Below are 144,179 nucleotides of genomic sequence, written 5' to 3' on the forward strand. Positions count from 1 at the left end.
CCCTGACAATGCAGTAGGCACTTCGTATCCAGGGAGAAATTAAGAAAAACACAACAGCTATTACAGTATGTGCTGGTGGGGGAAAAAAAACAATTCAAATGAAACGATAACCGTGGTGATTTATGTCAAACACTTTAAATACTGTAATTTGTACTGTCAAAATGTGCGTCGCTTCTTTAGCTGATAATATTGCACCTTTCCTCCACCAAAACAATGGTGTTGAAGTGGTAAATGTGGAGTTAAGGTTCTCCTTGGATTTAAAGTGCATTCACTCTCCAATATCACCCTCTCTCTGCTAATATCCAAACAATTTTGTTCATGTAATGGATCATATATTGCAACCAATGTAGCGAATTAGGGGGGCAGCCCGGGAACCACCACAGCCGGGACGCGAACCCGTATCTTCTGCACCGCGGGCGATAACGTTAACCAGTCGACTAAAGGGTCCGACCCCTATATTGCAATTTGGAATGCGTGTGTACCTGTTGTACTTTGTTGTTTGCACATCCCAGAGTTCGTACCTTTTTTTCATTTCACTGCACTCGGGACTTGTACTTGTGTGTACGTGACAAATAAAATTTTTGACTCTTGATCTTGGATCAGAGGAAGTTCGAAATAGTAAAAGTTGCCACACATTCAAGAGTGCCAGACATAATTTTTGCTTATTTTTCAGCCAAGTCAGTGCACTCCTTATTGAGAACAGATATGGCTAGTTTCCAGGATTGTGTAAAATTGCAATCTTGGTCAGCTCAGCTCTTTGTAGATCATCTTTTCTTCAGTGTGATGGCAACCTTGACTTGGGAGCCCTGGAATTTTAAATCACAGCTTTGACAAACAGCGGTCATCATAGTATGCATCACACTCTGGCCCCTGGTCCGCCTGATCAGAGCCGAACTCTCAACACTCTGGCACGACTTCATCTGGTCATCTCCCTGATACAAAATTAACCTACCATGCCAATGAAGTCAATTTTACCAATTCAACCCTTTAAGATAAGATGTCTGTGTTGCTATGAGCTCATTAAACGTACGGTTTTATTTGGCTCAATGTAAAGTTAATCAGATCCCGACGCAGGGTGCGGACAGATAAAGGATGGATAATCTAATGCTCCTCATAGAAAGCTATCAGAGAGAGCCTTCTGAATAGGTTTCTCCAGCGGGGCCGCGCCGAATGAATTGCATTAGTGTGTTAGTATGCTGCCTCTGCCATATGAAAGGTCAATGTCAGATGCGCCTCATTTAAAAGTCAATGGCGACCAATGCTCATCTTCTCCTGGGAATTCCGGCTGGGACCCCTCCAGACGGCATTGTGTATCATTCAGTTAGTAGAGGGCAGCCAGAGAGCTTTTTTAATCTTGACCTTCCAATAAAATATGCTCCCAGTCCAGAATTACATGGTCTCAAATGGAGACATAAGCTCCCAACAAATCATGCCCAGACAAAAACCATCTCAGGGGAGAGGTCTTACACCGCTGGACACACACCCTTATTTAAATACACGTACACACAACAAGTTTACCAGTCTCAAGAGCTGTGCCATCATATTTATTTAGTATTTTCAAAATCTCTGAAAACACATCATGAACATAACACTGAAGCAGCACTTTGCTATACTTATTATAACTGCGGAAAATGTCTTTTTTTGTCCATCTTTCACTGAGTACAATAAAAATAAGTATAAAATACAGAAATACAAAGTATATTGATCATGATCTCAGGAAAGCTGTATTAGTGATTATTTTAAAACATTGCAAGAGAAAATTGCAATTCACTGTTCTTATATCAATACTGTTAAAAAATTAGTATTTTGTACTATGTAGACATGATCTTTAAAAAAAAAAATCTTGTCTCAATCTTTATCCTGAAAAGAAACGAGACAAAATAAAAGTCCTTGTCCACCTCCAGTATACCAGGATGTCTTATACAGACAGCAGTAACGCCACCCCGGCTATAATCCACTTGGCTGGCGGCTGCTTGGTTTTGAGACGGAGGCTCCAGATGAAGGTGGGTCCACGGAGTTTTGTGCGGTACACCGGACACTCGTAGGTGTTTCTCAGCTCCTGCTGCTCAACGGGCACAGCCCTGATGTACAGGACAGGTATGGCCGGCGTCAGCTCCCTCAGAATGGCCTCTGTGATGACGCCGCTCTTGGTGTCCCAGCGTGCTCCTGAGGGAGGCGAAATGTACAGCACGCTCAGGTTGGTCCGCAAAATGGACAGTGTTGCAAATACTCAAACATTAAAGTACGTCTTCTTTATTTCAATGGTGGTTATTTAATATAGTAAAACATACAACTGAATTCATCCCTGAGGGGCAATTAGGTTTGTTGGGTATTAAAAAAAGTCAAGATATGTATACAAACAAATCCTAACCCTTGGTACTCTGTGATGTTGGCACAGCAGGGTAAACACAGCTGCAGCTAATAACATTAATAATGTCTCCGTTTGATTTATCAGCATTGACAGAGCCAGCACTAACAGCTGTCAATGGTACTGTCAATGCTGATAAATCCAACAGATCCATTACTAATGTTATTATCTGCAGCTGTGTTTATCCTGCTATGCTAACATCACAGAGTACCAAGACCCGCCTGCTACATTTTTAACATGGTTTTTAACTAGGAGATGTCGGTAAACTCACTAAAATGGTCTAAAGGGTTTAGTTACTCTTTAAAATACCTAAAACTGATAAAAATTAGTCACATTTAGTATTGTAGGATGTGCTATATTCACAAAGTAAAGCTGTGCCCCGGTACTTCACCTTTTTTTTTTTTTGGATCTTATACTCTTTTAACCTCATTCAATCTGTTAAAGAGGCCACACATTCCAAAGGCCACATCTTAGACCTTGTACTCTCATCTGGTTTCTCTCACGAATGTCTTAATCTGGTGGATGTGACCACCAGCTGTCATTTTCAAAGTCCCACTACAGCTCGCTATTCCTGGTCACTATCCTAAAACATGCTCTTGCATTCTCAACGCTGAATCTGCAGTTAAATTCTGTGATGCTTTTCATTCATCATCCTTTAATCCCTCTTTATCCCTCCTCAATCCAGATGCACTGTTAAATTCATTCAATGATCGGTGTCTAGCCATCCTCGACCAAATTGCACCATTTAAAACTAGGAAACAAAAATCAAATAACCTCCCCTGGCTGAATGACCACAATCAAGTCAAGCCAATTTTAATTGTATAGTCCAATATCACAAATTACAAATTCGCCTTAAGGGGCTTTACAGCAACACAACATCCTGTCCTTAGACCCTCGCATTGGATAAGGAACAACTCCCTAAAAAAAAAAAAACCTTTAACAGGGAGAAAAAATGGGAAGAAACCTCAGGGAGAGCAACAGAGGAGGGCTCTCTCTCCCAAGATAGACAACGTGCAATGGATGTTTTGTTTACATAATTTACAGAATACAACACTGAAAGAGGATAACAGAATTACAATGGAGTTACAAAATGTATGAAGAATATGAGCACTCGTGCCCTAAGAAGACGCCGTAGAAAATCAGAACGACAGTGGAAGGTCAACAAGTCTGAATTAGCACATAACACCCTTAAAAACCAAATGTTAATTTACCAAAAGGCGGTTAAGGATGTGAGATCAACGTACTTCTCTGAACTAAAATCAAGAAATAACCACAATCCTAAAGTTCTCTTAAGGATTGTGAATCTGTTATTAATGGTCCCTGCTTAAGACTACCTGACAGACCACTAAGATTAGTAACAAAAGGGCTGATGGGATTTTCGGGACCGGACAGAATTACCTCAGACTTATCATCATTAAATTTGAGAATTTTTCAGATTTAATGTCAGAGAGACAAGTTGTGAGATTTGCTAGGGCTCTAGGATCTGTGGATTTCAGTGGCATGTATAACTGAGTGTCGTCAGCATAAAAATGGTATTGATTTTGAATGACCTGGCCAAGCGGCAGCATGTATATAAAAAAGAGAAGGGGACCAAGAACTGAGCCTTGAGGGACACCCCAACTCAACTGAGCCATCGAGGAAGTAGAGTTGCCCAGAACAACAGAAAAAGTTCTGTTGGTGAGGTAAGAGTGTAATAAGCCTTGATGCCAACCCAAGTCTCTAAGTGATGTAAGAGGATGATGTGATCGACTTTGTCAAAGGCAGCACTAAAGTCTAAAAGAACTAAAATCGAGCAGTCCCCTCTGTCTGCAGTCAGCAGTAAGTCATTAGTGACCTTATCTAGAGCTGTATTGGTACTATGACGTGCTCTATAACCAGACTGGAAACAGTTAAAAACACTTAGTGTTCATCCATAGGGTTAGCGGTTGTGTCAGGAAGGGCATTCAACATAAAATTTTGCCAAATCATGCGGATTGACAAGACCATACCAGATCGGTCAAGGCCCAGGTTAACAACAACCGCCATCGGTGCTGTGCCCTCACAGGGTACCAATGGAAAGTATCAAATCCGCTGTGGTGACCCATGGGACAAAGGGAACAAGCCAAAAGAAGAAATGTTCATAAAAGAAATAAATTGATTAGAAATTACTCCAGAACCTTATATAGAAAAGACAATTTGGAGATTAGTCTGTAATTACCTAGGGGCAGGGGATCTGTGATGAGTGATGAGTGAACAAAGCATGGTTAAAACTGTCTGGAAAAGAACCAGAGGCCAGAGAATTTGGAATATGCAGAATAATGGGGCTGATAGTTGAAAATACTTCCTTCAGCAGCTTAGTGGAAATTATGTCTAAGATACAGGTGGAGGAGTTTATATTGGAGACTGTACTCTCTACCATTGAAATTGTAATGGGGTGAAACTAGGTAAAAGAGGCAGAATTAACAAGGGGAATGGAACGAATGCAAGAGCCTGGCTGGATTTGGGACCTGATATTCTCCACCTTATTTACAAAATGAGTGAGAAATCTTTCAGACAACTCCACCGTCGCAGTTGGTACAAGATGCCACTGCTCGGCTCATTACTGGAACAAAGAGGCATGACCTTATCACTCCTGCGCTTGCCTCCCTACACTGGCTCCCCATTATATTTTGAATTGATTTTAAAAATGTATTGCTCATTTTTAAGGCTTTAAATGGTGTTGCTCCTACATACACTTCTGATTTATTGACCTGGTATATGCCCCCTCCACCACTAAGATCTGCAGATGGAGCCCTGCTGGTCATTCCCAGGTCTCGGTTTGTACAAAGGGTGATCGGACTTTTGCTGTTAGAGCCCCACACTATGGAACTCTCTTCCTGTCGAACTAAGACAAATCAAGTCTCTTAACTTCTTTTAAATCTTGTCTTAAAACTTTTCTTTTTATGAAAGCTTTTACAAATGTTTGATATTTCTTTTAATTTATTTATACTGTTTTTATTTTTACTCTTAGTTAGTTGGTCTTACTCTTATTTTTGCTTTTCCTGGTTTTATTGTTTTATAAAGCACTTTGTAACATTGTTTTAGAAAAGTGCTATATAAATAAAGTTACTATTATTATTACAACATTTCCCAGACAATAACCCTAGCCCAACACTGAAAAAACACAAAAACAAAATGTCATAACCTTAGAGGCTGAATACTTCAACAAAATTCTGCCCAACCACTGAATTACTGAAGATCCAAAAGGTTTTTGAATGATGTGCAATTTTTCCCCCCTTTTTCTCCCCAATTGTATCCAGCCAATTACCCCACTCTTCCAAGCCGTCCCAATCTCTACTCCACCCCCTCTGCCGATCCGGGGAGGGCTGGAGACTACCACATGCCTCCTCCGACACATGTGGAGTCACCAGCCGCTTCTTTTCACCGGACAGTGAGGAGTTTCGCCAGAGGGAAGTAGCTCATGGGAGGATCACGCTATTCCCCCCAGTTCCCCCTCCCCCCTGAACGGGCGCCCCAACCAACCAGAGGAGGTGCTAGTGCAGCGACCAGGACACATACCCACACCCGACTTCCCACCCACAGACACAGCAAATTGTGTCTGTAGGCATGCCCGACCAAGCCAGAGGTAACACGGGGATTCAAACTGCTGTCCCCGTGTGGGTTGGCAATGGAATAGACTGCCATACCACCCGGACGCCCTTGCAAAGATAATTTAAATGGGTAAAAAGTTTTCAGCACAAACTATGACCACAAGTTGACTTACAGATAACCATCCAGCTCATTTTAGACTTGATCTTGTTGCAATGAGTTGAGTGATTGAACATTCTTTTTAAAATGTATTTATTATTTAACTTTCACACATTTTTTTAGTTGTTCTTTCTTTTATTTATTCGTATTTGGTGCAAAAAAAGGTTGACATGATATTTGACAAGGGGATGATTAAATTCTTACCCTCCATGAAAAGTCCATGGACATAGGCACCCTCTCGAGGCGGATGGCCGTAGTCCTCTTTATTCTTCTTGGTTACATCCACAGTTAAAGTCATCTTGTCCAGTGGCCATCGATTCTTACGGGCAATACTTTGCTTAATAGCTGGAAGAATTTTGTGTAAATATCTGAAACTTGTGCATATGTGATCAAACCCAGCTGGGTTTTTTCTGATTCTATGAATGACAGATCTGTAAGTGGGAATCGTAACAGTCAGAAGGTCTCACCGGTGAGGAAGGATTGAGGGTTGAAAAACCCAGAAAGCCAGACAACCGCGGGCAGAACAAGGTCTTGGGTCCAGCTGTCCAACTCACAACAGCTACTCATAAGATCAGTAAACCTACCGAACATTCAGTTAACCAAAATCACTACAAATGCCAAGTTAAACACACTGCTAGCTCCATGTTTACTTCATGTTTACATGACATTTTCAGATAGGACAATTGAGTTCCTGAAACCCAAAGCAAGGGTATAAGAGTACAATTATATGACCACAGTTAATTTTGTCTTATATCCATGACTGATAAAAACATTTAGATTCGGGTCTTGATGTGAGTGGTTCTTAAAACAGAAACAAACAACCGAAAAAAAAATTAGTGGTCATTGTAGTTTTGTCAACACACTTGAGGGCACAGTACAATGCACCCTATGGTGATGTACTAGTTAGGTGTATGATGTACATGTACGTGACCAGTATGATCTATATGTAGTTACCAGTGAGTGAGTGTCTTAGAGGAGGGATAAGCCAGTCTGCTCCAGGAGTCTGGAACGCAGTCAGTGAAGAGAGCCATTTGCAGGGCCTCCATGTTGGGAGAGATGGTGAGTTCTCCCTATGGAAAGAGAATTTCATTTACACGTAAGGAAACAATTGTTCATCTTCAAATAAGAAAAATAGAAAGTTAATTGTTTGTGTAACACAGCATATGCTAAAAATAGAGCTCTCCCAAACCTTCAGGCCCAGATCCAGCTCCTTTAGGGAGCGTTTTATTTCTGCAAGCAAGGCGTTCATGCGCTCGCACTCCTGGAAGCAGACGAGGATGTACGGGCTGCGATCTACTGTCTTTGCAGTTATGTCGGCCATGTTGTACTCCTCAGGGAGTTTCTCCAGGATATCCAAAAGGATGACTTTGACCTGACCAAACCCCCCCCCCAAAAAAAACCAAAACATTTAGCTCGAGATCATGTTCAAGTTGAAGTTTATTGTCAAATAGGGAAGTTTATGACTAATTTGCAGAGGTGTGGACTCAAGTCACATGACTTGGACTCAAGTCAGACTCGAATCACAAATTTGGTGACTTTAAACTTGACAAAACTGAAAAAGACTTGCAACTGGATTTTGACTTTAACACATGACTTATGACTTGACCTTGAGCCTTCTGACTTGAAAGACTCGATACTTTCACCAAGCCCAAAGATTAAAAGCTTTTAAAAAGTGTGCCGCCAATCAACTCGTCATTTCCATAATTACATATCCGCTTTGAATCAATTCATAAAAAAATAAAGATTTTAAAACGCATTCATGATTGCATGAATTCGATATATTAACCACTACTCCATTGTTCAAATTTTGAAGGGGCATTAAATTAAATGATGAGACCATAATGACTTGTTTAGGACCTTAAACTCAACATTTAGGACTTGGGACTTGGCTCACAACTTGAGTGCCAAGACTTGAGACTTACTTGTGAGTTGCAAAATAATGACTTTGCCCCACCTCTGGTAATCTGTCTTGGTGAGATACTTATCATGAGGAAACAAGGGCATGAACATAAAGTTTTAACATAGAAAATTAAATAAAACGAACCAGAACCTCTTACATTATTTATGAACTAAGCTAGCAACACTTAGAAAGACTTTGCTCAGTTATATAACTTCATTGTGTTTTCTCAGTTATCGTCATTGCAGTTGTCAATGGCAAAGGCTTCTGTGATCAGTCAAACCTCAGTTGACCCCATCTAGAAATGAACCCTGAATCGAGGTGAGGGATGATGGGACGTCTGAATGTATCTATGTGTGAATGTGGGGGTCAGGCCACAGTAAAAAAAAACAAAAACAAAACAAAAATGGCTTTAAAACAAATAAAAATAGAAAATGAGAATAATAATTTTCATTATGAAATGATAGTATATCATCACAATAATCACAATGATATTAAAAGAATTGATACAGCACCAAAATCAAAACTGTCAAGGCAAGGCTGAAAGGGTAACATTTTTTTTGGCTGTTTGAAAACATTAAGTGCTGTAGCTGGCCTGTTTCAGCCTCGTGTACCTTCTCCTCTGTGCTGCAGGATGCCCTCTCTCCCCTGGAGGCGCTGTGGGGCTGCAGGTCCAGCAGGGACCTGAAGAGGTCATCAGAGGCGACAGTGAGGAAGCCCAGCTCGGCGTTAGCATGCAGGCCGTACAGGGCAGGGTTCTCGGGAGGGAGGTGGTCATCCACATAACTGTGGTAACCACCGTAATCCATGAACGGAGGGACCGGAAAGTCGGGACACAGATATAACTCCCCTTCAAACTGTAAGACGACACATTGACACAGGTGTCACCGAAATGAGAAGAGTTACAAACTTCCGGTAAGATGTGAAGGATGCTAGTTATGTTTTATAAATGCTTGTCTTTTCAGCTGTTTAAGGGCCAAAGTTCTTCCAGTGATTTCCAACGTAGCTACAGTTGAGCAAAAGCGGAAACTTTGCACTTAAACTAAACCAGTTGCTTGATATACCCTGCGTATATAATGATAATTTAGTGAGCTGTCCCAAACATTTTTTTACCATTAATATATCACTTGTGTTTTTTGGATACTATGGAAATGTCTTTAGACTGTAGGAGGAAACCGGAGCACCCGCAGGAAACCCACGCAGACAAGGGGACATATAGACATGTGGGTCAGGTGAATCGGCCATACTAAATTGTCCCTAGGTGTTAGTGTGTCAGCCCTATGATGGCCTGGTGGCCTGTCCAGGGTGTCTCCCTGCCTGCCACCCAATGACTGCTGGGATAGGCTCCAGCATCCCCGCAACCCCAATTGGGATAAGCGGCTTGGATAATGGATGGATGGATGGATGGAAATACATCTAGACTGCCTAATGCAGAGACAGCAAATACAACTAATTCCAAGTACCTCATCATGAGAAAGGCTATCTATGTGCTGCAAATAAAAAGTTTGGTACCAGCATTTTATGTTCAATTTCCCAATCTAAAAGAAAACGAAAAGAATTAGAAGAGAAAAAAAAAATCTTCAAGTGAAGTTCGGTCTTAACTGGTGTGTTTCAGCACATGTGTTTGGGTGGTAATCAGTATGACGGACAACAGCACGCGGCTGAGACAAATGCTGCTGTGCATACAGCCAAACACAGTGATTGATGGCTGATTGTCTGTGGGCGTAATGGCGATCTGGGGGAGAGCGCAGCCGTGTGGCTTACCAGTAATGGTGAATCGGCTCAGGTGTAATCACACAACTGTGTGAGAGGAAGACGAGAATTCCAAATGCAGCCGCTGCCGCCACGTAAACACTCACCGGCAAAACACCAGACAAATAATCACCTCACAATCCCGTATAGCAAAGTGCTCTTCATGAGCCAGTGGTATGTGTTAGTTTACAAGACGGGAACATTATGGAAGGCTTTAGCTGCAGAACGTCCTGTGTCGTACACTGCCATTCACTGCTGTATACTGTACTGATTGTAAAGTCCTCCGAGACCACCCTGTGAATTTGGGCTATACAAACAAACTTCACTAGAACGATTTAAAATAACACTGAACTAGTTTATAACTGTTTGGTTAATATGTCATCATAACTTCTGTAGGACAGATGAACAGTCGGCGATGACAGTGACATAAACTCAGTAATGTGGTTTCTAAATTTCCAAAGCTTTCGAACGATATTCAGTAATCTCACATCTTTGGGGATTTTGGCATTTTCCTTATTATTTCTATCCGATAAACTTTTCCAAAAAATTAAAACATGAATTTGCGTCTAATAGTCTTAAATAGAATAAAATAAAGTGATTATATTCATTCATTCACAAGGCTCAGTGCTTTCGGTTTTTATTTTTCAAAGCCATCCAGCATGCCGAATTTCACCACAAGAGGACACTGTTACATAACCTCACACAAACAGGAACAACTTTTGAAAACGTGTGAAAATCAGTTTAAAAATCTGGGTATTTTTCAGTGAAAATCAGTAAAAACCGACAACGCTGAGCCTTGTTCATTCATTATCTAAACCGCTGATCCTCACTCAGGGTCGTGGGGATGCTGGAGCCTATCCCGTGGGGACTTTTTAAAATCTTATATAGCGTGCCCATTAACCCATTTAAAATCAAACCCACAGCGGCTGTTTTAATCAAACGTGTATTTAGGTAACATGCCAACATGAACTTTGACCTACCATTCTCGGCTGCATATATTCTAGCAGGTAGGTTCGACAAAGTCTCCTGTCCCAGTCATCAGTGATGTGCCCTCCATACATAATCTCTCCAAAAAGGAACCACAAATCCTCCCAAGGAACCTGCAGGAAGTACAACAACCTTAAATTAACACGCACACGTCTGCAAAATAATACGCTCCCTAGAGATTATCTGGCTGGCACGCCTTCTTATGTAAAGACTTGAAAATTATTCTCAGGATACCAGTATTTCAGATTTATATTATTCTATATCCGCTTCTCTTTTCAGCACATCCGAAGCATCAAACTACTTTTCCCCCTCTGAAACTTAAGATGACGCAATCGCCTCAAGTTTTACGATGACGACAGCGGTTGGGAAATTTGAAGGAAAAAAAAAACCGTTCCTTTACAAACACTGATCTAACGTGTGACAGAAGAGTCTGACACAGTGGGAGATCGGGACCCTCAAGGGGGGTGAAGGAGGAAGAAAAGAGCCCGTGATTCATAACAAATTACAAAAGCTGGAGGTTCACAATCATTTGTACCTGTATTGTTTTGCAAATTGCCTCCCTCATCGGCTTTAATTGCAGTGATCACTTATGCAGCGTTGTGAACTGTCACAGTGGCTGCGTGTAATTACATTTAGGATGACGCTTCATTGCCTTCCTAATGAATTCTCTGTATACGCACATACAGGTTAGTGTTTGGTTAACATAATGAAGGACATTCGTTTTTTTGGAGGGCAGAATACCCACGAGACATAATTGGTTGTGACCGGAGTAATAGGGGTGCTAAAAGGAGCGCATTACGAGTCCTGAGGGGTGCAGCGCCACAAGAATGGATTTTTTTGTCTTACCGAAATAAAGCTAAATTATACGTTTGGGGTGTTTGTAGTTATTAGAGTAGAAAAGTGGAAAGAAAAATGATAGGAATTAATATTTTTCCACACTTAATAATGGAACAAAAGATTTCTCTATGTAACTGGATGCACTGGAGGATAATTCAGAACGACTGGCTGACACCACCGCCACGGTTACCGCCATCGCTGCTGTCATATAGATTTACTGCCATGGCAATAATCAACACACTGCCAAATTAAACAATGATCAATGTGCCTTGATTCGACAACAGTACTAATACTACCAACAACAACAGTATTTATAGTCTATACTCACCTCATCTAATTCAGTGAGACCGGATAGGACTGCCATCACAGGGCCCATGCACACACAGTCACTCACATACCATTCATACCTATGGACACCTTGCACGGTATGTCATTGGACTGTGAGAGGAAACCCAAACAAATACTCTTCACTCACACCAAAAGCGTCTTGAGTGACAAAAGCATCCACTCATTTTAAATGAGAGCTGGCAACAAGGAACAGCCGTCATGATGGCAGCGGCGAGCGGCGTGACGTCAGCGCCCAGAGCAACGATGCGCCGACTCGGCATCCAATTGTAGACGGGTATTTCTTCCTGCTGTAACATCTCAACTACATACTTGATGTGAAAGGCTACTGGGAACAACTAAACTTCATGTGTCCTGCACAGCTTGAACGACCCACCCCTCTGGCAACGACTGCTAGAAGGCTGGCCGCGAGCAGCTAGCTTCCAAAATGATCATTGGCATGCATAATGCTTTTGGTGCAGGCACAGGGTGACAGAACTTGCAAACTCCACACAGACGGGCTGGGATCAAACCCAGGACCCTCCTGCTGTGGAGGTAATTGCACTAACAACTTATCCACCATGCTGGTATAAAAACAAAATCCAGTGACAGTGGAAATACCTTGGAGTTGGCCTCCAAGTAGTTGTACAAGACATTGACAGAGATGGTGAGGTCTCCAGTGTTGAAGGGATAGCTGCAGTTCCAGCCCTGGGGACCAAACTTACGGCGTTCAGTGACACAGGCATGAAAATAACACAGGGAGAAGAAGACAGCATTGAACTCCTGCTCCCTTGAACACATCTCGAGGGTGTCCTTAGAAGAGAGAGAAATTAGTTGAGAAAGTATTAACATCATGCATGTCACACACACACACACACACACACACACTCTCTCTAAATTATTAATTCATTTTCAATAACTAAATACAATTCAACGCTGCAGGGGCTGGAGCCTTTCCCACAATGCATAGGGCAGAAGGTACAGAGACACCCTGAATAACTGACCAGTCAATCATGGAGACAACACACAAACATACAGTCATTTACACCTGCGCAGATATCTATTGGCAATGTACAACCTCCATTTCACTTGACTTTGGACTTGCAAGAAACTTCCCGAAGGAGGACTGGGATCAAACCCAGGACCCTTTGCTGGGAGGCATGAACCCACTAAGCCACAACCCACCCAACTGTTCAGTTAAAGATGCAAAATAACATCACAAACTAAGTCCTGATTCTTTTTTCTTTTTTTTGCACTCATGCCTGACTGAAGTTGTCGAGGGCTGCGTGCAGACTGGCATTCATGCCAGCAGGGGGCTCGTTGGTGATTTTAATGGAATTCTCCAGTATGCCTCTGGGAATAAAATGCTGGTTTGGGTTTGGTGCCGGTTCGCCACTGATGAACACCCGGAAGTTTGGATGACTGTCCACCGCAGTCATCTCCAGAAGAAGCTCCAGAGAGGGAAGCCAGCGAGCTACCAGATGAATGTTCTGACCCAAAAAAAAAAATACAATGGACTCAAGTTGTGTATTTCTGAATGGTACAAACAAAATATTTGTGTTCAATTTTGGGAGCTTTGGTTAGAAACATAAAAAGATTTAAGTGTGTCATTACAAAAACCATAGCCTTTTTGAGTGGCCACAGGTATGTATTTGTGTAGCTCATTTGGCCAAACACTGAACCGAACTGGATTCGTTTCCCTGGCTCAGGTGGTGAGATAATTAACTCGGGTGATTTATAGGCTGGTTGGAGCAACAGCCTGGTTTTGCTGTTGTTACCCAGACACTGTGGGTGACACCTCCTACCTGCAGAAATACCCAGTGTCCAAGCTGAGAGGCGCTCCTCAAAAGCCTCTTGGCTGTCTCCTCTTGCCCCTGGCCGAGGGACACGTTGTGCATTGTGCCTTGGTCAATGGAGAAGCTCATCCTCAGCCCTGAAACAGATAAAAGACCACTTAGGAAAAAAATTCATTCATTCTCAATACCCATTTCATTTAACTCAGAGTCATGGGGGCTGGAGCCTATTCCAGCAGGCACTGGGCTGAAGACACGGAGACGCCCATGACATGGCCCACAGATACACTCATACAATAATATGGGAATATTTTAGTCTCCAATTCACCTGACATGCATGTCTTTTGACTTCAGGAGGATACCAGTGCAAACAGAAAACATATGAACTCTACACAGAAGGGTTTGAAACAAAGCCAGGATTCTCCATATTGTGAGAAAACAGTCCTAAACCACTAAGCCAACATGCCACCCACACTAGAATTATATGAATATGCAAATATGAGAATATGAGAAAATTATTAGCAAATGACACCACATATAATGATGTTACATTGCAAAATGCTATAAATACATGAGAACCTTCAGCCTTTGAGGGGCAGGGATCAAAACCAAGTACTAACCACCAAGCCATCATGCTGCCCTCCAAGTTAAACATGACTCCCGAGGAGAGATAGTAGGCATTCCTGACAGGTGCAACACAGTACCTAGTTTCTCAACATCTTTTAGGGGGTCTACTCCAGGTGAGAGTATGAAGAACATGGGTGTCGAAGGCCCACTGTCTTCAAACGACTTCTCTAATTCCAACCCTGCAGCCTCCACATATCTCGCCCCCATGCTCTCTTCCACAAAGTTCCTGCCAAGCAGAAATATACAGAGTCTTGGTGATCAGTGAATTAATTAAGTTAAGTTTCCTTTATTAGGCCCCTTGGAGACATTCATTTACTGCAAATTAACCCATCCCAGCTGTGACCTGTGTAGCTGGGAGCAGCGGACTGCCGCCTTCATGCTGCGCCTGGGGACCAACTCCAGTTCTTTTCCCATTGCCTTGGTCAGGGGCACAGACAGGAGTATAAACCCTAACATGCATGTTTCTTTTGATGGTGGGGGAAACCGGAGGACCCGGAGAAAACCCACCACAGACACGGGGAGAACATGCAAACTCCACAGAGAGGATGACCTGGGACGACCCCCCCCAAGGTTGGACTACCCCGGGGTTCGAACCCAGGACCTTCTTGCTGTGAGGCGACAGCGCTAACCACTGGGCCACCTTGCTGGCCTTTTTTATTTTTTTAAACGGAGAATGAATGGAGCGGTTAACATGTTTTCTATGTATCAACACTTCAAGACTGAAAAGGATCCACTACCACGAGAACTTTTCATAGGTGAACCTTCTCATACCTGCACTTTACTGCCATTGCACAGTCCTGCAGTTAATACTTGCATGGACCTGAATCTTAACTGGGATTCATACTTGAACATACACATCACTTAAGAGACTAGAATTCAATGCACTGTCCTTGTCTTGTTGCCCTTTTAGTCTTTAAGTCCTGTTGTCATAATGTTATGTGATGACTATTGCACTGCTTCTGTGACTTCTGTTGAATTACTATAATACTATTGTATTTTTAATGTCGCACTGATATGATGCCAAGGTCTACTGTTCTACTACATGTAAACTGTTACAACCGGTAAAAATGAGGAACACACTCCTTCTCATTTGTAAACTTGTATGACTGAAATGACAATAAACTTGACATGACCCGATGACTTGCCTAAGTGCATAGGCCATGCGATCCGGGCGGACAGCTCTCAGGATGATAAGCTTTTGCAGAGAGCTCGTATTCTTCCAGTCCTGGGGAAGCCTCTCGATTTCAGGGCACTTCGATTCAATTAGTTTCCTCCAGTGTTTGGGTGAGCTCTCCACGTCTCGGTCCAGTCCACTGAAATGCTCCGACCCAGAAATTGTCTAGTTCCAGATAACAGACAGGGTAAGTTCCTTGCTAGCTTCTGGAAATGTGATGACCTGATGGTACAGTAAGTAGCAACGCAAAAACAATTGAAAAGCTGAAAAGGTTAAATCTAGTCGCTCTCATTTATGGATTCTCTTGTGACTGTACCTTAATGGCCCCCCAAGCTTGTGGAGAGAGGAAGGGCATGGGGCAAACTTTGCAAGGCTCCACAGGAAAATGCAGCAAGAAGGTGAGTTCCTGAGCATCAATCAAGTCCTGTTTCAGGAGAATCTGAGGAGTGAAGGGGGCATGAGCATCAAGCAATTTACAAGGATAAGACCAGAACTTGTCATGTCGTATCAATCCTTTTTTTTTTTTCAAAACATTTTGCACTCTCATCATGACTGAGAAAAAAAAATGCAATTCGGCTTCATCAACCTGAGCATCCTGCTGAAAAGAGTGTCTCTGAATGTGAAAACAGGCCCAGCTACAGCAGAGCCCCACAACTTCTAAGATGAAAACAGTTGGCACAATGACGGATAATTGCATTATGCCATCAGAACCCACCCCCCTGTCAGAACCAAGTGCCCCGACGGCAGTCATGAAGCCAGGTGTGAGAGTAAATCAATAGCAGCGTATGGTCCCGCTGACTGCTTTTAATTGAAGTTAATGCAGGGGCAGAAAAGTACTTTGATTGATGAGCGTGACAGAAGGCCCCACCTTTGAGGCGGCCCCAGGCCCCTTACCTGGAAGGCAATGTGTGACAAGAAGGTTAACTTGTCTCTCTCAAACAGGCCCTGGCTGACGTACAAGAATACTGAGTAAGTGATGGCCTCCATGAGGAGGAGCACTCTGGCCCTCACATCCTCGTCCCACTCTGCTCGCTTCATGGCTTTGTTAAACACCGCGGTGAAGGTCTAGAAAACAAGTGCATCCAGAACAATGGCACAATAGTGCTGCTTTTTAAATAATTCTATTTTTTAATAATCTTCTGCACTTAGGAAACATGACACAAAATGCAACTTTTAATAAAATGCAACATGGATTGAAACATTGGACACGATGACGTGAGTTCTCTGAGAGAAGAGGTTTTTCACCTTGAGGGAAAACTGGTAGATGGGGTTAATCTTGCTGAGATCATCGATGATGAAGTAGAGGAGTGACGCTCTCTCAGCTGCGGGGCGGTAAAGATCCCGAGCCTCGTTGATCTCTGTCTCGTTCTCAATGGCCTCCACCACCTGTGTGTGTTCAGATCACGCCAAAATGAGCGATTACGCCCTCAGTCATGCTCCAAATCATCCCCATTACACATGTTCTTAACAACACGTCATTTGTGGCTAATGCAATAAAATGAGGCTCTCGCTGTTGTGTGACGTTAAGAAAAGAACCCCAAAACAAAACAGATAAATACTTGAGTGACACTTTGAAAAGAAAAACTGATCTACGGTCAGAGAATTAAAGACGGACTCTTTGGTCTCAAACAGCAGCCCCCAGTCAAGTCCTCTGGGAACCCCAGTACTACGGGTTTTCTATTCTACCAGGTAGATTCACCTCAACAACCTGCTAGAGTAGAAAACCAGCAGTACCGGGTTCACCGAGAACCAGACTGAGAACAACGGGTGTAATATACCTCACCTTGCGATGAATATGAGCCGCTGTGGTTTTGGTGCCCTCAAGTTGTTCCACCAGGGAAATGTCGCCCAGGAAGTTTCCCTCAGCTGCAGAGAGGCGACTCAGCAGTTCATCCTCCAAACTCTTGAGCTCGATCTTGAAGTGGTTCTGCTGTTTCGTGAGCTCCAACTTGTGTAAATAAAATAGTAAATGAATAAATCTTTATGATGGACTAATGAGTCTTGTAAAATCACCCAAATATAAAAACAATTTGGGGGGAGGATTTCCCCCCCTTTTTCACCCCAATTGTACCCGTCCAATTAGCCCACTCTTCCAAACCGTCTTGGTCGCTGCTCCACCCTCTCTGCCGATCTGGGGAGGGCTGCAGACTACCACATGCCTCCTCTGATACATGTGGAGTCACCAGCCACTTCTTTTCACCTGACAGTGAGGAGTTTCGCCAGGGGGATGTAGTGCATGGGAGGATCACGCTATAGCTCCCAGTTCCCCCTCCCCCCTGAACAGGCGCCCCAACCGATCAGAGGAGGCGCTAGTGTAGCGACCAGGACACATACCCACATCCGGCTTCCCACCGGCAGACACGGCCAATTGTGTCTGTGGGGACGCCTGACCAAGCCGGAGGTAACACAGGGACTCAAACCGGCGATCCCCGTGTTGGTAGGCAACGGAATAGACCACCATGATACCCAGATGCCCCCACTCAAATATTTTTACTGTACGTAATGGTAAAACTACGTGACATGCTGGGCTCAATTAATTAATCGCATATTATTTACAATGTCGACATTAGCTTCCACAGTTAATTGAACGTCGCCCAGGGGCAATTATTCCCGCTGGGTTTGGCTTGCTCTGGTGTGAAAAAAAACATTATTTTGATTTGAAGATTTGCTCATTTGAACTTTTATTATTTTATAGGTTTATAAAATAATTATGAATGTAAAGTCAGTTTTCCGTTGATTTAAAATGCTCCATAAAACCATTCTGTTCCCTAATGAATGAATAATGGTGATAAATAATCATGACCACAATATTCAGCAACATAATTGTGGATATTATTTTAGTCATAATTGTGCATCGCTAATGGAACGTAAAACTATCACAGTCATGTATATACACTCACTGGCCACTTTATTAGGTACACCTTGCTAGTACCGGGTTGGACCCCCTTTTGCCTTCAGAACTGCCTTAATCCTTCGTGGCATAGATTCAACAAGGTACTGGAAACATTCCTCAGAGAGTTTGGTCCATATTGACATGATAGCATCACGCAGTTGCTGCAGATTTGTCGGCTGCACATCCATGATGCAAATCTCCCGGTCCACCACATCCCAAAGGTGCTCTATTGGATTGAGATCTGGTGACTGTGGAGGCCATTTGAGTACAGTGAACTCATTGTCATGTTCAAGAAACCAGTCTGAGATGATTCGAGCTTTATGACATGGCACATTATCCTGCTGGAAGTAGCTATCAGAAGATGGGAACACTGTGGTCATAAAGGGATGGACATGGTCAGCAACAATACTCAGGTAGGCTGTGGCGTTGACACGATGCTCAATTGGTACTAAGGGGCCCAAAGTGTGCCAAGAAAATATCCCCCACACCATTACACCACCACCACCAGCCTGAACCGTTGATACAAGGCAGGATGGATCCATGCTTTCATGTTGTTGACGCCAATTTCTGACCCTACCATCCGAATGTCGCAGCAGAAATCGAGACTCATCAGACCAGGCAACGTTTTTCCAATCTTCTGTTGTCCAATTTTGGTGAGCCTGTGTGAATTGTAGCCTCAGTTTCCTGTTCTTAGCTGACAGGAGTGGCACCCGGTGTGGTCTTCTGCTGCTGTAGCCCATCTGCCTCAAGGTTCGACGTGTTGTGCGTTCAGAGATGCTCTTCTGCATACCTCGGTTGTAATGAGTGGTTATTTGAGTTACTGTTGCCTTTCTATCAGCTCCAACCAGTCTGGCCATTCTCCTCTGACCTCTGGCATCAACAAGGCATTTTTGCCCACAGAACTGCTGCTCACTGGATATTTTCTCTTTTTCGGACCATTCTCTGTAAACCCTAGAGATGGTTGTGCGTGAAAATCCCAGTAGATCAGCAGTTTCTGAAATACTCAGACCAGCCCGTCTGGCACCAACAACCATGTCACGTTCATAGTCACTTAAATCACCTTTCTTCCCCATTCTGATGCTCGGTTTGAACTGCAGCAGATCGTCTTGACCATGTCTACATGCATAAATGCATTGAGTTGCTGCCATGTGATTGGCTGATTAGAAATATGCGTTAACGAGCAGTTGGACAGGTGTGCCTAATAAAGTGGCCGGTGAGTGTATATTACTGAAAAAATGACTAGTTCCTTGTCTATACTTATCTGGATAAAGGCAAGGAGAACCCTGGACAGACTGACAGAGGGCCAACACAATCACACACACACACATACACACACCATTTATACTTTCAGGTAAAATAAGAGTTCCCAATTCACTGAATACACAAAGCGTTTTGACTGTGGAGGTAAACGGGAGCCATGACAGGAAACCCACACACTCATACTCCATGCTGCCCGGCTGAATAACATCTAATAGGGTGGTTGGGGGATGAAAATGAATGGGGTTTTGGTTAACCAACTGAAATAAGATCTGTGATCAACACACGCTCAGGAGCTTTGTGTCTTTTGTTCTAAGGGATAATGTTCACAAATTTAGACACTTAAATACCATTAGTATTTAGATACCATTGTTGTGAGCAAAAGCACAGGCTAATGTAAGAATGGTGCTTTCTTCTCGCCTTTTTATACAAGACGAATGCTTCAAATTTTACGAAGTGAAGGTTCAATGACCAATCTATATCACGTGACAAAAAACTTTTAAGCTTGTGTATACAGACTTTGAGATTTTAACAAATAATTAGGGATGCCATCAAATATCGATATTGAAAATCAATTGGCGTATCGTTAAATCAATATACCAAAATTACAATAAAACGTAATTGCTGAAGCCCTGTTTTTCTTATTTGTTTAGGTAATGCAATTTATTTGATGACCACACGGCGGCGATATTATGTTCTGCCACCTCCCTGCATGCCTCCTAAATCAGTGGGTTACTATTATCATTATTACAGCCAGTTTTAATAGGTTTCTCTGCTGGTCTACTTTTTTTTTTTAATTTGCCAATATATATTGATAATCATTGGGGTTTTTTTCCCTGATTATTGCTGCTTGAAAGAGGGCTCAATGAGAAACCTACAAATGACCCATTCATTTTGCTTGGAAGAAAGAGCTGAAGGCCGCAGACATCGAGGGATATCTGGAGGTGGTGGCTTACCTTGAGGGCCTCCAGATCAGGCCTCTCCCTGGTCACCACCTGTCCCAGCAGTTGCTCCTCCAGGCCCACAGGAGTCACTGTGAAGTTTATGAGGGCGGTCTGGGCCTGGAGCTCCGGCGGGAAATGGGGATTGGCCATCTTGGTGTGAAGAATGAGCCGGAAGTTGGCGTTGTATTCACATTCCTTATCCCCGATACAAATGTACCTGAATCAGAAAGAAAAAACTCAGTGATTTTCATTTCCTGACTTTTTCCTTTATTGTACCTTTAATTTCACGTTATCTACAAGTCATTTACCACTATGTCTTCTGATATTACATTTTAGGGTAGGGTCACCCTAAAACAAAAAAAAACAAAAATTATTATTGTTATTGTTATCATAATCATCATCATTTATTATTATGATTATTTGAGATCATTTACTGATGACTAATTAAAGTAAATGGACTGATGATTCTATCACCTGAAACACTAGACTCCCTCTCCCTGAGAAAAGTGGACAGTAAATTTGCCTTTGTTTATAACTGCATTGTATTAATTAGATATATCAATTGCATTACTTTATATTACACAAGATTTGAATTAAGAAGAAGGAAAACAGCTAAATTTGCCCCTGTGTATTTGAGCACTGGGTATATTGGGAGAAGGATGCTGAATATGGAGCTGCCAGGGAAGAGGAAGGCCAAAGAGGAGATTTATGGATGGATGTGGTGAGGGAGGACATGCAGGTGGCTGGTGTGACGGAGGAAGATGCAGAGGACAGGAAGAGATGGAAACGGATGATCCGCTGTGGCAACCCCTAACGGGAGCAGCCAAAAGTAGTAGTAGTAGTATTAGTAGTAGTATTTGAGCACTGGATTAATTAGGCTGGGGGTAGATTACATTACAATAAATTACAAACTAAACAGTGTTTTATTCTGAACAGTAGTTGTTCCAAATGTGAAATACATATCTATTCATAGAACTAGTGCGGTAAAGGTTCGGTGATGTGAAATGAGTGACGATAGAGATGAATATGATACTCAATAATACCAAGACAGTGATGGTGATCTCAAAATCAATTAGAAAGTTATTGACCCAAATAAAAGTCTCATCTTTTGCACATAAAGCATGACTGTGATGATAGCGAGGGATATTATTTGAGACCCTATTGAGCTCTGCAGTCATATAAGTGCTAACCTCATGCATCTTTAAACCAGAATCCACTCCATACTTTCTCACTCACAGTCACTTTTAAACCAAGGAAGACAGGGGAAAAATACTTTGGCTGGTAATGTCACATACAGACAAATAATCTTGAATAAATATGAATGATTATCACCGCAGCGGCCAATATTTATCTTTTCCTGCATTTCAATTAAATTAGCGGTGGCTTGACGAATTCGGTGGCTTTTCATTTTCCTCTAATTACCCCTCGGATGTCAGGCAAGGCCCCAGTTTCACAGCAAAGGTTCCTCATGGCCCAGGTCTGGTTCAACTCTATATCTTCACAAGCCAGAATTAATGTACTATTGATAGAACCATTACTCCACCAAATTAAAGTCCCCCGCTGATGGATTGGCTTGTAGTCTTCCGTCAGCCATGAAAGGAATAATTAGTATTCATTACTTCACACTCTACAACATTCCAATTATTAATGAACTTCAGCTGCGGAGCCCCACCAGATCTATCATGGCCGCCCCAGCAGGTTGGATTAATCACGGACAGAAACAAGTGTGTGGGTCATCTACAAGGGATAAACTTATAATCAGATTTGCTGTGATGAATTGTAACGAGTCAACGGACAGGAGTTCAGAGGGAGCTCGATGAACACGCGGCGCGTTGCTCGATATTCATCGTCACACGCAGAGGAACGAGGAAGATGTAAACATTTTAGCACAGGTCGATGTATGATGTCAATATATGGTATTTTCATTTTTCTATTTATCCTTACGTTTGTATCTATTTTATGAAATCTGTTGGCTGTGTTGTGTTGCTCGTTCATGGTAATAATGCCTTAATAACTGAACAGAGATTACCGCCGGGTGACTCTGGTGGTACGTCAATGAGGATATTGGGGCCCGGGATGAGACCTACAACACACGTTACAGTGGAAAGTGTGTTGTTAAATTCATATGCAGTACTAAATCACATGAAAACAACATGAATATATTTATATATATATATTATATGGTTAATCCAAATTTAAATAATCTTATCTGTAATCCAGGAGGGTCCCAATCCTGAATAAAGACTTACATTTTTGTTCAATAGATGAAAATTCATCTTCTGTGCAAACACCAAATTGTCTGATATAACATTTTCATAAAATTAGAATATAAAGTTGAACATTTAGTCAAATCTGAAGAATGGGGATTTTTTAATTTTTTTTTATTATTAAATTGTGAAATCAGTCATAAAATCACACAGGCCAGACTTGAACGGTGTGTATTGTGAAAGACAGAAGTGCTGACCGGCTTCTGATGGACTGAAAACTTTTTGTGCATCAAACTGCTGTTTGATGCACATTGTAACTCAAACTTTACTTCAGGTAGGCCAGAAGGAAGAGCTTGAAACCCTCTGATTCAGATATTTAGTCAATTTGTGAATCATAACAATTGTGTTGATGTGAATTAAATGGAACCACATGTTTCCTATTGACACAAAAAACAGTTGTAGTGCCTCACAGAGGAAAACACCGACCGAGACGCTGCAACCAAAACTGGTATGTCATTTTCTTTAAAGGGAAGGGGTAAGGCCATTTTTGGACAGTTTTACCCTCTTTTTTTTTTTAATGGAATATTTTATTTTCAGATTTTAGATTTAATAAGATACACAAAATACACACATAAACTCACACAACTATGTCTCCAAATCCCACCCACCCACCCCCCTCCCCCCACAGAGGAGTAGGTGGTCAATTAAAATTGAAAAAGAAAGAAAAGAAAAACTAAATTAATATATAAATGAATAAAACATAATGACAGGCAATGTAAACAATCCTGGATTACTCGGACGACTGACGGTGTGTCAATTCTGGTAACATTCTTATATCAAACCTCATACAGGCGCTGGCAAGGATGTCCATGTAGACCCAGTGTGGTTCCCATTAAGATTAATTTCCGAGAGGATACGAAATCTTTTCGAGTGGAATACCACTATTTCATTTCCAAAAACCATCTAGCTAGCTATGCAGAGGTGGGAATCAGACTTCCATGTCATTAATATCCACTTCCTGGCAATGCATAAAGATATTTCTAAAAACCTTTTGGAAAGTTTCTTAAATGGATGTATTAATGGTTGTAAGATTCCCCAGTAGGCAAATTTGTGGATCCAGTGGGAAGGTAGATCCTGTAGTTTTAGCCTTTGTTGATGGTGCAGTGCAGAGAGACAGGAAACAGAGTGAAGGTTAAGGTTAGCTTTCGGTCAGTACTACTTTGTGATTTTGGGCAATACAAATGAATTTGATTTGACTTGAAGAAAGTCCCTCAGACAGAATTTAGCTTGCAGTGATCAGGCCGGAGCCCATACATTATGTACTATATGTTTCTCTGACTGTGCCACCAAAACTTCCACGACTCACTACAATAAACTTGCATTTCACTGGGCATCAACTTACGTTATCAGGAACACTTGAAATGAAATGAAATATCGTTTTCCCCAGCCCACAGCAGTGCAACACAAACACAAAAACGCATATCCAACATATCCCAAAACTACAAGAACACGGTCTGCATGGGCTAGCAGTTAGCTCAGCCTGCCTTGCTTCTGCATCCTGTCAGACCGCCCTTGGTGTTACCTCTTTGGGCACAGCTCTGGGCAGGGCCATGGTCCCTGGGCCCACAGGACGCAGCAGACCAGGCTCTCCCAGCCGATCCAGCGGCAGCTCTCCCTGCCATCAAATGAAGACAAAACTTAAGACGCAGATGTGGACAAAGACACTGCATGGAAGGTACTGGGTGAGGCCGCCACAAACGTGAATTCGAGCTGCCATCTTCCCACACTGGTACTGGGTGAGGCCGCTGCAAACGTGAATTTGTGCCATCCTCTTCCCACACTGGAAGCGGAAATTATACACTGCCTGGAGTGAGAATTTACCCTCAGTATTTTGGGCTGTTTTTCCAGCCGTCTACATAAGCTATATTAGTACGACCTCTTGATGACCCAGATGTAATTACACTCACACATACGCCAACAGCACAACTAGTGAAGAACTTTATGAATACCACATATCACACTAACGAGACTGTATGTGAATCTGCTGGAAATGAAAGTGCCCACGAATGAGTCCAAGTACAGCCTGACCAATGTGCTATCATATGAACCATCACGTAAAAACTTAAATCTGTAATAATCTGGTTTGAGAAAATGCAATTATTTAGTTGAGATGTTGATGTTTAAACATTGATTAACCTTTCTGTTTCAGAAGATCTAGCTTCTCCTACTGCAGACCTATTGCAAAATGAATTTGCAAAAATCGCGAGGGGCCATTGAGGTTAGTGTGTGTTACTTGCCAACTTTGCTGTGGAAGAAAAAAGCCTAACACATAAAAGCAGATGCCCTCAATCCAGGACTCACCCTGAGTGCTTAACTGGTTAATATTCATTGCACATAAAGAATATGAGCACACAAATATACATCTATCACCGCTCTTTGAAAAGCCAATCAATACACCAGCCTCGGGGATTCAGATCACGCACTACAAATTCATCTATAATCTTAAAGAGAGAGCAATCATAATGCATTCAGTCACGTCTTGCTGGCAATTCAAAGCTCTGTAGATTCAACCATCTGGCAAATGCACTCAAACCACCGACACCTTTAGACAAGTTGTGGGCATATCGACTTGTGTATCAACAGAGATATAAAAACCACACATTGATTTAAAAGTGTGTTTGGTGCACAATGGTAAATAGCTTCAGCAAAGGCAGTATTCACTCTAGTTGAGATGTTTGCTGGAGCCATGACTCAGAACAAGGGATTCTTATTGACGTTTCATCCATTTACGTTTGCTCTCTTGATCACATCAAATGAGACAATATTCATTCAACCTTTATTTAAGATTCCCGGACAGATCATTGAGGGTGACCCCCATTTACAGTGATGCCAAGATTACACCGTGGAAAATACAGACAAACAAGGTCAACAGACAAATTCAGTTAAAATAGTTACCATGGGACATACAACCATACAGATCAACACCAAAAGGCAGGTAATGGATGGTTATTAAGTACATTCCTAAAGCATCTAAGAGGTATAAGAGTATTCGATTTTAGGTCACGTTGCAAAAGATTCCAGAGTCTGCTGCACTAATACTAAACGCAGTCTTTCCAAGATCAGTCCTGGCACTAGGTACCTGAAGAACCAGCAAGTCACTGGAGCGAGTTAAAAGTGGACCAGGGTTCCAGTGCAACACAGGTTTTACATATGATGGTAACTTTCCAACCAGGGCTTTATAGATATACACATACCAATGATTATTGCGTCTCTCAGTCAAAGAAGACCAACCGACCTTATCAAAGAGGATACAGTAGGGGTTTCACAGAATAGTCGACTATCAAAACCACTAGTCGACACTGTGTATAGTTGTAGACTAATCAATCGTTCATCTGTGGTTTTAGCACTGTGCAGTAATAAAGCAGTGGCAATGCATCTACAGCAGATGGGCAGCTGGAGGAACTGTGGGTAAAATTTATGCAACCTATGGACATTCGTGTTTATTGGCAAGATGGCTACAGTAGTTTAACAAGTTATATCTGAAGTTGCTTTTGTATTTCAAACTGTTTGAGCATGTAGTCGTAGTGCATCATAGTAGGCTATTCAGAGCTTTTAAGATGGTGTTCTAATGACCAAAGTTGGAAATAACTTTGGTTGATAAGATTTGTTTGAACCATCATTTTCTACGTTAGTCTATGTTAAACAGAATTTAAGGTATTTAGAGAAGGAAAGACTCCCGCTATCCCTGTGTTTTGGTTTAACGAGTGACCATGTTAACTGGTGACTTTAGTGACGGCAGCTGTTGAGAACACGAACAGAACACGTAGTCTCGTCTCATCTCATCATCAGCCGCTAATCCAGGGTCGGGTCACGGTGACAGCAAGCTAAGTGGGGCACTCCAGACATCCCTCTCCCCAGCAACGTCCTCCAGCTCCTCCTGGGGGATCCCAGGACGTTACCAGGCCAGATTGGACATGTAGTCCCTCCAGCGAGTTCTGGGTCTACCCCGGGGTCTCCTCCCAGTTGGACTTGCCCGGAAAACCTCCAAAGGAAGGCGCCCAGGAGGCATCCTAATCAGATGCCCGAACCCCCTCAACTGGCTCCTTTCGACACGAAGGAGCAGTGGCTCTACTCCGAGCTCCCTCCAGAAGTCTGAACTCCTCACCCTATCTCTAAGGCTGAGCCCAGACACCCTTCAGAGGAAACTCATTTCAGCTGCTTGTATCCACAATCTCACCCTTTCGGTCACTACCCAAAGCTCATGACCATATCCAAGGGTTTGAATTGTTGGTCCATTGTTCCACGGCCAGGATGGAATCCACATTGTTCCTCCTGGATCTGAGGTTTGACAATCGGTCAGAGCCTCCTTTCCAGCACCCTAGAGCAGACTTTCCCAGGGAGGCTGAGCAGTGTGATGCACCCATAACTGGATCACACCCTCTGGTCACATGTAGTAGAAGAACGCGTATTTTTTTTTTATATGAACATAAGTGTTGAGGAGAACATGTAGTGTCCTCCTAAAAGCCTTTAATTTTACTTTAATCAATTTTAAATACACACTCATCCATGTTTAATATCCACACTAAATTTCACATATGTTAAATTGTGCTCAGCAAGACTCATTCACCTCTCATAACGTTTCTTATGATGTGGGAAACAAACCACAGCTGACAATGCAGCTGTATTTTATGCCGTTATCCTCAATCGGAAAGTAACCCATATTCAATCATTTAACCTGTAACATTTTAATGTAAAATTACTTGTTAGATGCTAGCTGCTCTGCTAATCTGTTTTTCCCCACATTAAAAGTAACTTCGTCACCATCTTACAATGCTGTGATTGCAAACATTCGCTAATTCTCTAATAGTACACATGGCCATTGAAATGGTAGTTAATGGTCACACCTATATTTGTATATGAAACCGGTTGTTGCTTTCGGTCGTTATGCAACTGTATTGTTTATAAGCAAGGGGATACCTGTAGTCAGTTTAGACTGAGGAGGTCTTACCGCCAACTTGGTCGGGCGTCTCTACAGACACAATTGGCCGTGTCTGCGGGTGGGAAGCCGGATGTGGGTGTGTGTCCTGGTCGCTGCACTAGCGCCTCCTCTCGTCAGTCGGGGCGCCTGTCCGGGGGGGAAGGGGGGAACTGGGGGGAATAGCGTGATCCTCCCACGCGCTATGTCCCCCTGGCGAAACTCCTCACTGTCAAGTGAAAAGAACTGGCTGGCAACTCCACATGTATCGGAGGAGACATGTGGTAGTCTGCGGCCCTCCCTCGGATTGGCAGAGGGGGTGAAGCAGCAACCGGGAAAGCTCAGAAAAGTGGGGTAATTGGCCGCATACAATTGGGGAGAGAAAGGGGGGGGATTTTGGAAAAAATAAAAAAGAAGAAGTAGACTGAGGAGGTCACTTAGTTGAGTGACGAAACGTATCTGTCAGTAAACGTTGTATCCAGATGAACTGATTCAACCTTCTTTGATTTTCTTACCTGGATTATTGAGCATGCATCAAGACACTCTACTGGTTGTATCTGAGACCTTTTTGATGAGAACTGATCATTGTTATTGGGTGAAAAAAACCACAATATATCTTCCGCAATTAATCAACTACTTTTGGGGAGTATTCAATGACTACTAAAATGCAGCAGTCATAAATGCCCTAGGATACAGTGGTGAGCATTATAGCTATCACCAGTAATAAACCTCAGGGCTGAGTGGTAAGCAGAACCTAGGGCCTAAGTGTGGAGGCAGCAGCATATACAGAACGGATAGGAAAGTTGATTCAACAATCCTCTTCATACAAGTCAAAGGAAAGCTGGTCTTATTCCTGTATAAAAAGCCAATCGTTTGCTGTAATTTGACAACAAGGTTCCTCATATGGTATCTAAATGTAAATTTTTCATCGAGAAAGATGCCAAGATACTTGTATTCCATAACCGGTTCAATATTTGAACCATTGACAGTAAAGATATGCAGATTACAGTCGTCTATGTTTTTGGATATAGAGAAAACCATGAATTTTGTTATATTTGTGTTAAGTGTCAGTTTAAGATTAATAAGAGAATGTTGCAATGCATGAAAGGAGCGTCGCAGTTTCTCGATGGCTAGTTGAACAGAATCAGCCCTACAGTATAAAACAGTATCATCCGCGTAAAGATGAATTTGGCAACCATGCAGGGGAGAGACAATTTCATAAATGATGAATAGGACAGTATATGAACTGTAATGTGGCTACTTTAGTACCGACCTTCCTCTTTTGATGGTGTTTCTTCCAAGTAGAGGTTCCAGCACTGGATCCATCTTCTCCGTCAGATTCTCGATGAGAACCGTCTCACCACAAGTTAGGGCCCACTCGATCACATCCAGATACCTAAAGGAATTTGGTAATACAAATGTTAAGTGTTGCTGTAAAGCCCACTGAGGCAAATTTATAATTTGTGATATCGGCCTATACAAATAAAATTAACTTGACTTGACTTCAGCTTTCACAATAAGCACATTTCCACCAAACTGTTATCACTGCAAAAAACATTTTTAAAATTATGATTACTAAAGCAAATATTTCATCAGACTTTCCACCTGTGTGTGTGTGTGCGTGTGTGTGTGTGTGTGTGCGTGTGTGCGTGCGTGCGTGTGTGTGTGTGTGTGTGTGTGTGTGTGTGTAAATGGAAGGACTGCAGCCTAAAGAAGAAAGTGAAATTTTGAACAAAAAAATGTCAATGTAATATCTTATCACTTAACGAACTGCAAGAGTTTAATGATATATTTGTTATATGGAAAATTAACACGGCTAGATTTTCCCAGGTTATCACTAATTCGTTTCTACAATGACCACTGTTGAAAAAAAAGCTGGTGTTTAATAAGGGTTTTGCTACTGCAAAACCCTTATTAAACACCATTAATTCAGAATTTGATAATTTAGAAAAACAAAACATCTTTTCATTGCCTCACTGAAAAACAGGCTCCTGTGACAGCAGCAGAAAGCAAGCCCACTTCTCACCCTCTCTGGCCCAGCTGCACTGCCCTCAGCTCCGGCCCACACCACTTTCGAATCCACTTGACGCCCTGCTGCTGCGGATCAACAATGAGCGGCCAACGCTCGCTGGTGGCCAGGATGGCGGCGTTCTCGGTGGACATCCTATCGTTTGGCAGGCCCTGGTTGTGCCAGGCAGCCACGGTGGCTTCATCTGTAAGCAGGTGGACCGGGTCCAGGCCGTCTGTCAGGGGTATGGAGACCTGGAACAGAAAGAAAAGATCATGTTGCTCTGGTTGGAGCTCTGTTAGTTGTGTAGGGTCGGCTCGTACACAGGTTTACACTGTTCAAGAGCAGGATGTATTTATTTCAAACTGCCTACTAACATCAATACTCCCTCATTTGTCTATTGCAGCACTACTGTACTCCTATTACTGCACATGTGATGTCACGGTCTACTCTCTACTAGACTGTGTGACCTGTGTGAAACATTTTTTCATTTGTGCACCTGAATGACTGAAATTACAATAACTGTGACTTTACTTGATATAAATGTGAACACGTGCTTATCTTAAATTAACACCATGCCTGAGTACTGTACAGCAGAGACCCACTATCTGTCGATTATAAATTTTAGGTTTTCAATGTTGCACTGCAACATGTGCAGGGATACTTTTTGTTTTCTAAATTAATTTACTCTCTTCACGATTTACTGTCCCTTGATTTGTAGAGACTCTTCTCTTGGATTCTTGTATACTACTTTCTAGAATTTCTTGAAAATGTTTGTGTTCCTTCACAATGTGTGTGTGTGTGTGTGTGTGTGTGTGTTCTAATGTGAGCAACCCACCAAGTCCACTTTTTTATGTGTCCGAACACTTGCCAGATGAAAGTTGACTTGATTTTCAACTGTGAATGTTTTGCAGACGGACTGCGTTCTCTCTGCATATCCATACAAACGCAACACAACGTGCCCTGCAATATTTGTACCTTCTGAGACTGGAGGAAGGGGATCCAGGTGTCATGGAGTAGCTCCAGACGGTACGGTCTGGTGAAGTAGCCCATGTAACAGACAAAAGCTGCGGTGAGGAGGACGTCCCCGCAAAGTGTCTTCTGCTGCTCTTCATACTGCAGGACTGCCCGAGACCAGCGCTCCTTTTCTGACTGCCGAGCACAGAGAAAGTCAGGATCCCTACCTTACAACGTGGGTTGCTCACAGAGCTTGTGAAAGGCCCAGTAAATAGACCGATGACTGGCTAAAATTTAACGTTACAGGTAAGCACGCTATGAAATAGGAAAAGTCTTATAGCCCACCCGAAAGTGTTCAGAACCATGAATGATACATGAATCCAATACGCCAGGAAATGTGTCTGAACCACTTGAGATATACTCAATTCCCTGAACAAACTAAGATGATGTAAGAAGTATAAATCTGCCATTTCCATAACCAGGCCTTGAAAGTTTGGTTACAGATTCACTCAGCATCAATTCTGCATTCATTTAGGCCTTCAATACTGTGACTGTGACAACCGTACGACAATAAATCACGCATGGCATTTCCTTACAAGGGGCTGTGGATCCAGAATATGTCGCATAATAAATTCTCAGACAGTTAAAAATCACTATAATTTTACTCTAATGCATTATGGATTGCCTGTAATATCACTCAGTCTGGGGTGAGACGTTGTTAATTTCCAACAGCTGTTGAGGCTTTGAGGTAAGCTAATGATTAAATATAGACGGCCTGATTTATTAGTCCAAACACCATTGCTTCCAGGTCAATGCCATAAAGACAAAACATTTATCTTGATATGCTTAAAAGCCAAGCTGTTCCATGCAAGCCACATTTATTTTCTGCAGTAAAAAAAAAAAGTCGAAGTTATAAAATGCGTACTGAAATGGCCATCTTTAATCACTTATTAGCGAAGGTAAAGGCTGCAGAAACTCAGCCCAAACAAGCGCTTATGGAACGTAAAGGAGGAAAGGAACACATAAATTTTAGGCAAAAGAATATGTAACGTCCCACATCACCTTTGCCTTGATGCTGCATCATGAGAGTAAAGAATTCGCTAGAGATAGGTTTATAAAAAATGTATATCGCATAGATTGTTAATGCCGATGACCATGCATTCAAAAGTGCATATAACAGCCCCCCCACACACACACACACATATATATATGTGTGTGTGTGTATGCACATATGTATGTATGTGTATGTATATATACACACACACACACACACACACACACACATATATATATATATATATATATACACACACACACACACACACACACACACACACACCAAGACACAGAACCAGTCTGCAAGACAGCTTGAGTATAGTGTTATTGTCCTTTCTCCACTTGGACAGTGTTCAGCCGGTTAGCTGCCCAGTTCAGCCATGCATTCTCTGCGGTCCAGCCCTCTCTGCCCATCTCCCAATGCCCCAATATGCTGCTGCACCAGTCATAGCTCTCCTTGTGACCGAGCTACTCACACAAACTGCCAAGCCTTTTCGCCAGGACATAACAACTTCCAGTCCAGACTAGTGATGCAGCTCCGTCACTAGCACCTCTCCATGCGCACCTCCAAGCAAATAACAGTTTACCCAATGCCAGCTTAGCCACAATGGGGCAAGACCCAGCAATTCTCTCTCTCCACATGTACCTCCAAGCCCTTGACTAGCCGGTTGGCCAGCTCAATGGTGTGGTTGGTGCGGGTCACCTCCTCCTGACAGCAGACTTTCTCAGCCGTGGCTCTTTCAAACTGAGCTGTGAGGTTCCGGAGATTTGCATCCAGATCCTACAGACCCAAACACAAGAAAAACATGACAGGGTTAAAAGAGTCATTCAGTCAACTCAGATTTCATAAGGAATTATTTCGGGAATTAAAAGTCCTGCTCACCCCCAACTTCTTTTGAACAGCCACCAGTTTGGCTGTTGCAGTTTCAAGCTCTGTATTGGCTTGCAGCAACGCCTGCCGCTTAGGAGCAACCTCACAATAAACCTAGAAAACAAGATATAGTATCTTATGAAACTGAATTAAGGCAAAAAATGGCTAAAATATAAAAAAACAAATTAAATTTTTTATGTGCAAATGAAATTAAGATTTTAATCAGAATTACAAATTCTCAGGGAGCATAAAAGCAATCCAAAGCCTGATATTCTCCTCTATGCATTTGTGTTACTTTTTTTTGGGAGGGGGGGCTTGTCAATCCAAGGATGCTGCTGAAGGATTAAGTAATAAATGTATGAATACTGTGGAGGCCTGCTCTATGCAGCTTCTTTTTCCTGTTTACACAATTGTCAGTTCTTGCGTTTTGCACTTTTCTACAGAAAGATACTCGTCCTCTCTCATCCCTTTGCTTCTGTGCAGCTTAGATAATCATTGGTACACAAATTCTCTCTGTTGGAGATTCACAGACACTCAAATGTGTTTATCTACTTAACAACATCATGTTTATGTTAGTTGCACTCTTCATGTTGAGCATTCCACAAATCTGAATGTCTTGTATGAAAAAACTTAAACAACTTGAACCTTTAACTAAAAGCTGCCTTGCCTCATGGTATCTGACAATGTTGATGGTCCAGGCACACAGTCCAGCTGCAGCTGTGGACTTGGTCCTGACACGGTCAGGGTGGAACTGCGGGTTCCTCAGGTATTCCTGTTTCACCACGCCGAGACAGGACTCGGGAATGTGCTCCTTGTCGTATGACACCAGGGCCTGCAGGAAGTCGTCCACCTGACAGACAGGAATACAGACGAACGTTGAGATAATAACTGCATCGTAGGCTGACTGAAAAATTATATAAATCACTTTGCAAAAAAAAAACAACTAATAGCATTATATGGATTAATTTTAGTGTTAGGTTATAATTTATTTTTTTAGCATGATTTTGGAATACTTGCTTTTAACTAAAAATTGACTGATACTTATATAATAAATACCAGTGCTAAAAATCTGAATAGAAATCTGTGTTGTTTGCACGTAAACATAAATATGTATAAAGCCAGACTCATCCATTAAAGCACACAGCAGGCTAAAAGCTGTTCGGGACTGGGATCTAGACAGACACACTGTTGCTCCCTTCATAAACAAGCATATTCATGGAGCCATCCAGCTCGTACTGCAAGCGTGGGAGAGGTACTAGGCAGGGCCGGGGTCAAGGCCCACAAGCGGATTAGATTGACATTTATCAGGCAGATTTCATTGACGTGGTGACAGCTTAACCTTGCCCATGAAGGCCCGTGCCGCCTTCCAGCTCCGCTCTTTGGGCACGCGGCCGCGGGGAGCGAGCAGAACCATCACTGCCGCCACCACGTTGATCACCGCCGCTGGAGGGTTGGGGAATGTCTTCAGCTCGGTTAAATTCACCTGAAGGGGGAGAATCAAGAAAATAAGAAAATCTGAAATGCAAACGCGTCCAGCTCTGTCTAACGGGACTTGAAAATAATGACGTCTGGAACAACACAGTGATCAAAAATGGAGAAAAGTTGTTTCCTAAGTTTGAATCATGCAGAATGATGGTGGGGGATTTGCAGTACACAATAAGGAAGACTAATGACTGCGACTAACAGCGAAAGGCAGTAATACACACGTTATCAACAGTTTTAAAGGGTAGCACACTGGGGTTAAACTGGTACTACCAGTCTATTGTGCGGCCAAACCGAAAGTAACACCTTATTCAGGGTGTCTAGTGCTGCGGTGGCGGCCGTCAGCACCGGCTCTGCCTTGGCGAGGTCCATCTCACAGTCCCTCTGTTTTGTTGAGACTTCAGTCTGAATGACAAAGACCTACATACACAAAGACAGTGAGCCACATGACAAGATGTGTTGTGGGAGACCGGTGTGTTTTTTTCACTGTGACGGCCAGTCTCACCCTCTGAGCCTCCACATCAGCCGCCTCTCTCTTGCGACTGACCCTTTCCGTCTGGAGACCGATCTTTGTGATCAGTGTTTCTGTATTCTGGCTTTTGGCGTTCAGCTCGGCTTCCTGGGAGGCCAGCTTGGCTTTTAAGTTTGCAACCTTAAAAAAAATAAAAAATAAAAAAGTGAGATCATGGATACTTGGATGTATAGATGCATGGAAAATTCAAACAATAAGATTTTGGAGAAATCTTAAACCACATAAGACAAATGCATTACATAAAGGAAACGGAGAAGAAATGGAACTGAAATATCAATGTCATACTCCTCAGTGGCAAAGAAATGAAAATATGATTTAGCTGCAGTGCTTGTCAACATTCGTTCAATGTCGAGCACTGCTAATCTTCATACCTCAACCTTGTACGCAGCCCAAATCTCGATATTATAACCGCGTACGTAACGGATGCCTTTTCACCTGAGCAGCAGTGGTCTGCAGCTTCTGAAGGCCTCTGTCGAGACGGTCCATCTTGTGGCGGAGCTGTGCCTGGCTCTTGCCCAGAAGGTTCCTGTACAGGGTGATTTGCTGAAGAAAGCTCTTGGGGGTGGTGTAATTGTACCTCTTCTCATTGCGCTGGAATTTTTCACTCGCCTGGTTGACACTGGTGTGAACATGGGCCATGAAAAGACTGATGGATTCCTGGACGGCGGGCTGTAAAAATAAGCAGAGGAGGGGAGGAGGGGGCAGTTGGGGGGGAGGGGGACGGAGCGAACTGGATTGAGCGGAGTTTAACGTCCCCGAGCCGATGTGGCCTGAAATATTATCTTCATAAATTCTGGATTCATCTACAAGTTTTGCCATCTCACTTGGCTAGCCCTGACTTACTCAATCTGAAATTTAGCTGCAGCTTGTAGGAATGATTAGGCTTTGAAACCACTGTGAAAATAATGTGTTTCGGCCGCTGACATGCTGCTTGTAAAGTATGCACACTGTTTACATTATCCCTCATGTCCTCCAACTTTCACAACACTGCATACAAAGGCCGTTGTGCAATAATCCTACGAGGTATTTATCATATGGTGCTCAGTGACACAGGGCCTCCATTAATCATACTGTTAACAATCAATTAATGCAAAAACAAATGAGCAGGGAAAACAAGGATCAAACCTAACCATAACTCACAAAAAAGCCATTGTAATTGATCAAGGATCCAGAAGGAAAAATCATTATTAATTAAGATCTGACATAATGCTTTTTGACAAAGCATGTGATGTTCGGTGGGGATGCAAGCGGCATTGTCATTGATTAGCCTCGTGTATCAGGGATATGCATTTCTAACTAAAAATAAATGACCATTTCATTTCTCGTTTCCCTGCCTCTTTCGCAAGATAAACAGTCGGAGGCTGGAGTGTCACATGAACATCTCTAGGTGTCATTCCCCACAACCTGGGACCACGTGCATGTTAACTGATCGTGAAGGTTGAATTTTGATTTTGAGATACTTTATTGATCCCCGTAGGGAAATACACACTGCATTTAACCCATCCTAGCTGTGTAGCTAGGAGCAGTGGGCAGCCGCCGTGCAGTGCCCGGGGACCAACGCCAGTCCGTCTTGCCATGCCTCGGTCAGGGGCACAGAAAAGAGTATAAACCCTAACGAGCATGTCTTTTTGATGGTGGGGGAAACCGGAGCACCCGGAGAAAACCCACCATAGACACGGGGAGAACATGCAAACTCTACACAGAGGCCTGGTATGACCCCCCAAGGTTGGACAACCCCGGAGTTCAAACCCAGGACCTTCTTGCTGTGAGGCGACAGTGCTAACCCCTGGGCCGCCGTGCTGCCCAAATTCTATTTGGTGTGTGCGGTTCATGGACACTAACTTAAAGTAAGTTTTTATTAAGTATTTGGATGTGTGTGCACCGATACACACACTAACATCCAACCCTGTGAATCCTATGAGCCTTACTCTATCTATATCTTCATATTATTCATTTATTTATCGTTCTCATGTACAGTACTGCACACTGCATTACATTTTTATGTCTGAAACATGCTATAAGATTACAGTTTAACTGAGTGATTGACTGCTTCGGCACAGTAGACATGCTCTCATAGAAAGCAAGGTGGCGTCATGAGCTTGCCACCATTGTTGGTAGATGCTACTGCTGAGCAAAAATCAACTAACAACACACACACACACACACACACACACACACACACACACACACACAGGAGTGTGCATACATACAGACAAGCTCACACACTCAAACACACACAGTCACAAAAGGAAGTAGCCTGCCACATGGTCTTCGCGCTCGGTGAAGACCCACTTCCTGGTTGTGACAGCTGTGGCTCCTGAGAGGGTCGTTACAAGCTTATTAATCACTCATCTCATTAACATAAATGATCCTGGGTTGTGATCATTCCACCACCATGAGGGAAAACAATGATATGCCCGCCGCCACCAGTGTCTCAAAGCATGCGATCACCAATTTGTTAGTCACTCCTGTGCAGAAGAAATGATGAGGGATCTATGGAGACACTAATCCAGTGGCACTGTAGTAATTACAAGATGTTCATTAACCAGTCCAACTAAGTCTGGATGAACCATGTTATGGCGCTCAATGAGAACACAGGAGAGATATGTCAAATTCATTATCGATTATTTAAATCTACAATTTCATAGTAAGCACATCTGCCACATGAAAGCAGGAAACCATGTTTGATTCTTTCTTCTAAGATTAGACCAAAAGGATGGGAGATAAGAGATTAAAAAAGCACTTGGTTTTAAAGCACCCTGACCTCTATGCCTTCGATCTCTTGGATGAAGCTGAAGCTGACGGACTGCAAGGCCTCAGCGGTCCACTCGTGGAACCAGTCAATGGTGGTGCTGTGGACCAGAGCCGGGAAGCGATGGGCCCTGAGGCGAAGGGTGTCCCCCACAGGAGAAAAACACAGGACCACCTGTAGAGAAGGAAATGGGAAGCAGGAAGTGTCATAAGCACATAAAAAGCACATAAAGACCGCAACAGACACACACCAACAGACACACATACATAATCACCCTTCCATCATCCATGCTTTTATTTCCAGTAGTACTTGTCTACAGATCACTGAATGGTGTAGACCCAGAATACATCACTGACATGCTTGAGGAGTATAAACCCAGTATGGCTCTAAGATCCACAGACTCATGTCAGTTAGTCCAGCCCAGAGTCCAAACCAAACATGGTGAAGCAGCATTTAGCCATTATGCTGCACACAACTGGAATAAACTACCAGAAGCTCTTACATGTGCCCCAAATATAGAAATTTTTAAACCTAGGTTAAAAACATTTCTTTTTTCTTGTGCCGATGATTGAGCATTAAAATTTGCTCCTCATTCTTACTGCACTTTAATTCTGGAAGTAGATCTCTAGTCACTCAAGGCAGGGAAGTGACTATGTATTTATTCTATTTTTTTTGTACTTTGTATTTTCTTTTTATAGTACCTGTCTTTTAATTATATTACTCTTTTTAATTACCAATTCAAAGTACATTTTATGTACTTTGTACTCTTTTAATTATATTTTATATATGATTGTTCCTATTTGTTTTTATTTTACTCTTTTAATATTTTATATGGTTGTTCCTTTTCTGTTTTTATTTGTATAAAGCACACTGAATTGCCCTGTGTATGAAAAGTGCAATATAAATAAACTTGCTTGCTTGTTTTACACACACAATCAGGAATCAGGAACACTTTGTCTACTCTTGCACATGAAACGAAACAAAACATCGTTTCCCCCAGCCATCAGCAGAGCAACACAAAGACAAAAACACACATCCAAAAACTACAAGAACACATACATCCAAACTAACACATGTATCTAAACTAAACAAAAAAAATCCCTGCCCAAGGGAACGAACACCAGCCAGGATCTGTTGGAACTGCCGGTCTGCATGGGCTAGCAGTTAGCTTAGCCTGCCCCGCTTCCACATCCTGTCAGACCACCCTCTGTGCTTCCTCTTCGGGCGCAGCGCCAGGCAGGGCCGTGGTCCCTGGGCCCACCGCACACAGCAGACCAGGCTCCCCGAGCTGATCCAGTGCCAGCTCTCCCTGCCAGACACCGTCGACACACCTCCCCACACTCCACATGATGACACCAAAAACACAGTCAACACTAGGTGAGGCCGCTGCCAGACCACCCTCAATGTCATTGGAACTGCCGGTCTGCATGGGCTAGCAGTTAGCTTAGCCTGCCCCGCTTCTGCGTCCTGTCACACTGCCCTCGGTGTACCTCTTTGGGCACAGCTCCAGGCAGGGCCGTGGTCCCTGGGCCCACAGGACGCAGCAGACCAAGCTCTCCCAGCCAATCCTGCGCCAGCTCTCCCAGCCATCAAAGACAAAACTTAGATGCAGATGTCGACAAAGACAGTGCATGGACGGTACTGGGTGAGGCCGCCGCAAACATGAATTCGCGCCACCATCTTCCCATGTCGGTACTGGGTGAGGCCGCTGAAAATGTGAATTCGTGCTGCCATCTTCCCACACCAGAAGCGGAAACACAGAAATAACAGCGAAAGAAACATCACACAAAAATACAAACACACAAAGTCACACTCATCGAAAAATATGTACTTATCAAAACACAACTACAGTATGCACAAACAAATGAACAAAAACAGACAAACACAAACCAACAAACACAAACCAACAAACAAATATATATATATATATATATATATATATATATATATATATATATATACACTACCGTTCAAAAGTTTGGGATCACCCAAACAATTTCGTGTTTTCCATGAAAAGTCACACTTATTCACCACCATATGTTGTGAAATGAATAGAAAATAGAGTCAAGACATTGACAAGGTTAGAAATAATGATTTTTATTTGAAATAAGATTTTTTTTACATCAAACTTTGCTTTCGTTAAAGAATCCTCCATTTGCAGCAATTACAGCATTGCAGACCTTTGGCATTCTAGCTGTTAATTTGTTGAGGTAATCTGGAGAAATTGCACCCCACGCTTCCAGAAGCAGCTCCCACAAGTTGGATTGGTTGGATGGGCACTTCTTTGAGCAGATTGAGTTTCTGGAGCATCACATTTGTGGGGTCAATTAAACGCTCAAAATGGCCAGAAAAAGAGAACTTTCATCTGAAACTCGACAGTCTATTCTTGTTCTTAGAAATGAAGGCTATTCCATGCGAGAAATTGCTAAGAAATTGAAGATTTCCTACACCGGTGTGTACTACTCCCTTCAGAGGACAGCACAAACAGGCTCTAACAGGTACTATTTAATGAAGATGCCAGTTGGGGACCTGTGAGGCGTCTGTTTCTCAAACTAGAGACTCTAATGTACTTATCTTCTTGCTCAGTTGTGCAACGCGGCCTCCCACTTCTTTTTCTACTCTGGTTAGAGCCTGTTTGTGCTGTCCTCTGAAGGGAGTAGTACACACCGGTGTAGGAAATCTTCAATTTCTTAGCAATTTCTCGCATGGAATAGCCTTCATTTCTAAGAACAAGAATAGACTGCCGAGTTTCAGATGAAAGTTCTCTTTTTCTGGCCATTTTGAGCGTTTAATTGACCCCACAAATGTGATGCTCCAGAAACTCAATCTGCTCAAAGAAGTGCCCATCCAACCAATCCAACTTGTGGGAGCTGCTTCTGGAAGCGTGGGGTGCAATTTCTCCAGATTACCTCAACAAATTAACAGCTAGAATGCCAAAGGTCTGCAATGCTGTAATTGCTGCAAATGGAGGATTCTTTGACGAAAGCAAAGTTTGATGTAAAAAAAATCTTATTTCAAATACAAATCATTATTTCTAACCTTGTCAATGTCTTGACTCTATTTTCTATTCATTTCACAACATATGGTGGTGAATAAGTGTGACTTTTCATGGAAAACACAAAATTGTTGGGGTGATCCCAAACTTTTGAACGGTAGTGTATATATACATCTCAACACGGATACAGGAAAAAAGATTTTAATGCATAGCAGTACAGGCCTGTTTCGTGCCTCTCGCACTCATCAGCTGCCTATATACATATATATAAACTTTAATATATTGCAGTACAAGCATGTTTCATGCATCACGCACTCATCAGCTGCCGATGTGGTTGAACAACAAAGAAAACAAACACACAGCCATGCAACGCCCCTAGTTACAGTACACAGTAACCAATGGGAGGATAGAAAACATATGAAAAATAACATCAGAAACATTACAACCCATGGAGTAGGGACTGGGGCTTGTTTTGAAAAAGCAAGGAGTTAAATGGCCAGGCACTGTTGAAAAAGCATACATTTAAATAGAACAAAATGACATCCAATGAGGTACTTTGTATATATCATATGATGGGGGGGGTAATAAAGACACTGGTTTACTTGTAATTGCAAAGCAGATATTTCTTTCTGTGTCAACAGCTGGTGGCCATTTCATTTCTACTGTTCAAGGTAGACATATCAGGCTTGCAAATAATAAAATTTTCTCTGCCAAGCGTAGGTTACATCCTTTGCTGTTAATTAAATATGCATTGCTCTTCATGAGGATTTTCCATGAGATAGAGTAACTAATATTCTTGTCCGCCAATGACCAAATGTGGCGGCTTAAGGCCATTGCATTTCTTGAATGCTCATTCCCGAAGCTACTCATATGGCCGTTAAACCTAATTTTAAAAGGGCCCTCTGTTAAACCAATGTAAGAGTCCACTTTGCAGTTGTCTTCTCTTGTCACTGATGCCTGGTAGATGACTCCCTCTGTCTGGCATTTTCCTTCAAGAGGGCACAATGCCTTAACATGGCAGTTGCAGTTGGTGGTGTTTGGCTGCATTGAGGGGGGTCTGTGTCTTGGTCATGATGCTTGTGTTGTGGGATGATATAACCTGCTGAACATTTGGCATGCAGCTGTAGCTAATTTTGACCATGTTCCTGTTGAATATTTTTCTTAGTTGGTGGGCTTGAGTAAAGCACTCATCCAAAAGATTGAAAAATAGTTTTCCAATATTAGAGGCCATGGTGTCGCTGTAGGGAGGATTATACCGGGTGATGTTCCACCTTCTGCTGCGATTTTTTTTTTTGCTGGCTGTCACTAATTGATGGTGGATTGTACGTAAGCCTGAAATTATATCCACTCTTTTGTAAGGCTTCTTGGTATGGGGGGGGGGGGTCTGCTTCATTAAAGATAGCTTAGCTGGATGATAAACATGAGAGTTTCTTATTTATGCTCACTGGGATATTTTTCAAGATAGAGGGCGGATGATTTCTTTCTTTGTGGATGTACTGCGGTGTATTATTGGGCTTCGTGTATGGCCTGTATGTACCATTTCTAAGGTCTAATGAGTTGTTGAGGAAGTCGATCTGTTTCTTGTTAGCCTCAAATGAAATTTCTAGCCCACTGTTTGCGAATATACAACACATTTTCTTTTTTATTCTCTCGACTTCTCTTGCCGGTTTGTTGCAGACTGCCAGCCCGTTGTCTCTATATAGTCCAACGTTGATGTCTAGGACCTGTAGTTGAGACAAGTACAAGCCCACTAGCTCACAAGTCTCTGCCCCGTTGAAGCTGCCCATGGTCACGTCAAATTTTTTTTTTTTTTGCTTAGCTTACCTATTTCGGGTTTGATGGGGGGTTGATAAGCCTACATGTCGTCCAATTTCAGATCCAATGCAATTTTTTTTTTTGTCCTTTATAGTGATGTCTCTTTCATACTGGTACCGATTTTCAAGAACAAGGGCGATGTGCAGAACTGTAACAACTACAGAGGTATAAAGTTGATCAGCCACAGCATGAAGATTTGGGAAAGAGTAATAGAAGCTAGGTTAAGAGGAGAGGTGATGATCAGCGAGCAGCAGTATGGGTTCATGCCACGAAAGAGCACCACAGATGCGATGTTTGCTTTGAGAATGTTGATTGAGAAGTATAGAGAAGGCCAGAAAGAGTTGCATTGTGTCTTTGTAAATTTAGAGAAAGCTTATGACAGAGTGCCGAGAGAGGAGGTGTGGTATTGTATGAGGAAGTCAGGAGTTGCAGAGAAGTATGTAGGAGTGGTGCAGGATACGTATGAGGGAAGTGTGACAATGGTGAGGTGTGCGGTTGGAATGACAGATGGGTTCAAGGTGGAGGTCGGATTACATCAAGGATCGGCTCTGAGCCCTTTCTTGTTTGCAACGGTGATGGACAGGGTGACGGACAAGATCAGGCAGGATCTCCATGGACGATGATGTTCGCGGATGACATTGTGATCTGTAGCGAAAGTAGGGTGCAGGTTGAGGAGAACCTGGAGAGGTGGAGGTATGCACTGGAGATAAGATGAATGAAAGTCAGTAGGAGCAAGACGGAATACCTATGCGTGAATGAGAGAGAGGACAGTGGAATGGTCAGGATGCAAGGAGTGGAGGTGACAAAGGCATTTGAGTTTAAATACTTGGGGTCAACTGTCCAAAGTAACGGGGAGTGCAGTAGAGGGGTGAAAAAGAGAGTGCAGGCAGGTTTGAGTGGGTGGAGAAGTGTGTCAGGAGTGATTTGCGACAGAAGGGTACCAGCAAGAGTTAAAGGGAAAGTATACAAGATGGTTGTGAGACCAGCTATGTTATATGGTTTGGAGACAGTGGCACTGACGAAAAGACAGGAGGCGGAGCTGGAGGTGGAGGTGGCAGAGTTGAAGATGCTAAGATTTTCACTGGGAGTGAGGAAGAAGGACAGGATTAGGAACGATTATATTAGAGGGACCACTCAGGTTGGACGGTTTGGAGACAAAACAAGAGAGGCAAGATTGAGATGGCTTGGACATGTGTGGAGGAGAGATGCTGAGTATATTGGGAGAAGGATGCTGAATATGGAGCTGCCAGGGAAGAGGAGAAGAGGAAGGCCAAAGAGGAGGTTTATGGATGTAGTGAGGGAAGACATGCAGGTGGCTGGTGTGACAGAGGAAGACGCAGAAGACAGGAAGAAATGGAAACAGATGATCCGCTGTGGTGACCCCTAACGGGAGCAGCCGAAAGTAGTAGTAGATAGTGATGTCTCTTTCAGCGGACTTCACGGCCTTCTTGTATGATTTGGTGAGGTTGCTATGTAGAAGGCTGTCATATTGATTGGGCTCTAGCTTATAAAAATTGGCAGTTTTGTCGGCTCTAATGTGCCGCTACATTTGGTCATTGGTGGACAAGAATATTAGTTATTCTATCTCATGGAAAATCCTCACAAAGAGCAATGCATATCTAATTAACAGCAAAAGATGTAACCTACGCTTGGCAGAGAAATATTTTATTATTTGCAGTTCTGACATGTCCACCTTGAACAGTAGAAATGAAGTGGCCACCAGCTGTAGACACAGAAAGGAATATCTGCTTTGCAATTACAAGTAAACCAGTGTCTTTATTATCCCCCCCCCCCATCCATTAGATGATATGCATGTGATGACTTTTATTAGATGTTATATTTTCATATTTCAACTGTCTGCTCTTCCAGCTGTGGTCCAGCACCACTCCACTGTATGATATACGTAAAGTACCCCATTGAATATTATTTTGTTCTATTTTAAATGTATTCTTTTTCAACAGTGCCCCGGCCTTTTAACTCCTTGCTTTTTCAAAACAAGCCTCAGTCCCTACTCCATTGGTTGTAATGTTTCTGATGTTATTTTTCAAATGTTTTCTATCCTCCCATTGGTTACTGTGCACCGTAACTAGGGGCGTGGCGCGGGGCAACGTAGTATTTATTGGCTGTTTTTTTTCTTTGTTTAACCACATTGGCAGCTGATGAGTGCATGAGGCACGAAACAGGTTTGTACTGCAATATATTATAGTCTTCTTCCTACATAAATCTTAATATTCCACTCCTCAATTGTTGAGCACTTTTATCAACCCCATTGATGGTTTCCAGAAAAGAAAAGAAAAAACGCTATACTATGCTTATAGCATGAAACACGCTTGTACTGTCTCAAAGAATTTATTTGACTCACTGAATTATATATTTATATATATGTGTGTGTGTGTGTGTGTGTGTGTGTGTGTGTGTGTGTGTGTGTGTGTGTGTGTGTGTGTGTGTGTGTGTGTGTGTGTTGTGTGTGTGTGTCTCATTTGTGCCCAAATACAAATACAGTACATACACTAAACACATACCCATAGACAAGCTAAGCCCATAAGAGGACAAACAGCCAAATGCACATATGCAAACCCCAAACACAATATAAACAGCCTCTGATATGGCAGGTGTATCCAACAGGGAAACCCATCATCGAATCACAGAAAGACAATTTGGCAGCGATCCTCTACTCCCTAACACCCCTTAGCCCCCACCCTGCCACCACACACACACACACACGCACACACACACTCCTCTCCCTGCCATGTGGACTGGCAGCTACATCTCCAGTTGGCTGGAGCAGAAGGAGACGCTACTAGAGGTCTTCTGGCCCACCGATCAGCTGGAACACATACATGTGCACTGGAACAAGAATTTCCTTCCTTTTAACCCCCTGAGTCTGTCTGGGTCTGTTGATTCAGCTCTCCAGTCTTACACAGTTCATTGGCATGTATTTACATAATTTCAAACATGAATTCTATATCTAGTGTCTTTAATCACCAAAAACAAATATATCATATAGACATTTGATATATTTATGAGCTTTGCAACACTGTCAGTGTTATGGACAGTAACATGGATAATCTGGTTTATCTTTACATTTGGTCCAATTCATGAGTTCACAGGTTCAACTGTCTATGATATCTTTAAAATCCATTCTAATAAGACAGTAGGTAATGCCTGGAAAGCAGCAGTGAAGATGTGTTGATAAAATGCATCTCTGCTCTAAACTGACTTAACATATTCTGCCATGAGAAAAAAAAACTGGTGCTACAAAAATGAGGCTCTCATTTAAGCATGTTCTACTCAAAGAACTGTGCATAAAATCCCAGTCTAAAATGACAGCAGTCGTATTTAGGATTGACACAGCTGGGATCAACAGTGAACAGCATCACTGACTTTAGGAGGATCAGTTGAAGGTCTGACCTTGAGCTGCAGTCGTACTCGGTCGGTGAAGAACCTCCAGCAGTTCACCCTACTGCCCAGCAGACCGAGGGCTCGGACCTCAGCCCTCAACCCGGCCACAATCCCCTCTATCTCCTCCTCACTGAAGACTTCAGGAATTTCACCTGTGAGGAAGAGGAATACGCACAGCTGGGGAAATACAGACTGACATATTCTGTCAATTAATATCCACATTTCACTCTTAATGTAAAATTCAAACTCTCTGAAGAGCAGCTGAACATTTCTCCCCGCCCCCCATTGAATTATAGCTTACAATATTCATAATAAAAAAGTAAAAATAAACTCAAGGAAAGAATACTCTGTAAAGGGTCTAAAAGTGATTACTAATTATTTCAGTGGTAACAACTTTAATGTTAATAACTCATTTATTGATGAGTTATGAATCAGCAATAAGATGTTATAACACACTGACAAAAAAACTTTTTTGGATGTCAGATTGGGAGCCCATATTGGGAGTCTCCATACATTCTCCTGGAAACCACGTGATTTGACGAAGACAGCCAATCGTGTGGCAGCCTCGCTAACCATTCATTGGCAGTCACTCGGGGTCAAGTATGACTGTCCCAGGGGGACGCCTGCGTGTGACAGCTTTTTACGTGGAGTGGCTGATGTGCCTGCAGCCACCACACGATCCTTGGCAGGGGGTGGCCAGAGTCCAGTGGCACGGAGAACCAAGACGATTCGGGACCACCCTCTGTTGTAGCCTTCATCCGCCTTCACTGGCATTGTGACCTGGAGACATCTTCCGCCAGTTCCACCATTGAGGTCTTTGCTGGATTGTGCTTCGTCTGGAACCTCCCCCTTGACCTATCCACCTTGAGTGACCCGACCAGGAGCCAAGCTCCGGATGACATAGCTCTTGGGATCACACAAGCATCTCCACCACGGCAAGGTGGCGATCCAGGAGAAGACCACTACTTCACCTCAACCTTAAACTAACCACTTTAAATGTAGTTGTCAAGGCTACTGTGCAAAAATCAGGTTTTGCATTAGCACTGGGTGACATTTTTAAGTCATGTTACTTGCATGCCGCTTGCTGAAAATGTGAATCGGCAGTTCTCGGGGTTATGTGGTTTCCAACAGAATGTCTGTGGAGACTCTTTTGTATTGATAAAATGTGGACTCCCAACCTGGCAACCAACCCAGAGGTAATTTTAATCATTAAGAAAGTAATTCATAACCACTAATACACCAAAACTATGCTAAAAAACATGAAAAGAAAAATGTGGGGCTGGATCCAGCAGAACACACAGGATACCCATCCAGTTTTGCCACAGTACAGTAGCTACCCTGTGGAACCCCGGGGCAAGCACAATAGAGGAAAGCAGATTACTGGCCTGGTGACCCAGGAAGGGGCCTACATGATGTAACATATGCTCGGCACTGATTTCATCTCTCACCTGATGCCAGCAAGTCATTGATAATGACCAGAGACTGTTCATCAGGTATCTGTGCATCAGTCAGGAGCAAAGCAACACGCTGATTCCTCAGTCCAGTCTTGAGGAACAAACCTGCTAAATCCAGCTGAAAAAGACAACAAGCTGACTGAATGGAGATCTGCACTGCTCAAATTCAGTTGAGTTCAAACTAAAAATTTTAAAAACGTCCCACAACTACCAAGGGAAGAATCGCAGACTCACTGCGAACACCTTGATCTGTTAATAGCAGACTGAAAGGACGAGGCTTGCTTCATCAATGGGGTATTGAAATATTTTCTGGAGGTCTTTAATAGCAACTGACAATTCTTCCTTCTCGAGTCAGTGGAGAGGTTGAGCACAACTGAATTAGATCAATAAGGTGCTTGCGGCCAGAGGAAGTATTGATTTAGGAAATTTGTCCAAGAGAAACCTTGATCTCTGTTAATTAATCACAGCCATTTTGCATTATTCTTACTTAAACTGCTGACACTCGGGACAGCATTTGGCGACTGTGGCTGCAACTTGGGCATTTCACGAGTAAAAAGTTCTACGATATTTGATCCTCTGTTGATACAGGGTTCAGGCAGCCCGTCTGTTACTAATACAACTCATACTAATAATAATGAAAACAGCTCAACAATAAAGTATCTATCTATCTATCTATCTATCTATCTATCTATCTATCTATCTATCTATCTATCTATCTATCTATCTATCCTAATACCACTACTGCCACTACCAATACTACTTTTACCATTACTATTACTAATACTCACTACTAGAAACACATATTTACCTTCAGGTCTTGAACACTGTACCCTTTCCTCACGGAGATTTGGAAGACTTCCACGGAGGAAATGTAGGCAGCCAGTCGTGTCAGGCTCTGCTTCCCACTGCCACCAACTCCAGCCAGCAGGCCATGACCGCACGGGGACTCCAGGATACGACTGATCCGACAACTGATAATAACAAAAACAGATACTCCGCTGAATGTCCATCACTAAGTCGTATTTTTCTTGAATAAAGCCTAGAAATCCATCTGACATGGCACCATGAACAACTGCCACCTTATTTGTTTGTTTGTTTTTTTGCACTGTCTACATATTGCTAGTTATTTTCTGAATTCCCTTGCCCACTTTAGACACACAGATATTCTGAGATTGTTAAGATGATCTCTGCTAGATATTATCAAGAGTTTTTTTTTTATTTGAGAATTTTGTCATGTCTTTTGCAGAGAGTTTAAAAGCTTTCCTTGAATCTCCACTCTCCACAAAAGCATCAACACCAGAAAATGCTAAACTGCATCATGTTAATCACACTACAGCAAGTTTGTATCTTTCTATTTCATGGCGTCTATTTCTAATTACTTTTACTTAGTGTTTGTGTCCCTTGCTGTTATGTCATGTTTCCTTTCTTTTGCTTTATTTTTACTGTAAAGCTCTCAATGAACACTCTGTAAAAGGTGCGCACACCATTTCTGCTGTGATAATCATAGTAATCATTAGATAGCTGTACTAACATGTGTTCCATGGCATCTTCAAACAGCACAAGGTTCATGGCGGCGTTGAGCTCGTTGTAACTCTCCAGGGCATCAGTAAGGATGGCTTTAAGCATGGACCACTCCTTGATAAGAGTATAGGAGGAATTCTCACCCCTCTGGGCAAAGTGGCAATAGAGGAGGGGCTGCTCTGTCACATCTTTATCCTCGACTCCCTGGGAAAGATAGGCAGGGTAAATAATTTACTACTACACCTTTAAAGTAGACAAAGCGGGTACAGAGAATAAATGAATTAACATTAAGAAACATGGGAGGAGGTGAGGGGGGTGAACCTAGCATTGGGAAAACAGGCAGAGAAATGCCCTGACTGGGTTGCTCTATTCACCTAACGTGTTTTTTCTTTGGACTTTGGGAAGAAACCAAGCTGCAACCACCATAGCTGATCTTGGAAGCCAACGTGGAAGAGCCTAAAGATGCAGATCTTCCAATGGCCACTAAATGCCTGCTCCAAAAAGACTCTGGTTGAATGGAAGTCAATAGAAAACTCCAAATTCTCTTTACAAATACAAAGTCAGTACATTTTTTTAACAAGTAATTAGGATCTCAATAGCCAGCTCAACTTCTTTTAATGTGTTTAATGTGTTTAATGTGTTTAAGCTGTGTTAAGAGGATAAAGAGTATATTTGGGGGTGTCTCAGTCTCTCCCTGGAGTGACTGACTGTCTGCTCATGCATCTGAAGCAGGTCTGACCTTAGCTCCATCTTACTGCCAATATTTACACATTCCAACTCCAAAATCTGACAAGATGGCGGCAAGCGTAAACACTAACTCATGGCTTCATGGAAGGCAATACAGAAACCTATGGGTGACATCACAGAGAGGCCGTTTACACCTGGCATTAAAATATGTCTTTGGTGATCCGATCACAAGTGGACAGCTCTAAGTTTAGGTTTGGATGCACCCAATGCGTCCTCAATAAGTCTTGAAATCCAATCCCTCAGGCCACATTCGCAGGATGGCCTGGGACACATTTGTCCACATCGCATTCGAAGTGTAAATGTGTCTCAAAGCACACTGAAGGAACGTCTATTCAACTGACATCGTCACCAAAGACTCCCCTGGGTTTAGGTTTTTTTTTTTTTTTTACCAAGGGTGGGGCTAAGTGTACATCATCTGTCACCATCTTACAATGCTGTGATTGCAACCATTCCCAAATCCTCTGTGAATAGTACACATTGCCACTAAAACTCTAGTTAATGCTCACGGCAATTTGCATATGAAACTGGTCATTGGTTTCAGTTATGTCATTGTATTGTTTATAAGGGTGGGGATACCTGCATCGGTTGAGACTGAAGATGTCTCTTAGATGAGTGATGAAACATTTCTGTCAATAAACATTGTGTCCAGATGAACTGACTCAACTTTCTGTGATTTCCTTACCTGGATTATTGAGCATGCATAAAGAGTTATAAGAATGAGTTTCAACTTTGTTGTGTATTTTGATCACAAAATGAAAGAAGCCAAACAATCAGAGCCTGACACTCCTTATTCACTCAGTTAATCTTCCTCATCAGATTGTCTCTATCTGGAGCGACATGCATTTGCTGCGTACATGCCATTGTAATAAAGGGAATACTTATAATGTGAATAATGTGAATATTTAATAATGTCTTTCAATCATTCACTCGCACGGGCCAGTGCGCTGCTCTCCCCCAAGCCACACTCCCTCTTGTCTCTTGCAGCCGAGGCTAAACCACACACCCCTACCACCTGTTTATTTGCATATAGAGTGGGAAATTGAGATCCGATCACAAGTCATCACTCGAGATGCATGTGGTGATACATTCTAATACCAGGTATGAACTGAAGTACTTGGACCTGTCCACTTGTGATCAGATCAACCAAGACGCATATTAATACCAGGTCTAAACAGCTCCAGACGTGATGTACAAAAATGATAACTCCAAACAGAAGGGCTAGGAATTAATCCTGGACCTTCTTTCTGTGCTAACCACAGTGATGATCACTAAACCACCACCATATTTTTTTCTAAATTTATTTTAAACTACATTTGTTAAAGAAATGTTAACTATACTAGAACATAATATTTTACAGTGTCTACACTATTCCCCAGAATCTTTACTGCACCTCAATGTGTTCATGCATGGTCTCCATCTGAAGCTTGTGGAAGAGCTGCAGGTCCTTGGTGTCCACCAGTCTATCTGAATACACCCTGCGGGACTCATGGAGCCATAGCAGTACCAGGTCTGTGCTCTCTCCCACAGTCTCCGGTCCCGCAAAGAGAAGACCCTGAAGTACACAGTTATAGTTATGAACTTTATTTAGATAAAACTTTTTTTTCCACCGACAGTTAAACTTCAATTCTTCCTTACTACTACTACTACTTTTGGCGGCTCCCATTAGGGGTCGCCACGGTGGATCATCCATTTACATCTCTTCTTGTCCTCTGACACCTTCCTCTTTCACACCAGCCTCTCTCACCACATCCATAAACCTCCAATGTGGCCTTCCTCTTTTCCTCATCCCTGACAGCTCCATACTCAGCATCCTTCTCCCAATATACCAAATTCTTCCTTACTTAATGCAGTTCTTCCTTACTGTTGATCATTATTACCTGGAAGAGGCTGGAGAGGTCTCGGAGGTTGAATATGTAGTGGAACCTGACAGCTGTGGGCAGGAAGTTGAAAACCATCTTGTGATGCAGAGCAATGGCCGCCTGGACGACAGCTGGGGCCATCTTATGGATGGCTGAGCTGAAAGGTTGCTGCTTCAGGTGGCCATTCAGGATCTGACTGTAGATTGAAGTCTGTGCCTCAGATGATGGGAAGTTCACCGTGAACACAGAGAAATGTCTCTGGGTTAAGCAAAGAGAAGAGACTTAAGACAAAATTTAGCAGGTAATAATAACTTTCTATCTATTCCTGACCATTCGAATCCCATACATGACTTTAATAGAAAATTGAAATTGAAACAAACCTAACTACAACATTCCCAAACCATATCTTAGATAAATCTTGAACACTAAAGAGGCCTATGAGCCCAGCCACTGGGGATGCACAAACCAGTTCATTCTCAGTGCTGGTCCCAAGCCCGGATAAATTGGGAGGGTTGCGTCAGGAAGGGCATCCGGTGTAAAACCTTTACCAAATCAAATATGCAGCTCATAAATCAGATTTCCATACCGGGTTGGTCGAGGCCCGGGTTATAAACAACTACCACCGGTACTGTTGGCCAGCAGAGTGCTGGTTGAAATTATGCTACTGTTGGGCAAAGGAGAGTCAGGAGAAGGCGGGAGGAGGAAGGGTAGGAGTGTGAAGGTGAGAGTTGGAATTTTCAATGGTGGCACTATGACTGGTAAAGGGAGAGAGCTGGCTGATATATGATGGAGAGAGGGGAAGTAGATATAGTACTGTGTGCAAGAGACCAGGTGGAAGGGGAGTAAGGCCAGGAGCATTGCAGGTGGGTTCAAACTCTTCTCCCATGGTGTGGATGGGAGGAGAAATGGGATAGGGGTAATCCTGAAGGAAGAGTATGTCAAGCGTGTTGGAGTTGTGAAGACAGCGTCAGACAGAGCGATGAGTAAGAAGCTGGAAATCGAAGGTATGATGATGACTGTTGTCAGCGCATATGCCCCGCAAGTTGGGTGTGAGATGGAAGAGAAAGAAGAATTCTGGAGTGAGTTGGATAAAGTGCTGGAGAGTGTACCCAAGGAAGAGAGAGTGGTGATTGGAGTGGACTTCAGTGGGCATGTTGGTGAAGGGAACAGAGGTGATGGGTAGGTATGGTGTCAAGGAGAGGAATGTGGAAGGACAGATGGTGGTGGATTTTGTGAAAAAGATGGAAATGGCTGTGGTGACTACGTATTTCAAGAAGAGGGAGAAACACATATAAGAGTGCAGGAAGGTGCACGCAGGTGGACTATATGAAAGGGATTGGAGACTGCAAGGTGGTGACAGGGGAGAACATAGCTAGGCTGCATCGGATGGTGGTCTGTAGGATGACTTTGGAGATCAAGAAGAGGAAGCGAGTGAAGGCAGAGCCCAGGATCAATTGGCGGATGCTGAAGAAGGAAGACTGTCGTGTGGAGTTCAGGGAGGAGTTAAGACAGGCACTGGGTGGTAGTGAAGAGTTGCCAGATGGCTGGTCAACTAGTGCAGAAATGGTGAGTGAGACAGCTAGGAAGGTACTTGGTGTGTCAACTGGATAGAGGAAGGAAGACAAGGACACTGGGTGGTAGAATGAGGAAGTACAGGAAAGTATATGGAGGAAGAGGGTGCGAAGAAGAAGTGGGATAGTCAGAGAGCTGAAGAAAGTAGACAGGAGTACACGAAGATGCGGTGTAAGGCGAAGAGAGAGGTGGCGAAGGCAAAGGAAAAGACGTATGGAAAGTTGTATAAAGCCAAAGAAAGCCACTTTATTTTGTCATTGTACAGTTACAACGAAATTTCTTTTCTGCATCTAACCCATCCTACTGTATAGGAGCAGTGGGCAGTTGCAGCGCCCGGGGACCAACTCCAGTTCTTTTTTCTATTGCCTTGGTCAGGGGCACATATAGGAAGGAATATTTACTCTAACATGCATGTCTTTTTGATGGTGGGAGGAAACCGGAGCACCCAGAGGAAACCCATGCAGAACATGAAAACTCCACACAGAAAGGACCTAGGACATCCTGGGGTTCGAACCCAGGATCTTCTTGCTGTGAGGCAACAGTGGTAACCACTGGGCCACCATGCCACTGTATGAGTATGTGCCGTATGAGAGGTTGGACACTAAAGAAGGAGAAAAGGACATACACTGATTGGCAAGACAGAGGGAGCAAGCTGAGAACAGTGTGCAGCGGGTTAAGGTGACGAAGGATAGAGATGGAAATGTTCTGAGTGCTGACAAGGGAGGAGTGTGTTGAAAAGGTGGAAGGAGTACTTTGAGGGGCTGATGAATGAAGAAAATGAGAGAAAAAAGGTTGGATGTGAGGATAGTGAATCAGGAAGTGCGGTGGATAAACAAGGATGAAGTGAGGATCGCTATGAAGAGGATGAAGAGTGGCATTCAATCAAGAGCAAAGTGAAAACAAAAACAAACCAAAGGAAGAAAAAAAAAACCATGACACCAGGATGCTCACTGTATTTAATATTTGGAATCAGAAAGAGGTATGGCCGGGCAGGCAAAATTAATAAATACCTGAAGTCTGGGGTTGATGCTGAAGCTCCCAGCAGTTGGATTCATACAGGTGATATACTGAGTGTTGTATATTTCTTTTAGGCACAATTTCTGTCTGTCATACCTACAGTGAGCAATATATGGAACAGTGTTTGAGCTGAGAAAAAAGAAATCATCCTAAATAAACAATGCGGTCACAAAACTCTTTTAACAGCGGACTCAGTCAGGCATAGCCATTAAATTCACCATCCATCAATCACAATCTCCTCTGCTTAAAAGTCAGGACTATCTAACTGAAAAACTTAATGTTGTGCAACTGCAGCTCCTATGGTTATTATGGTTGCTTCACTGTTGCTCACCAACCTCAAACCTGTGACTTGTTTTCTGTCTGAGAGATTTATGCTACGTTTTGATAGATATGGTGCACTCCAGGGGCATTCAGTGCAGATTTGAATGCAGAGCCATTCATTACCAAAGCCAACAAAGCTAAAAATAATACTGCCATTCTAATTCAATAAAATATACTTTTTTACCAAATAATTTGACTCGTCTGAGCCGAAGATATCTTGTACCATGACAGTACACAGCTCAGAAAAAAACAGTTTTCATGGGGGACTCCTCACCAGTGCTTGTAGTCCAGATGTTGGCGTATTAGCGTGTGCGGTTGCACGGTGCCATAACTGTCCACAGCCGGCATGTTCATGTCGTCTATGAAGTAGACCAGCCTTCGGTTGCCTAAGGGGAAATAGCTCTTGCCTGCTCTCTTCTCCAAAGATCTCTCCAGGATCGCTGGGAGAGAAAGCAGAGAGATTAGTATAAAATAAAATAAAAAATAAATCAATAAATCAATAAACTTCAAAGAATGATAGATATTATGACTGTTGTGGATTTATTCATATACATATTGCACAGGGAAAAATGCATTGTAATGTTTTTTTTACATGAGATCAAGATAAAAGTGGAAGAAAAATGCATTTGTGTATGCGAGTATACGTTTCTGTTGATGCACACACACACACACACACACACACACACGGATGACACCATAGTTGCCTCCTCCCCCTTCTCTAAACATTGCCAGCAGATGGCACTAATGGTTATGAGTGCTGCCTTGCGCTGTAGAACAACAGAAGAGTCTCCCACTCACTTTGCAGACTTAGGGAAGTGGTGTAGTAGTTGAGGGGCACTTTAGCAGTCAGATAACCATCTGGCAGGCATCCTAACTTGTCCCTGACAAGCGCTGTCTTGCCCACACCAGCGTTCCCCACCAGCATCACCGGCTGTCCCTTTTCCAGCAACAAGTCCATGAAGTACCCGAGATGCACAGTCTCAGCCGTGTGTACCAGAATAGACTGCAATCATAGAAACAGCGGGAAGACGGAGAGAACAGAAACATACATGGCTATTAAGGCTTTGTCTGGGCTTGATTTATTGACAGACATGTGTTTGGTCAATTGTTTGGGATTTCTAATTGTCCCCTCCCCCCGCCTCCCTTGCACAGCGCAACTATTCTGTCATAATAGTATCATTTGCTCAGAACAAAGACCCCACTAATTACGGCCCAGCGAGAGTCTTTGGAGCGTTCGCAGCTGTATGCAGGAGCATGAAGGAAGACAATGGCGCGTGGGTGATAGCTCAAGCCTCGGCGCTGACGCCTTCACCCCCACACACTCGGGTATGGGGTGCTGTAGATGGTAATCAGACGCGGTGTCGAGGCTATCATCCATCCTAGGACCCCCGCCATGACCTCATGATGTGGCTCTGCCCTCTCTCATTATGCTCACTGAGGCGTGCTTACATTTTTAATATGAATGTATTGTTCATTTTTTAGTTATTGTTTTAAAATGAAGTTGGCTCCCCGAGAAGTCTTATTTCAACCTTCTCGGAAAAAGTTTGTGGTACTTAGAAGGAGGGGTAGGTCTTATTACCCTCGTTGGCTTTGGCTGGAGTGCCCTCACCTGTAGCGGCATGTCAGAGGCCATTTCGAACGGTGCAACGGTGTCAATCCAGGGCAGGAAACGTTTCGTCTGAGGATCCAGGAAGTAGTCAAACACTGTTCCCTGTGCCGGTAGCTTCACTGTTTTCATTTCTTTAGTCCACCACTGACTGAATTCCACATGGTAATCATACAGCTAAGTAAAACAAACAGCAGAGACAAATGAGAACACCTAAAAGGGTTTTAAAAATTGACAAAAAAAAAAATCATGCGTGTGTTCATGGCATCACCAGATAAAGTGCTAGAAATGTAATCCATTATTATTATTACCACTATATACCCGTCAGCCAATTTTCATTATCATGTCCAATTTGTTTTCATCTGCTTATCTTTTTATGAGCTTCAGATAATGTTTAGTTTTTTTACTTTTTACATTTCTTTAGTATTATACTACGTTCAATTCCATGCCAACCATTTAAACTGCCGTGAGGAAACAGAAATACCTGGTCTTGATGCAAAGGTCCTCCAAAAGCCCAGATGCAGGCGAAGGTGAAGTACATCTCATACAGCTCACGTGGGGAGTCAGGTGGAGTATTTTCCGGTGTTAGCAGACAGTCCAGCAGAGCACACAGCGTCTGAACAAGTAGAAATTGTTACTGTGAATGTATCTGTCTATGTGATTTTGGTAAAAGGAAAAAAAAAAGACTGAGAAACAAAAATCAATGGAGGTGTTTGTGTAAAGCACCTGCACCATGGAGCACTCAGGGATGGGAGTGATGGTCTTAAAGGTGCCTCTCATCTGTTCCAGGCAGCGAGGAACATATTTGTCAAACAGGATAGTGAGGTGGGCTCTTTCTGTCTGACGTGCTCGAGAATCAATCCAGCTGGCAACATACCTGACCGAGGGGGAAAAAAACAGTTTTACTTTGCTGTTCTGCACTTATCAGAATCAGGATCACTTTGATCGCCTGGCACATTCAGTTTACAGGACTTTTTTCTTGTTGACACCTTCATGGACACATATAGACACCTTACAAAGCAGGTATTGACACATACGGACCAGAAACATCAGGGCCTCACAGGCATTTCAAGTGAGGCAGTGTGTTGAAATTATTTAAGTGTTCAGTATAGGGCTGGGTGATACTGACAAAGTCATTACTTTTAAACAATATTTTTAACTGAATATCTTATCATTGATAATGTGATTATATTTTGTGGTGTGGACTCGCATTTTTTTTTTTTGTGTTTTGTGTTTTTTTGTGTTTTTTGTGTTTTTTGTGTGGTGTTTTTTATTTTATTTTTTATTTATTTATTTTGGCTTTGCTCTCTCCGTTTTTGTACGTTTTTGGTGGTGTTGTTTTTGGAGGTTTTGATATGTGATTTTTACTTTTGTGTTGCACTGCTGTGGGCTGGGGGAAACGGAATTTTGTTTCTTTTGTGTACGTAGTACATAAGATGAAATGACAAATAAATTGTCCCTGATTCCTGACTATTGGTGCTTTCATAAAATATTAGTAATGTGGATATTGTGACCAAGCAGTCAGAGACATCCATTGTTCATTTTACTCAACTGAAACAGTCGAATAAGTTCAGAAAATTGTCTCACTTTACTGATACGGCCTTTAAGACCACGGAATGACAACACTGAAGTTATATCACCATATTACCTGAACCACAGCCCCACACCAAATCTAGTTTGTAATGTTTTAACACAAAAGATTTCATAATGCTCTTCCCTCATTCGCATGCATTTCCTGCAGGTCATTTAGCTTCCTCGCACATTCCCAGGATGAGCTCGTGAAGTCAGTTGGAGGCTCTAAATTGCCCACCATATGAAGGCCAGTATGAGTGATTGTGTAATGTGGGCTCTGCGTTGGACTTGAGACCTTTTCCCATCCTTTCGTGAAGGCCCGCTGGGAAAAGCCCCAACCCCTCACCACCCTGAACTGGATTAAAGCTGCTACAAGGAGCTTTGGAATTTTATTGGCATTGTATGCCCCTGCGGATGAAAGTGGTGGTATTTCACAGAAGAACAACTTCATTTTGCATAAGCATCAACGGCATATTGTCGCAAAGATCCTCATTTACCCACTGGTACCTTCTGCATTTGCTTTAAAAAGAAGAGAGAGAGAGAAGTGGTGTTGTTTTGGAAAAACAGCTGTCTGCAAGATTATATGATGAGGTAATGTATCTCTAATTGTGGCTATGTATCCCGTCTGTGTGCTGTAAATCATTTAATCAGATTTTGTGAGGAATCAGACTGTCAGACAAGCATTTGGAGTCTGATGGAATTTCGAAGCAGTCATACATATCGATTCAAATTGAGAGTGATCAGGGAAATACCCCTCGTCTCAGCTTTACACGGGTACATAAAGTGAATATGAATGAGCTAATCGGGGTTCTAATGCTATGTTTACACCACAGGTCTTGATGCCCAGTTCCAATTTTGTGCCTATATCTGATTTTTTTTATAACAAAAACCTATGGAAAAAATACATTTGAATTATGTGCAATTCACAGTGACCTGAAAATCTGATCTGTGTGGTTACATGAGAGTCACATCAGCAGATATCAGGTTCCTATCAGATGTATCTCCAAATATCAATGTGGTCAAAATCAGACCTGAAAATATCTGATTCCATGTGCTTTTCTCCTGGTTTCAAAGTTATAATAAATATCCAATCTGTGCCACATGGGAGCAAAAAAATTGATTTGAGTCACTTGTACCAGAAGGCCTAAATGTAGCCTAAGTAACTCACGGGTTCCATCCCAGATCCAGTTGATTGACATAGAGAATTCCGGCTCTGGACACGGTGGCAGGTGTGGCCGTTCTCAAGTGACTAATCTCAAACAGGAGTCTCATAGTTGAGGAAAGAGGCACACGTTCATTACTGGCCAGTGTCAGCACCTTGACAGATACAGGGAAAAAGACCTAAGAATTCACTTCATTTTAACACACTGGTTGATCAGCAGAAAAAAACAAAAACCGAATCTGATCACGTTCAACAGGCACGTCTTTTTTAAATTTTGTAAAGATACAGTGTCACAATTGCTTTTCATAGCTTTTTTGAAAGATATATAAAAATGAAAATATACTAAAAGATATCAGAAGTATAGGAAAAGATACAAGAAATAGTCGAAAGACATATGCATGAATAAGGTATACAAATATGGAGGCGTATCAGCTTATGAGTAAACAGAAGGGAGGCACCTTGTTGTCGTCCATCACCGTGTTGAGTGACTCAATCCACATGGGATCAATATCGCCATCCAACACAATCCACTTAGGCCCAGGATGGGAGATGTTCGCCTGCTCTCGCATCAGCGCTGACAGTAAACCTTATATAGGGGTCGATGCATCAAGAATGTGATTGTGTCTATACAATAAAGTATATGTGAATGCAATCTGACCAACTAGACTCACTTCTGGATTTGATAGAAGCATTATCCCTATCACCCACAAACATCCATGAATACCAGGTTTGCAGTAGATGTGAAGTGCTAGATTTGATTGGTCAGTATCCTGATAAAATTAACTTTAAGGGCCTTTCTCACTGTCTGGTCTTACTGTTTCATCAGTTTTGTTCTGGCGGTCATTCGACCATCCGTTTACCATCTTTCCACTCTCGAGTCGCAGGATGGATGAAGCCAAACAACTCATCTATGTTGACCGCCTTTGGGTTTAGGTCACTCCAAACAGGCTTCCTTTTCAAGTTGGAGTATGTTCTGTGGAGAACTCTCAATATCTGTTCAAAAGAAAAATGTCTGACTTACAACTTTTAAAATACTTCAGACATCTTGAGAGTACATTTACATCGACAGTATACAAATCTAATCACTAGCTAACCTGGCTCTTTCCAGTCCCAGCATTTCCTACAACAAAGACAGAATGACGGACAGCCAGGAGCTCCTCCAATTGCACCACCTGGCAAGACAAACCAGCCAAGTCGGATTTAGTTACATTGACCTAAATCACAGTTACAGTTTCAGAAGACATTACACTCACACAATGAGAAACAGGTAGCTACAGTAGATGACAATAGACATCACCCTCTATTCTAAGAACCTTGATTCAGATGAGGAACAACTCCCCAGATAAAACCTAAGGAAAAGCAGCGGAAAAGGGATCCTCATCCAGGATGGACAAGGTAGACAATGCAGGGACAAATTCAGAAAGAAAAGACTTAATAAGACAGATTTTTTCGCTTTTACTCTCATCTATTTTAAAACCTTTTCAGTAGAGTCCGCAGAACGTTATCTGTGCCTGACCTTGAGGATGAATGTCTCCTCGGGCTGTAGTCGGAGCTCTGAGGTAGTCTGTCGGATGGCCTTTTCAAACTCCGGATCCCTCTTCCTCTCTACCTCTACGTCTGGGAACAGGTCTCCCAGCAGGCCAAAGAAGACAGGCACGTCCTCCGACACCACCTTTGGCATGTTGAAATCCCTCAGACCGCGCATCAACACCTGGAAATTAGCATATACACAGTCTTGGAGTTGGACGAGACAAGGTTCATGTGAACTTCAGTACTGAGACTGATATCAATCAATCAATCGATCAATCAATCTTTATTTATATACATTTTCCACAATAAAATACAATGCAATGGGATTTACATAAAAGCAGGTTAAACCTGCAAAAAAGAGGTTTGACAAGACTCGGCCAATACATAGAAGAGTGTGTGTGTGTGTGTGTGTGTGTGTGTGTGTGTGTGTGTGTGTGTGTGTGTGCGTGCATGCGTGCGTGCGTGTGTGTGTGTGCGTTAGCATCATGGTTGAGTGCATGCAAGTACTGACGGACGGTGTTGGAGCAGAATAAAGATCCAGACAAGGGTGCGTGAGAGAGGGCACTGTGGTGGGCCACATACAAATCCTGTTTTTGGGAACAGGAGAGGCACATGTCTGACCGAGTGTGTGTACTTGTGAGTGCTGATGGACAATGGCAGAGCAGAGGTAGAGGACCAACATGTGTTTATTTGAGTGAGCGACGGCACTGTACAACACCTGATCCTCTTGCCGAGTCTTTTCTCCTCTTCTCAGCGTCCCTGCCACCACCAACACGGACTTAACAGCACGCAAACCCCAGTCATAGTGCTCCTATAAGACAAGCCAGGGTGGTGAGAAGCCTGTTGGGGACCAGCAGTCCAACAAGAACAGAAATGCTTTCTTGAATAAAATTTCAGGCCTGCTGTTAAAAAGGCTAGAGTTTGCGGTAGCTTCAGGTGGAGGGTATAAGTATGATGACTCATGACTAGAAGCAATGACCTTGGATTTACAAATGAAATATCGACACCTATAAGTTTTTAGTATGCTAGCGTGTACCTGCTTAGACAGCAGCTGATTGCAGAGTGTGTAGAGGGTGATGAACTTCTTAGCCAAAAGTTTAGCGCTGAGAAAACCCTCCGCAACCAACATGATCTCGCAAATCAGCTCGACATCTGGCACCACCATGGCACAGGGTCTACGAGCATGCAGTTTAAAAGTACTAGTTCAAATTCAAGATCTCATTTTATCGATACAGCCAATCAAGTTTACGGACCCTGGGAATTTGTGACGGTGAAAAAGATGCTTAACATAAAGACACAAGGACATGAATGAAATGTTTTGAAGGAGAAAAAAACTCAAGAACATTTAAAATTGATTAAAAAAAAATATCAACGTACCTAGGATTATTTGGAAAACATAAATATCTGATTTGTAATAAAGTAAGTTTCAGTGACCTTAACAAATTCCTGCAGTTCATTTGAATATACGGTTTCTAATGCTGCTATCACTGTGAATTAGAGAGGAATATGTCCATGTAATACCAACTTGATACCCTTTTGACTTAGTCATCTTCTGGTGTGGGAAGATAGCGGTGCGAATTCACATTTGCAGCGGCCTCACCCAGTACCAGCGTGGGAAGGTGGTGGCGCGAATTCACGTTTGTGGTAGCCTCACTCAGTACCATCCATGCAGTGTCTTTGTCCACGTCTGCACTTGAGTTTTGTCTTCATTTGATGGCTGGGAGAACTGGCGCTGGATCGGTTCAGAGACCTTGGTCTGAGGCGTCCTGAGGGCCCAGGGACCACGGCACTGCCTGGAGCTGTGCATTAAGAGGTAACACCGAAGGCGGTCTGACAGGATGCGGAAGCGGGGCAGGCTATACTAACTGCTAGCCCATGCAGACCAGCAATTCCGATAACACTGAGGGCAGTCTGGCAGTAGCCTCACCTGGCACTGACTAGGGTGTTTTTGGTGTTGTCGTGTGGAGTGCATCGAGGGTGTCTGGCTGGAGCTGGATCGGCTGGGGGAGCCTGGTCTGCTGCGTCCGGTGGGCCCAAGGACCATGGCCCCTGCATGGAGCTGCACCCGCGGAGGAAGCACCGGGGGTGTCCTGACAGGACGTGGAAGCGGGGCAGCCTAAGTTAACTGCTAGTCCATGCAGACCAGCAGTTCCGACAGTCATCCTGGCTGGCATTCATTCCCTTGCACAGTCTAGTGATTTCTTTTTTTAATTTTTTTTTTAGTTTGGATATATATGTGTCAGTTCGGATATGTGGGTTCTTGTAGTTTTGGGATGTGTTTTTGTCTTTGTGTTGCACTGCTGTGGGCTGGGGGAAAAGATATTTTGTTTCATTTCATGTCATTGTCATTTCATTTCATACGGAAGACCATGAAATAAAATGACAAATAAAGTGTTTCTGATTCTGATTATTTTTGTATTAATGAATCGGTCTTCTTTTGTTTTACTTATTGTCAAAGACAAGTAAAACAAACATCCAGGTAAAGGTTTGGCATGAGAATTACACGATGAAAATCCATGAATAGAATGTGAAAAATAATGAATGGTTGAACACTATCATTCCCACCTGAAAAGAGCCTTAAGGTTCTCAGGTAGCTCCGTCCGGCCTGCATAGCCGGGATTCATCGTGATGAAAATCCCAACTGAGGGTTTCAAGGCAATTTCCTCATCCAGGAACAGGAACCTGGGAGGTCACACTAGCGGTTAATCTCTTTACTGAAAATACAGCGTGAAATATTTCAGCCGCAAGAGGTTCAACCTCAGTTCTTACCTTTTCTTCTTATTACGAACAGCGTCCTGTATGGTTTTAACTTGCACCGCCACGACTGAGAGAACATCCACGGCAATGCGGTTGAACTCGTCAAAGCAGCCCCATGCGCCAGTCTGGGCCAGACCCTTGTAGATATTTCCTATCGACTGAATGTGAAAGGCAATTCCGTATTTAATCAAAACGCACATATAATACCAGTTAAAGTGTAAAGAAACACACTGTTTGTTATCAGTCTGACTTTGTCCAATCAACATTATGAGTTCAAGAGGGTGAGAACTTGGATGGTGGTCTGTAGTCGGTGATTAGTTACGTTTCATCCATCCATCCATCCATTATTACATTACATTACAGTCATTTAGCCGACACTTTTATCCAAAGCGACTTACAATAAGTGCATTTAACGTAGGAAATCAGGAGAACTACTAGTCATCAGAGGTCATAAGTGCATCTAAACAAGCATCTAAGAGCAAAACCAGTGCTAAAGTAAAAGTGCAAGAAAGAGATTTTTTTTTAAATGAGTGAATACAATAGCTAAGAACAATTAACAGGGTAGTAGTTCTTAAAGAGGTGAGTTTTCAACCTGAACCGAAAGATGGGCAGCGACTCCGCTGTCTTGACATCAGTGAGGAGTTCATTCCACCACTGTGGGGCCAGGACAGAAAAGAGCCGTGACCGGGTCGATCGGTAGCAGGGGCCTCTGAGCAATGGGGCAACCAGGCGTCGCGAGGCAGCTGAGCGAAGTGGTCGGGCGGGGGTGTAGGGCTTGACTATGGCCTGGAGGTAGGAAGGAGCTGCTCTAACTAAACTAAATTAAATTATCACAACCACTTATCCTTACCCAGGGTCACGGGGAAGCTGGAGCCTATCCCAACAGTCATTGGGCAGCAGGTGGGGTGACACCCTGGACAGGCCACCAGACCAACACAGGGCTTATTGAAGAATAACCACTAAGCTTTATAACGCTATTGCTACAAACACATAGTACTCTCCATAAAAATAAATAAAAGGAAAAGGGTGGACGGCGAGTTTCGGACTAATAAACAACCCAAAATGGACTAAAAGTCGAATACACTTTGCACTGAAATGTCTTTGTCAAATTTCCTTGCATTGAACGCAATAGGTTTCTCATTCTCTACCCGACATTAAACAAGACCAAAATTCTAACAGCTCAGTTTCAACCCACTGGGGGGAAAATTATGTAGATTTTTGCATTGAAAAATTTGAAAATTTTGATTAAATATTGAACAATTTGACAATTGTGATGGAGACAGAAAACATGTGCTAATGGATGGATACTTTTGTGTGTAAAAACTACTGGAAATAATGTCTTTATGCATGCTCAATAATCCAGGTGAAGAAATCCCAGGAAGTTGAATCAGTTCATCTAGACGCAACGTTTATTGAGAGAAACGTTTCATCACTGTGATGATGAGTGTGGTGAGTGATGAAAGAGTGATGAAAGAAACACTGTGTCCAGGTGAATTGATTCAACTTTGATAGAATGACCATGTTTACTATTCACAGAGGATTTGGGAATGGTTGCAATCACAGCATTGTAAGATGGCGACAGACGTACTCCCCCCCCCCATCCCCCCTGAGGTCAGAGATGGTTGTTCCCTCTTCACATAGATAACATAGGCTAAATATAGTATATCCCATTCTGAGACCCATCCGTTTATCCATCTATAGTAATACCAGGTCATTTCCAGGTCAGGGTTGTGATGGCGATAGAGCCAGCAGAACAGCCCAGGCTTCATTCTCCCAGAAGTCCCCCCCGGGGATCCCCAGATATTCCAAGGCCATGTGGGATTAATAATCCATCCAATACGGTACCTGTTTTTTTTTTCCCCCTGAATCATCCCCGCTGTGTCTCCCTCCATTTTGCGAGGGAACTCAAAAAGTTTATGCAGCTTTCTAGAATTTTAACTGACCTTGTAGTCCATCTGTTCAGAGCAATTGAAGACGTACACCATGACGCCCAATGCCTTGCCGAGGTCCTTGGTGGTCTCGGTCTTCCCTGTTCCGGCTGGACCCGCTGGGGCTCCGCTCATGGTCAGGTGAAGAGACTGGGTCAAGGTGATATAGCATCTACACACAGACACACACACACAGATCTATTGCATATCCATGTCCAAGGTTCAAGTTTGGCTGTGTTATATTTAAGACATTTTATCACCACTCTCATTAATGCAAGTTAGAATGAGATGTCAAGCCAGTTTCACATCAGGATGTAGACTTGTTTGTACATACAAGCCTGTTATTGATGGCTGTGTGGTCCTATTGTGTGAAGTGTGTCCAAGTCTTTTAATTTTATGTTTTTGACCTGTGAAGCACTTTGTGATGCTTGCTCCAGAGAGGTGCTATACAAATGAATTTCCCCTTATTTCACTTTGATAGGCCTGTCAGTATGGGATGTTTTTTCAGCCTCAGAAGAAACCACAGCCACATTTATTTTATTTTTTGGCTTTTTCTCCCCACTTGTACTTGGCCAATTACCCCACTCTTCCGAGCCGTCCCGGTCGCTGTTCCACCCCCTCTGCTGATCCGGGGAGGGCTGCAGACTACCACATGCCTCCTCCAATACATGCAATATTCCCCCGAGTTCCCCCTCCCCCCCGAACAGACGCCTGACCGACCAGAAGAGGCGCTAGTACAGCGACCAGGACACATAGCCACATCCGGCTTCCCACCCGCAGACACGGCCAATTGTGTCTGTAGGGACACCCGACCAAGCTGGAGGTAACACGCGGATTTGAACCGCCAATCCCCGGGTTGGTAGGCAGCGGAATAGACAGCTACGCTACTCGGACACCCCAACCACAACATTTTAAAACCTTTAAAACTATACATCAGACTTATAATTCAAAAAGTTGCAGAATTCACGTTAGAACACCAAGACAGTCTGTATCATAGTGCCTCACAAAACCAGAGAAATAAGCAGATGGAGAAATTACAGTGAGAACACAAAAGACCATTTAAGGCCTTCATTTTAGATATCATGAATTAAGATACTGTTCAACTTTTTCAGAGACTGCACGTTTTGTTATGTGAAAGGAAAAAGAAAGAGTGATCACATAACACCAGTACTGGCCTCCCTCTCCTGGCTTCCTGTCTGTTTCAGGGTTGATTCCAAGATTTTATTGCTTGTTTTTAAGGCATTAAATAGGCTGGCGCCACACGACCTGGCAGAACTCCTGCATCATCATACTCCAGTCAAAGCACTGAGCTCGACCAACCAGATGCTCTTGGATGTTCCAAGATCCAGACTATCATTAGATCCAGATTATTATGCTTATGGTTTTCTTTTATTTTTGATTATTTGGTATTGTAAGCCTGTTCAGCACTTTGGTCAACTGTGGTTGTTTTAAATGTGCCATACAAATACATTTTGACTTGACTTGAAAAGACAGAGCCATAGGGTGCGGTATTTTTTTTAATTTTTTTTTTTATCCCAACCATTTGTCGACAAATTCTGCCTATGGCAGGTCACGTTTAGGATCAAGATTTGGGTTTAGGGTTAAATTTAGACGGTGGTTGAGTTTAGGGTTAGGTTAAGGTTAGGTAATCAGAGTTTCCGCTGGAAAAATTTGGTGCCAATCAAAGTGTCCAGGAAGATTCCAGAGTGTCGGAAAAACTGAATAAATTCCGGTCATATGATCTGTGCCGTGCATGCACTGAACAAGAAGAACAAACATGAGTGCAAATAGATTTTACACAACACTTGATTAATGAGAAATTCTTTGCCATTTCCACAAATATTCAAAATAAATACACGAGATGACTCACGTGCATATTTTAAAAAGAACTGCTGGAAACTCTGATCGTGTTGAACAAGGCGCTTGATTGTATGACTTTTTGGATTACTAGTGGGGGGGGGGGGGTTGAGGCCCGTCATGCAGCAGCTGTGTTACCGGTCAGTGAGGGGGGTGATGACCAGGCGCGGTGCATTGCCCAGGTACTCGTAGGAGTAGAGGAAGTTAGCGTCACAGATGTGTACGAGGCACTGATGCTGATGTTCATCCCAGCGGTGTCGCAGCTGAGAGAGCCACTGGAAAGCCTGCTGGTTCGTGACCTGTTGGAGGCAGATGGTTGCTGCTGAAATACATTGAGAGGTAACAGGAAGCGCAACCACAACTAAGTAACAAACCAAACCAGAACAACCAAATCACATCACCAAATCACTACCTTTATTAAAACTCTATAATTAGTCTCTCTTGCTAAAATGGAAAGATGATAATAGATCTCCATTAAGCTCTACTAACCTTTTGAGCGATGAGGTTGGCTACAGTGTCCCTGGCATGGACATCGATTGTGCAAATGGTCATGATCTTCTGTCTGTCTCCTAAGCTGAGTTCCCCCAGCAGCATGCTGATCAGTGAGTTTAACTGGGCAATCTGGTGGAGGGGAGGAAAATCAAATATATATAAAGTGTTCAGCGGAGATCCAGGTGGGAAAAGGGGGCCTGTCTCTAAAACTGGAGACATGGAGATGCACGTCCAGTTTGTAATCTTTTAATGGCTGCCTGCTGACATTGGACTGACTCAAAAATCTCTGTTAATACATCACCAGTCAGGCTGGGGCCAGTGGTAAAGCAGGGGTGAAAATGCCAACCTAAAGAGGGGGGCATCTCTGCCATTGTTGATACTATATCACTTGAGCCAGATATGCCAATTTGATTCAGGAATTAGGTTTCCGCAGTGGTAATATGACAGATATAACATAATCTTCTTCAAGTTATTTGTTCCTGTCAGAAACAGCACTGCTTTTACAAAGCAAGGTCACCGGTCCCGGTACAGACGCAAGCATGCACCCCATTCATCATGGCGCTTATGAGGTAGTAGGTCCTCGTGTGTTTGTGTTTGTGCATGTATGGAGGTGTGTGCGTGCACACACGCACACACGTGCACTTGTGCATGAACCGCATACAATAATATGAACTAAGTATTCAGAATCTTTATAACTGTAAAGCAAATGAGAAGTAATCTTGAACTCCTGTTTTGACCAAAACATCACCAGTAGGCTTGCATTTATCATCGGTCCGATATGACAGCAGATCCAATCAGTGTGGGTACAGTGGGTTGTGGGGGAGTGTGTGTGTGGGGGGGATGAGGGGATGACGGAAAGATTATTCAAACAGCGGCCAAGGACATGCTAACCTTAAGTAGTGCTGATGAAACTGACAAGAGTGATAATATGCCAACTGTGAGCGTAGCCGCACAACATTGCTCGCACACAAACCTTTAGCTAAGGTCACTGACTCCAGTGTTGAGATAATGGAACAGGTGGCCAATCTCTGACAGCCGTCCCCACCTCCACCACAGGTGCACAATATAATACCTCCATGGGATACTTGAGTAAAAATAACAACTAGGTATGGACTGCTGCCATGACTTATGATTGATCCCTATACAATTTCAATGTCTTGGACATGACAGGTTCAATGTAGGAGGTTGGTGCCAAAGCCCCTGTTATTTTTTTCATAAACACGAGTTTTTGTTTTGTTTTTTTTGGGGGGGGGGGGGGGCTCAGGAAGTACAAACCGAGCATAGATTTCAGGACCATAAACACTAACACAATATATTGAAATAGGCATCAATGGTTCATTTAAAAGAATCTATACAGACACTAACACTATCAGGAACACTTTGTCATTTCATTACATATACGGGAAGTACATTAAATTAAACAAAATATTGTTTCCCCCAACCCACAGCAGTGCAACACAAAGACAAAAACTACAAGTACTTCAAGAACATATATATATATCCAAACTAACACATATATCCAAACTAGAAAAAAAAAAATTTTCAAAATCACTGCCCAAGGGAATGGCTAGCAGTTAGCTTAGCCTGCTCCGCTTCCACGTCCTGTCAGAACGCCCTCGGTGCTGCCTCCTCGGGTGCAGCTCCAGGCAGGGGCCATGGTCCTTGGGTCCACCGGACGCAGCAGACCAAGCTCCCCCAGCCGATCCAACGCCAGCTCTCCCAGCCAGACACCCTCGACACACCTCCCCGCACTCCACACGACGACACCAAAAACACCAGAGCCAACGCCAGGTGAGGCTGCTGCCACACCCCCCATATTTGTCACATGAGTTTCATGTTGTGAGATTTGTGTTGTGTATATTGACAGTGAAGTGTTTTATATTAACAAACGTTTCACAGAAGACATCTTCTGTTGCACCCTCAATTTATTTCCTTTATGACAGATTTAAGGGTTGAGTTAGAACAAATTGATAAATGCTGGAAAACAGGTGGCAGTAGATACTTGTGGTTTAATGTAGACTCACGCTAGTCAAGCTGTGTAAGCAGCTTGTCAGCTACATAAAACACGATGCATCCGTTTGAGTCTAAACTGGCTCCACTGAAGCACTCATTCAAAAGCATAAAGTCAGGGGCAATCCATGAGAACAAAACGATTTACTTGACTTACACTTGAACTAGAAGAAAAGGTATTAACAACAGTAGGCCTATTCTGGGTTCTCACTCTTATCAGGAAGTCATTTTCCAGGACATTTCAAGGACATTTTTCATTCTTTTTACTTGGATATACATGACAGCTGACATAAGGAAAGGAAGTGTACAGGAAGTGTTCTTGTAGTATAAATGTGCTTGGAAATATTTGTATTGACAGCTTTGGAGATAGAGCTTTTTTGCTTGTGTTGTGTTTTTCAATAAAATGCATGTGACTGACAATAATTACTATATTTGCCATGTGGTTGGATTAAATCATCATAAAACGTACTTGTTTCTTGTTGTAGTCTTTCAACGCAGACTCAAAGCCTTCCTCCAGTCTTTGAAATGCTAGTTCTGTATCATTGCTCCACCAGATCTGAGATCCAGTTAGGGCCACCTGGGCAGGGAAATCCAAAACCCAAAGCTCCCTGGACCTGTCGTCATACACGGACACTGCCTCCGTGAGGTGGCCCCTGACACACTCTCTCATGGTGCTCTCCAGGCAGGTCAGCCACACCTCCACCTGATCCAAAACAGGTTCAATTTTAGTGAGGTTTTTTTTCCCTTTACAACTAAGCTAAATACGTTGATAATATCAGATATTGATACTGATATGGGTATTGATTCTGGTCTTACCGGCCCATCACAGCAACACTGCTTCTGGAACGGGACATATTCCCTCTCTTTGCTGTACATCCCCACTGCGACCTTACAAACATCCACCTGCTTGTTCTCGAAAAACTCAAGATCTGACATGTTGTCAAATAATTTTGAAAGGTGACATGTTATCTGGAAAAGACATTGAGTGGTTCAGTTGTTAAAGACATCTGATAAAAAGAGCGACACCAGATCAAAATGACATTCATTAGTTCAGTCATTCATTCCCTTAAACTACAGGTAGTCCCCGGGTTACGAACGAGTTCCGTTTTTGAGTCTGTTCTTAAGTCGAATTTGTATGTAAGTCAGAAAGGTACAGTTCACATCTAGCGTCAATTAGTCAAACGTTTGTCTTAGTATATAGCATATATTTTAATTAAAACGTCATAAATATAATAATGCCGTAATAACAATAAATCTAACTACAGTACAATATGTATAATTGAGAGAATGCGTGTATACAGCTACTCCGGCCTGGCGGCCTGTCCAGGGTGTCTCCCCGCCTGCCACCCAATGACTGCTGGGATAGTCTCCAGCACCCCCGCGGCCTTGAGAGCAGGATAATCGGTTAGCATAATGGATGAAATGTGTGTATAGGTTTGTTTTTTGTTTTTTTAAAAAACTGAATTCCCCACCTGCCACTGTCCCAGCAGCGGTTAGCGACCGGCCGTTCGACCCCAGAAACGAGAGCCCGCTCGGGGATCGCCTCCCCGCCTCACCGGGTACGTGAAAGAACGGTAAGAGCGTTTCACCTCTCTGGACGCTTTATTCTTTCCACTTTCGTTTTTCAATCGTGATCGTTTTCCTTTTCTTCGGCGCACCACCGCCACTTGGATCAGATTGACGCTTTGAAGCCACGACTACGAGGGTAAACGCATGAATAAATCAAAATAACGCACACAACAACGCTTACGCAATCCGACTTAAAATGGCGGCGCGGCGGGGCGTTGCGCTCCCTCGGGGCCGACGAACCGCCTGAAACACGAGTGTTCTGAGCATCGCGCAAAGTGGTCCGCCCGTTCGTCGGTACGAACCGCTGTGTGTAACTCGATTTTTTTTTAAACGACAAGCTTTACGGAGGTCGGTTCATAAGTACGGACGTTCGTAAATCGGGCGTTCATAACCCGGAACTACCTACCTGTAGTATATTCCGGGTCAGGGTTGAGGGGCTGGAGTCTATCCCAGCAGGCGTTGGGTCGCAGGCCCTGACACACCATCACTCACACGTTCATTCCCATGAGCAATTTACGGTTTTAATGCTTTCAATAAAGACAGCAGCGTTCCAAAAATATACTAATAAGGGATTAAGATGTGATGTAGATTAACAAAGTTTCAACCATTCGATTTAAGGCATTTCAGAGAGGCTTTTACCAGAGCACCATAACACAAGTGGTTTATATCGATACAAAAAAACATCCCTAGGTTTGTATGGGAGGTGTGTACTTAAAATTAACTATAATGTCTGGTTCAACCAATTAGATTACACCTTTTGACTGTGTCAAAGGACATCCTGACAAAACCCTGACAGACATGCAAACCCCACATGGATGGACCATCTTGCTTTGAGGCGGCGCTGCTCGTCACAATCCTACCATGATGCCCCAGTCAGAATGACAAGACTCTAAAATCCATTTTTCAGACATACTTCTTTGGGACGACTGCCCTTGGAGAGGATATCCAGTAAGTCTGCAGAGGAAATGAAGTAGAAGCGTGGAAAGGCGAGTCTCTTTGTCTCCAGGTATTCAGCCAGAGCTTTTTCACATAAAGCCAACCTGTGAAAAGGAGAGTTAGGGTGAACTGAGCGTTTAACTGCCAAGTATAGAACTAAATGCCAAAAGACAAAATTGAATGCCTGAATGAAACAAAAATGAACCTTTTTTGTAGATCCTCTAGTTTCTCATATAGATGTGGTTTGTTGGTGGCCTCGATGACATTTTTAGTCTCAGCGCTGTCTAGCATTAACTCCTGTTAAAGAAATAATGGAAATCAAATAACAGATGTCAAGCACTGTTTCTATTGAGCCTTAATAAGCAGGTAAGGTAACGGGTATATTAGAGGTACAGCTCAGATTGGACGGTTTGGAGACAAAGCAAGAGAGGCAAGACTGAGAGGGTTTGTACATATGTGGAGGAGAAATGCTGGGTATATTGGGAGAAGGATGCTGAATATGGAGCTGCCACGGAACAGGAAAAGAAGAAGGCCAAAGAGGAGGTTTATGGATGTGGTGAGGGAGGACATGCAGGGGGCTGGTGTGACAGAGGAAGATGCAGAGGACAGGAAGAAATGGAAACGGATGATCCGCTGTGGCAACCCCTAACGGGAGCAGCCGAAAGTAGTAGTAGTAGTAGTAGTAGTAGTAGTAATAGTAGTAGTAGTTAATAAGCAGGTAAGGACTAGGTGGACTTTCTTTTGGTAGATTTGGGCAGTGTGTCCACCGGAGACCTGTTAAAAAGATGTTTGTATTGTATTGAGTGCTCGGGACCTGACCCCTTTTAGACCCTAGCATCATGTGCATGCCACAAGTGATGCAACGCCACCTCTTTCTGTGAACCAGGAGCAATTTCAACTTTAGCTGAAACACACATCTCATCAGTATTCCTTTTAGTTTCACCAACCAATAAGAATGAAGGAGAGGCAGGACCAGCTAGATCTACTCTGTCAAAGCAGAGGACAAACAATATCAAACAAGGATCAATAAACAGAGCTCATAATAAAAACCCTGTTTGGCATTTATATGAATATTCCATCCATTATCCAAGCTGCTTATCCCAATTCGGGTCGCGGGATGCTGGAGCCTATCTCAGCAGTCATTGGGCGGCCGGTGGTGAGACACCTTGGACTCCTTGGCCGCCAGGCCATCACAGGGCCGACACATTCACACCTAGGGACAATTTAGTATGGCCGATTCACCTAACCTACATGTCTTTGGACTGTGGGAGGAAACCGGAGCACCTGGAGGAAACCCATACAGACATAGGGAGAACATGCAAACTTCACACAAGAGGATGACCCTCAAGGTTGGACAACCCCGGGGTTTGAACCTAGGACCTTCCTGCTGTGAGGTGACTGCACTAACTACTGCACCACCATGCTGCTCCTTTATTAATCCCCTTGGGGAAATTCAGTTACTGCAAATTAACCCATTTTAGCTGTGATCTGTGTAGCTAGGAGCAGTGGGCTGCCGCCTTCATGCTGCACCCAGGGACCAATTCCAGTTCCCTTCCCACCGCCTTGGTCAGTTTGTTGGTGTTTGGTCATGTCTTGTATTATTTTGCTAACTCCATGTTGTTGTTCATGTGTTTCCATCTTTTTTTTTTATATGAAAAAAGTATATGAATATTGTCACATCAATATAAAGAATAAAAAGAAAGCAGTAGGAATTTTTCCTTCTCTCATTGCAAAGCAACTACCAGACATCTCCTCCCAGCTCTCAGCAGCTGCTCTTCAGACAGCGCTACCACTTGCATCCACAGCTAGCAAGCAAGGTGTCTATGAAGAGATCTCTGGTGGACACAGCCTTATTTAGGCTGTCTGCAGGTGTCCTGACCTCAAATATGATATGTTTTTAAGACCTTTTTCATGCAGTTTCAAATGGAATTTAATGCCAAATTTGCAGGAGAGATATAAATGCCCTTTGAAAATTCTCAAATCGAAGTTAACAAGGAAAATTACACTTTTTATTGTTTATTCAACTACAGAGGGAACATAACACTGTTGTGTTATTAGTGAAAATACCATTGTCTCTTCTATTACTACAGTGAGTCAAATTTTTTTATGACTTTTACCTATTTTGTGATATTTTTGCGATGTCTGTATGATAGGTCTTTGTGTTGTTGTGATATCAGTTGTATTTTAGCTTTGAATGCTGAATCTGTTGTCTGCCATTCAAATTTCACCCTTGGGTGCAAATAAAGAAACCCGGGCTTTTAATTCAGTCACTTCCAAATTCGAATCAAGCATTTTTACATTATATCATGTGGCTCTAATATATAAGACCTTATAAAATCAGATCTAAGACATTTCAGTACTTATTAAGGTATTTTCTTTGTAGAATTGAATGTCAGAAAAATTAAAATTTTTAAAGGACCTGAGGACACCTTGCTTATTCTGTTTGTGTTCAGTACATATGAGGGTTATCAGGGGATATTTCTGTGACTTCCGCGTAGCTAATAACTGAGAAAAAAATTAATGATGCATCTGAGGGGGACTCGCAGTGGGCTGAACACTGAGTTTTTGTATTTGATATTATTACAATTTGTAACTAACAAAATGGCGGCCTGTCTGGGGTGTCTCCCCACCTGCCGCCCAATGACTGCCGGGATAGGCTCCAGCATCCCCGTGACCCTGAGTAGGATAAGCGGTTTGGATAATGGATGGATGGGTGGATGTAATTTCTTCATTTTCATTTTCAAGCCTTGCTAAACACATGTTAACGTTACAGCCCTGCCATCAATTTTTGTGTGCTTTCCGCTGCCCCCAGAGGAGGGTAGACGTATGTGAAAGAGCATGTGAATGAGTTCTTTACAAGCCCATGAGCTGTTTGTATTTAAAAGAACAAACAGCCCAACAAATACAACAAATATGAAACAGCGAATCCTGGAACCAACATATCCATAGAACACTAAATGACATTAAATATGCTATAAAAATGAGAAGGGCACCTGAAAGTCAGAGTTTATGGCGTGAAATTTGTGCGTTTCTGCAGGCAGCTGATGGCAGATGTCATCACAGCCGATGAAGATGTTTTCCAGGTAGGCCCAAGTCCGCTGGACATCCATCCAGGCCATGAGCACAGAGTCCGCTACCGTCAGCCGTTTCTGCAACGCCGACACCTGGCACAGGAAGTGATGCACGTGCTTGCTTTGACAGACGCCCTGCAGCTGAACCTGGAGGGTCAGGACATAGAGGTATAAAGCACTTTAGTTTAGACAGTTGCTCGGAGGCCTAAACCTTAACTGAACAACAAGGACAATCTGTGTGCCACTGAATATTTTCTTGCACAGAAATGTCCTTTTTTCTAGGAGCAAGTGTCTGACACTATTATGTGGGGATTTTTACCAAATCACACAAGATTTACAGAAATATTTTCCCAGTGACTCCATTTTAAGAAAGTGTCAGTACTTTGTCACAAGTAGGTGTTTTTATCACAGGGGGTATAATTCCAAACACACCAAACTGTCAAAACTAACCAGATTGGTAACAACTTAGTCTGCAATTGAATAATTAATCTGCAATTAATAGCTATTAATTGCATGACAAACATGGAATAATAATTCAGCAGCATCAATCTCAGGGTAGATTTCTGCATCTGATCTTTCTTTAATCGCCAGAGTTTTGCCATCACATGCTCTATTTGAAAGTTTTTGTTGGGTCTGGCTGCAGAAGGCCAACTCATAGAATGGAAAATACATGTTGGACTGTATCATGTCCATTTTAATCTATTTTTACATGTTGAGCACTTTAAAGTACTTGTCGAGTGTTGGATTTTAATTGCCATTATTCATTTATGTAAATCTTTTTTTTTGGACAAATTCATTTGTGTGTTGAATATTGCATGGTATGATTTCATATCAGCTAATTTATATATCATTTTTACATACTGTTACAATAAAAGAATATACTGTATAATGTTTGTTGACTCAGCGATCAGACCAGACAAAGCAATTGAACTGATATCTCCAATTCTGCCTTGTTTAATTTCTTTGAGCACTCGGTGAGTAAGCGGCACCAAGACTAGTCCTCTGCATATCAAGTTTTTCTACAGTAGTGGATATCAATCTGAATTTATGCTTTTTCATCCCATGTCTCCATCACAGAGACCATAGCAAAGTGTGAGGAGGGAGCTGTTCAGTTTGCACAAAGACATGGTCGATAAAGAGACTTTTAATTGCTGGCTGTAACCCCCCGCCCTTCCAACCCCCCACCACCACCGTCACCACCTCCCCCACCATCACATGTGGTGTGTAAATACAAAGACCATCGCAGAGCAACAATGTCCCCTGTCTCAGCACGGCCATAAATCAGAGCTCCCGATGGGGACCTCTCCGCTTTCAGTCGTGCTGTTTGGCATTGAGAGGATGCCTCTCCCTGTGCTCTCATGTCTGCTCAACACTTTGTCAGCAGCGCCGACACTAAATAAATACACCCCAACCACAGCCCCGTCCTCGCAGAGAGCAGATCTGGAGTAGCACTTCAGCAGAGTTACAGGCACGTTTTTTTCCTTTTTTTTAAAAAAGATATTGGACAAGCTGTAGAGTGCTGTATTATGGTGCAACAGCGAGATTCAGTGGAATATCAACTCTAGTGTAAATCTGAAAATTTACCTGATGGTCCTCAAGAGTCTCAATGAGACGCTCATCACATTTCAGCAGGGGGACAGAGGCTCTGTAGTCAAGGGAAAACTCCATTGACGCCCATATTTGACTTATCTCTGTTATGATCTGAAATGAAAATAGTGGACAGTGTGATGCTGACTTTTGTATGATCTATATATATATATATTCCATTATCTATATTATATGTGGTAATGAAATAAAATAAAATATACTAATGGACCATGGTCATGTTGCTGGCATGTTCCTGGTCTAGCTTGTCGTATCTTTCCAGTGGTTGAGTGTTCATTAGCTGGTTCTCAACGTTTCACGATAAATTTGGCCACAAATTCTTGAGTCAATGACTCATTTAGAGTTCACTGTGAGAATGTGCAGCAATGTGTTAAACCATTTACAGGAGTAGCCAAATGCAACCAAGTTCATTTATCTATTCCTGCACATGTCTAAAGAAAGTTTTTCGATGATGACCTCTTAGTACAGCTTTCTCAAATGATACACTAACATGAGGGTTTACCAGGTAGACATAAGAATGAAATCAGTTTAATTGCAAATGCTCCCTTTTATGAAAAAATAAATATTTGATATAGAAAAAAAAAACAGACATGACTTAAACAACTGCATTATGTGTGCGGGGTGGAGGAACTAGTTCCAAGACATCATTAATTTGGACGCCATGCTTTGTGACCATGGTCCAGTGATGAGGAATATAACCTTCTCTATGGCCATCTCTTTGACGGCCTTATCCACTATGGTGTGAACTTCCTCTTCATACAAATAGAGCTGCAGAGCCAGAAGGTCCTCCATCGTAGTATCATCAGTCATTGTGAATTCCATCTATGCACAATGAAATACTCTTTTATATATATATATATATATATATATACACACACACACATACATATACATACATATACATACATACATACATACACAAATTTTAACAAAAGCCCCTTTTGTTAGAACAGAACAGTTTTGTTTTGTTTTTTGTTTCGATATATGTAAATGGATTGCATTTGAATTGCATTTGCATAGTGCTTTTCTAGCTGTAGCAACAACTCGAAGCGCTTTACAATCAATGACTGCCTCACATTCACCCATGCACACACACACTCATACACTGATGGCAGTGTCAGCCATGCAAGGCACCAACTGGTAGTCAGGGGTTAGGTGTCTTGCTCACCTTAGTGGTTCTGATCAGCTGAGCCCAGTGACGGTCCCGTATGGCCGGGTTCTGAAGCTCGCTGACAACCCGCAGTGACGTCAACAGGTTTTTCACATAGAGGTCCAACCCACAATACACGTCCCACACACGGGCCTCCTTGTCAAGTTTCCGCATGTCCTACATGAACAGAAGGCAGGTAAACACAATTAGTTATTGGGGGGGGGGGGCATCTGTTCCCAGTGGCAGCAGTGCATGAGAGTGAGGCAGCAGGAGAGACGTGGTGGTGTGATGAGGACCATTTGTGACCTCACCTTAGCGAAGCCCCTCAATACCGCATCCATCTGGTCCACGTTTATCTGCCTCCATTTGGTCTTCGTCCAGTCCTCCATGCTGCTCTGCACAGATAAAGACAAGCGGCAAAGGCGAATGGGCTGACGGTGGTTGTTGAGGATATTTAGAGGCTGTGGATTAACGTTTACATTTAAGGAATCTATAAAAGCCTCCGATTGGATAGGCAAGTAAGTGTGGAGAAGGTGATCATCATTATTTGAACATTTCCTTGAGAAAAGCAAAATTATTGATGCAGTGATAAAAGTGGTTTTAAGTATGTAGATGATAAGCTGCTTACTTGGACAAATACGACAATGTCCCAGAGTTCTTTGAGGATGACAATCTCTCGTCGGCAGAGTTTGATCTCTCGGTAATCAGGGATAGAAACCTCAAACAGATTTGTGGACTCCTGTAGTTCAAGTATCTCTTCCTCTAGTTTTCTGATCTCTTTTTCAAACTGGCAAACAGGACACAAAAATGGTTTTATGCACAGTGTGTCATCCAGTGTTAAGACCTTAAACCTATAATCAATGAAAATGTGGCAGATTCAAGCCCTACTTTCTCCAGACTGATGTAGGGGTGCACAGCGTTGTGACTGAAGGGCGCCTCCGATCTGAACCTCCCCCTGAATTTGCTTTGTTTCACCTATGGGAATACAGACAGAACATTTCCTAGAGAGATGAACTGGTGAATAACTTTGTAATTGGGTAACTTTATGAGCGTATGCAAATGTTAAATCTGCAGAATGTTTTTTTTTTGTGTGGAGGGGATGAAGAAGCAGAGGTGACTAGTTACCTCAAATGCCATACATTGTCGACGTAACACCATGACTTCTGCATTTTGCATGGGCGCCACCTCGTGCCTGATCAGCAAGACCAGCTTCTGCGTACAACTCCATTTTTCCGGCAGTTCCTTAAGAAAGAGTTTGTCTTTCACTTTAAAGGCACAACAACCACATCACAAAGAAAAGCAATTGTTTGTGGGGACATTTTAAATCTAATGGAAAAAAAAGAATAGCAGGTTTAGTCAGGAAACTGATGACAGCTGACCTGGCTCTGCTTCTGTGGATGCTATCTGTTTAGATCTGGATCAGGTTTAGATCTGGTGTTGTATATGGTGCACTCTAGTTACTGTCAGTACATGCAACCAGATTCATTCAATGCATAGCTAAAAATTCATCTTGCAATTCTAATTCAATAAAATGTAATTTTTTCCCCAAAATATGAGTTCTCCTGACTTAACAAAATCTGGATCTGTTAGTATTAGCATTTTTTTTTCGCTTTTTTCTCCCCAATTGTATCAGGCCAATTACCCCACTCTTCCCAGCCGTCCTAGTCGCTGCTCCACCCCCTCTGCCGATCCGGGGAGGGCTGCAGACTGCCACATGCCTCCTCCGACACATGTGGAGTCACCAGCCGCTTCTTTTCACCTGGCAGTGAGGTGTTTCACCAGGGGGACGTAGCGCGTTGGAGGATCACGCTAATCCCCCCAGTTCCCTCTCCCTGAACAGGCGCCCTGACCGACCAGAGAGGCGCTAGTGCAGTGACCAGGACACATACCCACATCTGGCTTCCCACCCGCAGACACAGCCCCTTGTGTCTGTAGGGATGCCCGACCAAGCCGGAGGCAACATGGGGATTAGAACCAGTGATCCCCGTGTTGGTAGGCAACGGAATAGACCGCTACGCTACCCGGACGTCCAGCATTATCATTATTATTATGAAACTGCCTTATGGGAAAAATAACAGTATTAACCTGCTCCCATCTACACTTACCTCCAGCTGAGAGTAGACCTGATCTGGTATGGTCTCTCCATATCTCTCCAGCAGGGCGATGGTGTCCTTCAGAGGTTCAAACATGTTGTCTATGGCTGTCTGTCTGTCCCTGACTGCCAGCAGGTGACTCATAACCTTCACCAAGCCACGGTGGTCTCCCTCTGACACGGGCTGGCCAAGCCCCTCAGCTGTGACTTGTAAAAACTCCTTCAGGTCATCGAGACTTTAATATGAGATGAGATGAGATGAGATGAGATGAGATGAGATGAGATGAGATGAGATGAGATGAGAAACAACACATGACAACACAGGACAAGCTCGATTCATCATTGTGGGAAAATTTAAATGTGTAGCAAAAAGTACTCTGGACAGAGCACGTACATGACCCTGAAAGGGGTACATGTCATGTACATACTGTAAATGAAGAAACGCAACAGAGAAAGGAGTTGAACCTGTCTGTGACATGTGCCATGAGATGCTCCTTGAACAGCCAACTCCACTTCTTAATGATGTTGAGAAGACTCATTTTGAAGGACTTGATGTCCAGTCTGAACCATCCATCAAAAACTCGGAAGTCTTCTAGCTTGGTTATTTTAGCATACAGGTCCTCACAGTTATCCAACTGTAAAATTAGAACACAGACAATGCTGGAAGGGATAAGATGTGACTCCTGACTTAGAAATTCCACACTTGCACTACTTCTAAAAAGTGGACTAAACTGATGAATGAAATGGATAATCATGAAAGGGTCGCTCTGAGAATGGAGACAGGATTTACTTGTATGGGGTTAATTTCTTGCTTAAATTGAACTTTCATTCCAGATGGTTGTCACTGACATATTTATTTAAGCACCTATGTAAATGCACATTGTATTCATTAAAGGCCTTTTTGTTTGTGTATTTGTGATTATAGAGATTGCCATGTTATTTATGTCCGACTGTGAAACTTCCCACAGCCTGACAAGCTATGTAGTTTTTGCCAAACGGTGTTTTCACTGTTAAACTGCACATCATTGGATAGGATGTGCTCTGGCACAATAATGTTCATGTAACTGCAGTTCTTTGATCAAATATATAAATTAAATAAAAGAGAGAATCTTTTTTTTTACCTGTTCTTTGAACTGACTGATTGTGGGTGGGTTCTTGGGGAATGTGCTCTCTCCGTCGGTCTCTCTGTCCTCTTCAGGTAGCATGTGTCCATACAGAAGGAAGTATCTGAGAAACTCAGTCCTGTCATCTAGCCACAGGTGGCTGTAGCAGTCAAATGTTCTCTGGTAATCTAGAACTTTCTTCAGGACATTCTCCACTCGTGCCATAATCTCCTGCCGCAGGTCCATCAGGTCCAGCATGTCATCCATCACATCCTGTAACAATTATATCATAACACATATTACATCACAACTACGGAAAACAGATGCGGGTCAAATGATATTTGCATTTTAACCATAAAATTCTTGCCCCTGCTGAGAATATTAGATTTGGGAAGTTGGCTACTCAGGGCAATATGATGAATTTAAGAAAGTTATGAAGAACGGTTAGTTCAGTTAGGACAGGCACAACTTAACATGCAATAATTCAAAAACCAAAATTGTGGATAGCCAAGATTTGATGTTAACACAATCCCAAAATGTATTTTCATGACAATATTGTGGTAGAATGCAGTGGGATGAAGTCACATAACACGTCAGTGAGAGAAATGAAAATACATTTTCTTTAAGTTTTTTTTTTTTTGGTGTAATTTTCCCCCTTTTTCTCCCCAATTGTACTTTGCCAATTACCCTATTTTTCCGAGCCGTCCTGGTTGCCCCCGGCTGCAGACTACCACATGCCTCCTCCGATACATGTGGAGTCACCTGACAGTGAGGAGTTTCGCCAGGGGGACGTAGCGCGTGGGAGGACTACGCTATTCCCCCAAGTTCCTCCTCCCCCCTGGACAGGCGCCCCAACCAACCAGAGGAGGGGCTAGTGCAGCAACCAGGACACATACCCACATCCGGCCTCCCACCCACAGACACGGCCAACTGTGTCTGTAGGGACGCCTGACCAAACCGAAAGCAACACGGGGATTCGAACCGGCGATCCCCATGTTGGTAGGCAACGGAATAGACCGCTATGCTACCCAGATGGCGCAACTTTTGATTTAAATAGAGTAAAGTCATTGAAAGAAGGGTACCAGGGTACTAGAAGGGTACCAGCAAGAGTTAAAGGGAAGGTTTACAAGATGGTTATGAGACCAACTATGTTGTATAGTTTGGAGACAGTGGCACTGATGAAAAGACAGGAGGCGGAGCTGGAGGTGGCAGAGTTGAAGATGCTAAGATTTTCATTGGGAGTGACGAAGAAGGACAGGATTAGGAACGAGTATATCCGAGGGACAGCTCAAGTTGGACAGGTTGGAGACAAAACAAGAGAGGTGAGATTGAGGTGGTTTGGACATGTGTGGAGGAGAGATGCTGGGTATATTGGGAAAAGGATGCTGAATATGGAGCTGCCAGGGAAGAGGAAAAGAGGAAGGCCAAAGAGGAGGTTTATGGATATGGTGAGGGAGGACATGCAGGTGGCTGGTGTGACAGAGGAAGATGCAGAGGACAGGAAGAGATGGAAACAGATGATCCGCTGTGGCGACCCCTAATGGGAGCAGCCGAAAGTAGTAGTAGTAGTCGTAGAGAGTAAAGTCATTGAAATAGCTCTTCAAAATACGAACACCATGCAGGTTAATCTGTTGTAATATCTAAATCAATGCAACAGTGAAATACCTGATAGCTCTCCATGTTCAGGTGAGCAGCCAGCCTATTCACGTTGGTTGATATTTTGAACATGTCTGCCACCAGGCCCTCAACCAGCTCATAAAACCCGTCTGCTGCATCTCGATCCATAGAGGGTTCAAACATCATCGCCGAGTCGCTCAGAAGTAACTGAGCCTCAAACAGGGGAGCCTGGCCTGGCCATGGTTCCATGTTCTCCACAAAAAACGCCAGTGAGCTGCTGACTGAGCTGAAGAGTCCCTCCACCACCATGTCATCCATATACTCCTGATAAGACCGCCATGCCTCTGAAGCAGAGTCGGCGTGGAAAAGGGCCATGTTCTCCTGGTGGGAGCAGCAAGCACGAGATTAAATATGACAAAATACTCACAAAAATACTTCTGAAATCATCACATTTTGTATGTCCTTCTTGATAACAGTGTTATAATAATATATCAAGTGGGTGTTTTTTTTTATAATATCAGAGAAAACTTTTTGGCAAAATTACTCATAGATACCTAAAAAATGTATGTATTGAAATTCTCTCAGTTAAAAGAGTGACATTGTTGTATACACATTAAATAATATCCATACACCTGCACCAGCTTGTGAATACAATCCCCATCTCTCTTCATGGAGCTATTCTTCTTGTTGACACGGTCACCCCTGTCTTCCAGAAGTAGGAGTGCACCTCTCTTGTTGTCCTTCCTGCAAAACATGGCCTGTTTGCCCCATCCTTTTATCAGCAACTGAACAGCTTCACAGTTGTCCTTGGTCCTCTGGACCCGGCACCCCAGGTTGTGGATGAGGTCTTTGGTGGTTCTGATGAAATCCCAGCAGTCCTGGTCCTGCCACGTCAGGTTCATTTCTGCCCTCTTCAGCTGCAGATCTATGGCTGCTAGCTCGGCTCTGATGAGAGGAATTTCCACCTCTATCACCGTCTGCTTCACCTTGTTGTAGCATTGCACCAGAACCTGCAGAGTGCTCACATACTAGAAAATACAAGAGCAGAGATCTGGGTATGAAAACGATACCCGAGAGCTATTGCTTATTGTTTGACAAAGTGATGGGTTGAAACAAAGTAAGTTTGGTGAATTTCACGAGTCATGTCAGTTTTCAACCTTTAAGAACATGTCTTTCCTTTGAATCACAGTGGTGGCAGCTGGGGGGATGCTGATGTGACTCAGGGTCTGAATGTACTTGACATCTCTTAAGACTTCGATCAGCTGTGGAGAAAAGAGAAACCAGTGATGTAATCGGAATCAGAATAAGAATCTGTTCATTTATCCATAAGAGGTATCTGACTCTGTAGTCTGATGACATGAAACACAAGCGACATTACACAACCTTGTGTTATGTCATGGATTATATATATGTTTTGCTCATACTCAACATAAGAACCAGTGATGCTCTCAATAAGTGTCAAGGTGCAGTGGTATTGAAATGCTCTACGCCAGATAGTTCACAGTTGATACGCCAATCACCTTTGCACTGAAGTTGACAGAGATCAGACCAGAGGAAGTGTCTCTTGAGATTACAGGCTGGTTCAGGTTTAGTTGGCAGACGTGGTCCAGCCCATTACACCAGTCAGAATAAACGCTGCCCTCGTACTGGTCCAACAGAGTCAACATCTCCACATACACCGGGTACTCCTGCACCATCTCTGCACCTTCCATGTACCTGCAAAGTGGAACAGTAACAGAAAAGTTCATATTCTTGAGCACGTCAACCACTGATTGCTCAATTTATCTATTTACCTAGAAAAGTTAAGTTATAATTTAAGGCCCTTTTTTTGTTTCAATGGAAACGTATCAATTTTGCTGCAGAACAGTGCAGCCTGGTTGAAGTGCCTTAAGTCCCTTGCCCAAAAGCAAAACACCAGCATATTGGATCCTCCACTTGCCTGCCCAGGCCAGACTGGCATGACCCGGCCAGTCCTAGGATTCAAACCTACAACCCTCCAGTTACTGGATGGCTTTTCTTACTGCTTGGTTGTGGCCTTTATGTATGTATGTATGTATGTATGTATGTATGTATGTATGTATGTATGTATGTATGTATCTATCTATCTATCTATCTATCTATCTATCTATCTATCTATCTATCTATCTATCTATCTATCTATCTATCTATCTATCTATCGATGTTTTTGATCTGTTGCTAATATTGTAATGTACCTAATCATTCACTGGATACTCAGTCCTCTCTATTTTCTCTTTACTTAGACAAGAGTACAGACCACCTCTGTTCACACTTGGCCTAAAGACGGTATGCTTGGCTAACATACTGGACTTTATCAATACAGTCAAAATGAGTGAATATACAGTATAAATGATTATATAGGCAATGAGTGCAAATAAGGTGATATCAATACGGATTAGATGAGTCATGCATTGGTACTGACGTGTCAAACAGAATTCTCAAATGTTCCCACTGCGTCTGAATTCGTTCCCGAAGCATTTTTGTCCACTTCAATGCTCCAGATGTGTGAGGCATGTTCTTAACCAGGCCGGTCTCTATCTATGAAAAAGCGTTGATTGAAAGTAATGACAATGTATTTTTTCTTTAAAAAACTGATAGTCGATATTCGTAGTGTATGAATGTAATTTTTCACATAGTACCTGACTGAGATGCAATTTATACAGGTGATTGCATCTCTCCAGTTCTTCTCTGAAACGGTGCTGAAGGACCAGAAGGTTAGGACTGAAAATCTGCCTGATTTGTCTCCTCTCCAGGAAGGGTCCAAACATAACCAACAGCTTAAGGATCCAAAAAACAACTGTCAGTTAAGATGACGAGGGTCTCTTAGTAAGCATCTCGGTCACTGTTTTCTGAGATCCTCTGTTATCTGCCATTTTCTGTGTCCACATAATTGTATTGCCCTTTTAACTGTGCGCTACTTGTACTAATGTGCAAGACATAAAGTCAAATTCCCTGCATGTGAAAAAGTGTTTGGCAAATATAACAATAATTCTACTTCTGATTCTTACTTTAAATGCTGATTCCAGCCCCGAACAATCCTTAAAGGCCAAGCAGAGGATCGTGGCCAGATGGCATTCAAAGTCAAAAATCTTCATTTTGAAATCCTTGTAGTCTTTTTCAAAATCCTGAACACAGAGACAGCAATTTGCCATTATTTAATGATGGAGGTTGCAGTGTAAAATACAGAATGTGAATGTAATTTCGGATTCATCCTTAAAAATCCTTGACAATCTTTCCCGAGCAACCATCACTTTAAGAACTTTATGTCTGATGTGAAACCTATTGGATGTAGGCAACATATAATGGACATCCATCCATCCATTATCCGAACCGCCTATCCTGCTCTCAGGGTCACGGGGATGCTGGAGCCTATCCTAGCAGTCATTGGGTGGCAGGCTGGGAGACACCCTCGACAGGCCACCAGGCCATCACACAGCCCCCCCCCCCCAACACACACACACACACACACACACACACACACACCTAGGGACAATTTAGTATGGCCGATTCACCTGACCTACATGTCTTTGGACTGTGGGAGGAAACCAGAGCACCCGGAGGAAACCCACACAGTCACAGGGAGAACATGCAAACTCCACACAGAGGACGACCCAGGACGACCCCCAAGGTTGGACTACCCTGGGGCTCGAACCCAGGACCTTCTTACTTTGAGGTGACCGCGCTAACCATTTCACCACCGTGCCGCCATAATGGACACGTCATCCATAAATACCTGCTATATATTTGCCGGTGACCATTGCTGCTAGACTTTAACTAGTATAGCAAAGTTGATGAGTCTTTAATACTAAGAATACTAATGAGACTAATAATCCTCATTTCAGCAGTTATCAAGCTTGATATATGGCTGCACTCTATGTTGCTGCAGAAGCATGGCCAACAGAATTTCTGCAGCAACAAACCAAACCAACAACCACCATCTTGCTTTGTCCTTCCTAATCATAGTTAAAAGAAGGTTGTCTTTTACTATAAAAGTATATTTGAAATATCAAACTAGAGTCAATACTGGCAGATATGACCGAACATATGGCACAGTAGAGTCAACAACAAAGAGATTTTTAGACAACTATCACCTGAGAATTGTCGTCAAGCGGGTTGTATTGGCTGTGCTTTATGACCCGACAGAGGTCATGGAACTCTCTACACATCTGAGCGGCCTGCTCGCTGTAGATTTTTCCTCTGAATCCCCCAAACTCCAGTTTTTGCAGCCTTTGAAAGTCCAGCATGATTTGAAACAAGTCCTAAAAGAAGACAACATGCTTCAATAAAAACACAACCCAGTAAAACTTGTAGTTTATCATCTAGACAATGTCAGGCCTCACCTCAATCTGCACGACACGATTCAGGAACTGGTCGAAACGTGTGAACACCAAGGCAGAAGGAAAATCCCATGATGCATCTGTGCTGGACAACTTCTGCCTCTGGCTCTGGTAACCCTCCCTGAAAGACTCCAAGACTCGAACCACCTTCTTTATTCTCTGTAGACCTTCTTCTGTGTCTTCCCCGAGCAGCTGAGCTGCAGAGAGGTAATCTGTGGCCTAAAGGCACATAAAATGTTTAGTATGGTAAACTCTTTTGTTTCCCCAAAAGACAGAAAAGCATCCAGGTTTTTATTTTCCTGTTTCATATGGGGGTCAGCAAGGCTGCAGCTAAGACAGGGTCTCACTGGCAGTCGTCCCACAATCAGTTAATCTGTAAAATTTTCCACATCCTTTTACAAAAGATATTGAGGAACTGACAGTGTTTTGCGAACCGTGTTTAGATTACAGCATATAGTAAGTGAAAAACTTTCCAGGTCACGGTTTATAAAAAAGGGCCATTGTTCCATTTTTTTCAGCTGAATAAATCTTGTTTTGACACAGCCTTCTCAAATCTGTGCAATGATAGGTAAACAGAAAATGGATGAATTAGTGAAATTGGCTCAACAACTAGAATTCCAGTGACGTGTGGGTCATTTGTTTGAAATCTAGCTGAAGTAAAGAATAATTGTGCCCTTTTTGCTGTTCTGTTTTTCACGCTACATGCCTTCCAACAAAGGTTCACGCTCCTAGAGAATTCACAGTCTCTTGACTCAGTCCACCACCTACTTCGCTATTCGATAAGGCTGACCTGTTGAATAAGCAGATTGCAAAGTTCTTGTAGCAACACCACAATGCGAGGTGGTCTTCTGTAGGACAGGCAGTGGGTCCAGAGGAGGTAGAGCAGGTGGAAGAGGGTGGGGAAGAGCAGCTCAGCCTGTGGAAATTCTTCCTTTTCCAGTCGAGACAGGTGTGTTTGCAGCGGACAAAGGTAGAGCTCAATATCCCGGGCCTCTTGAAGGGCTTGTGGTAAAAACAGTAAAAGTTACATCTTTACATTGACCTTTATATAGCTGAAATTTACAACTTTGCTCCATTAATAAATCATTATCTTATCTATCTGGACCATGGAGGCAGGTTACATAATACTACCAGTCATCTTTACCATGGTTGAAGACGCTCTCCAGTCTCTGTGTACCGCAGTTTAACTTTTTGGGTCTTAACAGCAAACGCGTACATGTTGGAATCAACTCCAACAGGAAAAAGATTGACAATTGATACAGTGTTTGATGAGGTTTGACTTACATTAGATTGACTGTGTTAGCTTTGGTGTGAGGGTGCCATTTTTTTCTAGGGTACAGACTATTAACTGGTGAGCTGATGGCACCCAAGCATCATGGGCTGCTACACCTTGTTTTTAGTGCCAGAAAAATAGTTGCATTAAGTCAATTACTTGCTGCCTCCTACATCCAACTACATCAGCACACTGTTGTACTGTACATTAAAATTATTATGAAATTATATATGTATTATAAAACCACTGTATATTGACTGTCTGCTCAACAGAATCGCTACATCATCATCACATTTCAAACAGATAAAATAAAAGGAAAGTGACAGATTGCAGCTTTGAATTCTGCAAAACTTTCCACTGCAAAGATAAACAACCTGCTACTGAATGACAAGTGTTGTTGATGACGTCATACTGTACTCCATACATTTCTAACATGCTAATTATCTTTGTAACAGACACCAAATGCATCTTACCATCAAATACATTCCCAATCAAAGCTTTGATTGTGGGGTAATAGCTGCTTTCCACCATCTCTAAAATCCTCATCATCTTCTTCACAGCGGGACTCTCAAGCTGTGGATGAGTGTAACAAAAACTTATAGGCACTGAAAACAATATCGAGACACATTAAAAAAATGAAACCATATTGCACATTGTTGACAATCAAGAAGTGAACAGACGTGCCTGTTGATAGATGTTTTCTATGTTATTCCTCCTGGTGGCCCAAAAGTTCAGTTCTACAGCAGGCCCCGGGTTAAAGCCCTTCAGCAGAAGTTCTGCAGAGTCCTCCTTCAAAACCTTCTGAATGAGACTTGTCCAACTGATGACCAGCGACTCGATGGTGTGCACCACTGTCCTGTCATAGCTATCGTACCTGAAAAATGTAGGGGCCATTTATAAAGTACATGAACCAGACTTACATGTCTATCTGCAATGAAAAAAATACAACTTCCCCACATCCAGAATTCCCTTACAATTTGGTGACACTGTAAGACGTCTCCATTGGAACTGTTGCCGTTGGAAGAGGAAGGACAATTTTCCCAATAATCTGATCCTGAACAACAGACGCCTTAGTCCTCATGTTCTCAACATGTCGAATAATGTCCTCGGACATGATATTTGGCCACAGCTCGTGGTTTTTCTTGTTTGAAAGCAGTGGCACATACACCTTAAGAGCAGACACAGAACACATTTATTTTTTTCCATTTCAAGGCATTGCAAGCCAAAAATTACAGTAAGTCACCCAATTAAGAATGATTTAAACCACGTGTTTTATTTTCTTTTACAGAAAGTGTCATATTAATTGGGTGGCTGGACGGGGGTATGTAAATCACCTGTTCGAATGTGTTTGACAGCTGGGGCAGAGGTGACGGAGACATCAGGCCAAAAAGCAGGAGGCCGTGGCAGTTTTCAGAGCTGAGGGGAGCGGCTCTCTTCTTGAGGACATAGACTCCCTTGAAGTGGGCAGCAGGTGAGCCCTGCATAGGAAATACCAGTTATGACAGCACATATGGCAGGTTTAAACAATATCTATGTAAACTACTAATAAGACACGTTAGCCCCTAGCTAACGGGTCTGACCCTTTAGTCCCTAGCTAACGGGTCTGACCCTTTAGTCGAGGGGTCAGCGATGTCGCCTTGTGGTGCCGTACACCCGTATCGAATCCCGCACCGGGCAAGAAAATAACCGGTTACATCTACGAAAGTAAGATCAGGCTAAATCGACAGTTACTGTGATTTATCCTGCAACTGTCACACAAGCCACACAGAGAGGGTCACTAAAGTAAAAAACCGGGCTGCGAAACGATCCCCTGTGTTGGCAAGTTCAACGGCAGCCATACCTCTCTGGAAACAACGAGACCCCCGCTTGATGATGGCGTGAAGAACAAAATCCTCATCTTGAGGAAAAACTCCTTCAGAGCTGCCTGTACCTCCTCGCCCGCACAGCTCCTCTCCCATGTCTGGCGCTGCAGTCGCAGTGCCCGGCAGACTTTCTCCCCGATAAACTTCACCCTGCCGTCCTCCTGGAAAGACGGCTCGCTTTCGTTGTCGGACATTAATATTAATTTTCCCGCTCCGCGAAAAAAGGGTTCGACTTTGTTTTCCGCCTCTCGGACCGGACCGTGACGTGTAACTGTGAGAAACGGGACTTAACGTGACTTGATTGACGGCTGTTGTGGTCAGCGGGGTGGGGTGGGAAGGGGGGGCGTCTCGTTGCTTGGCAACGGTCGTACCAAACTCAGCCGCCGCTAGCTCAGGTAGGCGTGCGGTTAGCCGTTAGCTCGGCTTCGGCTCGGGTGAAGGCTGTTCCTCCCATCATAACAGCGAAGCTCGGAGAACATAAATGATCTAAATGTGAATTTAAACCCAGTTTTGGTAAACTAGCGGCCGACGTCGTTTCGTATTTCCCTTCACGTTTCGTTCAGGTTCGCTGTACCCTTTAAAATAGCTTTTAGTGTATAGCAAGCGTACTTTTATTTTCCTGTTGCCGCACTACGTGCAGAAGGTAAACTTGAGAATGAGTAGCCTTCATTTAGACTCGCCGAACGCTCTTTTGGGGACACTTTTGGTATATCTGCGAGTCAGATAAAAGTAGACATGGTGCCAACAGTAACCTATTTACTTAACTTTAAGTCAGTGTGTTTCTCAACCCAGTCCTCAAGGACCCCCTATCCTGCATATTTTCTTTGCAACCCTGAATAGGTACCTGTTTGTAGTTATTCAACCAATCAGCAATGAATTTTGTCCGACGTTGCACACCTTGCATAATTAAGTGCTGCGAGATGATTGGTCGAGTAAGTACAAGCAGGGCTACCTATGCAGGGTTACAATGACAATCTGCAGGATAGGGGGTTCCTTGAGGACTGGGTTGAGAAACAATGCTTTAAGTACTCTTACAGTCATACCTCCACAGGTTAAAAAGAGCACGAATTCAAGCGCTAGATCATAGTATACCTGTGACTTTATCTTTAATCTCCAAAGTTACTTTTTTATACATAAAGGCACTTTAACAAATATAAATATACCTTTTTTTGGTAAGGGTGTATTTATCATGTCCAATTTGAAAGGCTTTGGTCGATAGGCTAATTGGATACAGGTGGTAATAGGAAGACAAGAGGGAGCTTTAAGCAAGTTCAAACATGGTCATGTCCTGCCTCTTACAGCAGGACCACCACTTTAAAACTCAAACCCACATGGACTGTGGTTTGTGAAGTGGTAACCAGTACACAGGGGATGGGTGGGTGGGTGGTTGGGGGGGGGGTCTGCTTTTATATCAGGGCTTGTCTTCACCGAGGGTTCATGCTGTTTGCTTTGTTGTCCCAAGCAACGATTTTTACGAGGGCTGAGCTCTTCCCTCCTCTTGTGTTCATAGCCACACATTTAGAGAATAGAAAAAGGGACCCCGGGGTAGTTTTGGAGAGCCCACATAGTTAATCAAGCAGCGAAAATTCAGAGAGAGAGCTGAGCTGAAATGCTTCTCCGGAGAATGCGTGTTACGGCCTACTACACCGCAGTTAGTGGACATACATAGTTGGAATAGAAATGACACATCCTCATAAATAGTCATCCTGTGATTTGTCAAACAGTTTTGCATCATTCATTTTTACTGTTGCAGCTGACATGTCACAGGTCAGATTCTGCCTCTGTAATTGTCAGAATCGCAGACGAGTCTCTGACTCAGCAACACGAACCTGCTCAGTCACGTTAGACGTGCTTTATAACCCAACTCCCCTGGGGAATCTTCGTCTTTTATGCTGGGATTGAACCGTGTACACTTTATTTGGCTCAAGCAAATCAAGTCTCGGATTTATCCTTTTATAAAACCTCCCTCCTCTTTCCTCTCTCTCGCTCTCTCCTTCTGCTCTCTTTCTCTCGCTGATTTCCTTCTCCCTCCACTGTACTGCCTGCTGCTGCTGTGTGTTCAGCTGTAGTTTCTCTCCAAAACGCTTGATGACGAGCAGGTTTGGAGCCTTGCATGGCAGCCTCTGCTCTGTGAAGGTGGGACACTAACTGTAAATGGGCTTTGAATGCTCTATGGAGTGGAAAGGCCACTAATGCAGTCCATTTACCATATGTGAGTACATTATAATTGCAAAATAATAATAATAATGATAATAATGATGATGATTAAGACAGAATAAGTTTGGGTAAAAAGTAAGTGAAAGGATGATAGTTTACAGCAGGCATAGGCCACCATGTGCTATGAAGTGACATAAGTGTGCAGGTTTTCCATCCAGCCAGTGATTTCACTGATTAATACTCCAACTAAAGAGGACAGATTAATCTGTGAAATCACTTGGTGTAACGTTGGGTTGGATGGAAAATCTGCATACTCATGGTACTCTATGGCAAATGGTTGCCTATGCCTGGTTTAGAGAGTTGTTTAAAAAAAACAACATTATAATAAAAATTCAAGTTGCTGTTCACTGGAGTCTTTTGCTACCTCAAATGGGTTGAAACCATCTTCGCCATCAAACCTTGCTTGAGTCAGTTTTGTAACAAGCTCCGCTCTTTTAAACCCCAGCTGAACCTTTATGGAAGACCGTGGCGCTGATGAAGGCCTACCTGAAACGTTTGTCACTTAGCAACCAAGTTCAGCATCTTCTGCCATCATCACAGCGTCCTCATAAAGGCCGTTTTCTCAGCACATCAGGGGACCATCATCTCACAAAACAACCCTGTTACAGTTGTACAGATCCATCATCCGATAAATCCTTACAGCCTCCATCACAGTTGTCTTAACGACGTCTCCTCCCCCTCAAGGGGAAAAAAAAAAGCTTTGCAGTGTCCAGCCAAGAGGGTCCCAGGCTGCCAGCATCCTCTCATCGAGAATCTGAAATGAGCGAGGGGGCAAGTCAGAAAGATTTCCACATATCCTGCCCACCCAAATGCCCAAATTCATCAAGCCTATGATCCTAATATCTTCTTCTCAAGGGCCTGTTATGTTGGACAGCTAGCCCTCCTAATATGTCCGCCCTTCAATTAGCACTTATGCCCCATCACCCCCCACCCAACTCCACCAACCAGTGCAATGTTGAAAATACATTTGGTTTTCTGTTATAAGGTTTGATCTGTTCATTTTAGTCAATTCACTGATCATATATATACATATACATATATATATATATATATATATATATATATATATATATATATATATATATACATGAGCTAAAAACAGGCTAGTTTGGGGGGGTGTATGTGTGCTTGTGGTGTAAAATGTGCCTTCTTAATGTAATCCTTTACCTTTGTCGTCTTTACATATACGAGTTATTTTAAAATGATGGGACAGTTTGACATCCTTCAGAAACCTTTCAATTCACAGCGCTGGCAAAGAAGGGTTTAAAGCTTAACAGCTGAACTCTTCTTTTTTTTCCTACGGCAGTATTTATTGATAAGCATATAAGCCGAGTTTGATTGTAATAACACAAATAGCTGCTCCACCCGAACGTAATTGATCTGTTGCAGAAAACTTCATGCATGGATAAGAAATGTAGGTAAACAATCAGAAATAAAGATTCACCGTCTTCCATACTGTTATATCTATATCTAGCTTAACAATGTATACAGTAATGAATTTATACATGTTTTAACATTTTGTAACACTTCAGATAAACTATCATATCAAGAACACTGGGCCTGTTGTGTATGCTAACTTCCTTAGAATGTATTCTACTTAAATTAAATTTAAAAAAACATTAAAATTTCCTGAAGATGATGTCATATTGTGTACATACACATTCTATTCGCCAGTCCATATAGATTTACGAACACGAGCCGCAGATACTGGTAAAAAAAATCGTTGTTTTGTGTTGAAATACAATCAGTCAGTTTAGATGTAAAACAAAAGTTGAAATTGGGCCGTGTGAGGCCTGTGAGTAAAGTCCCTACAACAAGGATGCCCTCTGCAGGACTACAGACCACAGAGAGGGCTGTGGTACCTAAAATCCAGGTCTGACAATTTGCAGAATATTTCCAATATCTTTCATACGGATTTAAAAAAAATTCAACAAAGTTTAACCCAGCCAGTCTATGCGGACCAAAAAGGGGCCAGGTCTCCGACTTTGAGGCTGATCCAAGTTTCTGAAGCCGATGACAGCGCGAACGAGGCACCGTGACTACCACCGTCGTCCTGTGGAGGGCGCTGTTTTTATTCTTTTTGGCAGGCCTTGACTTCTCACGCCTTGCCGAGCTGAGAGAGACTAACACGAGAAGATGCTTCAAGGCGGTGTGGAAACTTAAACTTGTTTTCGTGTCTACAGTCAGGACGCCGTGCGAGAGCTCTCCGTGTTTATTACTGTCCAATAAACACGATGGTTGAAAAGTGGTGAACTCTGCAAATCCGAGGGTGTAAAATAGATAGATAGATAGATAGATAGATAGATAGATAGATAGATAGATAGATAGATAGATAGATAGATAGATAGATAGATAGATAGATAGATCAGTAAAACAAGATATTAAAATGTAGACTATAGACTGTAATATCTCTATCTGAATCCACATGTCCACCCTCCGGGACTCGCGGACCGAGCCCTCGCGGACTTCAGTCGTAGATACTGTGACGTGGTCACCGTCATGACGTCAGGTCTGCAAGCCGCGGACAGACGGGCCTCGGGTCTGTTTCGCTCGTTGCCGTGGAAACGCTCGAGCGACAACTATAATCATGTACACGGTGATCGCTGCAGCACTTGACTGTGTAATCGTTGTACACCTTACACACGCAACGGTGTAAATATAGACGGCGCAGGCAGTGCGGTTGCATTGGGGCCCGTGGGGGGGGGGGGGCGTGCAGAGACAGCGGGCTCTCCAGCATCGTGTTGGGCGGAGAACAGGCCCCCTTGCCAGTGATTTAGATTGCCACCTCAGAAATGAGCCAGTGTTCAAAAGAAGAGCTCACGTTAAGTTTAAAAGTGGTGCCCTTTGCTGTACATGCCTTCGAAAGGCAAACCCGTCTCCTTCGTGGTTTTCTTCTTTTCTTTTTTCTATTTTTTTTGTAAAATAGTCTGTAGCAATCTATAACAAAATCCTTTTCTTATTCTACATAAACTATAAAAAATATAAAGTATTGTAGCGAATTCGGGGGATAACGCAACCACCGGAACTGCCGCGGCCGGGAAGCGAACCCGTATCGCCCGCATCGCAGGAGACATCGCTAACCGCTAGACTAAAGGGTCAGACTCGCGAACTAACGGCCAGCGTGTCTTCTTTTTCATGCACGTTACAGTATTAAAAAAAACTATTCAATTAAATGAATAATTTCTTGTTTTCTTTGGTATTTTTGTCATATAGAAATATGCAGTGATGATTGCTGGGTAATGTGCATGTTGTTGTCCAATGTCAAGTTTCTGTTTGATCTTGTGATGAGACAATAAGATATAGGTGTAAAAACTGCAGTAATGACACATCAGTGCATGTTTTGATTGTTTCTTCTTTTAAAGTTTACATTGCAGCAACGGGACAATACACCCATATATTGTCCCCTTGCACGAAGGCCTGCCCAATGCACTGGGTGTCATAGGCCCTCTTCTGCCGTACCCCGGAGTCGGCCTGGATCTGGCGGATGTAGTTGTGGAACACTTGCAGGCGATCCCTCAATGTCTGGAGGTAGTCCATCTCTTTCCCCCGACAATCTCAGGCAGGGTCCCAAACACCAAGTCCACCGGTGTGCGGAGTTCTCACCCAAACATGAGAGCAGTAGGCGTGCACTGGCTGGACTCCTGAACAGCAGTCTGGTAGGACCACAGGACCAAGGGCAGGTGGAGGTCCCAGTCCCGCTGATGGTTGAGTGGCCAGAGTACGGTTGAACCGCTCTAGCCCCCCGTTACTTTGAGGATGGAGCGGTGTTTTCCTCGTTTTCTTCACCCCCAGCCGCTGGCAGACCTCATTGAAGACCTGGACTCGAAGTTCCTCCCCTGGTCACTGTGGAGCTCGGCAGGAACATCTTTTCCACCAGAGTCTCCACTGTTAACGTGGTGCTCTGATCCGGCACCACGTACGCCTATGGTCACTTTGTGAAGTAATCCATAGCCGCGAGGATGTAGTGGTTGCCAGAGTCAGTGACGGGGAAAGGCCCAAGGAGGTCCACCCCTACCCACTCCATTTGGGCCCCCACCAAGTGCTGCTGCAGTGGGGTGTGGGAGTGCTGGATCGATCCCTTCTGGGCAACGCAGGAGTCGCAGCAGTGTATGTGGAGCTCCACGTGTTGTCAACAGCCAGGCCAGTAGAACCTCCCCCACAGGCGGTGGAGGGTCTTGGCATTCCCGTACTGCCCCGCCCCCACCGAGCCATGGACCATCTGGAGAACCTGGGGACAGAGCACACGGGGCACCAATAGCTACAAGAGGTCACTCCCTCACCTGGGAGCTTGCCACCTCCGGTACTAATCCATCGTGGAGCTTAAAATTACCCCACTGCAAGTGGTAGGCCTTTATCTTGGGCCCCAGCACTGACACCTCTGTCCATTCGGGCCACTGCCCTGTCTCCAGCCAGCCCCTCACCAGCACCAGGGTCACGTCTGCCTCTTGCTGCTGCCTTAGTTGCTGCGTGGTCAATGGGGACCACCTCTCCTCGTTGGCTGCCTGGACAGCCGCCACCATTGACATCACCCGGTCCCATTCCTCTTGCCGCTGGAAGTAGCAGCACTCCAATGCCACATAGGGGCGCTGGGAGAGCGCGTCGATGTTGCCATGATGTTGTCCCACCCGATGCATGATTTCAAAGTCATGCCCTCGAAGGGTCTCCAGCCATCGGGCCACTTGACCCTCAGGGTGTTTTAAGTTCAAGAGCTAGATAAGTGAGGCGTGGTTGGTGCAGATGAGGAAGTGGCTGCCATGCAAATACAGCTGGAATTGTTGTATCACCAGAACCACTGCCAGCAGCTCGCGTCAGGTGACTCGGTAGTTTTTTTCTGCCTGACTCAGGGTGCGACTGAAGTAGGCCATGGCATGCTCACCATTTCCTCCCTGCTGGGAGACGACAGCTCTGACCCCTACATTACTGGCATGAGTGTCCATGATGTCCACTGCTGGACGTCGGGTTAGGCCAGGACTGGGGCTTAAGTGAGAGCCACCTTGAGTGGGGTGAAGGCTGCAGCACAGGTGTCATCCCAGTCAAATGGTCGGCCCTTGTCGGTCAAACGGTGGAGTGGGCTGGCGATAGTGGCAAAGTCCCAGATGAAACGGCGGTGGTATGACGCCTGGCCCAGAAAACTTCTCAGCTCGCCGGTGTTAGCAGGGGTTGGCCAATCTCAGACGGCAACCACCTTAACTGGGTTGGTAGCCACACCATGCTCACTGACTATGTGGCCCAGGAACTTGGTCTCTCTCTTCAACAGATGACACTTGACAGGGTTCAGCCGCAGTCCAGCCAAACTGATGGCAACAGGGACCTCACACAGGTTGGACAGGGCTCCACCGAGGTTACTGGCATGTACTAAGAGGAGCTGCTTAATTTAAACACACCGTCAGAACCAAACTGAACTGACGGGAAAGGAGAGGCAAGAGGCACGGATTCAGCTTGAATGGCAGTTCCTGTGTCCCATACAACGCATGACCCCAGGAACACTCCTTTATTCTGCTCCTCCCCATTGGTTATCGAACAATGGCTTCCCGTAACGGCATCACTATTGAACATACAAGTATCAGTCATGGTCCTACAGTCAGTCAGTCCGTAAAATAATCGTCTACCCAGTCCGAGTCAAACATCCAAACAACACAACAATAATCAAAACATGAACACAACATTAAGAAAACAATGATCTGAATATGTCTTGATGTATGTTCAATAATCCAGGGGAAAAAAATCAAAGACGGTTGAATCAGTTCATCTGGACACAACGTTTATTGACAGATACGTTTTATCAATTATCTAATTTGACCTCTTCAGTCCAAACTGACTGCAGGTATTCCCACCCTTATAAACAATACAGTGGCATAACGACCCAAACCAACGACAAGTTTCATATGCAAACTACAATAACTGCAACATTCCCTAATTCTCTGAATACTACACATGGCCATCGAAACGATCGTTAATGGTCACGCCATATTTGCATATGAAACTGGTCGTTGGTTTCGGTCGTTATGCAACTGTATTGTTTATAAGGGTGGGGACACCTGCAGTCAGTTTAGACTGAAGATGTCACTTGGTTGAGTGGTGAGAAGTATCTGTCAATAACCGCTGTATCCAGATGAACTGATTCAAACTTCTTTGAACGATCTGAACATGAACGTAACAGTCCCATAATCCCTTGCGTTTCCCCAGCACACAGCCGTCATCAGTCCAGCGACCATCTTCCACAGTCGCTACAATATGCTATAATATACACCTAGTTAATTCATCAACCATTTCTTTTAATTTTTGCGTAATGATGCTGTTTTGACAAAAAAAACAATTTGAAAATGAGACAGCTTGCTGGTTGTCCATGGTGCCCGATGATGACCATCTTCTTCTATTTGTGGGTCCTTTGAGGACTCAGATAGCAGAAGATACCTGCGCAGAGATGGTTTTTAAAGTGGCATGGGGGGTGCGCTTCTCCCAACGCCACATGACTTGATTGTAGAGGAGATGGTTCCGATGGCAAGGGGGATCCCTAGACGACCGGCACCTCCACACAACTGCAGGGGGCTGCCTGAAATCCAGTTTTTCGGAAACCGCCTCGAAGCGTACCGCCACAGCTTGCTTTTCTGTTGGGGTAAGCTCCCTTAGCCTTATGTCTTCCCAGACTCACCCACAAGGCAGCGGGGCAGTGGTTGATAGGTGCCAGGGCATGTCCACCAGGGTGGGCCTGCACACCGTATCTCTGGGGCCCACTGCTGCTCCGAGATCCCCTGCCAAGTTAGCCTGGGGCCGCAAGACCCCAGTTACCACGTGTGGCCACGGGGAGGCCTGGCAGGAGTCTTGGTGAAGGAGAGGCTATGTACTGGCAAGGGAAGGCTTCCACGCTAGGATGCTTCCCTATTCGCCGAAAAGGCTAGCCAGCGGCAGCAAGCTAAGGGCAGGAAGGACACAAGCGGGTTGGAAGAACACATGCACCTTCCCTCCAACTACACACTGCTGCACTAGACGCATCACAACACCCTGTGTGTATGTACACACACACAGACACGCTCAAGGACGGCCCCCTCTGATTGGAGGGCGTTAACATTTTTTTAAATTCGTGACGTAAAGAGTCCCAACCGGTCGACCCTACGTCAGCATTGTTGCAAAGTTCAGGGCCGATTTAAACCAGTAGATGGCGTGGTGAGCCATTTTCAACCCATGGAATGCCGATTTTTATAAATTTGGTAAGAACTGTCGATATTAACATTGTCGATATTAGCATTGATGTGTTTCACAACTTTACAGTCACATTACTGAGTTTACAGCTCAAAAAACATGCATAAACCCTCTGCAAATCTGTGAGGGTTCGGGGTTAAGGCGGATTCAACCGGATAAGACCTACGCGCCTCTTCCACTTCCGGAACGAACGACGTGTTGCCCCACAGCGGAGCATCTGGTGGTGGATCCGCGGTCCTGGGGGAGCTGGTAAGCCGGGGCAGGCCTACAACAGCTGCATGGCCGCTTAACTTGGGAGTGTTCCGTGGTTGTAACACAAAAGTTTAAATCTCACCCGTCGTTTTACGGCAATCGTAGGATTGCGTCGTCCGTCCGCGCTCGTCGTCGGAGCATATGTCACGCGTACAGGATCAAGTCTAAAGCCGCCATTTTGGATGACGTCACAAGGATAACAACGACGAGAGGTTTGTTTCGTTAAACGCCGGAGAGATCTCGTTTTTACGCCTGCAAATATGTGTATAGGCTACTAATTGGAAGAAGAGAATAGTGAAAGGTAGTGTGAACTACTAATAAGACACGTTAGCCCCTAGCTAACGGGTCTGAACCTTTAGCCGAGAGGTTAGTGATGTCGCCTTGTGGTGCAGTACACCCCGTATCGAATCCCGCACCGGGCAAAAAAATAACCGGTTGCAATAGAACATGTCTTCTGTCGGCGAAGAAAACCGGTAGAAGATGCGGAAGTTGATCATGTCGAGTTCATTTTTATAGCCCACATTCACAAGGTAGTTCCTAAGTGTTTTACAGTCAGTACAATATACAACAATACACAACACATGACACGTATACGTTGTTTATGTGGCTCACTATCAAAGAGCACCAAACATATTAATAGACAGTTTGTAAGGTTTCTATATACTGTATCAGTATGTCTTAGATATTAAAAGGCACATGCATTGTGTGTGTGTGTGTGTGTGTGTGTGTGTGTGTGTGTGTGTGTGTGTGTGTGTGTGTGTGTGAAATAAGACTTGGTGGGATGACTGTTAAAGCAGCTGGGACCAGGCCGTGGGGAGCACAGCAAGCACTCTCCAGAGGACGGACGACCACTCGTGTGTGTGTGTGTGTGTGTGTGTGAGAGGGGCTGTTTTATCCCATTTAATCAGCATCCTGTGAGACTGGCACAACCCCCATAGTCATAATGCCTGGGGTCACCGTGGACTCCTCAAAAATGAGGTGAGGGACTGTCAGACAATGCGTCCGTCAGTCAGCCTTAACATGGACTGCTCCCTTTTATCCCGTATATAGTGTATTTGTGTAATCTTTCTCTCCCTAAATGCAAATGGATTGAACCAATGTTTTGACCAACAGAGAACAATGATCCATAGAGAGCTTTTTATGTGTTTGAGAGGACACCAGGGACTTGTGTTTCTCACTTTTAGTTTGGCTTCTTGCAGGAATGCATAATGGGCAAATGTCTACGGTAGGGTGACAGATGAATGTCCAGTGCACAATACCCATCACATAGTCTCTCCCCGAGAGGTAATGAGTGTCTCCTCTATATCGCCCCAAACATCTAGGTCATCCAGAGTTTTATTGTAGTATAACAACTTTGGTTAGATAGAAAAATGTTGCTTGTCACGGAGAGGGGAAAAACCCCCCACAGGTGATAAGGTTCATCATCCCAGCAACATGCTCCTCTCTAAAATGCATTTATCTCAGAACCAAGTAGATAATGAAGACACAGGAGAAACGCTTCCTGCAATTTGCAATAGCTCTTCCGCTTTGGACCATAATTTGTACTTGTTTGGATGGCACATGTAAGGGGGTTTGTAGCGGTAATGTCCCGGGGGCCTCTGTCAGTCCTGCGCCATTATAAATGACGGAGCGGCATGAGCCTCCTCTGGCTGCCTCTCAACACGCTGGCTTCCTCGGGGCCTCGTGCACGGCATTTGCAGACCGCATGCCCTTTTGATTTCCTAATCCCCGCACGAGCTGAGGAATGCAGGCCCTACATGAGATATTCTGCTCACAAGCAGCGTGATTTATGGCCTTCTGGCGCGGGGCTCGGCGGTGTCGGGGATTGCAGGTGTTGTGGAGCCCCCTGTAAAAAAAAAAAACAACTTTTAATATGCACACCTCGTGGTGCCCGAGCAGGGGGCCCGCTCAAGGATCACCGCCATTCGGTGCAGAGATGGGTCGATAAATGTTTAAAATGCACCTGAGCTGTTACAGTGTGGTGGCGTGCATGGAGTTTTTATTTCTTCATTTCTCCAAACACAGGTTGTGACCGTTGCACTGGCAACAGATTGCTGGGATGGCTGGGTGTCTGTTCACTCTGAAACGAACTTGGTTGAGTTTTCACAAAATTGGTCTACTTTTATGGAATATCTCCATGTGGTACCCCACTGGAATATTGAAATATTAATAAGTAAATAAGTAAGAGACATAATGTATAACTAAAATATAGTTTACACTCACTTTAAAGTGAATATGCTCACCTCTGTTCATGTCACAGTAAAATGTCGCAGCATCAAATGTAAAGTGTAAAGGGTAGTCTCTCAGCTCACACACAAGTTTTTGTACTGTCCCCAAGAGCCACGGTACTTGTTGTGTACTTAATGTTGTAGTGGAAGATTACGCCAGGCTCGTCCTCGTGCAGAGTGACTTGAAATTAGTGAATGGAATACTATCACTGAAGTTTGTGAGCGCGATGCTTTAAGAGATAAATTAGAAAAAACAGCCTGCTGGAAATTTCCTGCTTCACTTCGCATTGTCAGACTTTAACGAATGCATGATTGAGCATTTTAACTTTGCAATTTTTCAGACACTTTGGACTCGACTTGATGCAGGGCGTATCGTGTCTTCAGGACTTTTGGTGCAGTTTATGATGATATAGTCAAGATAAATGACAAATTATTTTGGCTGCCAGAGCAGCTATCATTAAACCGTTACTATAATCATCTGAATGGGGCTATATCACGGATACAAGGAGCAATTATAGTTTTGCAATTACATGTGACGACATGAGTTGAGGTTGCTCTGCAACCACCATCAAAAACTTTCCATTCATAAATACATTTGGGATCTTCCTGCCAATGAGGCAGACGTTGCCATGACATGTCACAGACAAAACTCGTGTGCACCCAACAGCCTTCCTCCACGGTTTAATAACAGTGATCGGTGCAAGACGCGGCCCTCCTTCCCTCTCCCTTTCTTGCTTTGCCAGAGGGATTGCGCCGATGTACCTGACTCTTGTCTATCTAGCTTGGCTATGGCTGCATCCAACCCACCTTCTCCTCTGCTTATTGGCTGGTTCACAGGGGTCAGGAAGGCTTTTCAGGCCCTGTGGCCACCAGTTAGCTGCTCTCCCTCCGGCTGACGTGAGCCGAGAGACTTCGGCATCTCTGCTTTTCCTTTGCTGTTAATTCCTAAATCTCTTTGGACTTTTGGGCTGTGTTTGTTTGGTTGGTTGGTAGGCTGGCTGGCTGGCTGGCTGGTTGGTTGGTTGGTTGGTTGGTAGGCTGGCTGGTTGGTTGGTTGGTAGGCTGGCTGGTTGGTTGGTTGGTAGGCTGGCTGGCTGGCTGGTTGGTTGGTAGGCTGGCTAGCTGGCTGGCTGGTTGGTTGGTTGGTTGGTTGGTTGGTTTGGTTGGTTGGTTGGTTGGTTGGTTGGTAGGCTGGCTGGCTGGTTGGTTGGTTGGCTGGTTGGTTGTTAGGCTGGTTGGTTGGTTGGTTGGCAGGTAGGTAGGCTGGTTGGTTGGTTGGTAGGCTGGTTGGTTGGTTGGTTGGTAGGTAGACTGGCTGGTTGCTAGGCTGGCTGGTTGATTGGTTGGTTGATCCCCGACTTCCTTCCATTGCATTATAACTTGTCCTCATCCTAAAACATGTCTGATAACACTGACTGATACCTGATGTTCTTTCTCTTTCCTGCTGTTTTTGTTCTTTTTAGCTCCTCGTTCATGTGATTTAATAAAATACTACCTGTAGCTATTTAATCCGTTTAACTTTACATGGAAAGAGGATGTTTCAATGCTTAACTTTACACTCCTGTATGCTCCCTTAGCTCTTAGTAGCAGGGCGTCAAATAAGGCAGATATCAAATTTTCTTAAATAATGTGGCACTGTTAAATCAGTTAGTATTTGTCTGTTCAAATGTAAAAACTGCCTTCGGTTTAAATGATGTTCATAAATAGGAACACTTTGAGAACGGCCCTGTTTCTCATGTGCTGGTTAACCGTTGCTGTTAAACCGTTGCTGTTAAACCGCTGCTGTTAAACCGCCGTACCAGCAGCCAGACGTGTTTTACCTGTGCTAACAGTCAACAGCACACCGTACTGAGGGACCAGACAGAGCCAATAGGGTCAAATTATCACTGTTTAGTTCATGATGTTGAGAATCTTCCTTCATCGGGTTGTATATCGTGACATAAACAGAATCGGAAACTGCTTTTCTTTAGGACACATACAAGGATTTTGACTTGACTCACATAAAAAACAGAAGACAAGACACAGAGACTGTATGGGGGGGGCGGGGTTAATCATAAGCAGGGAATGTGGGGGATATTTCTCAGCCGGGGTACAGCTGCACTTCAGGTATCGATGGAGTTCTGCTTTGGGAGAAGAAGCTATATCCGGCTGGTCTCACCTCCTGCTCCTGCAGCCGTGAAGGGGAGCGTGCTGCAGCTGATAAGCTTCACTTGTGGCGCTTGTGTCTTTCGCATGGTTCCTGCTCAAACTGTTCCAGACTCGGTAGCACGGTCTCGTATTCACCTTTGAATTCATGTTTTAAAAATTTTTTTTTAAAAAAAAGCACCTCCCAAGGTTACCAAGCAGATTCATTTAATCCTTACTGTACCGTTCCTCTTCCCCGTCTCCCGCTCTCCCACCCCCTCCCCATTCTTTCCCATGTCCATTAGACCTTGCAGACTAATCAGGCAGCACCAATTGCTCCCGTGGTGAGATCATTAAGTAAATTATTTTAAGATCAAACGGCCAGAAGCCACAATGAAGTCCTCTGTGATGGTAAAAGCCCCCAGAAGCCGCCACCCTCCCCTCGCTCAAATTAAGGCCCAGTGGGGAGAGCTCCGCTTCTCTCAAGTGGATGCCCCCGCCATTAGATGCCTTTTAGCTGGAGGCTAAGGTAGGACCCACTAATTGGTCCCTTGAACAAAACCAACCTACTGACAGGATCCAACTTGCATGCACCTTGAGAGCACTTTTTTTTTTCCGGGGCCAAAGACAGCCATATTAAACCGCTCTTAATAGACCAGAGAAAAGGAGAGGCAATATGGACTTCCCCCTGGCCGGGGGGGGGGGGAGGAAGAGGGGGGTGGGGGTATATCACTTGTACTCAAAACATAAGACACCCTTAACAGCACACATTGCTGAGGGAGATTCTAAAACCTCTGACTTGTTTTTGAAGTATCCTGAGTACTACACGGGTACTACTCGACAGCAAGTACAAGACAGGCTGTTGTTGTCAGTGTCTGAACTGATTCGTATTGCCTTCAAGTATTTTCAACATCCATCCGTCCATTACCCGAACCGCTTGTCCCGCTCTCGGGGTCGCGGGGATGCTGGAGCCTATCCCAGCAGTCACTGGGCGGCAGGCGGGGAGACACCCTGGACAGGCCGCCAGGCCATCACACAGGGCCAACACACACATTCATACCTAGGGGCAATTCAGTACGGCCGATTCACCTGACCTACATGTCTTTGGACTGTGGGAGGAAACCGGAGCCCCCGGAGGAAACCCACACAGACACAGGGGAGAACATGCAAACTCCACACAGAGGACGACCCCGGGACGACCCCCAAGGTTGGACTACCCCGGGGGCTCGAACCCAGAACCTTCTTGCTGTGAGGCGACCGCGCTAACCACAGCGCCACCGTGCCGCCTATTTTCAACATACTTTGTTGAAAAGACGACTGACACCACTCAGACCTTCAGTGATGCTGATTTGAATTCTAACAGCGTGCACGATCTCGCCTCTTGGTCTTATGATGACTTATGTGGCATAATTCTGTTTTCCCAAATCCGAAATACAATTTTAAAAGAATTTTTTTTTTTTTTACTATACTTTAGTGTTGTAGATAATGATAGGAAATCATGATGTAAGCACGTAAGCTTACCTTCCATAATTAAAGCTGTGCCAAGCCTGCATTGGTCGGTCTGGGCACAGCACACCAGTGTGTGTGTGTGTGTGTGTGTGTGTGTGTGTGTGTGTGTGTGTGTGTGTGTGTGTGTGTGTGTGTTCTGGTATATGAGAGGAGTGGGGAAATAGTTTTTGTTTTTTGCACCAAGCGCGGACTCAGCTCAAAAGCCATTAGAAAGCGATTACTTAGCGAGCGTCCCTGGATGGATCCGTCTGACAGCTTGCCTCTTTACGGGTCACACTTTCCCTTGGCCTGATATTATTAAGAGCACGTATGTTTATGGCAGGTCACCGCTATGAACAATAGACGGAGACTTGACACGTCAGCGTTGGCCTTTCCTCAAGTGGATAATTTTGCTGAGGATCATCTCATACGAGAGATTCAGAGGCCGCAGTTTTATAAGAATGAAGTGAACGTGTAAATCCCGAGTGTAACGTTCCAAATGACCCACGTACTTTTTTTCCCCGGGAGATTCCCTTCTTTGCGTTGTGTGGTCTTTTCAGCTGAGCAAGTGTTGAACTTACAGTAGCCGATGGTGTGCAGGCAGAAACCAATGCAGCAAAGTGACGGCGGTGATTTATCCTCCTTTGGCATGCAGCGTCGGTGTTATCAATCACATGGTTTTAATTAGTGATGGCTCCCCTTTGTGGTTGAGAAATGTGCATGTAATTCAATTTGGGACTCCCTGCTGCTCCAAGAGCCCCCGTGCAAAGATTTGTCAGTGCATTGTAAGTTCATGCTCCGATCCGACGGCTGAGACGGAGGCTGACTGAGCCAACCGTGAGCTGCAGGAGTAATATTACATTTCACATATGAAGTACAGCAGGGAGGTTTTCTATGTTAGAAAGTTATGTGTAACTTTCTACCAGATGGAACAATCTAATAAATGCAACTTTATTATTATTGTTATTATTATCTAATAAATGCAAATACGGCAGCAGGCATGGGCACAAGTCCATGAATACTGGGATGGCATCCAGCGCTTTACCTGTTGTGTCAGGAAGGGCAGCCGAAGTACAATTTTGCCAAATCAGTATGCGGCTTGACAAGACCATATCGGATCGGTCGAGGCCCGGGTTAACAACAGCCAGCGTCGGTGCTGTACCCTCACATGGTACCGATGGAAACTATCAAATCCACTGTGGCGACCCCTGAGGAACAGAGAAAAGGTTGAAAGAAGAAGAAGAAGTCTAATACATGCAAATAAACAGGATGAAGACAGAGATGTCCTGCAATAAAAGTGCAGAGCCGGACTCAAACCCGAACTGTTGCTGCAGGCCTGGCCCAGTGGTATATACACCTAGCTAAATGACCAGGATGACTTGGTATCAACTTTGTTGCCTTTTTTAGGGGGTAGTTGTTAGAAAACCTGGGGTGAAAATATCAGGGTAGATTGATAATGGAGATTTTTTATGCAGAGGTTGAATTAAATTCTGGCGTCTGACTGTCGTGGCTTCATGGCTTCAGTCGTTGCGTCCGATACAGAAGCTGTGTTGAGGCGCTTTAGATGGAGGAAACACCAGCAGATCTCCCTCAGTGTTGGTCATTAAAGAGGCTTTCTCTGTGATTATGCATCCAAAACGCTTGTGAAAATATTTCCTCAATCTCTTACTGTATATTAGTTACTATTATTCATTTTTTTGATTTGATTTTAATTTTGATATACTTTAACGATCCCTGTAGGGAAATTGTTTCTCTGCATTTAACCCATCCTAGCTGTGTAGCTAGGAGCAGTGGGCGGCTGCCGTGCAGCACTCGGGGACCAACCCCAGTTCGTCTTGCTCAGGGGCACAGACAGGCGTATTAACCCTAACATGCATGTCTTTTTTTTTGGGGGGGGGGGTTTCCTCCCCTTTTCCCCCCAATTGTACTTGGCCAATTACCCTGTTTTCCGAGCCGTTGCTGCTCCACCCCCTTCGCCGATCCGGAAAGGGCTGCAGACTACCACATGCCTCCTCCAATACATGTGGGGTCGCCAGCCGCTTCTTTTCACCTGACAGTGAGGGGTTTCGCCAGGGGGACGTAGCACGTGGGAGGATCACACTATTCCTCCCAGTTCCCCCTCCCCCCGAGCAGGTGCCCCGACCGACCAGAGGAGGCGCTAGTGCAGCGGCCAGGACACACACCCACATCTGGCTTCCCACCTGCAGACACGGCCAATTGCGTCTGTAGGGATGCCCGACCAAGCTGGAGGTAACACAGGGATTCAAACCAGTGATCCTCGTGTTGGTAGGCAACGGAATAGACCGCTACGCTACCTGGATGCCATGCATGTCTTTTTTTTTTTTTTTATAAATTTATTTCTGATTTTTCCCTTTTTTTCTCCCAATTTAGTGGCCAATTGATCCCTATTTTAATTCAAACACCCACCCTCGTATTGCATGCGTTCGCCAACTGCATCTCTCCGGCCGGCAGTCTCGAAGGAAAGCGCCTCCCCACTTTCGTGACAAGGCGAATCCAAGCCGAACCACTGTTTTTCCGACACACACAGAGACGCATTCACATGACGAACACAAGCCGACTCCGCCCCCCTCCCGAAGACAGCGTTGCCAATGATTGCTGCTTCATCGAGTCCGGCCATAGTCGGATCTGACGAGACCGGGGCGCGAACCCCAGTCCCCAGTGGGCAACTGCATCGACACCAAGCCGATGCTTAGACCGCTACGCCACCGCGGACCTATGCATGTCTTTTTGATGGTGGGGGAAACCGGAGCACCCGGAGAAAACCCACCACAGACAAGGGGAGAACATGCAAACTCCACACAGAGGACGACCTGGGATGACCTCAAGGTTGAACGACCCCGCTGCTCGAACCCAGGACCTTCTTGCTGTGAGGCGACAGCGCCAACCACTGCGCCACCGTGCCGCAGTGGTTGGCGCTGTGGTTATTTATCGTTAAGTAATAGTCTGTTCCATCACCAACCTCCATGAGAGTTGACAAGGTGCTTTCAGAGGGAGCAGTGGGAAGACTCGACCATTGTGGACCAAACCGGACCAAGAGAAGTGTCGGTTCAGGGAGAGATTAAATTCCAAATGCAAACGTTAACAACAAGTCCGTCGTCCCTTTCCCACCCACCTCCAGTGATGACCGAGGACCGGGGTCTTTCTGTCTGTCTGTAGTGAGGCAACAACTGCCCCGGTTCTCTTCCCCCGGTGTTTGTTTGCTAATTTAGCAGCAGCATTTCACAATGACGCTTCAATCAGCGCGGGGCTGTTATCAGTTATGCAAAAAAAGAAAAAGACCATCGCTCATAAAGCGTGTGCGTGGCGTGCATGCTGTCGCCTGTTCGGCGGTGAAGCAATTCATATAAATGACAATGAGGAGATGCAAAACCCAAACGGCTCTGCACACAAAGACACAAGGCCTCTCATCCTCCATTTAAATGTTGGCTTTCTGATTTCCTCCTCAATGGGAGGCTTAAGTGATAGCAGCGTATAAGGCCTGAGCCTTCAACTCAAGACAATGACAGCTTTCAGAGTTAAAGTGCTCATTGAGATGCTAAAATATCGGCCGCAATTATTTAGTTCTCTGAAGACACTTGAAAGTTTCTCCTCTGACACATGTTAATGGACGCCACTGAAGTGCTGTTTATTTCACAGCGGTCGTCCCCTTTACTGCCAAATAAAAAGAGGAGGGGAATGAGGAAATATAGGCCCGGCCTTTGTCAGCCTCCTCTGTTCCGTCTCCTTTTCATGTCAATTCTCATGTTTCCCTGCAAATCGCTGACTTATTCTGCACCCCAAAACAACCGGATATAAAAACAGCTTCTTTCCGGGGGGCTGTCATTCAAATGAATGCTTAATACTGTCAAATAAATCCAACCGTGTTGTATATGCTGTACTGTACATTGTACATCTACCTCAGGCATGTATGTGAGTAACCTGCTAACATCTATTTCAGCATCTCCGATATATTCTCTGCACCACTGCACCTGATCACCTCTTATTTCACCTGTATGAGTCAGTCCTTGAGTATATATCTGAAGATTGTTGTGTTGTAGTGTTGTTATTCTATGTTGAGTACACTGAGAGAGCCACAAAACCAGAGTCACCATGAGTTGGCCATGTAGGTTTGCACACACATGGAATATGTGTGTGCAAACCTACATGGCCAATAAACATGACTCTGCACCTCTCCATTAGAGAAGCTTATTTTGCAAGGTTCTCCAAATGAATTGTGTGTGTGTGTGTGTGTGTGTGTGTGTGTGTGTGTGTGTGTGTGTGTGTGTGTGTGTGTGTGCTTTAACCACATGTTGCTGCATTACGCTGAACCACAGCCACTGACCAGCTGAACATCACTGACCTAAAGTGTGATTGTAGCATACTTGAATTATTCCACGAAGAGGCGATGGTGTCATTGGAACTATGTAAGAAATGACACACACTCAAATTCAGCTTTAGAAGGCTGAAAGACGTTCTTTCAGGACAGTTCTATCATTAGAAAACCAAATAAATAATAATGAATAAATAGAAATAAATGTGAAGATAACTGCTGAGGCCTGGCTCTGTGCTACGGCACTGTGGTATTGTTGCATAAGCCAAAAGTCTTTAGCCCATATGGAATAGCTTTGCACATTTGTTTGACAAAAGTTGATTTTTTTTCTGCCCCCTCCCACACCCACACCCACAAACACACACCCTTTTTCTCCCCAATTGTCAATTGTATCCGGCCAATTACCCCACTCTTCCAAGCCGTCCTGCTCGCTGCTCCACCCCCTCTGCCGATCCGGGGAGGGCTGCAGACTACCACATGCCTCCTCTGATACATGTGGAATCGCCAGCCGCTTCTTTTCACCTGACAGTGAGGAGTTTCGCCAGGGGGGATGTAGTGCGTGGGAGGATCACGCTACCCCCCCCAGTTCCCCCTCCCCAAACATGCGCCCCGACTGACCAGAGGAGGCGCTAGTGCAGCGACCAGGACACATACCCACATTCGGCTTCCCACCCGCAGACACGGCCAATTGTGTCTGTAGGGATGCCCGACCAAGCCAGAGGTAACACGGGGATTCAAACCGGCGATCCCCGTGTTAGTAGGCAACGGAATAGACCGCCACGCCACCCGGACACCCTCAAAAGTTAATTTCTACATCAGAATAAAACATCCTCTTATATTTTAAGTGCACTACAGGAAAGTGTCAAAGGAAAGAACCAAACATAGCCCTGTAGCAAATGAAGCAGCAGAGGAGTTCAGCAGTTTCAATGGGTTAGTCACACAAACTCTGCGAAGTTATTGAAAACTTCACCGAACCTGAGATCTCGGGCGGCGGTGTTACTTTTGGTACGACCTGTATCCCTTCACACATGTTGCAGATATTTCAATGCAAATTGCATACAACGATCCGACTGTTCTGGATCTGAGAGTCCACTGATTGTGCTTGCAAAACGAAATGCTGCATTTATTTTTTTTTGAAGGACATCAGCTCCATTACAGCATCAATTTGCCAATCAGCCAGGTTGATGGCTGTGTTGTGTATAACTTTCAGAGGTGCTGATTATTTTCTGCCTTTTCTACTCAGGCTCCCTCCAGCAGCACCAAATCAGCCGTCCAACCCCACATGAAAACGCTCCCTGCAATCAGGGTCACGTTTGTTCTGTGAAAATGTGGCTGAACCATTAGCTGATTTCGTGATAAAAAGATATTGCAGACATCCCGTGTGGTGGTTTTAAAAGAAGTGTTGGTTGCAAACACTGCTGATTGACTCTAATCAGCAAAAACCCTTCTTACAGCATATCGGACCGGCCCGAAAGCAGGGCTCACTGGTGAGTGGTTGAGTAGGAGGCCTGGTGAATTGAGAAATATAGAAATATTTAGTCTTTCAGCATGCATTGTCAATATAAAGTGTTGCTTCCCATAATGCACTTGAAAAAAATGCTCTCAAATAAGATGTGAGCCGGATGGAGTGTTTATATTCAGAATGACATGCGTCTACTTCTCTCTGCTCCCCGTCACCCACAGCACTTCCTTTAAACCAGAACGACCAAGGCGGTCATTTTGACCATTTGGCTTTTCAGAGTTTAATACCTTTGTGAAAAATAAAGATACAGACCTGCCGCCCCCTGAATTCTCTTAAAATTGACTATATTTGCATCGAAATTAGTTTTAGATCAGTTGCACAAAAAAGTTATAAGATTTACCTAAAACGACCACGAGCGGTCAAAATGACAGCTCGTAATTTGCGCGTCATCGTGCGCGTCATGTCACTATTTATGACGCGTGTTGGTCGCGTCATTTCCTTCGTGAAGTTCATTGCTGTGTCCCAGAAACACACTAGCGTCCTCCAGTGCAGAGTAACAGTCTAAACTTGATGTTTGATTATCTCCAACATGTCTGGTTACAGACACCATTACAGACACACCATGAATACCACTGACACGTAGTATTTACAGGCGCTGGACAGTGGCCATTTTAAATTGTTTGAAAAATAGTATTAAAGTTGTTAAAATGTTAATTTTGGTGTCAGTTAGTTTCATAACAGACCTACTAACATATTTAATGTATTAATATCTCAACTGGGTATTTATCTTGACAGAATATCGAGTTTAAAAACAGTGGCGGTCATTTTGACCGCCCACGGTCGTTCTAGTAGTTTTTAAGTTCCAGTCGTTGTTTGGGACTTTTTCAATATTTATTTTCAGTTCTTTTTTTTTTTAAAACATTTCCCGTTTTATAGGCCTTGTTACATTTGTTGGATTAGGAATATGTGTTTTCTGTTTATTCAAGTTGGACCATGTCTCTGAATTTTAAAAAATAGTATTAGTTGTTAAAATGTTCATTTTGGTGTCAGTCATTTCCTAACAGACTAACTAATATTAACATATTGTAACGAGCATGAATGAGTAGACTCGCTAGCGTGTTGGCTGACGGGTCAGACCCTTTATCGACTAGTTAATGTAGTCGCCCATGGTGTGGGAGACCCGGGTTCGCGCCCCGGCTGCGGCGATTCCCGGCTGCCCCAAGTTTGCTGCAATGCATTAATATCTCAACTGGGTATTTATCTTGACAGGATATAGAGTTTAAAAGCCGGCAGTCATTTTGACCGCCCATGGTCGTTTTAGGTAGGAGAGAAATCCCATGCAAAACAACACGCTTTCCGAAAGTGGAAATCTCTCTTGATAATAGACGGGAGCATTTGCGACATTAAACCTTGTAGTCTTGAAGAGCCACAGCCAAACACACGAACAGAACACATCACAAGTATTGGCTTGTGTCAGGATGTGCAGAACAGGTCTGACAGAGACGGGTCTGACGCCAGGCTCCTGCTGCACCGTCTGGCTTTATTGCAGGTTAAAACACCGCGGTGCCACAGCTTCAGGCTATTCTCACACTAACGCTGCGGTTTAAAGCACCGCAGTAAATTTTGATCCTGAAACTGCAGCATTGTTTGTCTTATAAAAGGTAAAACATCTCGCACTAGTGACTTATCAAGCATGCACAGTTACCTAATTTCCTTTGCTGCTGCAAACCTCTCATATTTTACCTGTACTGTGTGTACTACTCATATTCAGATTTTTTTGTTAATTTATACTTTTATATTTGAGGAAATTGAAATGTCCAATAGAGAACGTATTCATGATGCTTTTCTTGATTTTTGTCTCTAAGCATCACAATGAGCACCGGATGAAAATCCTGGTTTTAGGAACCCGGACCTGGCAAACAAAACATACTGCTCTGATTCTCACCCAATGAGCCTTGGTATCGAGGCAGCTCAAATCACAGAACACAAAAATTCTGGTTTGCATTGAACTAGACAAAGACGGTGCAGGACCGATGACTAGAGGCTATGAGAGAGAGAGACAGGCACTTCCTGCATCCTGTGGCCGATGGGCTCTGCGAGGGGGCCTCACCTGGACTGTAATCAGGAAGGGCTGATCACAAGGGAAGGGAGTGGAGCGAATTCCGCCTGTCCTACTTCAAACATGGCAGGGCAGTAAATCAGACAGGTAGGACCATCCGAGGCAGCCCACTCATTCCTCATGTGTGCAGCTTTTGTCCCCTAAGGGGCAGGAAACAAGTATGCCAACAATGCCGCCAGACAACACTCTGCAGCCGTTTCGCCATTCATAACCCCTTTTACCACGCGGATGCGGATGGACGGCATGTGTATGGGCGAGCTGTGCCTGTGGGGGTGTTTCAAGAAATAAATTCCCCAAATAGTGTCAAAAATATCTAATCTCCAAATAAATCTATCAACGAGCGATGACAGTTGAGTGTTTGGAGACACAACGTGCTACTTGCTGGCCGTTTAGCTTGTGATGTGGAAGAATGTTGAATTAAAGGTACATCGTCACTGTTAGTGGAAAGCTGTGAGTAACATCGTGAAAATCAACTTGTCTTGTGCTGTCAGAATGATTCAAGGGAGGTCAAAACTTAGTTTTAAAAGATGTCGGGTTTTTTCTGAAGCATGTCTGGGGTTGTGTCTGTAAGATCTGCCCACCAAAAACTTCCAGAAAGAACTCAAAAAATGCACTTAAACTTTGATACAACTTACAGGCGTCCAGGTAGTGTGGCGGTCTATTCCGTTGCCTACCAACGTGGAGATCGCCTGATCGAATCCCCACGTTACCTCCGGCCTGGTCGGGCGTCCCTACAGACACAATTGGCCGTGTCTGCGGGTGGGAAGCTGGATGTGGGTATGTGTCCTGGTCGGGGCGCCTGTTCGGAGGGGAGGGGGAACTGGGGGGAATAGCGTGATCCTGCCACCCGCTACGTCCCCCTGGTGAAACTCCTCACTGTCAGGTGAAAGGAAGCGGCTGGTGACTCCACATATATCGGAGGAGACGTGTGGTAGTCTGCAGCCCTCCCCGGATCAGCAGAGTGGGTGGAGTAGAGACAATTGGGGAGAAAAAGGGGGAAAACAAACTTTGATACCACTTGTTCTAAGTTGAAATATAACGTTAGCAACTTAGCATCATCATTTCCGTCTCATAACTGGCCGTGAATTTGGCCGTCTAACGTTACAAGAGGGTGAAAAATAGGAGTAAAAAGTCCACAGGATGATGGACTAAACACACTACTCACTCCTTTGTAGGTCAGAACCGTGTGTTGCGGTGCACCCAGTCGGTCTGACATTCACTTTATTTCCGTTGTGAAACAGGGAAACATCCAGCACACCTCCCACGCTGCATTTGAGTGTGCAGCGCCAACCCAGATTCAATCTCCTGTCGACTTTGCGCTCCTTGTCGTCCAACAAATGTTATTCCATAATTGCACATTTGTGGCTGTGCCTTCCCAGAAAAGACACCACACCAAACAGTGATTGTGTATCGCACTAGAAACAAATACATTTCCACCAATTCATACAAAAGGAAGAGAAAGTTATGGCGACACTGAACAGTTTTACTGTATCTCCAAAAAGAAGAGTGTGTTATCGGCGGGATGTCTTAATATTTACACAATCCCATCAGACGAGCGAGCGGAGGGGAGAAATGAATGAGAGGAGCATCAAGGTCACCGCGCTGCCTCAAGGCCTCTACTTTACATGGCCGCATATCAAATGAAGGCCTTCAATCAAGTCAGATTGGGTGGATGGACTGTGTGTCCACCAGCAGCGAGCACCGAGAGTGATGGCCGAGAAATAAATCCGTCAGAGGAAAAGGGGGGGAAAAGGCGAGTTTCCTGGTGAGAACAACAAGCTTTCTAGATGGACCGCATGGGGCTCCGTGTCCTCACAACACAGAGGGTTTTGGGCGCTTTTAATAAAGCAGCCGTGTTACTCCGTCTTTCACCACGGGGCCCTTTCTAGAACGGTCACAATACTCATCCGTAATCTTTTCTAACTAGAACGACCACGGCGGTCACTTTGACCGTTTTGGATTTTCAAAGTTTAATAACTTTGTGGTGGGGGGAGGGGGAGAGATACAGACCTGCCGCGCCCTGGATGCTCCTAAAATTGCATATATTTGCATTAAAATGAGTTTTAGAGCAATTGCACAAAAAAGTTATGATAAGATCTACCGAAAACGACCACGAGCAGTCAAAATGACCGTGCGTAATTTGCGCGTCATGTCACTATTTATGACGTGTGTTGGTCGCGTCATTTCCTTCGTGAAGTTCATTGCCGTGTACTAGAAACACACTAGCGTCCTCCAGTGCAGAGTAATAGTCTAAACTTGATGTTTGATTATTGCCAACATGTCTGGGGACAGACGCCGTGAGACGCACCATGACTACCACCGAGGTGTTGCAGTATTTACAGGCGTTGGACAGCGACCATTTTAAATTGTTTGAAAAATAGTATTAAAGTTGTTAAAATGTTAATTTTGTTGTCAGCTAGTTTCATAACAGACATACTAACATATGTAATGCATTAATATCTCAATTGGGTATTTATCTTGACAGAATATAGAGTTTAAAAACCGTGGAAGGTCATTTTGATGGCCCATGGTCATTGTAGTTCTGGTCGTTGTTTGGGACTGTTTCAATACTGATTTTCAGTTGTTTGTTTTTTTTTACATTTCACGTCTTATAGGCCTTGTTAGGTTTGTTAGATTAGCAATATGTGTTTTCCGTTTTGTTTTTCATCATCATATTCTTCATAAATTTTATAATTCCAGTATAATTGTGTTACCCTCTTTCAATGTTGTATTTTGTAAATAGTGTAAACACAACATCCGTTGCACGTTGTCCGTCTTGGGAGAGAGATCCTCCTCGGTTGCTCTCCCTGAGGTTTCCTCCTATTTTTCCTCCCTGTTAAAGGGATTTTTTTTAGGGAGTTGTTCCGTACCCCATATGAGGGTCTAAAGACAGGATGTTGTGTTGCTGTAAAGCCCCTTGAGACAAATTTGTAATTTATGATATTGGGCTATACAAATAAAATTGACTTGACCTTTTCAGGTAATATTTTTCAATTTCAATACTTTTTCAATTTTGCTATTCAAGTTCGACCATGTCTCTCTGAAGTTTAAATTGTTTAAAATATTGTTATCGTTGTTAAAACGCTAATTTTGGCGTCAGTTTCATAACAGACACACTAACATATGCAATGCATTATATCTCAACTGGGTATTTATCATGACAGAATATAGGGTTTAAAAACCGGCTGTCATTTTGACCGCCCGTGGTCGTTTTAGGTAGGCGTGAAATCCCGGTCGGCAGGGCCCATGTTGTGCGTCGGTGAAAGTGTGTGACCTCGCTGGTGGTAGTAAGTGTGCTTTTTTTGGCGTTGTTTGTGTTGCAGGGCGTCACCGGGCCCTGAGCGCTCTCCTCTCCTGCCGAGCCCTGTGTGTGTGTCTCCTCTGTGCCGGGGGTTAGTTAGGCATGCAGAGAGCTCCACAATAACATTTTTATGGCTCCGTCTTGTCATCGCCGATGCCCGTTAAACCTCAGACAAACTCCGTCTTTCCGTTCCTTTTATTCTTGTCTATCTATACTATTTGGATTTGCGACGACGCATCATACAAATTACGGGCGTTAGGATCCCTGATGCTTCATATTTTTACCCCCGGGTTATTAATAACACAGAGGCTGATCCGTCTCCAGAGATCCATTTATCTAAAGTTTGTGCCATCTGAATATGAGCCAGGGACCCAGTACAGCAGCGCTATAATCAATAGATTATCTTATGTGCAAAGTCCAAATCTTCGGAGGTTTTTCCTTTTTTTTTTCTTTCTCGGAGTCTTAGAAACAAATTAAAAGCCTGGCCAGTCAGTAAAAGACCAATTCATAAAGGTGAAAAAGCGGGGGCCGCTGCCGTGATGCTTAGGACCGGTGAAAAATCTCTGCTGACCCCCACATCCCCCGGCTCATCTATCTCTCACTACTGTCCACTGATAGATTTCCCCCTCGCTGATTTATGGAAGAAAAAAATGTCACAGCGGAATGGGCTTTTGATAAAATTGTTCAAGAGATTCTGGGCAATAAATCCTGATCTTTACATCCAGGTTGCGGCTACTTTCACATTCCCGGGCCATCAATAAGGGCTGCCAAACATGACAACTAATCAATAACTTTACAGTATTCTGGGAGTAGTTTGGGAAAACAGTAACGTTTATATTTAACCGAAAGGAGCAAGTCACTGTTTCGTGCTCCAGTAAAAAAAAAAAAAAAAAACGGCGCGGAGGAGCTCGACTGAAACTTGAGGCGAAATTTGGTCACATTTCATTTGTGTGGGTGCACTGAAAATGAGTTTCCTTCAACGGCGAGTTGCTCCTTCTCTGACCAGGCCTGCTTGTTAACAGTTAGCTGAGAGAATGATGTCTGCTGGCTTTGTCTGCACTTCGAGATGTACACCCTCGACACACATAATGCACAAACATGCACCAAATCGCCTCATCCTGCAAACCCCGCAAACTCCACATAAACAAACGCGTCTTAAAGGCAAATGGAGTATTTGGCATTTTTGCCCCCATAGGTCAGCATGAATGCGGTAAACTGCAATTTCACCACATTATGTTGTCTTTACCTCATAAATATGTCAATATTGAACCGCTGCTCATCAGACCTAATTTTCCTCTAAAGCAAAACATTCCATGTCGACGGCAGCGGCGGTGTCTATGGGATCCAGTATCTCTGGTCCAACACGTGTTATGATGGAGTGCCTCTGACAGGAACTCCTCAGTCAGCCGAGTGGCGCCAGGAAGGATGAGTGATTCAGCAAACCTGCCCGGCTTGGTCTCTTTGGTCTCTCAATCTTTACGATGTAAGGTAAGAGGAAAACAATGAGGCTGTTGCTCAGTACAGGTGTTTCTCGGAGGAGGTGACTTGTAAAAACAGGTAGGCTTCCTGAGGAGAGGGACTGACTCACATGAAACGGTTCCTGCTGCCGCAATAACTCACAAACCTCTGGCCGGCTGCCCAGAGAGAGATTGAAATCATGGCGCTGTTTAACCTGCCCGAGACAAATGTCCTCACATAGACAAACCTGGAGAAGAGAAGAAGGAGGGGGTTAAAAAAAAGAAAAGAAGAAAAGTCCACCGTCTAACTGAGAGCATGAGTTTGTGGTAATGTAATCCGCTGTTGACCGGGAGATAAACATCAGCGTCGTAACCTCAGATTGACAAAGACAAATAGGGAGCCACTTAAAAGGACCTTGGCAATCACAGTAAAGAAGAAGAAATACTGAAGAAATAAGGAGCGCAACAGGAGACGGGCAGAATCGGGGCTGGTGGGGTGGGGCGGGGTGGGGTGGGGGGTTGTTAACAGGCCGACTTTGTCTTTCAGATTAAGGCCCAAGCGACAACTGGCGCAAAGACGTTTTTTTGACAGGATGAGGAAATGAAATGTTTACTGTAAGGGCGGTGGGGGGTGGGGTGGGGGGTGGGGGCGGTGGGGTTGATAAGTGAGGGCATGGGAGATGTTGGAGAGCACTTCTTTGGACTGTCACCACAGGCTGCCGAGATGAAGGGTGGTCATTCCCAGAACAGGTGTCATTACAAGGCAGTGAAAAATAGCAACTTCTGGGTTCCTCCATTTAATTCATCCCGTCTACATGACAACCAAGCCCCCTCCACCCTAACCCCACCCACCCACCCCTACCATTTCAATTCAACACAACACTCCGATCCGCAATTTGTTTTATCTTACGTTAGCGAGATACCCCCCCCCCCCCGGCCGCACGTCAACAACATTTTCCCCTGGTTCTCGAACGCGGGGAACAAGTTTTGCATCACCGCGGAGAAATACTTCACGTTTTGAATTGATTCATTTTGGGGTCACGTAAGATGCCAGATGGACTCTGTCATGCAAGCTCCGTGTAGGATCCAATCTTATGGAATTGAAATACTTCCCCCCGCGTCCAGAACGATTCCCCCCCCCCGGCACGCCGAGACGCCGAGGACCAGCTTGTTTTGCCGAGAATATATTTCATGTTTACACCGATTCCTCCGGAGCCAACCAGACGCCGTGTGTGCGCTCCTGTCATTCAAACTCTATAGTCTCCAAACTGCGAGGGCTGAGGGCATATAATGTGGCACACAAAAATAGATCCTGTTGAATTATTTACATCAGCTGTCACCCAAATGGAGTGATTTCAGAGGGGAACCATTATCCTGCCCTCGTTTGCTGGGGGGGGGGGGTGAGACATTTTCTCAGAGATTGGCTTCTCCTCTGATTCCCGGGGCTCCTGCAGGGGGAGAAAAACGCTATGTTAATTTAATCTTTCCCGGGCAAACACGAAACACCGACCGCCGGGGTGGGGGGGGGGGAGAGAAGATGCTTGTCCTCATCTTTGTAATCACGACGGCGGGAGCAGAGGCCGCGTGTCCCCGGCGCCTCATTTCGGGGCTAATCTTTCATTTCATAGCCCATCTCAACATATCAAATGGTGCAAATGGCTCAATTTGCATGACAGGATTTGTAACACGGCGAATCAGGTGTCAGACTCGATTAAACATTACACTGGCGCGCTATCATAATCAGCCGTCTAATGAGCGCGGACGCCGGCGACGCAGGGTGGATCAGGGAGAGGGGCTTCTCCACGCTGCCCAGCGGGGGGCGAGTGACTGAGGGATTAATGCTAAGGTGCAGGCTCTCTCTCTCTCTCTCTCTCTCTCTCTCTCTGCCTCGCTCTCTGGGCCTGACAGAGAGGGGCTCCTCTGGGTGGCGAGGCTTGGACCCTGTGACGCCCAAGACAAGCCGAGGCAGCCCCCCCCCCCCAACACACACACACACACAGGACGGGGGGAGGCCCAGAGAGCCGATAGGCAACATCTGAGGACTGCTTATTTCCGTCTCTCCCTGGCTTTGAATACGAATGCATGGGGCCTTTACAGGAGACAAGGCCCGCCAGTGTGAGCGGCGCCCCGGACACCGTTTATACCATCACGTCATTCATAAGACGCAAGCAGATGCTTTGCCAGAGCACGACTTGTGTTAGAAGAAGCTTTACACTTCAGCTCGAGAAGAAGTTCTACGATATCCGCTGCTCGTTTGCCAGAAATATTACGCTTTACGCTTCTGATCACTTAAAAAAAAGAAAATCACTTTCAAAAGGGATTTTTCAGTCACTGATATGGATTAAGTTAATGCACAGGTAGGGTTTACTGAAGTTTTAAAGTCTCCAAAATTATGTTAAAAAAGAAACAATGCAACAAATAGTTTTGCAGCTTTGCAGTGAAGCGTCTGAAAAGAGAACGGCGTTTACTTAAAAGTACTTCTTAGGCCGAGTCAAGAAACGCTGTATGTAAAAAGATCACATTACATGATGAGTAGATGTCAGTGGCAGCCTCCTCAGAGAACCAAGCCCCCCACCACCTTCCCCTATGTGGCGTACAGTGTGCCCCTCCCATTGACCAGCCCTTATTGTTACGTGGTGAATATATGCGGATGCTAATGCTACTGTTCCCTGTGTTGATGTGCAGCTTTTGGTTCCACAGAGAGCCCCCACCCCACCCCACCCCCTTTGCCACTATCCCCACCCCACCCTCGGCATCAAGATCTCCCCCACCCCCCACCTCCCCATTCGGGGGTGACCCGGGTGCTGTTCGGAGGGTCCCCTCACACCCCAGAAGCTGTCAGTGGCCTCCTTCCTTCCCATGAGCGGAACACACAATACAGAAAGGGCTCCGGCTGAGAGGTTCAGTAGCCATTAACCCCTACCAGCTGTTCCTGCCGAGGGTATTCTGTGCCACAATGCGTGCCCCCGAGGGGGCCCTCACGTCCACTAATCTAGCTATTGTTGGCCAGGAATGCTGACAGAAGAAAAGAATTTTTTCTTGTGTCTATGCAAGCATGTGTATCCATGTGTGAGAGCCGCGAAACATAGGGCTAATTTCTATAGTTGCCTGTGAAGGAGGGGAGAGCATGAAGAATACCCTGTTTAGCTGCCTGACAAAATTCTTTTGCCTGAAAAAAAATGGATAAACAATGGCAATTGTTTTGGAGTGGACTTCTTTACACTATCATTGTCCCCGAATCCAGCTAGGAATATTATCGATAATGTCTGCCGCCCAAAAAAGAAAAAAAGTTGGTGTAAGTTTATGAAACCGAAATTCATTTAGAGTTGTTCTTGTTTCGTTTTAATGCATGAACGGACCAGCATTCAAAAAAAAAAAAAAACGGGGAAAAAATCCATCTCTGAATTTGTAAATGGATTAAATTTTGGGGGAAAAAAATCATTCTGTTTAGGTGCTTTGCTCTTGGAGTCTATTAACAATTAGTCCATTTCAATTAACATGAAAATTAAAACAGCATTTTCCAGTCAATTTAACCAGGAAGCAGCCATTAGGGGCTTCTGCTGTGCTGAGCATGTCTGCTCTCCGTCTCCCCGTCTTACAACCAACACAAACCTCTGAACACAAAGATTCCAGCAAAACCAATATGGACCTCATATTCCACTAGTGTGCACCTAAACTAGTTTAATTCAACCTATTTTTTAGATTTTAGCAAAAATAAAATACTCCCAAACTTGAGTACAGAATCTCACACAGCATAGAGAACATGCTCCTTAAGATACTGCATATATATGTGTGTGTGTGTGTGTGTGTATGTATGTATGTATATATATATATATATATATAATTTTATCATGAGAACCTTAAGATACTGCATGTATTTATATATATAGAGAGAGGGAAAGAGAGATGTGTATATATATATATATATATGTATATATATATAATTTTATTATCATGAGAACTTTAAGATACCTCATGTATGTATGTATATATATATATATGTGTGTGTGTGTGAGGTATCTTTGTATTAAATTTGATATGTATGCATGTATGCGTGTATGTGTATATATATATATATAAATGAGGTATCTTAATATATATAAAATTTTATATATATATATAAATATATATATATGCTTTTATTATCTTGAGGGTATTTATGTTCTCACCATGTGCTGACCCACATCAAACTAGTAGAAATGCAACTCGCTGCAGGTCTAAACTCAAGCACAGTGAACGCACATTGTCAGACACAGTTTCTCCTGTTGTTGTTTCCTGTCTTCTCTGGGTGTAAGCTGGTGGAAGTGACATCAGCGGTGGTGACAGTGAGAGGAAGCAGCGCTCCATAGCCATCGATGGCAGACCGCGGGACGTAACATTAGCATTCAGGAAGTAAACACAACAGCATGGAGAGAAAGGAGGAGGGCAACCCTGAATGGAAAAGTGTTAGGTAAGATTTTTAAAGAGAAAAAGTCGTTTTTTTGTCTGTATCTGCCTCATCCCTGCAGCCCTGCGCTCTGTGTTGTGACAGACGGGGGGGATCTGCATCAGTCAATTATGTGTCCCAGCAGACTTTTTGTGCTAATGAGCGGGCCCAGCCATCGGCAGACTTCCCCTGTCGTCCAGAAAAGATCACTTTCATTGCTTGCAGAACTAATTCAGGGCACAAAAGTGGGAGCTTCACCATTGCAGCCCCTTTTACTGCTCCTTTTGTGGGGGCTTTAGAAGTGCGCTGAAGAGAGGGCCTAGCGCTCAGGCCTCTTCATCTGCAGTCCATTGCTTGTCATTAACATACATATCCATATGAAAAGTGGGGTAAGGCCTGAACAGCTGTCCAGTAAAGAGGCAGTGATTCCCTCTCCCAACTGCTGACAGAAGCCTTTAGCTCTCCTTGGGCAATAATAAACCAAACCATTTAAACAGTCTTTCAGCGAGTGAGAAAGGGACTGGGCCCATAATGCCACATTCACAGGCATAGGTGGCCCTCTATGGTTCGCTACAGTCACCACTGGCACACAACGAGTCCAGGGACCAGCTGAGAAAGGACTCGGAGGACACTAGAAGACAATGTGAATATCAAATAGAGGCCACGGCACACAGAAACATGGGGGACAATGTCCCAGGATGCAAAGAGAGAGAAAAAAACTGTTGGTGCTCTCACGGACCGACTCAGAGCTCTGACAGACTTCACTAGCAGCCTACCCTAACCAGGGTCCCTATTTACCCTTTACGCCCCCCCCCCCACACACACACACACAGCCTGTATGTTGTCTTGCTCAGGTAAGCTTGAGCAATTTTTCGCACTATAAACCTTGTGTCATGTAAAGATCGCTTCATTGATTTTTTTAAAAAAATGTTTTAATCAGAGAAATCAGTAAAGTTTAACCGATCGATTGATCAAACACCAGACTAGCCGTTGTAAAACTCTGGTTAGGTGAACACTGTTAGAGTCGGGTACCACCACGCACAACACACAGCTTCCCTACGGTGTCTGTGCAGCACGTCACCTATTTCATTTTATCATCTGTGACAATAAACCCTGGCTGTTTGTTCAGGATGTTTGCCCCTGCCCGGGGGCCCGCAGGCTTTTCACCCCCAGCAAAACGATTTGGTCCGATGGGACTTGAAGAGGGTCTGGGGATGCAACTGAGCAATTCTCTTGTTTAAACTTGGGCGGTGGGCATGAAGGCAGGGGTTAAGAGACTTGCCCCAGGTCAGATAGGAAGTCATTTACTTAGGGTGGATTTTCTCACCTAAACCCTCCTGCCTCCACTTTACACCAGAGGGGCCTCCTCCACTCCGCCACTCCTCCACATCCACTTCAGCCATAAACTCATCACCAGCATGCTGACTGTCATTCTGCCTCATAGCATACATGCCTCTTTTTGTTTTTGTTTTTTTACTAGATTCTGCTCATTTTTTATCATTTGCAGTATGTGGGAAATGTATTTTGATAGCTTTACATTACAAAGCCTCATTACTTGGCGTTGGGTGTAATTATGACCACAGCGTGCAAAAATGTGCCATAAACAGGTTTTTCCAAATCAGTGTAAATTATCTCAATAGGTTGTGACTTAGGGTTAGGGTTAGGGTAACAGTGTTCATAAAGGAGGAGCTGTTGCTTTTGCAATCAGTTTCTCAAACTGTTTGCAGATTTCCTTTAGTGCCGCCTGATGGATCGTATGTTTTATTTTCCACAAAATGTGCAAAAAATAAACTTAAATTCTTTCAAAATTCTGTAAGAATGTTGCAGGAGGAGGAACGTCAACTGAAAACTGCTAAGAGGCGTTGCTTAAATTTTAGCTAATGCTCATTATCATAATTCATTTCACAATAAAATGGAGGATTTTAAATAGTCAACATCTAGCTAGCTAGCTAGCTAGCTGGTGTCAGTCAAAACTAACACCTACGTTTGATTGACAGCAAAATGACAACATACAATTAACCATGACAGGCTTTTTTTCCAAAAATGCTAATCTCGCTGCAGTAGGATGTAATTTAAAATGGCATTTTTTTTCTTTCCATCTTGGAAGGTTTTCCCTGTACATCCACCAATATTAAAAACTCTTGGCGTTCGTCTCTCGGGTGGCGTCCCGTTATCGATCAAGCCACTCTGGCGCCGATTCGTTCATTTTAGAAGAAGACTTCCTATGACGTTACCCTAAACTTCAGCTCTCGAGTCCTTTAAAACGCGTCTCCTTCCAGCGAGTGGGTTTCTATGCCGGAGATGCCCCACTCTCAAGAATAGGAGGCAAAGGCAGAAACCAGAATCCGGATCTAATGAATAAGAAAAGCCCCTGGTTAAAAGGGGACTGGTTTGTCTCTTCATGGGTCGCTTTTTTTATTCAGCTTTAGAAAGACGAGGAGGCCTGATTGATAAATCCCCCTCCCTTGTCTCCCCCCGTTGGCGTCTGTGACCCCGGAGTCATCAAGTACAATGGCCAGCGCCTTAAGGTTTCAAATCTCCGTTTAAAGAAAATAATGATGATGAGAATGATTTTTTTAAAAAATGGGGGCAAACTTGTGTCCATTGAGGGAGGTTTGATGGGATGAGCCTGCGTGCCCAGCAGGCCATCAATAGCCAACGGCAAGGAGGGTTTTATTTTCCCTCTGATCCTCCACGTCACCCCCACACCCCGACCCCCCGATGCACCGGCAGCATCCAAACAGCGCCGTAAAGGCACTTGTTGCATTGGCGGAAGTGTTCCTTCATAGACGACCTGCCAAGGCCCCGGGGCTCCTACCTACGCCTGCCCCGCTCATTATAGACAGAAGCCTTCATTTAAGCACTTCCCTGTCTGTTGCCTCTACATAGTTCCCCAATTCATTATAAAAAAATGAAATGAATAAATAAAAAGGAAAATGGGGTGTGGAACAGGAGAGAGGAGGGTTGAGCGTGAGGGGAGGAAGGAGTGAAGCAGGAGCAGGAAGATGAGGAGGAGGGGTGGGGGTGGGGGGGATTAGGATGACTTCTTGAACACATTTTCTCCCTTTTTCGCCGCAATTAAACAAAGTAGGCCTGTGATTAGCGCAGCGCGGGGAGCAGAGAAAAAGACACCCTTGAATCCCAATGGAGGGACCTGACTGAGCATTATTGCCTGACAATGCCCGAGTTTATTGCTGAAACCTGCTTACCCTCCTGCACCGCGAACCATGGGAACTCCAGTCAGGTGGAAACTCTCGCTCCCTTTTCTTTTTCCCGCTCCTTGTTTTTCAACCCCCCCCCCCCACTCCACACACACTCCACCCTCAACACCCCACCCCACCCCCCTCGCCGCACAATCCCCCAAACCGCAGAAGCCGTCCAGGGACTCACAGGGTGGTTAGAGCCGCACTCCCCCCCCCCTCCCCTCCCCTCCCCCCTCCCCGGGGTAACTGAGATGTTTAGGATAAGCTCTGCCCGGGTTTTTGTGCATGAGCTCACACTCGTCTGCTGCTGTTCGAACACAGTTAATGATGAGCTTCCTCTGTTTTCTCCACACCCCCTCGCTCCTGTCCTCCTCCTCCACCACCACCTCTCCATCCCTCTCTCTCTCTCTCTCTCTCTCTCTCTCTCCTTCTCCCCTTTCTTATTTGAAGCTAAGCGTCTGTTTAAGTGGAGTGCCTCCTCCCTCTGGTTCTTGGGAATGCTCTCAAGGGGCCCTTGCCTGGCACTGTGTGCATGACACGTAATGAAAACAATTTTACGCTGCCGAGAAGTATCAGGCAATTATGGATGTGACAGCCACCTGCAGATGCAACCCCCCCCCCCCACACACACACATACACCCCACGGTCTTCGGCAGTGCACGCTCCTGCCCCCCTGCAACAGCACCATCCTCACAACCATCCCAACCACCCCTCCATACATGCACACACACGCACACGCACAACCCGCTGCTTCATGAATATGTGATAGCTCGATGATGTTGTGATTGGTTGGGGCAGGTGAGGTGAGGGGGTGGAGGAAGAGGCGTGGGTGGTGGTGGGTGGGGGCAGGAGCAGGCGTGGGGGGGTGTGTGGGCTGTAATAAGTTGCCCAGCTGGAGGTGGTGTTGAAGCCCTGTCGCCCCTGTGGCAGTCCATAGAGGTATCTCTCCAGGAGCCCTGACCCCGGGACGGGCCTCCTGAGGGGAGCCAAGTGAAGAAGTGACAGGGGCGTGCAGAGCGCTCCCCCCAAATCTCTTGTTGGCCAATTTTACACATGAGGCCTGGCCCAAAAGCCCGAGTGGCAGGCCTAACAGAGCCCTGATTTAATTTGATAACCCGCTTAGTGAATGTGATTTAAATGAGTATTTCACATACAAATGATCTCTTTGCGCCGCTGCGCCTCGGAAAATTACTCTTTGGGCTCGCGGCCGCTGACGTCTGTGATCCTCGGTAGTCTATCGGACTCGGTTTGTTCCGTACCTCCAGATTAATGTCTCGCCGGCTTTGGGCAGTCTAAATTGTGGTTAACAACACATACAAACTAAAACAAAAGAATTGCATATACAAACTATGTGTGAAAGTGGTCACACGTTAACACCCCGGCGGTTAGCAGGCGGACAAAGCTGACCCTCCTGCAGGACGAGCGAGCGTTCGAGTCCCCTTTCTGTCAGATCCCTATCCGGTAGCACTTGTTGTAAAGCCCCCGGCCGTACCAGCCAGCCCCTCTGACTGGGGAAATTACTCAGCGTGAGGCCGCAGGACGTGTATAATGCCTGCCAGGCTCGGGCCCTGAAAGCCTCCCCTGATGGCCCTGATGGCCCGACGGGTCCTTAATGGCTCCGTCTGAGCCGCGCAGACAAGCAGCGTGATGAGTGGATCCTCTGCTGCAGCCCACACCTCAGAGGAGCTGATAAGAGCTAACACGGGTCCAGAAGACACACACACACACACACACACACACACACACACTCATGCACACTCATGCACACTCATGCACACACGTATGTACACACACACATACACATGTATGCACACACATGCACACACATATACACACATACACACATAAACGCATGCACACACACGCACGCACGCACACACATTCACACACACACGTACACACATGCACACACATGCACACATAAATGCATGCACACACACGCATGCACACACATACACACGTATGCACACACAGACAGACACACACACATATGCACTAATCATACATCCCCAGCTGCTGACAATGACATTCTACACAACATGGCAAAACGAGTATAAACAAAGACACACACACACACACACACACACACACACACACACACATTTATTCATATGTACACAGCCACAGTCAATGATGTTCTACATGATGCAAAGATCAAGGGTATAAACAACGACACACACACACACACACACACACACACACACACACACACACACACACACACACACACACGCCCCAGCTGGAGCAGCGGGCACAGAACGCCTCGCGCGCTCTGATCAGATGAAACACAGGAGGGCACGCGGTGAAAAATGGCCCCACTGAAAGTTGATTTTATGCAATGGTTTCTGTAAGCATCAATCCAATAAGGGCCGTGAGGACTATATTCTCTCGGCGTAACAGATGAGAGGACCAAGGTGAAAGCAGGCGGAATAAGTGAAAACAGCACATCTAAGCATGAAAAATATCGCGGCGGACACGACGGACGGTAAACTGAGGTGGTAAGAGATGAGAAGGAGTAAATTAATCTCCCTGCAATATCTCACAGCTGAGGAGAAAAGTACGCCGGCCTTTATTCCTCACAGCGACCCAAGACAAATGACCACAGTCGGTACATTATTTCTGATAAAGGACATGCAAGAAAGACAATGGCTTTCAATTTCTGATTTAATCAACCCTGCAGCATGATGTATTTCTGAAAATAATAAAAAAGATTAATCAGGAATCAAGACACAGAGGGGGGGGGGAGTGGAGGAGGGGGGCTGCAAGGGCAAGTGTCTGATTTCTTGGCTTGCTGGCGATGAAATATATATGGCGTAATGAGCAGCGGTGCTGTTGGCGGCACAGCCCTCCGCGGCGGGGCACCTGCGAGACTGGAGCTTCGGACGCCACATTACCAAAACACGGACTAGCGTGCGTCGAATTAACGCGCCGGCTCGCTCCCTCCCGCGTCATGTGCGGCGAACGCGTGCAGCCGGGCACCCGATGCGGGGAGGCTTCATTTATTTGTCCACTTTTTCAACTCATCCTTTACAAAAATGACAGTGTCTTGTTATCGATCTCACACACACACACACACACACACACACACACACACACACATCAATCAGCTTTGCACTGACTCCGAGAAAATTTACAGCTGCAGCCCCGCCGCTACCCCTCCCCGTCTCCCCCGCCTTCCTGTCTCCCCGACCCCAAAAACCCGCACATCCCCGTTCGCTGAGTTTCTGTGACGGGTCAAGTCGAGCGGGACAGGCACATCCCTCCTGTCGCTCACACGACTACGACCGGACCCGACCTCACAGTGTCCTTCCTGTCTTGAGTCGATGTGGCTATTTCGAGGGTGTCCAGACTTTTTACAGACTTTGTCCACGTGTGCAACCCCCATCCTTCCCTCTGCAACACACACGACCAAAAAAGACCTCAGGGTGAGATCTGTTTGTCTTCAGAGTGCTACCGAAGCATAATATATCTGGAGCGACATGTAGCCTGCTACTGCCTCCTCACAAGTCCGTTTTCCACTGTCGATCGGTCGTATCTAAAAGTCACACCCTGTGTCCCAAATACACACTACCTACTAATTCTAAATGTGTTGTGAATACATTGTGCGTTCACACTGGAAAACGGACAAAACGAAGTATACCGCTCCCACTTCCGGTGTGGGAAGATGGCGGCGTGAATCCATGTTTGCGGCGGCCTCACCCAGTACCGTCCACGCACTGTCTTTGTCCACGTCTGCGTTTAGGTTTTGTCTTCGTTTGGTGGCTGGGACAGCTGGTGCTGAATCGGCTGGGAGAGCTTGGTCTGCTGCGTCCTGTGGGCACAGGGACCACGGCCCCGCCCGGAGCTGTGTCCGAGGTGGTAACACCGAGGGCGGTTTGACAGGACGCGGAAGCGGGGAAGGCTAAGCTAACTGCTAGCCCATGCAGACCGGCAGCTCCGATAACACTGAGGGTGGTCTGGCGGTGGCCTTGCATGGTGTTGACTGGTGTTTTTGGTGTCGTCGTGTGGACTGCAGGGAGGTGCGTCGAGGGAGTCTGGCTGGGAGAGCTGGCATTGGATCAGCTAGGAGATCTTGGTCTGCTGCGTCCGGTTGGTCCAAGGACCACAGCCCTGCCTGGAGCTGTGCCCGAAGAGGAAACACCAAGGGCGGTTTGACAGGACGCGGAAGCGGGGCAGGCTAAGCTAACTGCTAGCCGATGCAGACCAGCAGTTCTGATAGTCACCCTGGCTGGCGTTCGTTCCCTGGGACAGTGATTTATTTAATTATTTTTAGTTTGGATATGTGTTTTAATTTGAATATGTGTATTCTTGTAGTTCTTGGATATGTGTTTTTGTCTTTGTGTTGCACCGCTGTGGGCTGGGAGAAACGACAAAGTGTACCCGATTCATTCATTCATAATGCAACGCGTTTCAGAAACGGGAGAAAACTTTGAATAAAAGGGTGGATGGTGACGTAACCCGTGGCCAAGCAGCAAGCCGACCCTTAACGCTGTATCGATGTGAGTCTAGCCGGTTTTCTTTTGGTAAAGTAACAATGGAGTAAGCAAACAAATCCACTGTCGTCTATAGGAGCATCTCGTCCATCTGAAAGGAGAACGGTAAAACAAATAAGAAAACAAAAAACAAACTAATAAATCCAAAGTCCGGGGGGGGGGGGCTTTTTCCTCCCCAATTGTATCCGGCCAATTACCCCACTCTTCCAAGCCGTCCCGGTCGCTGCCCCACCCCCTCTGCCAAACCGGGGAGGGCTGCAGACTACCACATGCCTCCTCCAATACATGTGGAGTCACCAGCCGCTTCATCTCACCCGACAGTGAGGAGTTTCGCCAGGGGGACGTAGCGCGTGGGAGGATCACGCTATTCCCCCCAGTTCCCCCTCCCCCTGAACAGGCAACCCGACCGACCAAAGGAGGCGCTAGTGCAGAGGCCAAGACACATACCCACGTCTGGCTTCCCACCTGCAGACACGACCAATTGTGTCTGTAGGGATGCCCGACCAAGCCGGAGGTAACACGAGGATTCAAACTGGCGATCCCCATGTTGGTAGGCAGCAGAATAGACTGCCACACTACCCAGATGCCCCAGCATGTGCATTTCTGACATACTGTCAAAATAGTATACTATGAAGATTCGTTTGTAGATACTATGCAGTGTTAGTGTATAGTATGGATTTGGGGTACAGCTCTAGTGTGGCGAGTGAGGCACAGTCACAGCTGTCTCGAGTTAGCCTAACTGACTCAAGACAGGTTTAACCCTGCGTTCAAGTCATGTCAGGTCTTACTTTTCTCTGAGTCAGGAACGTGTCACAACCCGGCCATCCGAGTAGTTCACATTCACATACTCTACAGTCAGAATATTGGAGAAAAGATGAGGGTGAGCGAAGGTGGAGACAGGAAGCCACACATACAGTAGACACCACAGGAAATGGGCAGCACAGTGGCCCAGTGGTTAGCACTGTTGCCTCACAGCAAGAAAGTCGTGGGTTCAAACCCCAGGCCGTCCCAGATCCTTTCTGTGTGGATTTTGCATGTTCTCCCCGTGTCTGCGTGGGTTTCCTCCGGGTGCTCCAGTTTCCTCCCACCATCAAAAGACATGCACGTTAGGGTTAATACTCCTGCCTGTGCCCCTGAGCAAGGCAGTGGAAAGAAGAACTGGAGTTGGTCCCCTGGCGCTGCAGCTGCCCACTGCTCCTATACAATAGGATGGATTAAATAGAGAGGAATTTCGTTGTATGTATGTGTATTAAGCAATGCCAAATAAAGTGTCTTTGTCTTCATCTTGAAATGCAGAAGCACCTTGGTTATTGAAGACCTTTTATATAAACATGGCCGACATGCTCCTGCTTCGTCTCATCAGGGGTAAAGATCGGTTCTCCCCATTGCCCGCCATGTGAAAAAGCCAACTTCCTGTTGACCTCAATTCCATCTGTGATCCCTTATTTTGTGTTTCAACACAGTGTCTAATACACAACAGGTGTTGACACTGACATATCTTACGTTTCTGTTGTCTTTCGACTGCACGTCTATAAAAAAATGTGATTTGATCAAGGGTCACAAAATGCCTATTACCTCATCAAGGCTAACGGTAATTTCCGGGTTGTTAGTATTTTGTGACCCTTGATCAAATCACTTTTTTATTTTTTTATAGACATGCAGTTGTCTGACGACAGAGACATAAAGATACGTCAATGACAGCACCTGTTTTGTATTGGACACCGTGTTGAAGCACAAAATTAGCGATCACTGACAGGATCGAAGGTGACAGAAAGATTATTTTTTAACATTGCGGGCAGCGGGGAGAACCGATCATTACCCACAAAGATGAAGCGGAAATACATCAGTCATGTTTGTGAAAAAGGTCTATTCCAATTTCTCAGATTTGATCATCTGACATAATAAGGTCACGTGGCACTTCCTGTTCAGAAACTCATTCAGACTGTAAATCTAACACCACATGAACGCAGCAGGCTCAACGCGGCCGCAACCCAATGAGGACTCACACCAGCGCCTAACTGCAGGCTCTCCCCCAGACTTAAGCCTTTTAATGAACGTTTATTTTAGTCTTTTACTCTGGTGTTAATTTCTTTGTATTTTGATCGACGGGCTGCTGCGCCCTCATCTACCATCAGTTTCCATTTCTCTTTGCCCCAGCTGTGGTGCAGATCTGCCACATCTGTCTATGTGATGAATTTGTATCAGTAGGAGTTTTGTCAGTCATCTGTCTATGGTGGGAAAGAAAAAGTTTTTGTTGAAACTCTAACTGCTTTGAAAAGTGCAACACAAATAAAACCTTCCAAGTCTTCCAAGGTTTAAACCCCAGTAAAAGATGACCGATTGGCTGACAAGACCCAAACCCTAACCCTTTAGAAAGACTTGAAATAAGAATTTAAAATCATATCATTCCTTTTCCCTGAAAATTACCTTACTGTGTTACCCAAGATGGAGTCGAGGGCTGAGACAACTGCCCCTGTTGAGCCTATGGAGAAGGCATGGTCGGGTATTATGGCCGCCTGGCAGTGGTACATAAGGCGCCAGCTGTACAGAAATGGCCATGCTGTCATACTGCCCCTCAGATGGAGCTAACCATGCCAGCAAGAGTCAATGGTACCTTGGCACTGGGCACGTTAGCCATTAGCCAAGGCCATTACCTTGCACTGAGGCCTGGTGGGTTAATCCAGGGTTAATTCTTTTGGCCACTGTGGTGGAAGAGATGTGAGCGCAGCGACAGCAGCTCAGTCCATTCAAACCAGAAAAACCGGGTCTGTCTGGTGATGGAAGCACTCACTCATCATCATGCATCTGAGGCTGTAATGCATAAAGATGAAATTTTGTAGCTGACGTGATTGATGTAAATTGTGTGGAATAAAACGGAATGATTGCAAAATAAGGCTGTCAGCATTCAGGAAAATGATCGACCTCTTGAGCGTTTTGCTGTGTGCTGTTGCTTCTATGTTAGGGTTACAGTACCAGGCTCTGTTTTATAATGCGTTTAGCAGTATTTGCAGGTCACGAAACACATTTACTGCCAACGTACTGATGAACGAGGATGTATTTGAGATCTACTTTTAACCACAATTTACACGGGATTATAATGCTTAATGACCGGCTTCCCAGATCCTTGCCCGGACCTCAACCACGCCAAACCCAATCCCAAACTTAACCATCTCTAATCTAATGTCCAAACACGACCATTGTGATCTTATAGTTTAAGTTACTTAACCATCTTTAATCTCAAAGTACTACAGCAGATGATCAGAGCAGGTGTCCTGAACACCTTCATTCATCAATATGTTGAAATGCATTGCATGCATGTGAGAGAATCTGATCTGATATGGTGTTTTTATGTTGTATTGCGAGGCCAAACCCATGCATGTATTCTCACCATTAAGTGGCGTGGTCATGCCTGGCCCTGCGAGACTTGCATTGTATTCATATGACAGAGCTTTAGGAACAACAAAATATATATTTGGGAACTCCAGATAGACTGTAATTGAGAATTTTGTCTGTGAAACTGGGTTGATTTCATAATCATAAGAGATACGTGATAGCTAAACTAAACATTAGATTGACACATACAGCTAATTCCGCAGAACATATAAAGGGGCGTTGATAAGTAATTGGCAGACAGTAGTCGAACTCTTAAACTTAGGAACGTTTTGTAAAAATTTTAGTGATTTCCTTTGAAATACAACACTGTGCAGTTCACCACATTTTTTCCACAACCAGTGCCTATAATGCCTCAAACAAATGCTGCAAAAATGTTCAAATCCAGATGGCCACAGCAAATTTAGCAGGTAAATAATTGCTATTAACGGTGTGACAAAATATTTCCATCTATGACAGGTCTCTGACATGAAAAAGGTTATTATAGGCTAATAACTGTCAAACACAGACAGGGTGCAACTAAAAGAATCCATCTCCCTGACAGTCTTTTCTATAAAGAGCCTTGCTCAACAACATCGTATCAAACTAATGACACTTTATTCTTTATCACCAAAAAAAAACAGAAAAACACACCGAAACCAGAAAGTTCATTTACAAAGAACTCGCTATCGCAATCACAGCTCTAATGTAGTTGTGAAGTGAAAAAAAGGGTAATTGGTTTGGTAAAGATCGCTTTCCATCTCACCATAAAGCACTACACAATAGAAAAGGTCGCCAATTAAGCAATCATGAATACCAAGTACCAAAGCTGATGAAAATAGGCCAGTGGTTTAAATAGATTTGCAAGCAATTTACCTTTTCACAATGTTGGCAATCTGATGCAATTTGCTTGCAATTTTGTCTGCTTTCAGTGGCACTCTGAGCTGACACTACACAGTGCAAATGGCAAAGACGGCCACATAGAAAATGTAAAACTATCTTGGCCACATCAAGGTATCAGAACGGTGCTTCATCAGGAAAATTACAACAATTAGCATAAGTGCTCCAAAATCAACACTTTAAATGTCAGCGCCAAAGGTTGGGCCACAGATGAGCAAGGGTGTGCAATGTCCTCCAGGATGGACTTGCCGTGGAACGCAAAGCAATCACCCATCATCCCTTGCAAGTGATGGCCCCACAATTGCTGTGACATTCTCTCAGGCCTGTCATTCTCGGTCACAGACTGTTTTTCCTCGCTGTCTTGATTTGCTCCTGGCTGAATTGCGACAACCTCGCATCTCTTCCTCAACTACATAATTTTGTCGCTTTCTTCTCTTTCTTCATCATCTTTCCTCTCCCCAGTGAAGGACTCAGATATGTTTCATAGTGTCATAAAACACCGAGTTAGGCCAAGCATCCCTCTCCATTTGTATGTTTGTGTTAGATAAATCAGATTTGTCATTCAGATAACCAACAAAGGTTGTCCCCTTCGGCACATTCTCCCAGGTTTATTTGCTTTCTGTCACGTCTTTAAGGCTTCGTGCTCAGCAGCAATCTCAAAATAGATATAATGCTTTAAGACCATTAAAACAATCAAATATGCATTTACACAAATTGGTAGAGAATTTCACTTTCAGCAATCCAAGTCGTGGGTTTGAAAAATGCACATAAAGCTTTTAAGCCAGAATGCATAAAACAAACAATTTTAACAAGTTTTCTCTGTCTTCTTTAGAGTTCAGTCTGTTTAAATACATTGCTGTTATTACAAGTTGCTGTGGAGTACTAAACACACAATGCTCCACAGCAACGTTGTTAAATCAATTTAGCAACCTCCCATACAATGACGTGTATTCCCTTCGACAATTTGCACGAACTCCTCCTAAAACGTTGAATCTGATTATGTAAAATTCTTTTTTTTCTCTCCAAATTTGGCACTTTAAAAGGTGTCAAATATAGAGGGGTACCAACGAACAAACCTCTTTGTACCGGATGAGTGCTAAAGCTAACTGACCCATCATTGTCATGGAGTCAAGTGGCCTTGTGTCCAGCTTAAGGGCTCAATGGAGACCCCAAGTATACGAGCTACGCTAGTGCTTAACATGCCAGGGAGGAGGTTGAAACTAACAGCCACTTGATTACAGCTGCTGGTGTGTCTCCAAAGTTGCATGGTCAAGACATTTCTTATTTACGGCTAGCTGTCTGTGATCTCTGCGTCTCATCTGACGCCTGAAGGCACAGCTCAACCAGAACTTCTTACTCTGCCAGCCGTCCCTCCCTCGTCTGGCTGCCTCCTCCGCTGAACTTGTCAGTTTACCAAAGGGGACAGATGTGAAGTAGCTGTCTATGTCACGGGAAGTGATGAAGGCAGGCTTGGAGGTTTTGGGGAAGGGAAGGGGGAAGTTTTATGGCATTTCAGTACTTTTAAAATTAGAGACTAGGTAGGTTTGCGTGGTTGGAGGCAAAATATAAAACGGCGGCGTTTCCTCTCTTTTCTCGCGCGGACTCCGGGAGCGCGACAGGTTTCCTGATGCGCAACCAAAAACGGACTACAAAGGTGTCATTTGAGGCCCCTCAATGCTTAAACGTTAATTCCTGTTTTGTTTTTTTTAATATTTCGATGTTTCTTTGCCCTTGGTGTATTCCAAGAAATAGATTTGACATTTTCTTTGTTTTTCTGCTAGCAAAGCAGATAGCATAAAAACAGAGGTCAAGCGACATGTTTCAAACCCTGGATTTTTTTTTACCATAAAGTAAAGTGTTTTGATTTCAAATCATCTGAGATGATATGGCCAAGGATTATTAAATATTTCCCCCTCACAAAATGACTCAAATTTATGTAGCAACTGCTCTCATAACCCTAACCCTGCACTGGTTCAGGACGATGGGCCACCTGAATGTCAAATAGAAATTAGAGGATCTATACACACCTTAAAGGCAAGCTACTCGGAAGCTAGCTGCTAGTGTTGTAACCTTGAAAAGCTTAACTTCTTCGTCGTCGTCGTCGTCGTCGTCGTCTTCTTCTTCTTCTTCTTCTTCTTCTTCTTCTTCTTGGTGTTTATTGGCGGTTGGCAAACAACGAAATGGTGCATTACCGCCACCAGCTGGTACGGAGTGTGGATCAGAATGTCTATTTACGATACCCCCCCCCCAAAAAAAGGTAAGCGGCTTGGATAATGGATGGATGGACTGTCGAAATATATTTTCTATATTCATGCCTGGAAGAATCTTGTAATACGATTTCAGACAACCCTAAAGTGGACCCTACCGTTTCATAACCTTGACGTTAGTTGAACGCCTCACTCCCATCGGCTCGCGTCCTCGTTAAAGTCTGTGCTCGCACGCGTCACGCAAGCCGACCGAGGCGCTTGTTAATGTAAGCAGATAGCTACCTAGTTTGTTTAACACGCTTTACTTTCTTACCTTCAGATTTTATTAATTCGATTGCGTCAAGTGTATACTGATGGACGCTCATGTTAGCTAGTTTCTAAATTTTGCCTTAAGTTACAGTTTAGCTAACGTTAGCTAGCTAAAGCTAACGTTTGCCTTGCCTAACATTAGCTAACAAATGTTAGCTAGCTGATAGCGCGCCCTTTCATCGCCAGTGCTGGCTAAATAGCTAGGTAGCTGGCTATGGCTTGGCATTTCATTACTACTATAAAATGGCATATATTATCTAACGTTAGCTGCTGCTCCGTCATGAGCAGTGAGACCATGAGGGATTAGTTGTTGATCCGTTTTGACATCAATATAGAGTTTCTTATTTCATTTCAATAGTCTTGTGTGGCTGTGGTGGTTTAGTTAGTCTTTTGCCCTTTTGATATTCGCTTTTATAATTGGCGTCCTCTTTGTTTTTACTTTGCGTGAGTTTTGGGTAATTGAATAATATTAAAATCCATGTGTGCTGAAGGCTGATTAATTGTATTAGCGCAAACGTATGACTAGATTTCATTCACAGAGTCAACATGAGCAAGAGAAGAGAAGATATCCGGCACTTTTTTTGGTGCTAAAAAAAAAGTAAGTTGAAACTTGTAAAAAGTTGGACTTAGAGATGATGATGCAACCTGTATATGCTGTCGTTTTCATGCAGGCTTAATGCTGAGCAGGATAGTATGGATGATGGTAAGTCTTACATTTTATGTGCTGTTGTATTAAGGAAGCAGAGGGCAGTCAGCAGGCAGGACCTGGTAGCAAAGAGGTGAGTTACAGAGGAGACTGCACTTAAAGATGTATGCCATCATACCAGATATTTAGGCAGAAGTTACTTACAGAAACTGATGGGATGCACAACAATCTGTTCTGAACTAATATGTATGGTAGTAACACATCTGCCTACCTCTTTGGCATGCTGACAGTGTCTTTGGTTCTCTTACAGCGTTGTGTGGGTCTGTGTTTGAGAGAAATGATGGTCTGCTGTTGTGTGTGTGGGGGGGGGGGGGTCTGATTTGCTGGTAGTTTTGCTCCAGAATACTTTGTTGGTGACCCCTGACTACAAAACTTGTTGTGTGGTATGTGCCCCATTAGCTGGTGTACTGGATTTATTATCATCTAGACTGCAGAAATTACATTAAGCAAGATACTGTAAGGATTGTAAGACTTCATCTCACTGAAGCATGCACCTGTACTGGGTTCTCTTTACGCCCTGGAGAAAGCGTTGACCCCCCCCCCCCCCATTGTCATTGTACAAGTCGCACTCTGGTGGTGACTAGAGACTACTGTATCCACAATTGGTAATGAATTAATGCAAGTTACTGCCTAACAGGTGTATGAACGAAGTCTGAGTGTAATTCATTATGAAACACTTCGAAATGTTTTGTTTACATTCAGAGTTGAAACTAAATGGGATTTACTGAAACCCAATAGACATGTGATGCCGTTGATAACAAGGTATTAAGTACTTGCGTCCAAGAACCATCACTTTTATACGTCCGTCCGAGGTTCATTTGCTCATTTGTTTGTTCATTTGTTCTTATGGATTTCCACTCATTCCATCCTTCTGAACATGCATTTCATCAATAGCTGGTAACAGTGTCGTCTGTACCTCACCGTGGCATTATTTAATATTTACTGGGGCCCGGGCCTTATCAAAGCAAGATGAATTAGCTTGGTCGGGATAGATTTTCTTTCAGTGCGTGGCGTTGGGAGAACAAAGTGAAAGAGAAGTGTATTCGAGGGAGCGGAGGAGGGGAGGGGAGTTGAAGAGAAAGCGGCGGTGTTGAGGATAAAGTTCAGAGGCTTCGGTGCGATCAGATGACCAGTGCGTGGGGGCCTCCGGCCCCCGGTGTCAGCGGTGTCATCAGCCCGCTGATGACAGGGTTGCACAGATGGGCTGGAGGCTGGCTCCCAGCTAGCTCCTTTTGTATGGACCCTGCTCCCTAATTACAGCTGATGAGTGTGCGTGTGTGTGTGTGTGAGGGGGTGGGGGGTGGGGGGGTGGAGGAAGCAGGGTAGGAAGGGTAAATGGGGGGAAGGGGGGTGGGTGGGAAGGAAGCGGGGGGCGCACAAGCAGGTGACAGGACGAGAAGAGGAACCTGTGGCAGATCCCCGGCACCATCAGGCACAACGTAGCGGCAGCCTGACAGCTAATTAGAAACGACACGGATTTCTCCCAATGTAACAGATGTTGCCCAATCAGCCCAGCTCGGGAGAGCCCTGCGCCAGCGACATTTCATGGACAATTTAACCATCTAAAAGGGATGAAATACTTAATGCATTGTAAGGCCAGCACAGCTGTTTCTCTCGTCAGAAAATTTCCCAGTCAAAAATATGCATGTTTTATGTAACTCAAGCCGAGTGTTTATAATGCTATAATAGCCCGCGAAAAATTGCCATCGCACATCTGCCAAAGATTTCAGCTCCGTTGGTTGCCGCAACGTTGATGGATCTGAAGACCAGTCGCTGACTGAAATTTTCTCTTGCAAACTTTCACAGGTTATCTGACATATAATCAATGGAGGTTCAAGTAATAGAACAAGCTCCTCCAAACCATCTCCGTTTTAACTACAGTGATGTGTTTAATCATACGTGCTGGTGCAAACCTTACATGAACTGCAAATGTTAAATTTTAGGGTATTAAAAAAAATTAGCCATACATTCGGGTCATCTCACAAGACGACCTGAATAAAGAACCCCAAAAGTAGTGATTGTGTCCTGTGTGGTACCTATTTCCACGGGTTACACAATTTTGGTTTCAAGCAGAGGCGGAAAACATCCCCTTTTGAGTTCAAGCCAAAATTTTAACGAACGTCTTGGGTTTACGCGTCACTGGAATTTTACCTATTATAAAGTAGGTAAAGTGGACAGACCAGAGCCCAATCACATCAGCTCCTATTCACACAGCGAGCGTTCAACATGTATTTCCCACAGCAAACACGTTTTACATCTGTCATCGGTTGCTTTCCGTGAAGAATGTACACCTTTGAACATCGCATACTATGAATTACACACCGTTCTCTGTCATGCTAAGAGGAAACAATACATGACTGGGATGGTAATAATATGTTGAATTGTGGAGCATGATCAGATAAACTGTGTAAATTTGTGGCCTGCTGTTCCTTTCACATCCGGCGTTGTCAACCCAGATCTCTGTCTTGCTATCTGCCCCAGCGCCGCCGTATCTCCTCGGCTCTGCATTTTTATCTGATGCACTGGATGACAGGTAATCTAGCTGAAAGTTCCAACAATTGCACACAAACAAGAAAAGAAAAAAAGGAAAAAAAGCTCCGGCTGATGAAATCTGAGCAGTTATCACGCTAACCATTACCTGTCAAGCCCTCCGCTTCAATTTAAGGGTGCATCAATTTTCTGAAGAGGAAATCAAGGGCGAGGAAGAAAAGCAGTGCAGATAAACAGTGACAAAGGCCTCTTTTCTGCTGCTTTTATTTATGATGGGATGTTGCTGCGTGGGGACCCGGGTGAGGGCTTTATCAAACCCGCTGATACATCTCTGATAGCCAGGGAGTCTTCACCCTTGATGAAGTGTCGCACTTGCCAAAGAAGATTTCTAACTCGAATGACTTTCCTCGAAAAACGCTGCGGCGATAGGGGAGTCCCTCGATGGACGCAGACTCCCGGGCGAACTGACAGACTGAGCAAACAAAGGCATGGACGTGGACATATGTGCGTGTGTGTGTGTGTGTGTGTGTGTGTGTGTGTGTGTGTGTGTGTGTGTGTGTGTGTTGTATGAGTGGTCTGGTCATGATGACACCTCAAAAAGTAATTTTCCAGCGCTATAGTCTAGGTTTTCATTTATCTGTTGTGCAGAGACCAAAGTACAAATTAAAAAAGGACTTTGTAAAGGTTTTTCTCTTTAGTTGATCCTTTATTTACAATGAAAGCTGGCCATATAATGGAAGCAACCAAATATTTAAAACTACAAGCTGCCATGTATGTTCCATGTTGAAACTAAGATGGAAGGAACACCACCTGTTTTTGTAAGTCATCCAGATTGATCGGTGTTATTATTGATTATCACCCAGAATCGTTAATAGATCAGGGTCCGGAGATGGCGGACTTCATTACGCTGTTTGACACCGGGTAGGTTACTGACCTACATCACTGTGTGTGTCGTGGTAATGATAGACGTTGTCATACACTATTATGAATGCTAATAGTCTAGCAGCACTGTGGAAGGACTCATTAAAGGAGGCTAAAGAGGGAGGTGGGAGACTAAGTCAGTGGTCCTAATGTTATGATGGGTCTGTGTGCGTGCGTGTTTGCGTGCGTGTGTGTGTGTGTGTGTGTGTGTGTGTGTGTTTTAATATAGGCATATGTGTGTTCGTCTGTGCAGGTCTGCTGTGCATGGTTAATGATTCCCATGGTGACAGTTAGCTGCAGAGAGAGAGAGGGAGCCATAATTAGATTCATCTATACTGTTATTGACAGACGAGACCTCAGACTGATCAATACACATGGTGAGCATATTGTTGCAAATACCAATAAAGCCCAACATCTGTCTTGCCAGCATTAGTTACAGTCAGATAATTAAATGTTGTCTTTATATACGTATACCAAGGCCTCGTGTGCCAATGCGCATTCAAAGAAATATTAATTTTGCCTACACAAGCTTTTAAATTCCCTGACAAATAACACAGACTTGAATCTACTGCAGTCTACTTTTGTAACAAAAACAGAATTACCAGAGCAGGTTTTGATAGCTTGATTGATTGGTTGGTTGATTGATTGATTGATTGTACAATTTCTGATATAACCAAAACACAAGTTTGTGCTAGAACATCCGAGGGGTATTCCATCAAGGCAGATAAAGGAAAGTCCAGGCATATTTTGATAAGTCTCACTCATTTAAGTGAGAGTTCTGTTCCATTACTGTGGATTCCCTGCCCAGCAACCAAGGTAACTTACACTGCTGAACTAGCATGTTCCGTAGCAGGCCAACTGTCCAGCTTAATGTAGCAAGACATTTACCCAGCCCTTCAGGAACCCATAGATGGAAGAAAAGCTTAGCATGTATAAATTAAAGAAAATGTTCCAACGTTGTTTTTAAGTTATTTATTTATTCACTCATTTTGTTCAAGCTGTGAAGGCAAAAAATTATATATATAAAGTCCAAAATGTGACCTTCTGCGGTATTTAAATTTACACTTACACCCTTCTCCAGTTAATTTATCTCCAACTGCACCTTTGTAATTGTTAACCTTCAGTACTCCATGTGCAGTTTCTGACTCTGTGCCAATTAGCAGATGACGCTTGTAAATCAAACGGACAACCAGTGAAACAAAATGTGTCAAAGAGTAGCTGATTATATAGTTGGTAATAGAAATATGAATCGTTATTTACCTCATTCCCTGCTGTAGTACTTGTTCTTGCCATGTCCTGCAGCAAGGTGGATGGTTTTACATAATCTGAAGAATGCAGACACGCCCAAAACCTTTCACATTTGGTCTTACTTCCGGCATTTCTGTGCGGAAATAGTCTCATCAGGGTCCCTGCGAATAGAAGAACACTGCAGTTGTTAAAGCAAAAGACGAAAGAATTGCATAAGATGCACGGCTGATTTTACAAAATAAGGGCTACTCACACATAGGTCTGGTAAACCGTGGGCATCTTCAGTTGATGCATCTAGCAGACATACAGATACGTAATGTCTCCACTCACTGCAACATATAGGCCTGCCGGTAGTTTTTACCCTGGAGAGACTTGATACCTGTTGAGGAAATGCAGTAGACAATACCTTGTACATATTGCTCCTGAGCACATTGGGGAATGACATCTGATGAGCCCCTCCCCCCATTCCCTCTATTAGGGGGGCGCCCTCAGTTGTAGGTCAACGCTAACTCCACTGCAGGTGTCCTCAGGTGGAGGTCCCCCACCAGTAGCAGTGGTATCTATGTTTTTTTTGGTGGTTAAAATGGTACACATTTACAGTAACTGAGAAGAATGAATATAGGCCAAGTGAATTAGGCTATGTAACAGTAAATGCATTGTAGTTATGTCAGTTCTCACCCTACACGATCATTTTAAACATACATCTGATATCATCTAAGAGCCTACTGATAATATAGCCACAGTCTTGCTCTATCTAGTGATCTGAATGTTCATTTATTAACATACAAATACAACAAATATGCTTGTATAACTTTCGCTTTTAGTCTGTCTGCAATTTTTTTGCCAGGCCATCTCCCCCGCCTTTTTAATTGCGGCCGTATTGCCCTTTTTTGGTGATGCGACCCCCTTTATAGTCCTCCTTCCTCCCATCAGCAGGGTTTGTTCCGCCGCTGAGAAGAACACCGCTGTCATGAATTCATCGCTGCAGCAAGTTGACATCTTGCTGTATTCACAAGGAATCCAGTAAACACGGCAGACGGCAAACCGGAAGTCGTTGTTGAGGACGAGAGAAGGGCAGTAAAATCAGATGACACCGGCAAATTATGCCGACAGTGGCAACGGCAGATGGCAAACCGGAAGTCGTTGTTGAGGACGAGAGAAGGGCAGTAAAATCAGATGACACCGGCAGATGGCGCTGCCATCCGAAATTGAAATATTCTAGTTTTGCCGTCCTCCGCGACGGAATTTACAACCGGATGTTACGTAGCACATAACAAAACGCAAAATATAGCGGATTGATTTAATAGGTATATGAATTGACGGAATTACTAGAAATAAAACAAACAACACATTTGTACAATTCATTTTTTTTCTGCAAACTATGGTTTACATCACCATAGTAACCCGTGCAGTTTTTGTTTTTTTTTACATCCTGCCGTTCCGACGTGCAGTTTTTGGTTTTTCCCCCATTCCCTTTTGCCGTCTGCCGTCTCCCGAATCCATGTGACTGCAGCGAACTGCAATCTACTCCCGACCCGCGAGAGGCAGCACTGCGCTGCAAGGCATCCAGCCTGCTGGAAACGCGCGAAGAAGAAAAAGAACACCGCTCTCGTTTTCCCTAATGCCGGGATCAGACTACACGATCGTTTTGTCTTTCACGATGGTCACCATGTCATATTAAGCAACCATATAGTGCTGTTAGTTCTTGCCGCGTCCTGGCCGGGAGACTGGCAACACTACAGCTATGACACCCGACCAATCATCGTATGCTGCCTTTCACGATCTTGCGCGAGTTCATAGGCAGTGGCGCCCCCAGAAATTTTTTATGGGGGGGGGCAAATGGGGCCACTGAAAATCTTGGGGTGGCACACCAAAACCAAAAGCCATGACTGAATTTGGGGAATTCTATGACGCTGTTGTAGTATACCGCATAGGCTAGTTGAAAACTGTCAATATGAGAGTTAAGAAAAATATACATTATTGATTTAAATGAACAGCACCTAATGTAAAATATCAGATAGAAGCATATTATGCATAATCAAGAAGCATGTTCTGCATAT

At 44.1% G+C, this 144,179-nt stretch overlaps 1 protein-coding gene across 1 annotated transcript; it reads right to left on the reverse strand.

Moving 5' to 3' along the window:
* Window positions 1–1,918: 1,918 nt before the first annotated feature.
* On the reverse strand, window positions 1,919–89,863 carry LOC130118574 (dynein axonemal heavy chain 11). Its single transcript, XM_056287015.1, has 82 exons — window positions 89,648–89,863; window positions 89,142–89,285; window positions 88,782–88,975; window positions 88,492–88,681; window positions 88,281–88,380; window positions 87,325–87,536; window positions 86,538–86,753; window positions 86,289–86,456; window positions 85,206–85,322; window positions 84,837–84,974; window positions 84,620–84,735; window positions 83,700–83,895; window positions 83,337–83,441; window positions 82,812–83,207; window positions 82,228–82,560; window positions 80,581–80,835; window positions 79,925–80,094; window positions 79,473–79,695; window positions 78,493–78,609; window positions 78,256–78,342; window positions 77,996–78,154; window positions 77,679–77,762; window positions 77,386–77,544; window positions 76,917–77,039; window positions 76,197–76,313; window positions 74,535–74,759; window positions 71,747–71,838; window positions 71,519–71,645; window positions 69,853–70,005; window positions 69,506–69,739; window positions 67,024–67,155; window positions 66,673–66,833; window positions 64,693–64,849; window positions 62,762–62,907; window positions 62,558–62,674; window positions 61,029–61,167; window positions 60,711–60,803; window positions 59,979–60,173; window positions 59,557–59,634; window positions 59,323–59,455; window positions 58,921–59,048; window positions 58,469–58,617; window positions 56,455–56,605; window positions 56,213–56,344; window positions 55,732–55,905; window positions 54,921–55,125; window positions 54,397–54,562; window positions 53,795–53,897; window positions 51,231–51,470; window positions 50,744–50,905; window positions 48,617–48,810; window positions 47,894–48,056; window positions 47,080–47,203; window positions 45,641–45,783; window positions 37,432–37,593; window positions 35,103–35,336; window positions 34,641–34,787; window positions 34,442–34,555; window positions 33,993–34,136; window positions 33,321–33,503; window positions 32,666–32,767; window positions 32,429–32,563; window positions 30,748–30,921; window positions 29,788–30,023; window positions 29,035–29,157; window positions 20,592–20,796; window positions 17,269–17,433; window positions 16,731–16,871; window positions 16,380–16,550; window positions 15,802–15,924; window positions 15,457–15,650; window positions 14,389–14,537; window positions 13,697–13,824; window positions 13,154–13,381; window positions 12,513–12,704; window positions 10,724–10,843; window positions 8,606–8,848; window positions 7,284–7,466; window positions 7,049–7,164; window positions 6,562–6,674; window positions 6,299–6,439; window positions 1,919–2,166 (listed from the first exon to the last, which is right to left on the reverse strand). Exons 1-82 carry the CDS (start codon window positions 89,861–89,863, stop codon window positions 1,919–1,921), a joined length of 13,365 nt encoding a protein of 4,454 aa, XP_056142990.1.
* Between the last annotated feature and the right edge of the window lie 54,316 nt (window positions 89,864–144,179).

This window comes from Lampris incognitus, chromosome 9 (assembly GCF_029633865.1).
Source record: "Lampris incognitus isolate fLamInc1 chromosome 9, fLamInc1.hap2, whole genome shotgun sequence".
In the NCBI taxonomy this organism is placed as follows: domain Eukaryota; kingdom Metazoa; phylum Chordata; class Actinopteri; order Lampriformes; family Lampridae; genus Lampris; species Lampris incognitus.

Coding starts and splice junctions, on each gene's coding strand:
- LOC130118574 (XM_056287015.1), bottom strand. CDS start 89,863: ATGTCCGACAACGAAAGCGAGCCGTCTTTCCAGGAGGACGGCAGGGTG. Junction 50,906..51,230: donor ACCTCTCCAGCCTCTTCCAG/GTAATAATGATC, acceptor TGTGTACTTCAG/GGTCTTCTCTTTGCGGGACC. Junction 6,440..6,561: donor CCCTCAATCCTTCCTCACCG/GTGAGACCTTCT, acceptor AAATTCTTCCAG/CTATTAAGCAAAGTATTGCC.